The sequence below is a fragment of the Lagopus muta genome, chromosome 4, assembly GCF_023343835.1.
Source record: "Lagopus muta isolate bLagMut1 chromosome 4, bLagMut1 primary, whole genome shotgun sequence".
Lineage (NCBI taxonomy): Eukaryota > Metazoa > Chordata > Aves > Galliformes > Phasianidae > Lagopus > Lagopus muta.
The window spans coordinates 48613817-48757995 of NC_064436.1; the positions used below are offsets into that span (position 1 = coordinate 48613817).

At 41.7% G+C, this 144179-nt stretch overlaps 3 protein-coding genes across 5 annotated transcripts; 1 reads left to right on the forward strand and 2 right to left on the reverse strand.

Moving 5' to 3' along the window:
* Positions 1–6803: 6803 nt before the first annotated feature.
* On the forward strand, positions 6804–35785 carry BEND4 (BEN domain containing 4). The gene is made up of 5 exons (XM_048941019.1): positions 6804–7201; positions 13931–14497; positions 26212–26303; positions 29776–30016; positions 33206–35785. The coding sequence occupies exons 1-5, from the start codon at positions 6868–6870 to the stop codon at positions 33421–33423; spliced, it is 1452 nt and encodes a 483-aa protein (XP_048796976.1). The 5' UTR covers positions 6804–6867; the 3' UTR covers positions 33424–35785.
* A 9322-nt stretch (positions 35786–45107) lies between these two features.
* Positions 45108–71752, reverse strand: SLC30A9 (solute carrier family 30 member 9). Its single transcript, XM_048941018.1, is given in 19 exon segments — positions 45108–48534; positions 49967–50080; positions 52282–52411; positions 54284–54449; positions 55737–55844; positions 56319–56390; positions 56817–56856; positions 57213–57348; positions 58609–58664; positions 60496–60598; positions 61469–61536; positions 62561–62619; positions 63802–63884; positions 64273–64365; positions 65060–65159; positions 66081–66143; positions 69225–69401; positions 71016–71221; positions 71223–71752. Coding segments are annotated over 19 exon segments (2334 nt in total). The 5' UTR covers positions 71738–71752; the 3' UTR covers positions 45108–48489.
* A 4566-nt stretch (positions 71753–76318) lies between these two features.
* On the reverse strand, positions 76319–96433 carry TMEM33 (transmembrane protein 33). 3 transcript variants are annotated; one of them, XM_048941023.1, is made up of 8 exons: positions 96411–96433; positions 89766–89830; positions 88718–88812; positions 88091–88278; positions 86852–86919; positions 85946–86079; positions 84193–84276; positions 76319–82606 (listed from the first exon to the last, which is right to left on the reverse strand). In XM_048941023.1, the coding sequence occupies exons 2-8, from the start codon at positions 89820–89822 to the stop codon at positions 82477–82479; spliced, it is 756 nt and encodes a 251-aa protein (XP_048796980.1). In that variant the 5' UTR covers positions 89823–89830; positions 96411–96433; the 3' UTR covers positions 76319–82476. The 3 variants fall into 3 exon arrangements, with proteins under 3 accessions (XP_048796980.1, XP_048796979.1, XP_048796977.1); XM_048941022.1 differs by lacking the exon at positions 96411–96433 and adding an exon at positions 89917–89984; XM_048941020.1 differs by lacking the exon at positions 96411–96433 and having other exon boundaries at positions 89766–89980.
* Between the last annotated feature and the right edge of the window lie 47746 nt (positions 96434–144179).

A 144179-nucleotide genomic window follows, 5' to 3' on the forward strand; every position in this document is an offset into this window, starting at 1 on the left:
GGACTGGACGGAATATACCTCTAATAAATCACAGCAATGTTCTTCCAATAAACTAAGTGATTTTTGAAAAGGGCAAAAAAAATCAAATAACACATTCAGCTAACAGGATTTGATCAGACGATCATCTAGTGAATATTAAAAAAGCTGATCTGATGAATAAATTATTCAGTAGAAGCAGGCAAAATTAACAAATTATGTATTTGCTGAACAACAGTTCAACTGTTCAGCATATATATCATTAAATATTTATTCATACATATTTATAAATAGCTCTCACACAATTTTTTGTGCTTCATCCAGGTGAATAAAAGCTCCCCGTGCTTTTTTTCTGTCTTCCGAGGAAGGAGGAAATCGCCTGTCTTCAGGAAGCTTGATCTCAGGTCAGCCACTCTCAGAAGCCAGCCTCATTTGCATTTTTAATGAGATGCCTATGTAGACAAACCTCTAAAATCTTAACTGTGTGTATGTCAGATGTTAATATTAGGTTTCTATTTTCCTGAATGTGTCTGCAATAAATCGTAAAGCAAGAAAGGACATACCTGTATTCATACTTTGCCCAGAAGTTGTTGTGCAATGTACTTTCTTTAAAATCTGAGCAGCTTTCTTGTTACTACTTCTTTTCAAGGGCCACAGTTTCTTGCCTTCAGATATATATATGGTCTGAACATGAAAACTAGGCAAACTAAAGCCCTTACTTTGGAAAGCGTGGTTTCCTCCATCATTAATAGAGCTGAGCATTTTTACCCCGCTTAAAGAAAATGATAGAATGTAATAAAAAAATTAAAGGAATTGGAGAATCACACAGAGATCAAACCCCCTCACTCCCCACCCTGAAAAAAAAAAAACAACAACAACACCCACAAACCTTTTTTCCTTAACAAGCTAAATCCTATGTAAGTGAAATGGATGTTTGTGGAAGGAGAGCAAGACATACTGTCTTTCTTCAAGAGCCTCTCTCCTACTAGCTGGGTGGAAGATTTTCATAAATTTTTAAATGTTAGTCCAGATTATGATAATGTAAATGACCTAAATTCTGATCTTCTTTACTCTTAGTAAGGCTAGTAGAATCAGCACCAAAACCAGCAGGCATTTCCAGGGATGGTAGGTGACATAAGATTTCCTGAGCTATAAACTAAGAGTTTTGGGAACATATCATTAGCTAAAGTTAACTGTCACTGCTCTCTTGACATTGATGGGTGAGGTTCCCTCCCGATTTAAGACTTAAACCCATCGTCATATAGCAAAGAAACACAAACACAGTAATGAGGATTCTGAATAATGACCAGGATGCAAAGAGTGCCGTGATATAGCAGTCACAAAAGCAAAGCTGATATATGGCTGATATACGCTTCGGGTATTATCGTAGTACGATCTGAGACAACCACAGACATAACATCAATTTTATTTGAGACTCTTTGCATTTAAGCAAGTAGAAACATACATTTATTCAGGATGTCACTTATTTGGAATGCTGTTCAGAGATCCCCTCTGAATGTTTTTTGGGTGAAACATCTGTGTGCAGATGTGAGTGATGCATCAGGTGAATTTCAGCCTCTGCAAACACATCTGTATGTTGCCTTTATGCAAACATGTCTTCACATTTCTGTTTTCCCCTTAGCAGATTCAGCTTGTGATGGACATGTTCCCAGGCACACAGTACTTGCAGGGTGATAGAATTTCTTCTTGCCTGAGACCGCAGCAGTTTTCTGGCCCTATTCCCCCAAAATTTTGCCTTTTTGTACTGTTAGCTTTTTTTTTTTTTTTTCCCCCACTTCTTTCAGTGCAGCACTCAGTTTGGTTTTTGCTCTGAAGATTTTAAGCACTTCTCCCAGTGGAGTCATTTCGCATAGCACTGTTGAGAGATCTCAGGAGATTCCAGGTTTTGTCCATTGCTTCCTGCTCTTCTGGACTGTAAGTAATGATTTTGCCCCTGAGGACAGCTTTTTGGGTTTCCCAAAGGATTACCAGTATTACCTTACAAGATTATTAATGTGGAAGAAGCCTTTTATTTCATCTCCATGAAGTGTCTGAACTGTGCTTCTAAGAATGAGCTGTTAATTTGTCATGGTTTAATGTAAGGTTTAGGGGCTGCTTGAGAATGGAACAGTGATGAATGTGAATGCAGGGATGGTCTCCTGCCCCTCAGCTCCTATGGAGCCCTACTTTTATGGCCCCATTCTGGGGCGACGAATAGGTTTGGAAAAGCAGTGTGATCCCAACCTGCAGAGCATCAGTTCTGTCAGCCCACAGTAGTCACACCTTCAGAGGCGCTCCGAAAACATCAAGCACTGCAAGACAAGGCCAAAATATTACAGAGCAATCACAAGCTGACTAACATGCAAGCACCAAGTCTACACAAGAGAATATCATAGAATCATAGAATAACTCTGGTTGGAAGGAGCCTCAAAGACCATCTAGTTCCAACCCCCTGTCATGGTCAGGGTTGCCAGCCACTAAATCAGGAACCAGATCAGACTGCTCAGGGCCCCATCCAACCTGACATTGAACACCTTCAGGTTGCCATAACTTCTCTGGGCAATCTGTGCCACTGTGTCACTGCCCTCTCAGTGAACATTTTCCCCCTGACATTTAACCTTCTTCTCTCTTTTTGTATAAAACCATTCTCCCTTGTCCTATCTGTATCTACCTGTTTAAATAGTTGATGTCCTTCGTGTTTATAAGCCCCTGGAAGGCACTGGAAGGCTGCAATGAGGTCTCCCCAGGAGCGAATGTCCCAAGGAGCTGAAGACATTCAGAACCAGCCCAACGGGGCAGGCTGAAGTTATGAACATGTTATATCACCAGTTTTATCCAAGATATATTTCTAAGAAATTCTAAGCAACAAATACCCTATACAATTCTTCCCTTCTTCAAACCACTCTATGCAAGCGATCTTTAATTAAAATGAGCTTTTCCATGTGTCCACAATTGATCCCTTAAAATATTAATAATTTTTCCTACATTGGGTATCAAAGCCATTACTTTTTCCTGTGTGTCCTTTAACTATATTTAAATAATTCATTTATCCATTTTCCAGTCCTCAGGGAGACCAGTTCGGTTTTTTTTTTTCCTCACACAATACAATTCCATTTAAAACACTGGATATTTCCTCCTCCTGAAGGTAGACAGTATTTTCTGTCTCGCCAATGTTTACTCAGCACTAGAATCCAGTTAGCTACCATTTTATTAAGACACGAATGTAGCATGGAAATATGTGTCTGCCTGTATAAATGCCCTTTCCACCGCTCATCAATCTTGCACTAATTAGAAAAAGAAAAATATTTTTAAACCAATTAATGTCATTGGGAAACATTCCAGTAATTCTCAAAACACAATGTCGCAGTGATAGATATATTTCAATTATTTCAAAGCATTTCACAAAGGACAGAGCAAGCCCAACAGGAGATGGGGGACAGCCTGCCCGTGGAGGGGCTGCTCTCTGTATGGGATGTGGGCTCGAGGTGAGGTGAGGCCAGCAGTCCATGTTCCCCTCAAGCTCCTGAGTCACCCGACTGAAGCACAACCTTGACAAATGTGCACAGTGCTGTCTCTCACAGCTGGAATCACCAAAGAGGCTAAAAACAGAACCACGCACTGCATAATCTCTAACCTCAGGGGACAACAAAAACAGAGAATTGCTGTGTCAATCTCATTTCCTTGTTAGGCTCATTATCATAAATGCAGGCCTTCGGTTTTGAATGCCACACTTCAATAACATTTACCTATCAACAGCTGTTGAAATATTGAATTCCACAGTCATCTTTTCCTTTTGATGCTCTCTCTTTTGTTTCTTTATCCATAAACATGAGCAACTGAGCTAAGCTTAAATTAACTAGCTAGGGTTAAATGTTTAGGGCAGCAAATTACGGCCAGCCTGCTTGCAGAGTGCTTTAGATTACAGGGGAGAGTTGCCAATCTCAGCTCTCATCGTGCACTCCAAGCGCACAGAGCGATATTGGCAGCTCATGGCCAAATCCTGCAGGCTCTCTCCAGCACTGAAGCGCGGCTCCCACGAATAAGCGGCGTGAGATTTAGCCCTGCTCGGCAGATAGAGATGGATCACGCTTCTGTTCTTTGAGCACCTCGCAATACCTTCACACAGGCATGCCCAGTGATTGATGGCCTGTGTCTGGATTGGGTATTTTTCTATACACTGACAAATATTCTCTTTGCAGTGATTTCTAGGAGCAGGAGAGCATACGCTGCAGCAACGCTGGGTTTCTTATTTTTCATTGCGCCCTTTGTCTTTGTTTTGATTAGCTTTTTTTTAGTATTTGTTGAGGGCCAGCTACTTCCCATCCTTCCTCCACTCACTCAGAGTAGTCTGCAATAATCCTGTTACGGGTCTCAAACCCCTAAAAATGGAAACTCACACCAGTAAGCAGATAGGGAAAGATGCAACCATCATGTCAGCATAGCACAGCCTGAGGGAATCACAGAATGGCTTGGGTTGGAAAGGACCTTACAGACCACCAGTTCCAACCCCCTGCCATAAGCGGGCTGCCACCCACTAGATGAGGCTGCCCAGGGCCCCATCTAACCTGGCCTTGAAAGCCTCTAGGACAGGGTATCTACAGCTTCTCCAGGCAGCCTGTTCCATCTGAGAGTGTTCAGAGGAGGGCCAAGAAGATCATAAGAGGGACTTCTCCTAGGCTGAGGGTGATGGGGATGTTCAGAAGGGAGAAGAGAAGGCTCTGGTGACATCTCATTGCAGCTTTCCAGTACCTAAATGGAGTTTATAAGCAGAAGGGAGACTGACTTTTTACACTGATTGTCTGATTGTGACAGGACAGGGGGAAATGGCTTTAAACTAAAAGAAATGAGATTTAGATTACATGTTAAGGGGAACTCTTTCACTCAGGGGATGGGGAGGGGAACAAAGGTGTTAACTTCTCAGAACAAGCTGCTGGTGTCAGCTAAGGCTATTTTGGAGGATAATCAAGGTGAGGGCTATGTGTTGTTTTAATCCAGTGTGCAGCTGAAATGCGACTGCAATACAGAGATAAATGGTTAAAATAACATCAGCCCACCTCAGAGTGCCCATGTGCCTGTTCAGAGCTTTGAGGAAAGCTCTGTTCCCCAACAAGGAGTACCCCACAAGGTTTGGCTCAGCTGCGGGAGTCTTCACACCTTGTTATCCCCACATGGCCTTCTCCCTTCATGTCCATGTGGCTCCAGCCCTGAATTGGAGCAGGTGGGGCTGCAGGCACCCTGGCAGGAGGGAAGGGCACACTGCACTGGTTCTCTCCCTGCTTGCAGGAGGAGATAGGGTATGCATGGAAGACAGGGTTGTTTCCTTCACTAGGAGCAGGGGCAACGCCAAGCAACAGTGAGCCCCCAGAATTGCAGCTTATACCTGAACAGTTAACTTGGGGCTGTTTATTTGAATGTAGTGGGGTCTCCTACAGCAGTGGCCAATGCCAGGTGTTGACCTCATCCCCTCCATGTCTCATTTCCAAGTGGAAGCACAAATTCCTCTCCTGCTTATTTCCATTCTGTCTTTTGCATTACAGTACAATATTTTCTTTAAAGCGCAGGCGATCAAGGAGTCGGCTGGAAAACAAAGACTTACAATTGATTTTCTTAAGTAAAACAGCGATTTCTATTACACTAGCCTTTATTTAGAGGCTTTTGGCTGCTACAAGAAATCGATTTACTCTACTTGTCAAAAAATCAGAACCCGCAGCCGCCCTGCTCCCATGTGCCCCGCATGGAACGGGACCCGGCCCACAGAGAGCCGCAGGAGGGGGCCGTGAGCCCGGGGTCGGTCACACAGAGAGGGGCTGCTGCCCTTCCCAGCGAGCGCGGCTCCGCCGAACAAACACCATAGGAGCAGAGAGCGATGACCGCAGCACGCAGCCGAGCCCCGCGATGGCAGAAGGATGATTTCCCACCGCCACGACTTAAATAGAACTAAGGTGTTCTGTAATTTTGCTTCCCGAAGCCAGAGGGCTTATTGTAATCCTGATAAATTACAGCAGCAAAAGCAGGGGAGAAGTGGGACAGGAGAAGGGAAATGTTAATGCAAAATATCAAATTGCCTCGCTGAAAAGAATGGGGAGAGCGAGCGGTTTGTTATCGTTTATTTTTCTCCAACGTATCACTCAGCTTCAGCTGTCTCCATCTCCCCAGATCTCCTCCATTTCTCAGAGACGTCTCTCGATGGCATCTCATTCTCAAGCTGTCTCTCAGCGGCATTTCATTATTTCCGAACTGCCCTGGAAGGCTCCGGGCGGGCAGAGGGACGGGCGCAGCTCGGTGCAGCACTTTGCACCGAGCGGACGGGTTCGGGGGGCGGGGAGGGCACGCTGCAAATCACGCTAAACGCGATTAATCTCCCAGATTCATGGAAATCTGACATGCATGAATTACGGCGGACCCGCTTTTTATTTCGCCACGAAGCGCTTTTTGCATAACGAGAAAGAAAATGTCCTCTGCTCCCTAATCAACTCTGACGGGTCCCGCACTCCCAACACTTTTATCCCCGCGCCGCCCCGCAGCGGGCAGGCGGGCGCCCAGCCCGAGGGCGCCAAAGTTTGGCGGCGGCTCCGCGGGGCCACGCCGTGATGGAAGGGCGCTCCGCGCCGCCGCTCGGCTCCCGCGGCTCACCTGCCCCCGCCGGCGGCGAACGGGGCGGCGGCGGCCCCGCCAGGGCCCGCCTCCCCGCCCCGTTGCCATTAGCAGAGATTACCCCAAACACTCGGCGGTCGCCGCCCGTCTCCCTCCAGGCATTGGCGCGGCCGCCTGTCAATCAGGCCGGCGCCCCGCCGCGCCGGGGCTCCGCCGTGCCACAGAGACGAGCCGCGGCGGCGGCGGCCACAGCCCCGGAGCGGGGCCGCGCCGGGCCGGGGGAGGAGGAAGCGGAGGATGGAGGAGGAGATGCAGCCGGCGGAGGAGGGGCCCAGCACCCCCAAAATCTACAAGCAGCGGGGTCCCTACAGCGTCCTCAAGACCTTCCCCGGCAAGCGGGCGGCGCTGGCCAAGCGCTACGAGAGAGCCGGCATGGTGGAGGTGCCCCGCGGGCGCGCGGCGGGGCAGCCCTTCCCGCCCGCCGCCGAGCCGCTGCCCTACGCGCACGGCCCCTTCCCCGCCCGCCCCGCCGCCGCCCAGGGCCACCCCCGCCCGCCGCCGCCGCCGGCCCCCAGCTCCTCGGGCCGCTACGGCCCCTGCCCCGCGGGCGGCGGCGCGGAGCTGAGCGCAGGTACCGCAACTCCGCGCCTCCCCGCGCAACTTCGCGGGGCACTTCGCGGCGGGGCGGAGGCGCGGGGCCCCGCGGGGTGGGCCGCCCTTCGCGTCCCGGCGCTCCCGGGAAAGTTGCGGGCGGAGCGGGTCGGCGTCGCCGGGGGTGGGGGCGGCCGCGCGGCGAGGGCTGCGGAGTGGGGCGGCGCGGCTCGGCGCTTCCCGTCGGGGCTCTCCCGGAGCCGCTCCGGCTCGGCGGGGCCGGCGCCCTACAGGAGCCCGCTGCCGTCCGCCGCTTCGGGCTGCCGGCTGGGAACGGGGTGGGGGCGTAACGGGGGCAATAGATGGGCCGCTTCCCCGCGCCGCTTCCGCGGAGCGCCGTTTGGAACGGAGGTGAAAATATCTAATATTTTTTCCTGCGAGGTGTAAGATAGTGAGATGCTGAACGCGTATCTTTCTTCTGGCGATGGCTCGGAGTTAAAAACCACGTAGATCTTGATATGCAACCTAAATTTGGCATCAGGAAATGGGAAATTGCATCTTTAAGCAGAGTACAATCAAAAATGAATTACAATAAATCCTATATAATTGCATAGGTCATTCTCTTTAATGAGATTTTATTAACCTGACTGTCAAGCTTTTGAGTCAGGCAGATATTTTATCTTCTTCAACTGATAAAAGTGTCAGCTATAAACCACCATATAAATATTCATAAATCTACACATCTGTGGCAGCCTATCAGCATCATTCTTTTGGACATTAAAAGCATTCTAATTACTTTCTGTCTAGCAGAGCTGAAATGCTGCCTGTTATAGTATGTGCTTGGCAGGCATGATTGCTTTTGTTTGCCATCACAAATAGCAGCATCCTATTTTATATACTGATGGTCCAGAATACATTCAGGGTTTGACTGAACAGGATGAATATTATGAAGCACCATCTGGTTTTGATAACATCGGGTATATTAACTCATCTGTTAATTTTTGACACATCATTGATTTATTTATTTAGAAAAATTGGATCCTGTTTTGCTATGTTGCTGTTTGCCTTTGTAACAAATGCGATGACATTTCTTTACCGAACAGGGAGATGTGCTGATTAATAGAATATATGGCTGTGTGTTAAGGCCTGTGTTCACTCCAAAGCTGCCACACGTGGGATGGATTTATCACCTCTTGTAACAAATAATTCACGTACTTTACCAAAAAAAGTTTAATAGATGAGTGTGAAAATTCTCTGCTTTGACGCATGGTCCTGTAATCTGTGGCAGAAGGTCACGCTGGATTTTTTTCTTGAAACTTCCTGTTATTTAGATGCCCAAATGCTGTTATTTCAGCGTATTTGTGGCCCTCAATCAAAACACTGCTGATAAATGTGACACCTGCATTTCTTCACAGAAGCAGATCACGCCACGAAGACATTCGGCTGCCTGGTAGGTGACAGATGAGGCCATATTTGCAGCAGAGCACTCTGGGCTTTGGTGAGCAGAAGTTTGGACTTCCTCCTGCCTCTATGGCTGTATGAACCAGGAGCACGAGCGAGCTCCAGAGTTTGTCACTGAGCTGGGTCTGTGCAAAAGAGGATGACTGAGGAGTGGCTGTTTGTGCTCTGAAGGTCTTTGCAGACCTCATCACCTGCACGTCAGGCTCACTTTGGGTTCCCAATCTGATCCCAGCATACCTTTCTCACAGGCTGAGGCTGAGCTACCAAGTAGAACAGACAAAATAGAAGAAAGCAAACCCCCGACTTGCCACAGTGTGCAGGAGGGGAGTTCCGTGTGTGTTGTCACCACAGTCTGAGCTGTGTGCTGTTGTTCTGCAGAGGGCAGGCAGGCCTTACCCTGGCTTCCAGGGTTTTCCCCCTTAGCTTATCTGCAGTGCAGTGGGAGAGAGCTGCAGTTCTACAGCAACACCTGTTTCAGGGGTTTCCCGCTTTCTGTTGGCATTTCACATGTGTAGGTAACAGAATATAAACTGACTGGTAAAGTGCCATCCCTGGTACGTCTTACTCTGGTCTGGCAGCTTAAACACTTGATACAGCTGGTTTTTAATCTTTAGGCACGATGTTTCTGAGGCTTGTAGATTCAGAGCACCGAGTCTCATTTTGAAAGTGGGCATCTATAACACAGCCAAAGGGGATGAGTAAGGATGCTTCCATGTTTTCAAGCATATGCAAGTGTTCAGAGCTCCTGCCAGAAATAAGCAGTGTCGTCTTTGAACTAAGAGACTGCCCTAGCTGGGGCTCCAAAACAACAGCAGGGAGAGCGCTGTGGGAAGGATGAAGAGCAGAGGAGTGGTTCTCCACCCTGCCTCATTGCGAGGGAAGGTCCAGCTTGGGACCTCACCTTTCAGGGGAGGCTTCAGCTTGAGAAATGTCATCTTACTTTGAGAAATGGGAAGCTGTGCTGAAAATACAAGCCTCCCCTTTTCTCGGGTGAGCAGTGCTTGCTATGACTGCTGCATTATAAGCCGCACAAGTACATATGGGCAGACAAATATGGGCAGACACCTTTGGAGCATCAGTTCTTTATTAGTTTAGTGTTTGAAATATTTTCCTGGTATGGAAATAATGTGTATTTTTTATTTTTATTATTGTTTGCATTAAGCAGCGTGATGGGCTCCAAAAGAAACTTCCATAGGAAAGCATGATGTAGACCTTACAGTGTGCCTTGAAATTTAAGAAGGGAGTAAGTGGAAAGCAAGACAAGCAGAGCTGTCATAGAGGCAGTAGTGCTAAAGACCTGGCATACTTAGCGAGACTAATTAAGCAATTTCTATTGTGTCCAGGCTATGTATGCATTTATATACGTCTATATTTGAATAGAGAAGGTGAAGAGGGCATCAATTTGGCCTTAAGCAAGAAGTTGGAAATACTTATGTGGAGTGGATAGATCAATTGTGCTGGAGTGTCTCAGTGATCTTCATGTAAAATGCCCACAAAAGCATCCCTTAGTCAGGGTGTCACATGCTCCCAGTTTTGACTCAGGCAGCAATGTTCTTACCTAACCATGTGATGAGAAGATTTGTATACAAGGACAAAGCCATTTGGGGATACAGAGCTGTTACCCCAGGACCTTAAGTAATAGAATACAGTTATTCAACAAATCTAGAGATAAAAATCTGAAACGCTGCAAAGTGAAGAGTGAGATTATTGAAATCGAAACTTCAAATCTTACTGAAGATCAAATATGAATGGGTACATTCCCCACGGGAGAGAATGTTTGTCATTTGGACCCCCTCAGTAGCTCAGTAAAGACATCTTTTCATACCATCCACCCGAGGTCGCAGAGGAAACCATGGAAAAGCCAACACTTGAATGCGGATCTATTGAGATCCAGCAAAGTGTCTATTAATAAAGCTGTCTGGTCTAAGAATTGAAAAGATCCTTAGGTGTAGAAAAATCTGATGTAGCACTCACAAGCCTTTCCAGACAGCTTTTCTAATGCATTGCCATAGGTCATCTGGTTGAGCTTCATGCGATTGCTCTTACTAAACCCTTGTCTTCAGTCTGGCAGCTTCAGAGACATACAAACACACAAACAAAAAAACATACTGGTATCAATGAGAAAAAGAAGTGAAAATGAAGAACTGTATCTGGGAGTTGGTCCCTCATTTGCCACGTGGTACTGTTGTCAGCTGGTTGCTTGCATTCTCAGAGAAATAGTCCGTTTAGAACTGCTTACACTTCTGGTGAGTTAATCATCTCTTGTTAGCACTTTATGGGCCTAATGTGGCAAGCCCACCTCCAGGCAAAAGTGGAGCTGAAGTCAATAGAAGTTCTGTAAGACTGAAGACTGCAGGGTTTGACACATTAGAATTACATGGTTGGTGAGCATTGTAATAAGGAAGAGGAGTGTCACAATACAGTTTCAGTAAGTAGTTTATTTCAGTCTGGCGCAGTCATTTCAGCAGAATCCTTCTTTCCTGGAAAATACATACATTACATTAAATCAATTAGGAATCATAGATCTGTGATTATTCGGTAGTATTCACATTAAAACAATTTTTTTGTCATTTATTACTGATTAGACATTGCATGCTGCTTGCGTTTCTAATTACAGTCACCCTGCAAAAGCTGGAATACCAAGCTCTATAATAAATGCTAAATAGGCAGCATTTGTTTTTATTTTTCTTTCCATCACAAGGAATAACTGTTATTGCCATTCTCACTCAGGGTTGTTCAGACTGTGGGTACGTGTAGTATTAGAGGTGTACTTTGCAGTGGCACATGGTTCAACATGGAGCCAGGGTTGTGTGCTGAGGGCATCTCTCACTGTCACTGCCCAGTGGCACTGGCAGAAAGCATTTGCAAATCCTTGTGCTCACGTTTTGTAATAGCCTCACCGTGTCACAGCTTTCATTTTTACATCCTTGGGTATGGGCTAAAGCTAAGAAAAAAGACAGTAATTGCTGTTATTGTGTCTTTGTAGTAGATCTGATACTGAACTGAAGATTAAATCAATGCTGTCATTTCTGTATAAAATTTCAGCTACGTTTTAAGCCGTTATCACAGTGAATGCGTTAAGGCATTCATTTTTACAACAAAACTAATCACTAATTTTATCTTTACTGATGGCAGTATTTATTAAAGTGTTCTTCAGAACTGGTATTTGAAATGGCAGGTTATTCCTGGCCGTGTTTTAGCAGGAGCTGTAATACTAGAATAGCGTCTCCTATGCTAATCTAATCCCTTTTCAGTTGTTTCATTCATTTTTCGTCCCCTTGCAAGAGAGATATGCAGAAAAACTGAGTAACTGTTTTGTCAACAGGGACCATAATGATTAAAATACAAACAGTAAATATGACTTCAGGTCTGGAATCGGATTATAGGATTAAAATGAATGAAAAACTGCTCTGTAGAAGGATTGCAAAGTTCCAATCAATATCCTTTCATATTTTTAAAGGGAAAATATGTGAAGTAAAGACATAAGGGAAAGAAAGCACAAGTTGAGAGTGTTAGTGGTATTTTAGTTTCATGATTTCCTTTCTTGTCCATAGGTACCAGTTAGAAAGCTGCAATGTCACCAGGACTCCTTGCTTTTGGAAGTGACAGTGTGTATAGAAGCTACCAAGCACCCAAGCATTTTTGATGACAGAAAGATGGAGGAATCTGTCCTGCTTGGTCAGAACTCAAAGTGAGGGTGTGATGTGAGTTGCTGGCACAGATTGTGGGGCTGCTCAGAGATGTCTCAGAGCCCCCTGTACTTCACGTGCTGATGTGCTCTCATCTTGTTCCCAGCCATCTCAGAACACTGCACTGCACATTCCCTTCTGTCTTCCTCATGCCTCTCTTCTTACCTGTGTGAGTCCTCAGGAGATGACACCCTTGGGTTGTGTGTCAGCAAGGCCTTCTCCGTCTGTACTTAAGACTCACAGCATGTGTATGCTGCCTTAGTTCTTCCTTATTGACAGCTGGAGGATGGTAAAAATCCAAATTAGTGTCCTTTCAGATATTCTGCAGGATGCTGTTCTAACCTCAGGATGATGTAATTTTCCACCAGCAAACAAAACTGCAGGGTGATGGAGAAGTGCTGGGAAAAGCACCATCTCTTAAAGATCTGAATTCCCAAAGTTTCTGGTCTTTACGTGTTATCAGTGTGACGAGGCTGTGTTTTTCATCTCTAGTGACAAGTTTAAGTTAAGTGAAGGTTTGGGGTGCTTAGTTCCATACATCTGTAGCAGGTTGCCTTTTCAAAAGCGAATGCATTTGTCACTTACTAAAAGTCAAGCCTGTCTTAGAAGAGCTCTCCAGATTTGGCAGCGCTTAAATCTACCACTTTTTTTTATTTCCTGCAAAATGTTAGTTACATCTTTCAGATGCCTAGAGGAACTCGGCTATAAGCTATAAATAATTTTTTTAAAGACATTGATATCAGGGAAAGTAGCAGGTCATACCATAAATCAGAGCTGGACACACTGGCCGTTTGCATTTAGTGCGGGCACTGTTATAGCAGCTCAACTCTACACACACAGATCCTACAGAAGTAAGCCATCCTGCAGTGGTGGTGCATTTTGCTCCTCCTATCACTAGAGGCAGGACCAGGCATTTGTGGCGTGGCATGCTTCCTTGCTTCCAGAAACTGCTCAGCCCCTTTTATCTGCTGTGAGATAGCAGCATGGCCACAACTCTGTGGGCAGTCACAACAGAAAGCATTGCTCCCAAATCTTTTCTGGACCTCTTTGGAAGCGAAAACGAAAGGAGCCTTTAAAATCCATGTAAATGGAGTGGGTCTTATGAAGTGGCCTATGCCCAATGCCAGGTAAGTGCGGCAAAAGTGAAAGGGAAAAAAACTGAAGCTTGGAAGCCTTGTTGGAGAGGAGCACGGCATAGGAGGAAGGTGTAGCACAAAGTCCTGCAGATAGGTACAGGCATTGCTCACCATGGCTTGAAATCTGCTTCGAAAGAAATGCTCCCGTGAACTTTTATTGTGGCATATTGGATGGAATTTATATTTTTCCCCCATTTCTCTGTCTTAATCCCTCTGAAAGAACATGGCACTAAGCACTGACTATCATCACAGTGCATTTCTGGTTAACAGCAAGGGCACAAGGGCACTCTCAAAATAGAAGCAAAGTCAGGATTGTTTTAAATCGCAGTGTTGCAGAAGTATTAAAGCAGAAGCCATAATTTTAATATGTTCAGAAATAAAATGCCTGCTACTGTAAATGGTTGCATACATTCATCTAGCTGCTGCTGCCTGGCGTAACTGTTTGTGTTAGGTTGCTGTGATTCATCTTTTTTTTTGTTTCAGAGAGTCGAATGATTCTGGATGCCTTTGCCCAACAGTGCAGCCGGGTTCTAAGTCTTTTAAATTGTGGTGGAAAACTACTGGACAACAATCACTCTCAGTCAATGATTTCTTGTATAAAGCAGGAAAACCCAAATTATAGTGAAAGACAAGAGCAATGTCAGCTTGGAAAAATGGTCCATAGTCAGACGTCAGACATTTTAGACATAGAGATGCAGTATATGCAAAAGAAACAACAAACCTCAGCCTTTCTGAGAGTTTTTACTGATTCGCTTCAGAACTATTTGCTTTCTGGGAGCTTCCCTTCTCAGAACACCTCGTCAGTAAATGATTTTAGCCATTTGGCAGATGTGGATCCACTTTCAACCTCTCCAGTACACACTTTAGGTGGATGGACATCTCCAGCAACTTCTGAATCTCATGGTCACCCATCATCTTCTACGCTTCCAGAGGAGGAAGAGGAAGAAGAAGAGGAAGGTTACTGCCCTCGCTGTCAAGAGCTTGAACAGGAGGTAATTTCATTGCAACAAGAAAATGAGGAGCTTCGTAGAAAACTGGAGAGCATTCCAGGTAAACAACCCCCTGCTATGTAATATTTCCAGTCAGTGATAGAAGTAGTTGAGGTGATAAACTGTTTTACATTGTAATTGCTTTTTTTTTTTTTTTTTAAGTTTGCAGTCATAGTTATAAAACATTGGCATTTGTCTCTATCCTAAATTCCTATAGCTGTGCCCACTGAAAAATTATCTGCTGTTACTGATCCATGTGAACTGTGAATTCTAGACTGATGAGCAGTGTTCAGGATGGGATATACTTGTAATTCCAAATTCCAAGCATCATGTGGTTTATCATGGTAATTTCAAATATATGCTTTCATACCTAATTGCCTGTGTTGTTCTCTAAGTAATGTTGCAGCTTATGAATCTAATTCCCCTTGCGGGCTCCTGATTTGGTTACTTAATGAAGCTATTCAAAGTTTTATCCTTACCTTTAACAAAATTAGTTCAGCTTTTGTATTGAATAGTATCTCTTAAGCTGCTCTTAGTTCTGTGAGAGGTATAGATATATCTCCCCCCATTCACTTTCCAATAAAACCCAGAGAACAAAAGACTTAGCAACTTCTCCGTTGCAACACTGGAGGAAAGAAAGCAGACAGAATAACCTTATCCAATAGAAGGCTTCTCTGTGAAAACCTTTTCATATCTCTTTAATCTTTAGACTCTTTAGACTGCTCACTATTAAGATGCATTGAGATACTTGAAGAGTGGGATCAGAAGAGAACAAGGTATCTTCTGCCCACATCCTCTAAACTTGAAGGACGAGCGAAAATGCACCTCGAGTAATACTTCAAGCAAATTAGAAGTTATCAAAGAAAATATATGTACACCACACTTCTTTTCCAGCACATCTCTGAATGCTAGGGAGGTACAGCTTTGCTTACTAAACTTTGCAGTGCTAGGAGTAGATGCATGCAAAGTTCATTAAACAAATCTCTAACTGGCAGGAAGGTACAGATAACTCAGTATGGACTGCAAGAGAGAAAATACTCCAAAGCTGCTAACTGTGCAGAAAGAAAGAAGGCAGCATCCTGAATACTTAGTCTCAAAATCTGAGCAAAAAGCAATCAGGAAAGAAGCTTTCATTTTCATCATTCTCCCCAGTTACCATTAATTATTTGCATTGTGTTTTCCTTTATGTATTGGACCCTTCGTGGTACCAGCAAATCACGTAACCAACATTGTTCAGAGCAGAGGAGATTCAACATTTAGAATATTTCCCTGTAGTGCTCCCAAAATCTGGAGTCACTCATATGTTCTTGCTGGATTTAGTAGTGATTAGTAGTGATCACGTGGAAACACTGCGTGATGGAGTTGTGTGAACTTCAGCTCCTGCTGAATTCCAGTTTTAGAAACGTGAGGTCAGAAATCAGTTGGATTTCTTCTAGAATCTATAATTTGACCTGCGACTTTCAGTCAGTGACTTGTATTGAACCCAATTTCTTTTTTACTTTGATTAAAGTATAACATTTTATGGAAGTAACATCCCAGAAAGCCACCCATGCTGACCTGTAGACTGTACAGGTGGCTCTGCTTCTTTCCTCGGTGACTGACTCCAGCAGTTACTCATATGGGTGAAAATGTGTGCCTCATTCCCTACCTGGCTATCTGAAATCAGCTTCCTTCCAGGCTTGTATGCTTTGTTCTGCTAAATCAAGTGCTGTGTACCACCAAGCACTTCTTCCAGACGAAGGTGCTTAGAAATTGAAAGTTGGCTTAATTTTCATCTTTGGATAAACTAAGCAGACAGAGCTATTTAAAGCTACCAGTATGTATTGGAACCTTCTTTATAGTTCTTTTCTCCCCTCTGCTCATTTCTTTGAAGTTTGGGCACTGGAAATATGTACAATATGCTCATATCTGCCTGGCTGAAGGAGAAATAGTCTCTTCATTTCCCAGAAGGCAGCTTCTCCTTCTGTCTGCATTTCTTCCTACACATACCCACTTTGTCTTTGGCTGTATTAATTTACTACATAATCCATGTTGCTTTGGATACACTACTTTTCCCACTGTTTGCTGGTTCACAGTTTTTTGAATTATCCATAGTATTTTTGATTGTTTTTAAATTAACTTCCTGATCCTGGTTAGAACTGATGAATGTTACTGAGACTGCTGTCAGTCCCTGTAGAACCTTGCTAGAAACACATTTATTCAGGATAATTCCCCCAGTGACAAACACAAGAGATGTCAGCAGCAGTTTCTTAATGAATGTGTGCTGTAGTCTACTGATGTTGTATGTTGCTGTTTTTGCAGGTAACACATGGTAGTTAAAAGCCCTTCAGGAGCCTGTGTATATTATATCTGTTCAACCAAACTTTTTCAATCAAACCTCAGTAAAGAGCAGCAGTCAGGTTAGCCTGATGGGATCCGCATTCCACATTTTGATTGGCATTCATTTTATTCATACTCTTTGGCTCTTTGTCAATCAAATCCCATTGCGTTTACCTGTTACAGGGTTAATGCCAGCCCAAGCAAACAGTGCTCACGTGGGTCATCATGGTTACCCTTCATCTCACTTTAAAAGTGAGTAAAGTTATGTAGACATGGTCTTTGTCACCCCCCAGCAATACTGAAAAGCCTTGTTAGTGGTGTGTCAGAGAAAGCAGAAAAAACTAAAATAAATGTGCAAGGATGAATGACTTCACCAGCCAACATAATACAATCACAAGTCACCTGATACTGTCTGGGTGACATATGAGTATAGGCTTGAAGTGTTGGAGTGAACATCAAGAGCCACACGAAGTCCCATATGACTTTGCTGCATGCTAGGCCATGATCTGGGCTCTCTTGCAGTCCCACAGCTGCTAGTGGGTGACTTTAAGCAAATCAAGATTGTGTCTGAGTATTTCTGCCTCACATCCTGGTTCTGCTCTAGCCACATTCTGCTACCAGAGCTGCTGACAGAAATTGCTCCGTAACTTGAAATGCTCCGTATGTAAGCAGGGACAGTGCCCAGAGCTGATCAAGGCATTTCTGGCTCTTTTCTAAGGCACACAGGCTTTCCTGAAAGCGAAATGTCTCGATGGTGTTGGTCCCACCTGCCACTTCAGAGCCATCTTGGAGCACAAGCCTCCTTCTCTGCTCCTTTGTGCATCTCACACTTGTGTCCAGCAGGCCGAGCACGGCCGTGAGTGCAGAGAGATTTCTCCATAAAAGCAACTGATGTAGCATTGAGGCAGCTGAGTTAGTATGGATGCAACAATACCATGCCACCCAGCTGTTGAAGGAGTGCTGTGCTGGCTTCGTGTTGGCCCTATCAGGAGCTACTGCTGTGCCTGGAGGGCAATGAGGGCTGCCCAGTGCCTGCAGCATGGAAGCTGAGGCTCATGCTAGCAGCAGTATAAGCAAGATGAAAGCATCAGCCCGACCCTTCTGTTCTATAACTGTGAATGAATCACTTCATCCCTTTCCTGAAATACTTAGCTTTTCTTTTTTTGCATTCCGTATGCAAAAGGCCTTTCAAAATTCCTGAGAGTTTGTGTGCTAATAATGCCTGCCCTGCATGTCTGACTGGAGATCTGCAGAACGCTGTTTGCATTGCGTGCAGAAAGACAGCCAGGAAGAGTGTCTCTTCAGGAAATGTGAAGGCAACCACTTCTGTTTTTTAACAGATATTATAAAAACAGAATCTTGGACGGACACGCAAAAAGATTTGTCTCTTTTCAGCACTCTTCCCTGTAGCCCTCTTGCTATAGGTGCCCTCCGGTACTCTATTTCCCATAGCCTAACATCATCCATTTGGATGATCACCACTGGAGAAAAATGATTACATGGATGAAATATTGCTTACATTTTATTTGTGCTTGTTTTTCTCAAAAAATACCCATTTCACTGAAACAATATCTAAATTTGTATGAAATCGTAATTTTTTCAGCTATGTGAATGTAAGAAGAAAAACTTGTACTTCAGTGCTTTTGTTGAGGAGCAATGCGATGTTTTACAGTTTGTGCAGTTTTCTCTGGGTTGTTTTGTTTGTCTTCTAAGACAGAAGCTCTGAGTGTTGTAAGTGTTCAGTTCGGGAAAGCATTTTTGTTCAGTGTGTTTTCTCATTTTGGAGAACAATTTTAGAAGGATTAGGTAATTCCTGGAGGAAGTTTGGCCAACTTGCCATTAGCTCTTTAAGGTTCTTAGACCGTAAAAAGCAGAGTAAATCCATCTGTATGAGGGAGAAAATGTGGCCTAATCTCCGTCTTCAGTATTAAAATTACCAGGGCTGCGATCCATTCCCAAAACTAAAATTAAAGATTTATGTGTGAAACTGCAGGTAAGGCCTGGATCTAGCTCATGTAATAGGTAAGATTATTATGCAGTTCTCTTTCACTGTTGTCAGCAGGGTTTTCTCATGGCTTTCTGCCTAGAAGGGAGAAGACAGATACTTCTGCATGTTAAAAGCAAAGGTGTGGGGTCATGTGTGAGTGTTTGCTTCCTGGTGCTCTTGCTTTGCTGTATGATTTCAGGCAAACCAGCCGGAAAGTAGCAGAAAAGCACAAGGAAGTAAGACAAAGTGATCTGTGATGACTGCAGTAATTACTCTTACCTCTTACCTTGGCCCAGTAGCAGAAGGAGGAAGAACAGGGGTGAACAAAGCCCTCAAATGTAGAGGTGATAATATAAGATGCTGGTGCTAGCTGAAAGTAGCCAAAGCAAAGCAGGGTTTGCAGATAAAGTTAATATCAGGGTAATGAAAAAGTCAGACAAGTGTTCCTGAACATTTTGTGTGCCCAGGGCTTGACACTTTTCCCTAAGTTGAATGATCTAATAAAAGACACACTACGTTCCTCTAGAAATCCTGTCTCTTTTGTACTTTCAGAGCATCACATTTCCAAAGAGCCTACTACAGCAACAGCAGAGATAAAGCAGCCATCAAGGGTTATGATGAACAGTTTTTCATGTTTCTTTTTGTTGTTCTTTTTTCTTGATGTTCGTGCTTAACCAGTTCCATGGTTTCCCTTGAAGCTTGGGATGTTTTGGTCTGATCTCTGGCCTGTTCAGCTTCAAAGTGTGAGGTTCCCTTACCCTACAAGCTTCAACTGCAGCTGCTGCCAGCTTTAGCGGGACTCTTCTGCAGGAGGGCCTGCTTGAATCCGCCTGTAGCATGGCTCTGCTTTCAACTTCAACGTGCAGCTAACTCACCCAACCAGCCTGAACTTAATAACACCTAAGTGTGGCACACCAGGCGTTATTAAGGCTTTTTGGTCCATTCATTGTTAGATTTGCCCTTGTGAAAACCCATGGGAATTTGTGCAGGCAGGCTTTCTTGCAGATTTGCAGAGAGATTTGGTTGATTTGTGATAGAATCCTTAGAGTTGGAAGGGACCTTTACTGGCCATGTAGTCCTGCTCCCCTGCAATGAGCAGGGACATCCACAGTTCCGTCAGTTTGCTCAGAGCCCCATCCAGCCTGGCCTTGAAAGTCTTCAGCGACAGGGCTTTCACCACCTCTCTAGGCAACCTGTTCTGGTGCTTCACCACAGTCAGCCTTCTCCAAGCTGAACAGCCCCTGCTCTCTCAGCCTGTCCGCTGAGAGGATGTGTTCCATCCCTTGGATCATTTCTGTGGCTCTCCTTTGGATGTACTCCAACAAGTCCATGTCTCTCCTGTACTGAGGATTCCACATGTGGATGCAGTATTGCAGGTGAGGCCTCAGTAGAGGCAGAGTAAAGGGGCAGGATCACCTCCCTCACTCTGCTGGTGGTGCTTCTTTTGATGCAGCCCAGGATATGATTGGCTTTCTGGGCTGTGAGGGCTCACTACTGGCTTGCCATTCACCAGTACCCCCATGTCCTTCACAGCAGGGCTGTGCTCGATCCTTTCATCCCCCAGCTTGTCTGGCTTTTGCAGCTGGACTTGGGTTTGTGTTTTTATTAAGATCAGGCATTAGTATTTGTGTCACACGCTCTGCGGTTCCTGCTTCCTGGAAGTTTTTGGTTTCACTGTTACTTGTTAGCAGTGTAAATGTATATGGTGTTGGATAGGAGAGGTCCCTGTCCTGCAGACTTTGCAGCTGTGGCTGAGACTTGAAGGAGAATAGGCAACTTCTATTAAGTCAGTGAAGAGGGAAGGAGCAGAGGCAGAAATAAAAGCCATGGGAGGTTGGGAAGCAGCACATTCTTCTTTCTGAAAGAAATGTTTGCGCAAAAGAAAATTAAGAGAAATAAAATGCCTCTTCAGATTCAGATTTACAGAAGTAGCATGGTTTTTCATTCCACCCGGAAAGCACAAGTGAGAGAGATTTTAGAAGTAAGAGGATATTTGCTGTCTTTTTTTTGCTTCCTTCCCTGCTTTCGGCAGTGGTGATGGGCCACTTCAGCCAATCTTTAATGCCCTTGTGCATGTAATGTTGATTCTTCAGCTCTCAGCTTTCTGCTGTCTGCTTTCACTAAAAAAGAGAGCTGCTTTTATTTTGCTACCCAATTAAAAGAATCCAAATTTGCCAGGACTTGAGCACTGAGATCTGGAACTCATTACTAACTCCCATCTCTCATTGCCCTTCAATCTTTTTCAAATTCAACACACCCCAACTTCTCTTTACAGGTTATCTACACAGCTTTCAGCTCACTATTGAAATAAATGTGTGTATAGGCTGAAATGAGACAAGTTATGTTATGCTGCACACTTGTCCAAATCTCAGACAGGGAAGGGTCTCAATTAATGTTATAAGAAATTCACCTTTTCAGCAGGTCCCATATCATATGTCACATCTTTTTGACAGTCAGACATCACTTTAGAAATGCCCTGAAATGAACTTCAAGTGAAGAATAGCTCAAGGTCAAGCAAAGGAGGACACATTGCAGTGACAAGCAAGTCTTAATGAACAGCTGTCAGTCAGAATGGGACGGATGTGCGTGTGCACACTTCCCAATTTTGTGGTGCTGAAATCCATGCTCTGCTCTGTGAGGCACAGGGAGAGATGCTAGCTAGTATCAGCTTCAGACCACCACATCTCATTAAGGAACAGAATAACCAGATTTCTTGCCACCTGCTTTCTTGGAAGGTCAGAGCCCCACCTGCATTGTGTTGCAATGGAGGCCACGTTTTGACAGGTCAGAGCACAAGTGATGATGAGTCAATGTTTATAATGAGAAGAATGAGTGCAGACCAAACCAATGCTACAAATATTCTTGGCACTTTACGAAAATTTGGCTTCACAAAACCAAAGAATGTTGTTGGAGCTGAGAGTAAAAAAGAAAGGGTGGGTGATAATTGGGAAATATTAAAAGCATTTTATTGGAGGTCCCCAAAGACTATATAGGAGGTGGAGATTCCTGCTGGTTACAGAAATGATAACATTAGTGGGTCAGCAAAGGGACAATTAGAAACGTAATAAATGGAGTAAAGGAGAAGTTGGTAGTAGTGAATGAAAGCCAGGGATGAGAAACAGTAGAAAATGAATAATTAAAAGAAGCATCTGGAGCCTTCTGTGAAGGAGTTGCTTCCCTGCAAAATTAGGAAGGTTAGTGTTTGGCTTAGCAAAGACAAAATTGAGAAACAATCTGGCTGCTGACTGTAAGTGCATAACAGGGAACAAGCACTTGTCCTCCAGAAGTCTGAGGAAGCACAACAGAAGAAAAAGAAAATTGCAGACCTGAAATAAAGTGTGCATTTTTAATGGAGAATTAGTAGGTACCAAAAAATAACCAGCCAAGAGTAGACCCTGCATGGCTAGGATGCCTTTAGTGTTTCTGCTTTTTACCAGCTCACACCATCTGCAGAATGGGTGAGGCATGGGAAACTTTGTAGCCACTATAGTTGGTGGCTGATACAGCCAACTGTTTATTGGAAAATAGGCTATTCCACAGAGAAAGCTGTGACAAGCGATGCCAAAGGAACACTTGTTACAGCATTCAGAAACAAAGTTTACTGTGTGGAATAACAATGAGGTCTGTAACTTTGATCAATTAACAATGAAGCTCTGCTACCTCTGCGAGTGTTCTGCTTGGTCTCTACTCTGCATCTCAGCACGGCCAGCCTTTCCAACGTACTAAATTCTCCTAGCACCTTCTCGCCGTCGAGCTTGCTCAGAGATCTCACTCCTTTGTCCCTCCCTGCAGGCCAGGTTGCTGTGCTGCTGTCTTTCCTGAGTCACACAGAAGGTAAGGGCCATGGGAACTTCTTCCTAATGGGCAGGAAAATTACTGCCTGCCCCCAGGCTTTCTACTAAATCAGATCAAACATTATTTCTACATTAGCATCTTTCACTTTGGTTACAGTAAGCACAGATCCCTGATAGTAATGGCATTGACATTACCTGATACATGCAGAAACATCCAGAGAATTGGCTGTCCAGGTTATGATCCTGTTAACTCTCTAGAGACCAAATCAAAGCAAAATAAACACAAAATGAATAAGTGACCAGGCTTACATCTTTATTCATACTTGTTGGGAACCACATGCTCTTCTAAAGTTACATTTACTACAGAGTTCAGAGGAAACACCTCCTCTTATCTCTCAGCAAAGGGCGTATTTGTAAAGCTCAGTGAAGGGCATGGAACCAAATCTGAACCTTTGCCTCTGGGGCCTCGCACTGCCCTCTTTGAGGCTTCATTTTTGGGCTTAGTGAAACGGCAGCCCAAGAAGCCTGGATCACAAGCAGCATGTGATGTTTGAAAGGCAGGGGTTACTTGTGCCAACAGCAAGCTGTGTGATTCATGAGGATTTTATGGGTCAGAAGTGCTCAAAGTCCGTCAGTTACCAGAACAATACAAAAATCATACAGTTTTGTGCTTGAAACTTTATTGCTTTTGTGAAGGTAGAATTATTTATTGTATGGGAGCTGCTGAATCACAGCCTGAACCTCTGATTGATCACCTGAGGTGAGCAATGAGTCAGCCCTGGGAGCACAGGTGAAGGCAATTCTCCTGTGCTGCCGGAAGGGTAGAGCCTGGCTGCACCTCTCCTAGAGCCATTTAAGAGCTGACTGCCAGGGGGAAAGGATCTCTTCTGGAGATCCCTCCTCTGGAGTTTCTTAAGTGAGCCCAGGATACGGGTGAGTGTCCCTGTCTTTTCTGCTTTGGTGTAACAACAATGTAGCTAAGCTCTCTGCTATACTATAACATCTGTATATTCATTGATTGTACGTTTATATACTTCAGCCAATTTTTAGCACCTTTATATTTTTTTACCAGCAGTGTGAAAGCATTTTGTCAGCAGGGAACGATTAGAGCTATACTTGTACCAGGGACACAACAGGTTGAATACTTTCCTCTTGTCTTCTCACTTTTGCCCCGTTCATTTGGAAGAATGTGGAAGAATGCTTCATAAGGCCTGGAGATCCCTGAAGCTCTAGGGAAGAACCAATGCTTTGGCAGCTGTATGTACTCAATGAAATCCCTAGGCAAAAAGGGGCACATTCAGAGCAGTGACTTCCAATGACAGGAGCAGGGTTCTTCTCACGTTCTTCCCGTTTCCCAGCTACTCCTTAGCTCTCCTCCAGGTCTGAGGATCAGTTCTTTCCAGCAATGGTGGAATCACCCATTATATCCCTTTGTGCTTTTCCTGTAACCTGCCAGAAGATCCCAGGTGTCTGAGTAGGAGGTTTTGGTGACCCTATTGAAGTTTCCTGGAACAAATCTTTGTGACCCTTGTGTTCCCTAGACGTGTATTTAAACATGGAGTATCCTGTGCATAGGCATCCCTAGCTCAGACTTAATTTTGGACACATCAAACAGCAAACACAGGCAAAAGCGATGTGTTTTGAGTAGGGCACGGTTTCAGTCTTTCTACTAGAACACTTCCAACCTCATACGAAGCAGTCAAATAGTTAAAAGGAGCTTTCTCCTCTTCACAAGGCTATGATGTCCTCAGCATTTAATTTTCTGCAGGGACTTGGGCAGCACTGTTTTGTTGAGCTCTTCAGGCGAGCGGCAGTCACCTAGCACAGGACCACAGGGACTTGGTTGTGCTGAACAAAATGTAAGGAAATGATATTCAAATACTGTATCATTTAGCCTGTCCACAGGGACTAAAAGATTTATATATATTCTTTCTCCATAACCTTTCCTGTATATAAAAATGGGGAAGAAAAGCCAAATCTTTTTTTCTATGCCCTCTGAAGAATATCCAATGTGCCACCTGTAGTTAGCATGTTTTTCTCCTTTATTCCACCTAAGAACTTATTGTACTGTTTATTTCTGATTGCTGCTATAGGCTGCAGCACAGCTGTCATTAAAAGGTTACCGAGCAGGTTGGTGAGACTATTAAGCTTGACTGCCATTCTGACTTCTTCGAAATTGAAACATTTTCCAAAGCCATCTGATGACTTACTTTAAAAGGCTCTTTTTTTTTTTTTTCGTACAAAAAAGCACACATGCTCTCTTCCTCATACACTTCAGCAGTGTCACTGTGTAGCACCTATGCTGCTGGTCTAGTAATAAGCAGTGAGATCACCAGAGATATTATAGTCCAGGTCACTGGAAGTGCTAACTTTTGTCCAACATGTAAGCTCACAACTCCATGGCAAAGTACTTACCTGTTATATCAAATTATATAGGAGTCTTTACAGATACATCAGCCTGAGGTGAAACGATCTGGTAGGAATTTATTACCTATGCCAGGGACTCTGCATGGCTTTGTGTGCAGACCACTGAATGTGACACTGCTTTGCACAGCGCTAAGCAGAGAGCACTGCCTAGGCAGGGGCTTGTTATTACCCACTGGGAGTGCCCAGGAAAGAGTGCAAAATATTGGGGAAGGCTACTGTAAATCCTGCCTTCATAGAATGTTGCTGATTTGAGTGCTTGCTTTCTGATTGCCAGCTTGAGACAAAGCCCCAGATGCCAGCTGTAAAGGCTGGAAACTAAAAAAATAAATAAGGAGGAACATTGAGATTTCTTTTTCTGAATTTTTAGCTGAAGCTAAGAACATCTCTGAATACTTTACTGAAACAAGCCACACAGAATGTGAGACTGGTACCTTTAAAATGATGCTTATTTAGTCTTGGAGGAGTCAGTTTTAATCTTGGATTAATATCTGTTGAAGTCTGCTACTGTGTTTCAGGCTCAGGAGAAAAGAACTGTATCTCAAAAATACTCCGGAGTTAATCAGGGATGTGGCAGCATCTGCTTAAGAGAGACCTGTAATTGAATCATCCCTAATTAACCTATCACCTCAGCAGAAGGGAATAGGGTGTTGGTACAACTTACTGAAATGGATGAGAGCAATGGGGATGAAAAGGGGGAAGGATAAGGGAAAGACAAAGCAATATGCCTATCACCTAGTTTTATTAAAAAAAAAGAAAAAAGGGGAAAAGAAATTAAAGTATATGAATCATTAAATCTGTGTGGTATAGTTAATCATGCTGTGGTTTCAGAAACATTAGAGCATGTTTATGTGTTAATCACTGCATGGTTTAGTCCCTGGATGTTTTCTTATTTGTACAGTTTGGGCTGTTTACCGTATTTACACATTTATTTTTTTTTTCTATCATTACTGCTGACCTAATTTGCATTTGTAATAATTGTCATTTCAAACTAGAGAAAGCCTAGTTTACAAACTAGCAGGCAGAAAATAAAATGAATGTCAGAGATCTCCACATAGGAAATAATAATACAGAGTCAGCTGTGTATTTATTGAATGAAATGACAGCACAAATCAAAATGAGGAATATTTCCTATTTGAAATAAATCTCACAGAGGTATACAGATCCTGAATAACACTGCTTGATTTAATGTTGTTTTCTTATTTTGTGCTAGCTGGCTAATATACAGTAATTGCCATTTGTTTCATGCAGTGCCCTGCCAGACTGTTTTAGATTACTTGAAGACTGTACTTCAGCATCACAACCAACTTATGGTACCACAGCCAACAGACCATCCAACTGAGGTAGTATACAGTGAAGACAAGATACTAATTTTTGTGTTTGAAAATTCATTGCAAACAAGTAGGAAAATAAATTAGAAGTCACTGGAAGAATACATGTAATAGTAAAATATGTAAAATCTTTTATTAAATTGTCATTCTTGGTACAATAATCCCTAAAACGTAAGAGCGTCATCACTAGTGCATCTGCATCCATCCCACTTGGGTAATTTTCTCTCCCCTTCCCTTGGGAATGTGATTGATGAGTCACAGGCGGACTTCAGGCTGGGGCTGGTCTGGTGAATGCTGTAGCTGGAAGCAGGGAGCCTGGTGAAGCCCACACCTCCTTCTCCCAGCCAAGCAGATGCTTCTGGTTGGCCAAACACAGGGGGCTAAGGCACTGTCAGCCCAGAGAGAGAGATGGAGGGAGTGTTGTGGTCAACAAATGCTTTGTAAAGGAAAAAAAGTGGGGCTGCCTCCAGCTTCCCACAAAGCCTCCTGTTGTCTAATGTGGCCCTGAGCTGGTTTAAGCTGAACTACAAGTTAATTCCTTCGTTTAGCCACCAGAGCCACTGCATGACTTCAGAAGGTCTTCGGAGCACCCTTTCTTTTCAGAAGGGATCCTAAACAAAATGTTACACATTAGCCATTTTGTGCTTATTCAGAGTGTGGGGATTATTCTAATTATACACCTTTTGAAAGCTTCTCACTGAACAAGCAGGGAATTGATGTCTTCTCCTTCTCTAGAGGGTAAACGTATAGACATGGGTATCAGCTCTGCTGTAACTCGTTAATTTTGTTCCAGTGTGTTTCTTTTCAGACATGTAAAAAGTCTGTATTTTGGGATTGTTCTATGCATGCTTACATAAGTATAGTCCATACATGTCACTACACATCATTCACACAAGCAAAATCACAGGAGGGAAGATGTAGGTCTAGTTTGACCTCCTATTGCTCATCATATAAATTACATGTCGTGCAAGTCTCACAGAGTCCAGTTGAGCACAGTTTTGCTGAAGATGCTTTGCAGCAGTTCAGACTTTGCAGCAGAGTGCTTCTCTCTTCAGTTTTACTCTGCACAAATTGCAATACGTATATATTTATATTTATATATCATTGCATGTTATCACTCCAATATATTCCAGTGCTTCATTTTCCTTTTTTTCATGCTCTTCTGTTTAACTAAATTTTTCCGGCACTGTGAAAATGGGGCCATTCTGTAATGCCCACATGGAATCACTTGTCATGATGTGACAGAATTTTTTATTCAATTAAACACTTAGATGCTAATCTTTTATTCATAAGTTTAATCATGTACAAATACAAGCATGAACACATTTGTACTATAGTTCATCCTTCAGGATCTGCTTATTTCATTTCTGGAAGGTTTTCTGTTTGTTTTAGTTTAATGACTGCTGGACGCATCAAACTGCATCATATACTTACCACAAATATTTTGCCCAGAAGTGCCTTCCTCTGGCAGCAAGTAATCAAAGTGTATGTGTAGCAGGAACAGAGTAATTGTTCAACAGAATATCATAACACTGCATCATGCCTTTGGTGAAGAACAAGGAAAAATATCCTAAATTTCAGTGGGAATAAGAGAGAAGTATAATAAAATTTGGGCTGAGGAAATTACGCAAAATTTATTACCTTCTCCACAGTTAATAGTAATGGGAGCTCTCATGAAATTTAGATGTAAGGCCTTCCTGCACTACATTTAAAAACCCACATTTCCATTAGAGCAATACATTTAAACAGAAAGGTGGCTTTTAGGATAACTTGCTGCTTAACAGAGCCACCCATGAGCATCCATCCCTAACACATGTGAGTGAGCCTGAAGCATGAGGCTGTGCAAGGACTGGCATTGCACTGCTCCTGCTTGGCTTGCCCAAAAGCAAGGCAGTGCCTGGAGTCAGTTGCACAAGTGTTGGTAAGAAAGGCTCTTGTTTCACTGTATTTTATCTTAATAGGAAAAAAAGGAGATTTCAGGCATCTATGGTATAAATAAAAGGGATGTGGAGCAAGCTGCTGGAAAAAAAAGTGCCAGCATTAGGGTTAGATGTGCCTTAAGTCTGAGGGAACAAGCCAAGGAAATATTAGTGTCAGCTCCAACTGCGTTGGCGTATTTGGCCATCAGAGCAACAAGGCCCATCTCCTCCTTTATATTTTGGCTTCTGTTGCTGAGTTTTGGATTCTCCCAGGGCTGTCTTTGCGGTGGTTTGCACAAAGCCAGTTAGGTCTGCAGTGAGGCAAATAGGTGGCATGCCATCACGTAGGTGATGCTCCTTGCGGTGTTCCACACACTGGGAGGTGACAAAGTTTTAAGTTGTACCAAAAGACTCTTCAGTGACCCCCTCTTCACAGCCTTCACTGCTTTTAGCTTCGTGCTTACTTATCAAACTATCAAAAACTTAAAGGAAATCTCAAGGAAAAGCTTCAAAGAGGCTCCCAAGCTGCCCCAGCATGCTTTTATAACCATATGAAAAGAGACAAGAGCAGTTCTTAAAAGAGTTTTCAGATATCAGAGATGTGAAAGCAGGGAGGGTAACTTTGCAGCACTTGACCGCAAGTGTAACATACAAGTGTAAGAAACACTTTATTAAAGTGCTTTTATTGCAGGCATCACGGTACAGGTGTCTAGGAAGGCATGGTGTTGGGTTATTTGCATGGTTAATCTCCTTATTGATTTAGTCTATTAACAGTATCATCATATATTAATTGACTGATCGCAAAGTGTAGCATTTTATAGGAGGCAAGAATGAAAGTAATGCAATTGAGGTACAATTGACTCAAGAGGGTTTATAATGGGTGTGGATTACAAGAATCCCCATAATTAGTCCCTCAGCATTCATTTAATGTTGGAATATTAAAGCACACAAATTACGAAGGTTAAAAGCAAAATTTTTTTCCAGCTGACATGGTGGCATTCCTGTAAAGCTATAATTTGAGTTAATATGGCATTCATTAATAGTAATGAAGCTTTTAGTTTTCATAGTTGCTTTATTTATTTTCTTTATGTTTTCTCACAGTAATGTAACTGCTGTCAGGTTTCAGGTGTGCACTACAGAAGCGATGAGTTTATTATAAAAATAGACCAAAAGAGCCACCTCTGAAGAAAACTGCTGGCTGCTGTGAAGTGTTCCATTTGATCACGCTCTTCAAAGCCCCTTTCTATGCATTTTAACAGATTAAGAAGAAAGGTTATATTTAAATATATAATCCAGTCGCTGGTTCTCAGCACTTTCTGACCTACTTGCTGAAGTGCAAATTATCAGTAGCCATCTCTTAAACGTGTTCCTTTCACCTTGCCCACTTGCAGTTATGAAAAATGGAAATATAATTGAAAAGGTACTCAGTAAGAGCAATGATGTGCTCACCTCGGTGTGTGTTTCCCTGTGGTATCCCAGCTGCTTAAGAAGCATGTGTTTTTATTGCAGCTGACACTAGCTATTTGCCTTGTAAAATAAGCAATGAAAATATTTCCTTTTTTCAGGGGAGCAAGCAGTTGCTGAACAACTACCCTGTCTACATCACTAGTAAACAGTGGGATGAGGCTGTAAATTCATCCAAGAAAGATGGACGGCGGCTCCTTCGATATCTCATCAGATTTGTTTTCACAACCGATGAGCTTAAGTACTCATGCGGCCTTGGGAAAAGGAAAAGGTCAGTGCAGTCAGGAGAGACAGGTCCTGAAAGACGTCCTCTGGATCCAGTAAAAGTAACATGTCTCAGAGGTACTGCATCCTTTCGCTCAGTGTCCACCATATGTGATCTCATTTCACCGCATTGGCTCTGGCTCAGTAGAAGCGTTTGGCTGACAGTTGCACATCTAGAAGGGGTTTCAGAGAGAAGTGACAAGCAGCCAGAAACCCTCTTCCCCCCCCCCCCCTTTTTTTTTTAATACATACATACATGTATGTATGTATGTATTTTATTTATGTGTATAGATATTTGAATGGGGAAAAAAAGCAGAGCTGCTTACCTGAGGGAGGAGATAGGTCAATGAGTGCATGACACCACTGTATGTGAAACAGCAAAGGAACATCATACAGTCCTGATTGCCCTCCTTTATAGTAAAACAACAGGGCATTCTTGCTAATACACAATAAAATTAACCAAAGGAATATTTTTAGCCAAACATGTTTAGCAGGTGGCACTCTAAGTCAGTGAATGGCCATTGAGTCAAAATCTTACAAGATTCAGAATAAGTTTGGACTTTCAGTAGGGCCAAGAACATCTGCAGGTTAGAGAGATAAATACAGGTATGCACAAAAGTATTGTCAAGGATTTAACTTCTTTGAAGTACCCATGTAACACTTACTGTGAAAGTTAGGGAACATCTGGCCTCAAAAAGAAGGAGAGTTTTGCAAGCATTTTACAACAACATTGATGATGTTGGACAATACAGAAAAAGAACCTAGATTTAGAAGAATTTTCTGTTGTGGCATTTCGTACTTGGGTTTCCTGAAATTTTAAGACCTGTTACTGTGCTTTATAATGAAACATACAAAGCAGGACCTTTTAATGTTCTGCTTTAAAGAAAGTATTTTTGTCATATGGGTGCCTGCATTTCTTAAATGCATCTGCTTATCATTTATTTAATGAACTTTACTTGTAGTGTTCTATGAGCACATGCCTTAAATTTAGATTGAGCTGACTTCAGGAATGTTTTACTCATCAATGCAGTGTAAACTGATAAATTTTCAGCAGCCGACAGTAATGACTTTTAGTCATGTAACAGCAACCCTAAGTTGTTACTCATAGGACGGAGCCTCTTCCCACTTGGGTTAGAGGAATCCAGCAAGGCTCAGCAAATCATAAATTTAATTGTAGCGCATTGAGGTAACCAGGTAAAGAACTCAGTTTTTATACACAGCCAAATTAAGCAAAGATGTACTATGAAGGAACCTGTTAACCTGTTACACGATACTCTGGCAGTACTTACACTCCTTGAGCATTCAGCAGAAGGACAAGGCCATTGCACAGCATGCCACAGTGGAGTTTGGAGCTGGATTCAGGGTCTCAGAAGTTCTCCTGGAAACTGAAGGCTGAAGGGCTGAATACTATTTGCTAAATGGATTTACATTTCATCTAATGATCTGTGCACAAATGGAGAGCTAATGACCTTTTCTTCCTCTTTCTCTCCTGCTTCTTCCCACTAGGACTAACAGTAATTGCACCTGTAGATGAATCTACATGTATGGCTAATTGCCTCTTTGGGCACTAAGCTGACCAAATGTGGAAGCATTCTCTGGGAGAAAGAGAAAGGCCAGTTGCCTTAATTTTCAGAAGTTTGAACAGGAAATCAGAATGTTCAGTGTAGTTAAGAAAGTTAAATAGACAGTTGTTCCTTTGGGCTTTCTTGTGTGGGTGAGAACATTATGACATTCCCCAGTGCCAAGAGTTAGCTATTGGCTCCTACCCATTTGCAAGCCCAGGTAACACATGTCTGACTGATTTCCAGTGTATCACACCACTGCCAGAAGAGCAAACTGCTACTCTCTGCACTCAGAGTAGATTAAACATCTGTAAATGTTTTCAGTGTATTCCTACAACAGCCCATTGTCTGGAACCAGCTTTCCAGCAGACTGGCATGCCTGAGTTATCAGACTGATCCTTTACATAGCAACTACTTCTTTCAGAAAAGAAATCTGTTTGTGAAGCCTCATGTGAACATAACTAGGAATTACTGTTGCCTGTGTCGATTTTCAGGGAAATGAACTTAAATCCTAGATAGCTATCACTTCTGCAGACACACTGCTGGAAGAGCTATGCAAAAATCCCATCCTAATTGTCCAGCAGATGAGATATCTTGCAGGCACGGCAACTCATGTAGGAGCACAGCATTACCTGGTCTCAAGATGTTGTGACAGTAATGAAGTTACCTTACTTCAGTTACTGTGCGCTGCTGGCTTGTCAACAGGAGAAAATGGAATTTAAAAATATCCTAGGAGATGCAGCACTGCATGAGGGAATAACTAATGTTACAGAATAAATAAGAAGCTGTGTTACCTTATAAGATACAATATATCCAATACATCTAATGAGGCTCCCACATATTTAAAATTGGACTTAGATGTTTCAAAGTCCGAGTAACACCTATTGGAAATCTGTTTAGCAGTTACCATTCCAGAATTGGTGAGGCACCTTCTGCAAGTGAAGTTATTGCACATCAAACAATCTGGAAGGAAATTTTAAGAGCTAATCATCACACACGAACAGCTGTCTATAGAAGCAGCAGCAGCTTAAATGGCTAAATTACATACAGTACAATTCACTTTCCCACACATTGGTAGCTACTGCATGGCTCCCCAATTTAGCCCTTTCATCTCATTTAGCTGTTTCTAAGGCCAGTTTAGACTCCAAAAAACAAGTGTCAGATTCCAAAAGATGAAAAGAGCAGGACTCTTTTCAAAGGAAAGAAACTCCAAGGAGAAAGTAGCACAGAACTGAAATGCCAGTGGACGCATTTTAGAGTGGGTAGCATGCTGCTGCATGCTGCTGCAGCCTGCTGGTGTTCCGGCAGCCAGCAGAGGGAGATGATAAAGGTCCTTGACAATAACCACATACACGACAGGTTTCAAGTGAAACGCATCCCAGTTTTAACTTCTAACTTTTACATGTATTGCGGATGCTGAATCATAAATGTCACTTAGAATTAATTCTTCTTCTTTCTACAAGAAGGGATTTTATCTTCAGGTCCCATCAGGTAGAAGAGCAGACATGCATGTGGAGAAGCACACTTGTAGAGAAGTACAGTAGGTCCAGTTGGCATTATCATGGCATTTCCCATAAGGCTTTACTTCTGCTTAAGTAGAACAGTGATGCCCTGTTTCTTATTTCCCATGGGCTTTTGGTGTCTGGGCGATAGCGGGTGCTGCCAAGACAAGCTGTTTTTTGTATTCTTACCTGTTTTCCTGCAGAGTTCATTAGAATGCATTGCACTTCCAACCCTGACTGGTGGATGCCATCTGAAGAGCAAATCAACAAGGTGTTCAGTGACGCAGTAGGACACGCTCGTCAGGGGCGAGCAGTGGGGACTTTCCTTCACAATGGGAACTCATATTACGAAGGGACTGACCATCCGGGGTCACAGGACGAAGTCTTCAATAGAGGTATGCAAGATGGATCTGGTGATTGACAGCAGTGAGAGAAAACTTACACAACAGTAGCAAGCAGTTAATTTAGAAGAGACTATTTGTTAAACATACTTACCGTGAAGTCATTTAAGAGTCCAAAGCATGTTTGAACACATACTGCGTGCATTTCAGCTTCTCCATTCTATCATATCCTCATTTACAGAAAAATCCACTTCAAAATCTGCCCTATGGGATTTCTCAGTGCCTATTATTTGCAAACCCTTTGTAGCACCCCAAGGGGAAACTGCAGTTTGCTTCATCTAGTTCTAGAGAAAAGATCACTTAAAAATTACAAAAATTTCAAAAGAAACAAAAGCTGCCGTTTTATTTGCATCTTTCTAACAGGCCCAGTTCTGGACCTTCAGACATAACAACCAGATACTATTTGCTTTTCCTGAGAAGGAGATGAAAGAACACATCTCCTTGCTTGTGACAATGAAAGAAGTGGTCACTCATTTCATAACAAAAAGTAGCACAATTACAAATGCTACCTTAAAATACCACGTAAGACAGAAAATTCAGGGGCATCCTTTAGCCAACTATGCCAGGAAATTAAGCTTCTTGCATCGAACAGCACCAGTCGTCGACCACAGAGTCCTTCAAAGGCCCAGAACAGTAACAGGCACTTCTAATAGATAAAAATTTCTTTGTGTGTTAGATAGAGACTATGTTTACCTATTTCTAGGGAATTAGACTTGACCATGACATTTTTCATCCCCCCCCCCCCCCCCCCCAAAAAAAATTGCTAAAAACAAATTGCTATTTCAGAAGACAAGTTTGCTTTGTCTGTTGCTATTCTGCAGCTATGTTGTGTAGCTTTAGAGGATTTAAATTTTCTTTTCTTGTTTTTACTTCAATTTGTATTTTGTATCCAGTCCTCAAAATAGATGAGGCAGTGTGATGGTCTCAACAGTCAGATGTTCAGTGGTGCATTCAGGGAGGAGCTGAGTTAGAAAAACCTAATTCAGCATTTCTTTGTAAGAGAAGTAAGCCTGGGATCCAGACTAAGAGTTGTAAAAAAAAGGATGTTTTCTAGAAGAGAAGCCAATTCACAGCAGAGTACAATATGGAAACGGATGCTGATGTAAAGGAAAAACAATCTGTCCTTTTCAAATATTTAATTTCAAAGGCTTAGGAGTCCCATGTCCCTCTAAATTGATGCACTCCTGAAATACATAATGCCAAAGAAACAGTTCCTTCCTTTCAGCATCAGGGTGTTTCCATCTCTATACCTTGGTCAGTTGCCCAGGCTGCTGCTGGTATTGGGCAGTGCCTGGCCCAGCCTCCTTGGGATGATGTTTCCCAACAGATGGGGATGGGGAACTGGTTTTTGGAAAGAAAATCCAAATTTTGATCAACTTCAGTGCTACCTCATCAGTGTTTATTCTCCTGAACATGTGTCTCATACTGCCCAGCTTTCCCACCCATCTTGCTCAAACCATTGGAGAAGCTACTAATTCCTCCTTCCACCCTTCTCCTCTCTTTCCCAACCTTCACCCATGCACCGGGCAGGGCAGGAAACACACAGCCCATTCCCTTAACAGCCTGGAAGGGCCATCTGCAGTGCAGTGCAGCCATAGCCCCGGCCTAGCTGGAGACGAGGACCTAGGGCACTCCCACAAATGGCAGCTCACCCACATCACCATTCTGTCCTGGCATTGGCCTCCTCGTCACCTGCTGCTATGAACAGCCTACAGGCTTCGGTATACACCCTGCTCAGCCAGGATATGCTTTAGGCCTTTAAATGTCCAATACCTCTTGACTTATTTTAATTTTGGTACTTCTTAAAAGGGGGCTGGTAGGCACTCATCCGACGCAGACGAACCAATTCATTTTCTAACATTAACAGCAGTTCAGTCACACTGCACCTTACCAGGCCAAGGGGTTTTGGGGCAGCATCTCTCATGGCAGGCAGAGGTGACTTGCTTGGACCAGTCAATGAGGTGCTGTGGCTGAGGGGGAGAAACTTGGTGTATAGAAACGTCACAGTACAGATATCCTATAGTAGCTTTTCTGTGTTGAACTTACACGTTTTTTAAGAGAACTATTATAGAAGATGTTACATTGCTCAGATGGTGTAAGTCTTGCTGGTGTATGTTCTATGTGGTGACACTTTCCAAAACTACTTGGTAAAACATGTCAGAGCGTGCGAGTCAGCATTATACTGTAAATTTGTCCACAGCGATATGTATCATGCTGTATTTTTGTAAACATTGTGACGGTTCCTTTCAAATGTTTCAACATACGAGATTAACAATACGGATGCTTCATTTTTAACAGTCTCAGGACAGAATTACTGGACTGGACAGACCTCTCTCACTTAGTAGCCTGAAGATTCTCCTGGAATATCTTGTAAGTCTAGCTTTACTTTTAGTGTAAAAAGCTTAGCCAGTGTCCTGGTACCACTCACAGTCCTGCACTCTCATACTGTGCAAAATAACCAAATGTATAGTTTTGTCCCAAAAGCCACCTAAGCGCTGGAAATGGCTTTGCAGGTTTGGACCTTTCATTTATGAGCAAAATCTTTCCCTCAACCGCTTGCGTGCAATCACCAGTACATGACTAGCAGCCACAGACAGGCATCAGAAGAAGGGAGCTCATCTCTTTTTGGGTTTAGTCTTGTTTTTAAAATAACAACAGCAAATAACAACAGCATCTCCCTTGTTTTAACTGCTGCTGTGGCCACTTGACTCCTGAGCCACCCATCTCATTTAAAAAACCCTCCACCACCTCTCACTCCAATTACCTGAGTCACAAGGCATTATAAATTTGCACACATCAAAGCATCGAGGTAGCCGCAAGACGTTAGACATAACGCTCTGGAACCTGGAATAACAGATAGCTGTAAGCCCGCGCGCAGCGAGACACCAGGATTGACACGCCGTGCTTTGCACACCAGCACATCCCTTCTGTGCTGGCTGCTGGCGGCGGGCTGGCAGCAGGAGGCTGCTATCCGTCATGTCACTCCTGCACATCCCAGGAGGATAGATCCTTGTCTTATCCCTCCGTGCTCTTTAATCTTACTGTCATTTATGTATCTGCCTTCTCTCAAACTTTGTGTAGCAGTACCGCACGCCCATCTGTGCCAACATGCCTTCGCTATATTTTCTATAACAAATATTTGTGGAGAAACTGTGATTAAAAAACCATTAATCCTGATATTTTTATTGTTATGGTGTAGTTAATTCTATGAATACTTTCTAACGATGATTGTACTGTGTAGAGTAAGTACAGGTTAGGGATAGACCTTTACCAGATATTGTACAAAAAAAGTGCATAGTGTAATATAGACTAGTAAGGTTTTTGTGACACTTTCTATAGGATGTGTGAATTGTTTTCTATGTGGCAACACACATTTCTTTTAAAAAATATTAAAAATTTAGAGAATTTTTTAAACAGTCAATATTTTTTAATTATAAAGACATTTGTTACCTGCAGTTTACTATTTCAGGTGTTAATCCTAATTTGAATATTGGTTTTATTACTACATACCTCCAGTTCCATTTGTTCTGTTGCATAACAATGCACAATAAAAGTTGTCTCTGGTTAACTTTTCTGTCTCCCTCTGTACACACCGCAATGACAGCGGCCGCCATTGGTTCTAAACATAAATGCATTTTAGGTTTAGATTTATACAAAGGGTTCAAACACTGCCTTTTTCATTAAACGCGTGTTTGGTATGAAGTGCTGGAAAACACAGGGAAAGATTACGAAGAATTCAAGTATGAATACAAAATGAATCATTTTTGCCTCAAAACATGACAGTGTTTATATACTGATGCACTGGTTAGACAGAGTGCTCAGAGAAGGTGCCCAACTGTGGTGCTAAGACTTGGGTTTTCAGGCAGTGAAATCTAAATCCCATTTTAATCCCAAATTCAGTGCTGGCTGACGATCTCCTCTTACGTGCTTTAGGAAATCCTGGCTTCCAGTAGGAGGAGAATACTGCTCTGGGAATTATGCTCTCTGCAGCAGCAGATACCTACTCCAGCCAAGCAGGACAGGCCTGGCCACACACTGCTGCCTTCTCCTAGAGAAGGTGCCAGGTGCTGTCATCACAAAATCCCCATCCCTTTGGGTGCCTGCAGGAGTTTAACCCTCTGAGCTGCTATTGTCACAGCTGTAGGACTTCAGCCTCTTTTATTTTTTGTTTAGGGAAGCTGCAGCACAAATCTCAGAATCATAGGGAGCAGAAGGGACCTCTATAGTAGAGGTCCCCTATAGTAGGTCACACAGGAAAGCATGCAGGCGGGTCTTGAATATCTCCAGAGAATAAATCATTTCTGGTGATTCTGAAAAATGTAGTAATGTGTGCCAGGACACAGCTGAAGTGGAACAGGCAGAGGGGTGAGGGAGCCTTATTCAGTACTACAGCTTTGTAGCACCCTCATGCTGAACACCCATTAAACAGAGCAGCATGGCACCAGGTAAGTTGTGCTTCTTCTCTGCTAAATGGCTGCTCCATGCAGACAAGCATGGCTACCACTGCTGGCATCTTTGCTTAAGTATGTGGATAACCCTAAATAAGACCTCCTGAGGTCAAAAGTTAGCTGTTACATCTTGGGAGGATGAAGGAATGTCGGTTTTACTCCACTAATAAAGCTATTTGTAGAAACATTAAATTTACAGTATAAAAATCTTAAAATATGACAACTCCAAAGCCAGCTCCCAGGAGTTTGGTCAGACAGGAACCTGTGGTTTCACAGCCAGATGCCCTCTGTGGCCTATTGATGTCTTCTGCACTGGAGCCACATGTCATTCACCTCAGAAGCCGCCCTCAGATGCTAAAGGTAGAGCCCCTAAGTAAGCACAGGCTGCAACCCACCTGCCGGCCTCATGGAGGCTGATGTTGGCCATGGAGCACCCAGCTGTGAGTGAACCCAACACGATCAGTTTCTTTAACCCCACAGAAGAGGCTGCAACACTCATTGCAAGGGAGCACAGCATTTAATCTGCAGTTTTAATTTGCAGCCAGCATGCCCAGAATTAGGACACGAGGATAGTTTTGCCTCCTCCTTCAATGGCGGTTTTGTGAAGATGCATGCTGCTGAAAAACTCAGCCACAGTGATAGGCACAATAGAAAAGCCCTTGAAGAAGACAACAAACCTGCCTCTGGAGTAGTTGCAGTGTATGCAGAACAAAAAACCAGGCCTCTTACCAAAGAGTAAGGACAAGGACATAGAGCTGTTGAAGAGGGCCTAGAGCAGGGTCATGAGGATGATCAGAGGCAGCAACAGCTCACCTGTAAAGAAAGTCTGAGAGAGCTGCACTTGTTCTGTGTGGAGGAGATTCTGGGAGACCTCACTGCAACCTTCCAGTACTTGAAAGGAGCTTATAAATGGGAGAAGGATTGACCCTTAACACAGCCTGAGAGTGTTAGGAAAAGGGGGAATGGCTTTAAACTACAAAAAGCTCTCCACGGAGAAACCCTCCCTCTTGCTGAACAGAGTCCCATGGAGCACTCAACAGATCTCTGTGCTGTGCTCAGGGAACGTAAAACCTCTCCTACAGAGACTCACCAAAATCCGAAGCACATAAAAGCAGCTTTCATAGAATCACAAAATGGATTGGATTGGAAGGGACCTCAAGTATCATCAAGCTCCAACACCCGTGCCGCAGGAAGGGCCACCAACTTCCATATCTAATACCAGACCAGGCTGCCCAGGGCCCCATCCAACCTGGCCTTGAACACCTCCAGTGATGGACGGGGTATCCACAACCTGTCTGGGCAGCCTGTTCCAGCACCTCACCACTCTCTTGGTAAAGAACTTCCCCCTGGTAGCCAACCTAAATCTTCCCTACTTCAACTTAAAACCATTTCTCCTTGTCCAGATATTATCTACCCTTGTAAAGAGTTGACTCCCCTCCTGTTTGTGGGCTCCCTTCAGGTACTGGAAGGCTGCAATGAGGCTTTACTGCAGATGTATTGAGTTAAGGGAAAGAGAGAGAAAATAAAACAGATTAATTATCTGAGTCAAGATTTTTATAATGATGACATAACAATGCTGGGAAAAAAATTTTAAGAAGTCCTTTGTTCTTAAACACTTTAATTCCCCTCACTCATCTAGCAGACACAATCACTACTATCACCGCAGTCTGTAGGAAAATAGAAGGAAACAGATCTGCTAATGACTCCCATTAGAAAAGTTAATATTAAATTTAGTTTCCATTTGGAACAGGGTCAGAAACACAGCAGAAAAGGTCTAATTAAGCTTTGCAAAAATGCCTCGTAGTAACATTAGTGAGAAACTAAAAAGTGTTCTTGCAAAAAAGAATGTGAAACTGAAAGAGCCAACAACTGTTGGCTATTCATTGAACTGACAGAAAGGGGGATTTTTTTTCCAAGAGGATAGTTCAAAAACCAGAAGCAGATTAACAAGCAGTTTTAACATAATCTGATGAAAAAAGGAAAGCCAAGGAAACATCCAAGGTAGCTTTGCTTTCCCATCCACAGCATCAGGAAGACAGTTCCAGGAGACCTTTAGGATTAATTTTTTAAAGTAATGAGTTTGAGGAGCAGAACGGGTCAAGGTCCACAAGCATCACGTAAGCCTAGCTAAAAGAAGCAGCAATGTCCCTTGCCAAGTGCTCAGTGGATTGCAAATTGCTTGTCAACTCCAAAATCTAAAAGGAACAAATAGGGAGAGGTAAGCACCACCTCTACTGGCCCTTTACATTTACATTACTTTGCAGGAGCAGGGTAGGACACCACCATACTGTTAAGTAGGGAAAAGCAAACAACCAAAAAAATGCCAGCAACAAAAACCCCTACATTCATTGTGACTAAGTTCACTAAGAAGTTGGAAATTAAATTTGGCATGGAGATATTTGCACATTCTGAATGTAATGCTTAGATAGCCAGAACAGAGGACAGGGGCAACCATCACCAGAGCTGGAGTGCAAGTACCCAACTTGCACTGCCTAAAAAGGGTTCATTCTTTAAATGCCAGCTTTAAAGGAAAGATTTTTCTCTCCATTCCTTCTTTTTCCTTACAAATTAGAGTTAGTACAAAACCATCAAAACTGATGCAGCAGTTTTTTAAATAACATGCTCACTTCACCATTGCTTAATATTTACTAACAAAGTAAACATCTTCCTCTGCTATCTTGTAATGACAGCAGGTGAAAGGACATTTTCTTGCAGTGTTTTACCTCAGAACAGCATGTTGGTGGTACTCAGGTGCTCCACATGACCCTTTGCAGCTCCTCTTCAGACTGATGCACATAGTGAACCACTCAAAGGCTTCACCCCATTCTCTATCTCATACTTTTGCATTCAATTTCCCACTCAGCACCTGCCCATCTTCAGGACCTTCAATACCAGGGCTGTCTGTGGATCTGAGGATCTGAGCTGTTCACGTGAGCTGAGGGCCACTAGGCTCTCATCTCTCTGCTGACAGCCATAGGGCAGCACCCTAGAACACCACAGATTTGGTCTTCTCAATCCATAGCCTCATTGAAACTTCTCCCTTTCACTAAGGTTTTCAAACTGTTCACATTTATAAGAACGTTCTGCAGATTTTCTTTTGATTTTTGCTACGATATCAGCACAAAGGCTGAAGGGGAGGCTTACTTTCTATGATCTCTTACTGAAGTTCCCCATCAAATATTAGGAGTCAGAGACTAAACTTGAACAGAACTGTTAAGATAAAACTGGAAGGATCCACTTCAACTTGTAACCAACCATCTAACACACACATTATTTATGAATGGCCTTTCAACAAATGCCACAAATGGCCAATAAAGGATTACTTAAGGATTCCAGTTTACATTACAGAAGACAGATGTCACTCTTCCCAAGTGGCTGAGACCATTCACATGGCTATTTAGACAGCCCAGAAGACAGACTCCAGGATCTCAAAACCTCAAAATGAGAAAAGGTCTCAAATTTAGTCTGTCATTTCCCAGCTCAGACTTTGTGCCATTTGGTTCATTAAAAATAAAACAGAACAAAATAAACAAAGAAAACCAATCACACCCCACTCTGTTGGCAATGGAATCACCACCCAGAAATAATGTTGTCTAGCATGGGAAATGAGTTTGTGACATAGTCATTAGCAATCTGAACACCACACATTAAGGTACAGCATCTCTCAAGAGCCTTGAAAGAGTTAACCACTTAAAAGGGAGGAATTCCTATGAAAAGAAATAACTAGCAATCAAGACAGATCTGGCACATGCAAAATCTGGTTACTGAGGGTCTATCTTGCATGTCAGTCAGCTTCACTGGCAATTCTGGCTCGCAGAAGTCCTTTCAGTCACAGAGCTTCTGCAGAAGATAGGATTATGCAGTGAGCACTCAGGAACACTCCCAGTAGTAATTGATGATGGGGTGACCAGTCGTACAATAACCTGATTTATTTCTGAATGCAGAGAACTGGTATCTGAAGTGCCAGCTGCACACACAAGAACCCGAGTCTTGTAACACTCTGACCCTGGTGAATCACAAAGGTCCAGATGAAGAACAGCCTTCTCATCTTTCCCAAAATACACTGCTTGACTGGCTGATTTCTGACAACCAACCCATTCAGACAAATGCCACATTTTTTCAAGTTTCTCCACTTTATCACCCAGATTTCCTGCATTTGAGTATTTCCTCTTTATAATCCCAAACACTTTGTGTTTTTGTTTTTGTTTTTAGATCAGATGGAAATACTACTTTCCATAACCAGATAGATCACCAGTTTTTATCATTGTTAGTGATAAAGAGAACCTTCAGTGAACCAGTCAGCAAGTTAATCCTGTTCTAAGCTAATCTCTGACCACTAATTTCAAGTGAACAATACCAGGCTTAAGAGGCTTGGACAGCTTTGCTGGTATTGTCAAATCATAATTATTGCACAAGTCTAATACATGAACACAACCTCTTGAAGAAATTCTCTGTATGACTGCACACCAACGTGCAAGCCATCTCTCTGACCCAGGACTGCAGTCCAATCTGGAAATAGTACCAGAGGGTGTCTGACACAGGCAGGAAGATCTCACCACAAACTGTGGAAAGAATTTCACTCTTTGGAGACCCAGGTGAATAGGATTCATGGCACACTTGCCAGTGAAGAAGAAAGTATTAATAAATACAGCTTGGCTACCCTGGGTAAGTTACTGACATATGGAGTGCATGCTTTTAGCATCACAAAGGCAGTTTGAATAACTAGTATAAATAGATGGATATAACTTTCCTTTCGCATCCATAACTGCATTTTTAATTCAGAAATGTGGCAAATCATCATCAACTGCCTAAAGCCAGCATCACTGTCTATCTTCAAAATTATACAGAAAATTGCTTCAATTAATGGAACACAACCTTTACCAGCTATGGAACATTTTACTGAATAATTACAGCTTCCAGACATTTTACAAGATGTACCAAATTCAATCATAATTACATGAGAAAATATATGCAGATAAATACTTAAATATCTACACCTCACAAATCAAACTGACTTCTCCTTACTATTATGAAGTAACCAAGAGAGAAAGAAAAAGCCAGCACGTCACCAGCAAGCATCAGAAGGGTGCAAAAGTGTGACAGAGAATAATTTTGATTAAGAGACTGCATGGAAAAACATGTTTCAATTTTGAGACTGTCCTCTGGAAGTTGTTCCACCAATGAATATCCTCACTGTTGGCTTCCAGACTTTCTGGCAGTTTCAGCAATAACCAACATACCTTCCAAATGCTTCAGACATTTTTTAGTCGTTTCATCTTGCACCCTTTTTCAGTGTCCTTACTTAGAAGAGAAACTTACAAAAAGCTTTGTATTTACATCATTTATACAACATTGCATAATTTTTTTCTTCTGTCTTCAGATTTCAAGCAGCTGATCACAACCTCAAATGCTTTAAATACAGTCTAAGTTGCAAAAAACAGTTTATATTAGTGTGGTATTGTGTGTATTTCACTATTTTAGTAGACACCTTGTCCCCATAACAGTGCTATGAACACTGATAATACAGAAGTATGACCAGCCTTACTCTTAGTTACTTCTCAGAAGTATCACACTGAGACCTTATATTTTAATAAGTGCTTATAGAAAGAAAAAAGAAAATGTCCTTGAGAGCACCAATTTGCTCCAGATCTACTGTATTTTTAATTCAGTGGTATTTCATAAAACGTATGTCCTCCTTGTATTAGTGCTTGGAAGCTCTCTTTAGCTCCATTGCAGAACATCATGATGTATCCAGAAACCTTGCTTATCCACAGACAAGTAAACAACCTGAAAATACAGACTAACACATTCAGCAACGGTTGCAAGCCACTGCAACAGTTTTGCAGTCCTTACAACACTGCACTTCTTCAGTATTTCAGCATGGTGTCTCCATCATTTTCACTTTAACCCACTCCAGCTCCCACCTCCACAATTAAAAGCACTTCAGCTCCACTCACCTAGTGCACACTTCCTCAGCAAAGCTTCCAGCTGAGATTATATCATCCCCTGAGCATCAAGTTTTCTATGACTGTATGAGTTTTCATTTCTGGGGGGTGGGTGAGAAGGGAGGGGGAGGAAATCAGCCAACTCTCTTAATATTGCTAAAAAAGAAAACCTTCATTGTTTTATGCCTTCTAATCAAATGCCATTTCCTAACGTTGTTCTCTGATCATTTCTTACTTCTGGCCACAGTTTTTTAGATCGCGTTGATCTCTTCCCACTCCCAAATGCTCAGCATCTTGTATTCTTTTCTTTGTACCATGTTTGTTGAAATACATTTTCTTTTGCTTCAGCCTGAAAACCCAGACTGATGGGCTGCAGTTTCTACTGTCAATGCAACCACGTGGCATGTTTCATTTTCCACAAGGGACACCTGTTAGAGATCAGATTATTGTGCTTTAAGGCTGGGAATTCTATTTCTTTTTACATGTAATACTGCTATAGTTTTCTTTTGATCTTCATTATTTTGTTCTCACTAACAAGAAAGGAAAAAATTATTTAAGCTACACAACTGCTCTACAAAAAAAATCTTTTCAGTACATCTCAACTTCTTGTTTACATCAGGCAGCAAAACTGCAGGAGATGTTAGTCATATTCTCTATTCAGAATTGTCAATAAGAACAGAAGCAGCACAATATTTAAGCTAGGAAAAAAAGTGCATTTTCATTCTATATTCAATTCTGCAGTGAAAGCCTTTAAGCACGTACAGAAATTCAGTTCCAGTGCAGGAGTCAATATTAATCAATTGTCCTACAAAATCAAACCAAAATGCCTCAAGAACATGACCACAAAATGACAACTCTTCAACTCTTAGACAATACGTTTCTGTGGGTTCTTTCGTTTCTTGATATGAAACACATCAAGATCATCTTTAGAAAAAGCATTACTTAACTGAGAATTTGTTTAAATGGCGGGACTAAAAACTTTTTGCAGATAGCCCATATCTCACTGTGGTACCTTCGTGTTTGTTTTTTTTTTTAAGGAAAATAAAAAGAAGTCAGTTAAAACGATAAATAAGGGGAACATAGAACTGCCATCAGTGCAGGGCCTACGCAAAACAAATCTAAAGCTCTTCCTTGTACTCTCTCCTTTTCAAGTGGAGGGCAATAAAAATCTGTCATGAAAAATCCAGTCTGAATAGAATTGAAAAAGCTTCACTTACCAGAGTTGGAATGCCAGCAACCAAATGCTTTAGAACCAAATGCTTTAGAAAATGGAGGCTGTGGGCCACACAAAAAACTGAATTCCACAACATATAAACAATTCAAGCTTTAAACTGATTCATGAGAACAAAGATACTTGCTTCAAAATTTCATCCTTATCTTACTGGAAAACAAATTCTTAAGGAAAACATGTATCAGCATCCAGCCAATTTTGACTTAAAATACATTATGATCACTCAGTATGTAGGAATACTAAGACAATCTTTCTCAAATAGCACAGATTTTACAGAATTCTGAGACACAACACAACAACTGAGCAAACTCACAAAGCAGAGGGCAGCAGTGCTTTGAACACAACTTGTAAAAATAAAACCCGTAAAGCCAGCCAAGAAAAATACATTATTTAGAAGACTAAACATTTATTGAAAAAAAACCTAGAATATAACTTTGCTGTAAGCTAAATCCCCACTCCTAAAGTACTGCTTAAAAGCCATCCGAAAGAGTCATCATGTGGTTGTATTTCTGATGATGAAATAGAAGTCCGCTCCTCCACACTTCACAAGTTTTCTTCAATTCTGAGGATTCCATCATATAAATGCATTCATAAAACATTTTCCACCACAACAATAAGCCAAAAGGAAATTAAGCACTGGACCCACATCCCTCAAACTTGTTTTCTTCAAGTAGTAAAAATAGCAAAAGTTTCAAAAACAGATTGCAAATCATTATATATATATGAACATAACAACTTGGAATTATCTTATGTTTCCCATCTGGCAAGCTCAATGAATCAATGGTTTCATCCAACTACAAGATATATAAGCTCATAAGGAACTGCCAGAACTTCCCTGCATTTTTGTAGTACACCACCATCCAGATCAGCTTTAAAAAATGGAAATAGATCCTCAAACTACCATCTAACCAGACCATCATCTACTAGGTTCTTAAATTTAACACAGTGTGCTCATATATTCAATAACACAACTGGGACAGAAAGACCTGCAAATGGTTCTTGCAATGCAAACAAAAGATGTGTACGTGGCTATGCTTCTGACTCACATAAAGGAATTCAGTTTAAAAACTGATATGAATTACACTCTGATGAATAAGAAAATATTTTTACAAGCTGTTGGAGCAGATGTACCGTAAGAACATAAGCTTATGCGTGCTCTTTAAAAAGATACTGGAATATTTCAGTATTTAGGTAATGTTTACTAACTTAGTGAAATTTCTATAACAAAGTGGCACACTGTAACATTTCTATCCTGCTGGCATCAGTGATGCCAGCATAGAAATCATTTACATCACATTGATGCCTCCAATAACCTCTCCACAGAAAGATGATTTTCCCAGTTTTAGTCCTCTTCAGGTTTTTAACATTTCTGGAATAACAATTTAAGTGTTTATTCAAATTCAAAATCCAGAGAGATATTCTAGGAAGTAGGAAAGAGGTTATGCATTTATCTGATTTCAGTGCTCTTCATGAATAAGACTAACATCAGCAGAGTGCATAATGAGTTGAGATGAACTTCACACCATAGAGTGAGGAGAAAGGTAAATGATTTAAAATGTGCTAAAGTAAGTAGCATTTACTTGATACGGTACATTTGCAGAATTACCTTTAAAATCTCTCACTAAACATATTTCAAATCATCAGGCTTCAATATACTAATGGGTGCTACAACAGGAGCAAACAGGTAAATGGTGTCTTCTGGATTAGCCATAAGAAGCTAACATGCTACGAAGAAGCCACTGATGAAGAGGAATTATGGGACAGAGATACTAAAGAGACCCTTTACCCACAACTGCTGTATGGGAAGCTTCATCTTTAAATAAGCTCTGGAATGTTATTCTACATAAAATGACCAGCAAGCAAAGTGCTTCTCAGTTGTAGAAAGGTATGCCACTATACATTCTTCTAATTCACTGGTAAATTGCATTTAATATGAAAAAAATTAAAAGCTTTTAGTCAAATCTGGACTTACTGGTTTCCATGATTATTCTTTACTGCAATGCTTGTAACTTAATCTTAATAAATTGATTTTTAAGGACCTGCTTCCTATCAGCACCTCTCCTCTCAGTCCGTCACTGCTCAGTAACAGGATCAGTAGGAGGCTCTTAATCCCACCTCTCACTCATGAGGAATTCTCAGTTTCCTGAAATATTTTAAAGTGCAGAAAGGATTTTCCTCAGTTATTCATACACAGTTATTTCACTAATATTTCAATTTGCATGATCACAGCCTCTATTAAATAACTGGTTCTTGAAGAATCTGGTATGACTTGGGTGCCCACTGCAGAAAGCCTTTAAGCTGATTTTGTGTACTGCTAGAATTGCAGATTTCAAAGTTATGAAGTCTAGGCACTTATCTCACTGCTGAGAGACTGCTGAGGACCACTGATGTAATTCTTTCTCAGAAAAGCATGGGCAATTCTTAAAAAAAAATAAAAAATCACAAAGTATGTAGTTTAGAATTCAGATAATGGAAAATACCTACAAGTAAATAAATAGAAAATACAATGTATTCACGTGTTTAATTATAAATATTTCTAATACACTTTTGACTATTATTACTTCCAAATACATTTCTTACATCTTCTAGCAATGACCATTTTTGGCAATACTGCTTATTGAAAGTATAAAAAGCCAAAAATGCCAAGTAACTTTCAATAAACACTACCATAAGTGTCTCCCAGATTACAACTGAAGATATTTACAAAAAAAAAAAAGAAAATTGAAGAAGTAGGGGAAAAAAGAACAGAATTTAAACAGAGGAAATTCACTGAAACCTCTACATTTTTTCTTCACAGTAACCCAATATCCTCTGGCTGACCACATACAGCTGACTTTACCAAGGAGAAAAACCTGATTTTTTTTTTCTGAAGTGCTGTTGGTAATCACAACGGTGGCAAAAAGGTTTCCAGGTCACGGTACTTGAGAGCAGGTCAGTGCCTGTTTGAAGGAATTTATCTCATAGAAAAGAAAAACTGTGAAACAATCACACAGCTGAAATATAACTATTAGTTTAAGGTTGGCAGGTTCCACTGGAACAAACTCATCATAGCTAATCTTAATATCTCCCAAGAACCTTTAATGATATCTTGAAAGAAACTAAGGAAGTGCAAACTGACTGCAAAGGGACACAAATGGAAAAACTAAGTGTGCTGCATGTTTTCAGGCAGTTACGTTTGCCTATCTAAAATTCAAGTCTGAAGTTCTGAATTGCAGTAAATAAACAGATTCTCCAGCAGAATTTAAGTCAAGCAGCTTTTCAAGTGGATTTGTCATGGAACTTTTTGACTGCAAGTCTAATGCTTTTCCAGAAAAAGAAGCAGTCTAAGAAGCTAACAGTCCGGGAAGCCTGCAAACCAAAGCGAGGTATGCTGCTGAGGTCACTGTAATTTCAGAAGCTTTTCAGCCATTTACATGACTTCTTCCCAAATTGCTATCAACTTAAAGATTTCTTCTGCTGAGCTTATAGTATCTCCAAATCCACATGACGAACATCAGGATTTCGTTGCTGAAAATAAAATAAAATATAATTACATTTTTATTGAAAACATTCAACATTTTCACACCTAGATACATATAATAGATTTCTAGCACGATGCTGGCAACTGGATAACAAATTCCTTTTTCTGGTAACATCAATGATTTTCAATCGAGGAATAGGTTCAACAAATATAATCATTACCAGGAGCTATTCTGAAGACTAGGTCATCCTTTTATTTGATAAATACTTTTAAACTTCACAGCTGAATTAGCTCACGCTTTATAAGGTATGAAAGAGCAATTACAATACTTAAAAGGCAATTTGTTTTTACATAAAAAATCGCCCAAATAAAACATACTTAAAGCAATATACTTACATATGACAAGTAATTTGCAGAACAATGGATAATTGCTGAAATAATTTGTCACGTCATCAAAGCTATCTGACTCAAAATGCTGTTTCTATTTAGACATATGCATTTTCCAATATTGTGTTTCATTACATGGATTGTACATCATTACATGGATGTATTACAATCCACGACAGGTACACTGAGAGCCACCAACTTCAAAGCCATGTGAATTTGAAATCCCCAACTGTACCAAATCCCAGTATTCATGTTAATACAATAATTAGTCGTGAGCCTGCCACGCCTTAAAAGCCATGAAGAACTTGATCTGCTGATGCAATTGCATCCCCAAAATATTTTGATTTATAAACAGCACCACTCTTAGGATATAAACTAAAACTAGAATATTAATCAAAAATGATAGACAAAGATAGATACGCTCTCGAGCAGAACCTCCAGATTAAGGGAAAAGATGGCCATAACACTAATGAATATGTCTGGCCATGAGTATGCATGCAGCTCTATATTTGTGCCAGAAAAGGTAAAATTAACAACCACAAAATAAGTAGAAACTTAAAAATGGCAACAATTTGTTGCATTAACCAAAATATACTTAAATCTTAGAATAAAAAAAAGAGATGTAATGATAAGAAAGTTATGACAGGCCTGTAAGAGCAGTAAATACTGTTCAGTTTCAACATGAGCAGAATAAGTTGAGTAATCAGAGCTCTCACCACACAGCTGTATCAGTTTCAACAGAACACTAAGCATCAGATTAAAAATAAAAAATTGAAATTTCCTTCTTTACAACCAAAACAAAATTCACTGCCTGTAAATAACCTGACATTATGAGAATACTCTAGCATTTAAAGGGGCACAGGTCTCACTTTCTGAAAGCTGTGTTCTATAAATAAAACTGAGCCAAATGCAAAACAAAGCACAGGTTTGCTGCTGTGCAGAATTCAGTGAAACTACAGCAAGAGAGTTGGCATTAAAATCAACCACCTCTTTTGCTCTTGTATTTACGTACACAATCCCAAGAAGTAAAAGCAGTGATACTGTTTGAAATATATCAGAATATACATTCTGTACTAAACAGCTAAATTTTACCTTTAGGTCCTTCTCAAGTCTGTCTACTTCAGCTCCCAGTGTGTCAATGATATTCTCACCATGCTTAAGCATGAATGCTTCTAATTCTTCTAGGGTCTTCACTTGCTGAATTTCCTTGCAAGAAATCAAATTCAAGAGGTTGAGTAAAGGGTGGGGGGGGTGGTGACAGTGTTAGAAATAACCCTGCAGAGGGTTCTGATATATTCAATAGGAATGAAAATGCTAAAAAAATAAAATTAAAAAAAGTGGGTGCCTTTGCTATTTCCTTTCAAAACATCACCTACTGACATATCAAAGGCACAGAAGTATATCGATTTGATGCAAATAGCTGGCTCATCATTACACCTCCATTTGACATATAGTTTTCTTTTCCTCCTTTATTTGCAAACTAAGCCTAGAAAATTTCATTCATTTTCTGGAAGCTTCTGGGGTATCACTTTCTGGCAGTGAATGATACTGTATTTTTTCATTATTTTCATGCATTCCTGCTTATGCATACACTGCTTAGCCTGGGAGTCACATTACCAACTGATCTTCAATCCCACAACAATTGCTGTGAAAGCTGCTGTAAGTAATGCTCCTCAATAATATGAAAAAGAAACTCAAAGACAGCTGACAAGAACTAAGACCAGGAGATCAAGTGTATAACAAACTGAAACAATAAGGTTAAGGAAGACAGGATGTTACACTCCTTGATTTCCTCAGAGGTCTTACACCCAAGAACCAAGCTGACCAGAAGCCATTTGTCCTCTAGTATCTCAGCCATAGAACGGACGATACAGCTGCAGCATAGGACAAATAGGTGATTTGTAAGACTCAGTAAAAGAGCCAGTTCATCATCTGTATACAACTACAAAACAACAGCTTTGTCTTCAGTTTTAGAGTAATGGGACAGAAGAGACTAATAATGTACCAGAACAAGCTTAAAAAATATCCCCCAATCCCACTGATGTTGGACTATCACACGGGCAAGTCTAACAAGCAAAAGAAGTGAGATTAACCTGAGTGACAGCACTTCAACTGATAAATTTTACTACTTCAGAATAAGCAGTGTTGATACCATTACAGGATAAGCTAATAATTCAAAGAAACACAGACAAAAAGGCAAGCATTATGTCTGCCTTGATTATGGATGACTGAGTCCTACTGAAAGTGGCTATCCTTTAATGATGTTTTCACAGCTGACACAAGGGTGCTACTGAACAGCCGTAAGAGCAACACAAACCAACTCAGACTTGGCAATATAAAAATCAAGCAAGCCTGTGTTCCCTGTTGCACAAATCTGATAGCTCTCTTCCTTCCAAAAAGTATATTAAATTGAAATCCAATACATGAACAGATCCCTTATTGCTCTCTCTCTATACATACACACACATACACTTTTATTGTTATTAAAGAGCAGTATGTTTTAAAACTTGAGACACGGACTAATGGCTTAAAGATATGCAGTAATTACACACAAACTCAGAGAGCTGCTAAGTCATCTTTAATGGACACATCTTTAATGGGCACACATACAATGCAACCTCAAACTTTCATTTTGAAAGGACAGCAGAGAAGAATCTGATAGCTACACAAGTAAATGCATATAATAAATAGTTACTTGTGAAAATAGATGTGTCAGCAGAAGATTTTGCCTACTTAAAATTCTCCCTATAGTTTAGATAGATTATTCTTTACTACAGACTTCATAGCTTTACTATGCAAAATTAACCCTAACTCAGTGGGGTTTTGCATTTCAATACTGAAGGGAGGGATTTAAAAAAGCTTCTCTGAACTACTCTAGAATCAGAGACATCAAGGATGGTTAACTGATGAATGCGAATGCTGTCAAAATGCTGAATCACATCATGCAAACAATCCATATTCAAGTCTAGCCTGAAAGGCAAGATATATACAGCCATTGCATCTTTAGCACCCAAGGCAAATACCTGTGCCAAAAAGCATGCTTTTGCTTAGGTGACAGCCTTCTAGCGTTGCCTGAAGTTGTTGTAATTTAAAAAAAAAACATTTATTTGATGAGCTGCATTCTCACCAGAATGATTTTAGACAGATCTGCATTTTTCTAAGTTGATTTAAAAATCTGCCTTCCTTTTTACTCAAGCCCTGCTAAGCCCAGAAATGGGTCTATCTCAGCAGCACGTTATTACAATTCTGCATACACATACACTAACACAAAGTAAAGACATCTGCAAACCTTCAAAATGAAGAAGTCATTTCAATGTCTCATCTACTTGAAAAATTTTTAAGTATACTTGAAGCTGCAAAGCAAAATCAAATGCTGGAAGTAACAAAATCACTTTGTTTAAACATACTTGTAGCAGCTGTTCAATGTCCTGTTTTTCCAGGTAAGAACGTGTAACAACCCGTCCATCAAAGTCTACTTCTGCCTTGAATCTCACTTTGCTCATTCCCATGTCTGTGGCTTTAACATCGTGAATTGCTCTGAAACCATAATTTTTAAATTTGAAATTACTGAAATCATGTTGTCATCACGCACTTCCATTAAATACTGATTTACATTTAACTAGTTAGATCACTCCCACAGGTACCTGCTACACCAACACAAGCATCCCCACCTATTAAAGGGATGGCTACAACAAAAGGCAGACTGCAAGAAGCATGGTAGATTCAGAACTACATTTGTAGTATTTGAGAAAGAATTTTAAAACAGCCTTTTAGCTTTTAAGTACAACTTATTTGATACCACACGGAAGGTTTTGTGCTTTCTTCCACTCTAAAACATAATTTATTTTGGAATTAAAAAAAACATACACGCAGCTACTTAAAAATCTTTAAGTACCCTCAATTCTGAGGTAAGGAACAATGAGCTGATTCATCACAGTAGTTACTGGAAGGACTCATTGCAATTACAGAAATGCCCTTTCCTAGCTAAATGCACAATTTGTAAGGGTGTGATTTGGAGAATTTTCTATTCCAAGCTACATTTAACACAAGAAAAAGTACTGGATGTTGTGTCTGGAAATCATTTTTGATCATACTGAATAATTGATCATGACTAATCACAGTACAGCTGTTTTTGTAACTGGTGACAATATTTATTTATTCAAAGGTCCTTAAAAGATGCTTCAAGATAAATGTTGCAATATTTTGGACAACTGAATCCTTTTGTTTTTTTATTGTATAGCTTTACTCAAGTTTGTTAAGTAAGTTCCATGATGCACAAATAGAAGCAATAACCAAAAAGCCCTACAATTTTCAGGGATAGGATATAAATAAACTTCAGATCGAGACATACTGTAGTTCAACAGTCAATACTTTAAAATAATAATAAAGAAACTCTTTTACCTTTATGTCCTTAGTTAGAATAATGAAAACTTACTTTATCCTTAACACAAGTAGAAATTAAAATTGTCACTGCATATTAAGTTTCCACATTTTTCCATCCAGGCCAGAAAAAAGCAGACTAAAATACGGATTGAATATGAATTGCAGAACATTCAAATTTTTGAAATTTGTTCAGACATTTCTGAAGCATTCCTGACAATGCAGGACTTAAAGACAGGAATAGCTGAAAGAAATGAAAGGTCTTTTTTTGTTTGTTTTCCTTCAGACCTTGGAACTGACTACAAATAAATAAATAAATACCCTAAAATATTGTAGCTGATTTACTCAGAAGCATATTCACAACTACAGATCAATAAGAAAACCAGAAGTGTTTTGCTTCTAAATTAAGGCTAATAGGGTTGAAGAAATCCAAAATAGCTCCTTAAAAAGCATTTATTCAAGATTTCTGAATTACAATGAGCTCTAAGTTTGCTATTTCCAATTGCAAATCTCCAAAGAAAGAGAAATTAGCATCACCTTCATTCTGTAAGCATCTAACGTGCAGAATCTATTATACCATAACATTACTGCAGCACTACAGTGGCAGCTGCTACTGAGCTCCAGACACTGAATATTAACAGTAACACAGAATTAAAACAGTTAAGCCTGATAAGCTATAAAAGCAACATGGCAGCATCATTTCTGTGCTAGTATTTCATGTATTTGAAGCTACTTCTAAATTTGTCACAGCCTTCTCAATTAAGTCATGTGGAAATTCTGGGAATTAATGTAGCTGTTGTTACACACATGCAGTTTCCTTTCAGCTGTGGAACATCTGGGAGGTAGAAGCATTCACTTACTAAATTTTTAGCACAGAAGTCAGTAACAACTAACATTCTAAAATCTCAATACAGAAGATTGCACCTTAAAACCAGAAGACTTTTCTTAAGTGCTCTAATGATTTTTCCCATAACGTTATTTTCCTGCTTTTGCTGCTCAGTAGAATTTTTGAGTTGCAAGGATTCTCACCTTACTACAGGATCACTTTCCAGTAACTCAGTAAGTCGCTGCAGTTGTTCAGGTTGAATAGACCGTCCCAGCAGGGCTTCAGTGTTAGTATAGATCAGAAATGCTGACACAGTTCCTAGCAAAGTTCCAACGCCAAGAGACCCCACGCTGTCATAGTATGGGTTTCCTAAACAACACATCTCAAATTAGTTTATGGTACATTTCTAAAACGTATCAGGTAATTCCGATTTCCCACTGAAAGGAGCTCTCAGTTTGTTCGGGTGTGCTTTTTTGTTTTGTTTTGGGGATTAGCAATTCTTTACTACCAATCAACAAGAGGAAGCTAGAAGAAAAAAGTTATCCTTAAGATAAAGCCTCAAATCCCTCCTTTCTCCCAAATAGAAAATATCATATATTCCTTTCTACTGCAATACTGATAAATGAGCATGCTGTTCAGTTATTTGGGTTTCTGGGTGCAGATTTAAGTTTATACATTTAAACATATGTAACAGCACAACCAAACATCTTTGTTCTTTTATCAGTGAAGCAGAATGCTTTATGAAGTTAATTATATAGCTATAATTTTGATGGAAAACAAAACAGATTTCCTACATGATCTTTCCTATTAACTCAAACATTCTCAAGTATTAACCATTTCTGGAACACAGTATTTATATAATGGATATTAAATGTATTCAAATTGGTGGAAACATTACTGTGTTTGAAATTTACAAAGGAAGCTAGAGTTGGAATTAAAAAAAAAAAAAAATGACTTCTCCATAACAAATCTGAACTTGCAACTTATTCGTTAAAGCCACACACATAAAATTGCTGTACATTTTTTAAACAATTATTTTAAAAAGTCAAAACCTTTAAAAGGGGCAAATAAATAACATTCCCTCAGTACATTTTAACTGTGCAAAGACAGATTTTGAACCAGTTGCTATACAGATCATGCATGATTTGGGTCTGCCACATTGCTCGAGAACACTTATTAAAATCAGAATATAATACTAACACCATTACATATCAAAAGGAAGGAAAGAACTGCTTCCTTAAATCCCACCCCAACACGCACATGCAGCTGAATACCACTGATTACAGAAGCGCTAATTATGTAGAATATGTAATTTAAATATATGACTATAACGAGCATATTTCTAAAATATCTTAGCTTGTCCACAAAAACAGCTCAAAAGAAAGTTAGATCCATTCGTGGACACCTACTTTTTCAAGCCTAATCCCTTTAATAACAAACATAAGGAAAACAGACTTAATTTTTTATTTTTTTAAATACTTTTAACTCAAATTACTGGAAACCAGCACAAATTTCTGAAAGCCCACGTAAGTTCAGGGACCAGAGAAGAGTAGAGCTGTATTTAAGTCAATCAATGCAAGCCAAATACTCTGTGTTCATATAATTAACAGGAAGAAATTCATACTCAGTTTGCCTCAATTTGAGGCAGAATTTTACCTGTTAAAGAAGTCAGACCCATGCACGTAGCAGCTACAGCCACACTCAGAACTGCTGCAGCATCTTCCAGTAACACTACATTGGTACTTGGATCACGACTCTGCACAACTGAATACATAAAAAAAATTAGACTGCTTTGGAAATCTTAGGTTTACAGCATTCTGCATAGTACTCTATGAACAATATTAACACATCAAACTAGACAAAAAGATTCCTTAACTAAATAGTTGTAAACTGTGAATTCTATATGCTTTCACAAAGCATTCACAAATAAAGAGAACAAACCCAGTGCATATCATGGAAGCAATTGTGGAAGTTTCTCCTGAACATTTCAAAACTGTACAGCAGAATTTATTTAAAAAAAAAAAAAAAAGTACTTCAGTAAGAGTATTTAAGTACTGCAACTTAAATCAACAGGTTATCATCTAATTTGTAAAATGTTCTTCTTACTAGAATAGAAAACAAACCAATAAAGCAGGGGTAAATTGGAAGTGAAGGGACAAAATTATTTCTATATGCAAATGGCAACAAATAGATTCTGTTTTAAATAATCACATACCTTACTGCTACAAGGACACATACCATATTGATAAAATGACAGACCCTTGGCTCGAGCGCTCCTGCGGATTTCATTTATAGCAACAAGAAGGGTAGCTGAAACAAGACCAAAGTAGCTGCTGAAAAAATTAGAGGCAAAAAAGAAGTGTTCATTTTGAAAAGGGGGGGACTTTTCTTCGTATCATCACAACAGATCACCAAGAAAGAAATCTGACTATTTATTGATTGTCTGACAACACAGAAAGTATCCTTTTCTACACACGCCTCCCCGTACAAATCATCAGTTAATCTACATGCATAGTTAAATACCAAAAAGGCATTTAGATATACTTTCAAATGATGCATTTTTCAACTTCTTATTACAAATAGATAAGCAAAGTTTTCCATTTCTTTTGTTTAGCACAGCTGTCACCAACAGAGTTCAAAACTTTACTGCTGTGTAAGTAAGGACTGTGTATAAGCAATTACTCAGAATATAGGTCAGACATTATTCTAATAGAAATACTGCTTGCAGCTACATACCTCCTTCAGATACCAATGACCCTGCCAAAATGCAATATGCCTGTATGGGGTGGGGACAAAAAAAAGAAATCTCAGTTACTGTCTATTGATCTCTTCACCACAGACTACCCTAAAGCTGCATTCCAGAATGTCATTAGACACCTTGCCACATAGTTGTTCATAAACAGAAAAACAAAAGTGATCTTGCAACCAACAGTACTTGAAATAAACAATATATTGTAAAATAGAAAAGGATCCCGGGAGGAGAAACCTCAAAACATGGTCATTAAGGATGGTTTCAGTTAAGTGTGCTGGGATTCAAAATGACTCAAGAAGTGAATTTCAGAGGGTGCCATTACTTCCTATTAAGTCAGCAGTACCATGTACAGATATAATAAGAAAACAAGATCAGCTTACCCAGAGTAGAGATTCTATAGGATGAGGGTGGAGTAAACCCATGATCCCATGATACCAAGAAAGTCCTGCACCCATCATGAAAATGCCCACCCCACTAATCAGGGAGGCAATATAGCGCATGTTTGTGAAACCATACCTAGAGATAAAGAAAGAAAGTGATTTAGGAAAATAAGTTACCACATCTCCGCAAACACATCTACAAGCTTTCTCTGTGACCACACAAAAAACATTATCAAGTACATACTAAGACATCAAGCATGCATGTTTATCTGATTCCTTTATAACAAACTATACTAGCTGTACTAGGTCTTAGAGACTGTTTTTTTTCTAACTACTGTAAAAAAAATCATGTCACTTTTACATTATATTGAAATGCTACTTCTAAACAAAAACCTCTAACCTTATAGGCAGTTAGTCTACACATTTTTTTAATGCTAATGAAAAAGGAAGAAAACTTTGACACTTTTATTTCAGAAACCTTTAAAGCTTGCAGTCTTTATGAGCAGAGGGAAGAGGCAATGCAATATCACAGTGTGCCTTTATTCCTTATATTAACTGCTACTGCAAACAGTACATCTCTCAGTGACATTTAAATAGCAGTGCATAACACCAACACGGAAAAATGTGATTGCTGAAACATTCTTGGCATCTCTTTCCAGTAAGTTACTTAATTAAGATTAAATTTCTTCAAATTACTTGAAGCTCTTAATGGTGAAAAACTGAAGCTATTACGTAAATGAGACATATATTAAACATATATTAAAATATATATATAGACATATATTAAAATTGTTTACAATTAAAACTGACTTGCTCAAATATGTAAACTGTAAAGTATGCAAAGACCAAGAAACCAATCATGGAGATGGTAGCTTCAGATGTTCATGAAGAAAGGTAAGAATGTACCACTAAAACCTGTTACTTAGCTAAGAGCAAACAGCAATTTGAGTCAAACACCTCTTCTTGAAATACAAGTACGCTTGCAAAAAAACCAGAAAACACTCTGTTGGGGCTTGGGTGTTTTTTTTTTGTTGTTGTTGTTGTTTGTATTTTAAATGTTAACGTTAGTGTAATATGTAAAAACAACAGATCTAACCACTGGTAGAGGCAGAAGAGTTCAGAACAGCTTAAAAGGAATAAAGCCAATTAAAACAGTGCACATCAAAACACATAACCCAACAAAAAGCATTAAATATAATACGTATCAAGCCACTGAAGCTAGAACTCCCGCAGTTTGGCAGAAATCTGTTTGCTTTTATTTTTTCCTCGTGTTAAAAATAACAAGCATTGCAGAAGTGATATAAAAATGGCACATATAAAAAGAATAAAAACTGCACAAAGCTGATCTTACTCCTACATATGATTATTGAAACCATTATTTACTCCAAAAGCTTACGGATGACTAGGGTCAGGTGTCCTTGCAGACTGACTGATGCCCAAAGCTAGCAATGCCTATTTAAGACAAAATTAAAAAAAAATACATTAATTGAAGAAAATATCAGCACAAAACCATGACAATTAGTAATATTCTGTTTCATGTGAACTTGACAGAGAATTAAAATCAAATGTAATATGCTGATTTGCATACGTTTTTGTTCTTCGTGTTTTATTAGAACTGGAGCATAACCTGTAGTAACTGCTAATCAAATGTAACCTTTTTCCTCCCCACAAACTATTCTTAATTATAACTGTAAGAGATTTTAGAATTGTAACCTGAAGTGAACACCACATGTAATCACAAGTGTTGTCATTCTGCTTCAACGTGAAGCAGCACAGTTTTTCAGGAAACAAAACCACTTAAATAGATCTCTTTTGAAGAGGAATTATACAGAGACTATGGCAATGGAATATAATTTTAAAGCAATAATTTCATAATTCTCAGCATTATTTTACCAAGCAATGACTAAGCAAACTTTATCTTTCTATTTCCATACCTGACAGGAAAAGTTTTTCTACTTAACATTCAGATAAAATAATAAAAAGGTATTCTTTGTACACCAGCTTTGTTTCATGTCTCACTGACGACACATTAACTAGATGAATACAGTTCTAATTATTGTAACTCCTCTTTCAACTTACTTCTAAATAAACTTTCAGAATTCACATTCTGACTTGTCTCATTCTTACATTAACAGAGATTAAAATTTAACTGCTGAAGTATGAGGACATGCATGCAATAAAAACTAAGATGATCAATATATCATTCTTGTCCAGGATGAGCAGGGATCAAGGCAGAGAGGGGTGATCACATACACTAAAATTCAGGTATTTGGTTCTGATTCTGCTTCCAAAAGGTAAGACTGGTTACATTATGCATACACATAGTGACAAACAAGATGAGGAATAAGTCCCAGGACAATCTGTGACTAACATTTTAACCTGTATAAACTTTGTCAGTGTACTTTCATCCTGTTATCTGAAGAGAAAGTAAGTAGCAACTGAAATAGGAATGATGAATCATATGAAAAAAGTAACAGCTTAGAAGGCTGAAAGTAATCACAGGAGAGGTAAAATAATGTATATATACTACAAACAGAATTATCAGAGCATAAACACTAGCCCAAATATTAAAATGGGTTTTTATTTATAATCAGAGATAACTCTTTCTAGACCCTGCAAATAAGGGCTCTTGGTCTTATTGACTTGGTCAATTACTCCACTGCTGGTTTATGAACTCTCTGCCAAATTACAGACGTTAGTGTAAAGAATAGGAGAGCAGCCAGAGAAGCCTGCAGCAATCACTGTATTTGACAAGAGAACGTGCAACAGAGTAGCAACAACACTGCACTCAGACTGCAAAACAGCAGGAAGAGCCCTGGGTTTTGCAATGCTACTGAAGTAACGAGCATTTCTGACAAAACGTGCCTTCATCAGCCTACAATTTGGTAAGAACTATACACAGTAACAGTATGTTTTATGTGATACTCCCCCTTGCCTCCAGAAAACTAAAAATGCACTTATTTATGACTCATATGCAGTGAAGAGTGCTTCTCCTGCATGTGTGCATGCATAGCTTGTGACACCCTGGGCAGGCTTCGTAATCTGAATGATTTAAATCAAAATGTATTTAATCATTGAGAAGAACACAAAAAACACGTTCTCTCGGATGTAACTGATCAGTCAAATAAAAACTAAGACGACTTCAAATGGCCTTTAGACTAAATAATAACTAGTACACTGAATAACTGCTTTCCAGGATGATAAAAGTATTTACTTTTGTTACTTTTGTTCTTAAAAAAATTACAAATACTAACTGAAGCAGCATGAAAAAAAAAAAACTCACCTGGTTGCATGTGTCTGCTAAAGAATGTATAGCTTCTGAAAACATACTTGCAGAACCCGTGTAAACCCAAGCAAGTAACTTAAAGAAAAAATTCAACCCATTTCTGAAAATGAAGAGAAGAAATAAGCTAAAAAACATCTGAATATTTGGTCTTCATCATTTTCAGCAAAACTAGAAGCAGTGTATAATCATGCAACCCCACTTCCCACTTACTAGAGGAATGTCCAGGAAGGACATTCAATCAACTAAAATTCTTGAGGCAAAAAGGCATGTCATTTCAAAAGAAAACTAAAATAGCTAAACAAGTATCGTTGCATAAGTTTTCATTTTGCTCCTTTGTATTAACAATGTCTTAGTAAAGAAATAATTCATTTTAAATATATATTTTACAGATGTACAGGTCTTATGAGATATGAATGGTAGCCACCATTAAGCCACACTTAGGAAAACTTCACATATTTTCATGTATGATGCCAGACACTCTCTATGTTCATTTCCTTTAAAACTGGATTATCAGTGCCATTTTCTTGCACTCAGACTTTTAAGACACAGTACTGAGTAACAGCAGAAAGAGAAAATGGTGTCACTTGCTGTTGTCATATGAAAGATCTTTAAAATGTACCTGAAATGATCCTTAAAACAAAAGCTTCCTTTCACAAGGGAACAAGGACGAACAACTTTAAACATCTGCCTCTGCATGCCCTTCATAATGTTGGTTTTAGCTTTAATAAATCAATCATCTTCAAAAAAATCTGCTCTTCTCTGATCAGAGAGATACTTTCTGTCTTATCTCCACACATTGATGAATGTATTTACTGAATGTCTTTCTCACCAACAAGAAATAAACAAGTCTATTAACTCCAGTTACAGAGACAAAGGTATCTCCAGCACACAGAATGTTCCCCTTTCCAGGATAATAAAAACCAATGTTTTTCATCTTCGCATAAACAAAATTTTTCCTTTTTAAACTTACATGCAAATAGCTACCATTACCACTTTCCCTGGTCCCTTGAAAAACATAGCTGATGCACTGGAGCGTGGCTGTAAAAAGAAATAAGTGAATATTAAAACAAGCTACTAAAACAAAGCAGACAAATCTTGAAGAGGATCTCCTAAAGTATCTGCTGAACAAATTACTCAATTACATCTTAGTCCTCAAAAAGTGAAACTGCAGGCCTTGAAGACTATTAATTTACTACTGAATGTTCACTGAGCTGCAGTGAGGTCTTACACATTACTACAAATAGAGGGCTATAAAAAAGATAAACAGCCAACAGAGCCTCCAGTCTCCACCAGGGGCCACTGCAACCATAACAGCAGAGCCAGCTGTTCAGCAGGAAAGTGAAGAAATCAGTCTACCATGATGGAGTACTTGGATCTAGGGAAAACATCTGCCTAAGCAAAGAGGAAGCCAAGAGTAATGCAAGAACTGGTGTGATGGCTTTTTTCCCTTAAGAAGCCCATTGCATTTTCTCAGATTAACAGTGTATTTACTATACTACACATTTATAGACCATAGGCCAAACACATCCAACTCACAGCCCACTTTTTAACAATACATGCATTTTGCATTTGTGAACAATTATCATCAGGGATGAAGTGCAGGAAGAGTCATATTCCAGCCAAAATCTCTGATGAAGACCATAAGAGCACACTAAGGTTTGCAACCACTTCCATCAAACCAGGCATTACTTTCACAAAAACAGGGTCAAATATCCCACTAGTTTTATGTTTTTTATGCTCTCTGTTTTTTAAGTTTTAATAAAAATACACAAAAAAAAGTTTCATTACTTATATACATTAACTATGGAACATTTTATATAAGGCCTGAGACACTTGTGGTCTGCTCAGTGAGGAGCAGGCAAGCCAAAATGTTGGACACTCAATGATGTAGGTAAAATCCAAACAAACACAACTGTGTTACCAAGAAGGCAACTAACAAAAAAGAAAAACTTACAATAATATTTAGCTTATGAAACTGTTTCATAACCTTTTTCCCCTTTAAAAACTGTCATAGTACATCCCATGATATTTTTCTAGTGAAAAACATTAAAACAACACTTACCTTAGTATTTCCAAAGAACTCCCTGTATTCCTTCAATAGCCTTTGGTTTCTAAATAAATCTGCAGCACAAAATTGTTACCGTGAGTACTTTCTAGTTATTAGACGTTTCGGGAATTTAAGGTTTTGTGGATTTGTTCCTTCCCCCTCTCCATATAGCAGCTGAGTTCTAATAGAAGCTAGATAGTCTTACCCAATTAACATCTCCTCAAGGGATTTTTGTTTGTGAAAAACTGCTCCCAGTATTGTTAATCAGAAATAAATATTATGACCTTACACAAAATGCCAAATAAAATCTGCTACGATCCCATACGTTGTCACCATTTCCACCAACAAAGGATCACATACAGAGAGAAAAACTCAAAATACAGTTTTTGCTTTCCTTCCTTTGCCTTTATGTTAAAAAACAAAACAAAAACAACCCTCCAAAACAAACAAAAAATAAATGCCAACACTCCATAACTGAATCCAGGGGTTCTACACTCCCAATCCTTTTTGCCACAAAAGGGGAGAAGAGAGGGCGCTTCATTGCATGACTCTTAACTTCTGTATTTTTTCCCACTCACTAATGTGGTTTGTTAACTTTAAAGTAAACAATGCTATACTCCAGAGGCAACATTGTTTCAACAATAAAAATATTAAAAAAAAAAAAAACACCTCTGATTTTAAAGTATATAACAGGAGTTAAGTACTTTGAAGAGGTATTACCTCTCGTGAGATTTAACTGACCAGATGGATCCAAATCCATTACAAGCTATACTGATTTAACTGTAGCTGCAATTGATAATACCAATACAACAATAATTTTAAGGAAAAAGATTATTTTAGTATATTTTTACCCATTCTGAAGCAGAAGGGCACTGAAGTTATTTCAGAAGAAAAATAAAGATTCAATTTAAAGATTCAGATGAGTTTTACATCTTTGGAATACTGTCAGTAAGAAAAATCCCAAACCTTTTTTATCATCCAGAAATGAAAACTCCCCCCTAGAAACAAAGTATGACAACAGATTTCAACTGAATATACGTTCTTGTTATACCACATCATTAATAAACTATAAGATAGTAACAGAATATTACCATTTAGATAGTAATGAGTTGCACTAACAATATTCCATAAAATCTTACTCAGTAATTGCCCAAATTTGTACATTCTCAACGAAATAACAAATACATTGACCATCTAGTGGATTTCCAATCATACTTTGTTGTTTACTTAAATTAATTTGAAAACTCTATACTTACTTTCTCTGTACTTGATCTCTGCCTCTTTGCGTCGTTTTCTCTCTCTAGCAAGAGCCTCTGGACTACCCCAAACTTCAAGAGATCTGTGCAGAATAGAAGCTTCTTAACAATGGTTCTATTTATGCAAGTAACACTCAGTGCAACAGCAGACCTGTAACTGCTTTTTAGTTTAACTACGTCACAAATGACTTTCCTAAAAACAGGAAATCACATCATACCCTCTGACAAGAAGTTGTGTATTACTTTGCAGAACAAAAAACTGGGAGAGAGGCAGCAGGGGTGAAGAATTTCACCATTGAACACATGAAACATAGCATCCATGAACTCAGTTACAGCTACAAAAATTAAGAAATAAAATGTAATTCAAATAGAAAATGGAAAATATTGTCGTCCTTTCACACTTTTAAAAGCTCTCTCTCATACAATCCATTTTAAATGAGCCAAACATTTCCTTTACAAAAATTCTCTTACTTTGCCTCCACATCCGATCTCAGGTAAACAGTGAAAGTCTCAATGTCATCATGGGGGCTTCGTCGTTTGATTTTCCGCAGTTGATCCAAATCACTGAGGAAAGCAGACAGTTTAGTGAAGGTTGTATTATTTTAAGCCTAAATTTTGATCTGAGTGCATTTTCACAGTCAAAAGTCCAGATTATGTAGTCACACTATGAAAATACAATACATCGAAGACAAAGTAATAAAATGTTTCCAATGAATGATCTGCATGTAACTGACTGTATACAAGTGCTGTGTAAGAGTGTTCACAGCTTAGTCACCACCATTTAGAAACATTATGCTGAAAAAATAGTATTTTGTAGCTGAGAATTTCCTCTATCAAACAACGTAATTCTGTTCTTTGTATCTGTTGTAATTTCCTTGGAAACGAATAGGAGGCATTACTTTTGGAGTTAGGCTGCAGTGAAGCAGATTATATTTTACATCAAATTACAGACCTCACACAACATGAAGTTTTCAGTGATTAGCTGCTCTACAGGTGGACACTCCTCAGCCAACTTTAGGGTCATATAAATACAAGTAAATTAATTTAGGTAACCATTACAGAGACATGCAAACTAAGTTCAGATTCCTAATGCGCTGCAATGGTAAGTAAACAAGAGCTAACATTAGCCACTTAGCACTATATACACTGCAAAAATGCTCAGAAAAAGTTGCTGTGCTGAGTCACTCTAGAATAATTCATTATTACTTCTTGATGCCAAAGTATTCACTATTTAAATTTCAACCCAAACCCACCTTACCTGGATTTGAGACAAAACTCATTAATTGCTCTGACTCCAGTAATGAAGTTGTTCTGTGTATATTTTGGTCCATACTCTCTTTTTTTGAGGACTGCTTTCACTTAAAAACAAAAAGAGATAAGACTGAAGCAGAAATTGCAAAATGCAATTCAATTTGATATCAAATTGTGATACCTCTAAGAGGAGATCCACTTGTGGGTGGTTTTTTGTTTGTTTTTAACTTGGGAAAGACAGGAAGGAATGTGGATAGAATTTGTGTTCTCAGTTAGCTTCTCTGCAGAAATACTTAATTTGAAGGAGTTTAAAGAGAAATTTCTGTTTTAAACAATTTCTTTTCCAGGAGCTGATAGCATAACTCACAACAACATAATAAAAAGTTAAAATACAGATAGAGTGAAAGCAAGCACGACAAATTAAAATGATGAAAGAAAGACATGCCTTTATTTTATCCAGTTATGTTTTTAAACAACGTAAAGACAAAAGACTATTTTACTACCAGCAGAAATCAGAACACTACGGAACTCAGATTAGGCAGTTCATGTGGTCAAGATATATTTAGAAACCACACTGATTAGATTAACTCAGCAATAAGAAGGAAAGGAGGAAGACTTAGAATAAGGACTTGGGGAAGATCAAGTATTTCAAGTATTCGGCTCAGCTGCACTAAATCTGAAATGGTGAATGGACATGCCTAAAAAGATACAAGGAGGACAGACTGTCATAACAGGTGAGAAAAGTTCATTTTTTTCCCTGACAAGTTCATTAGCTTGAAATCAGTAATTAAAAAAAAAAAAATTTATAGACAAGGGAATAATTGGAAGTAATACTCCTGTGCTCTACTTTTTCAGGAGTCATTTTCAAACAACTGAGTAGCAAACAAATCTGATATACAAGTATTTTTAAAATGTTATTCACACCAGTTTTAATGTAACTGAAGAGAAGACAGCTATCCCACAGACATCTTTTTTTTTGACCACTAGTTGACAGCAGTAAAGTTACAATACATGAAGTATTTCTTTACCTTTCACTTGGATGGGCTCTTTAAGGAAAGTCTGCTTTTGATCTGTATTGCCAGTATCTCGTCCTGTAAAATAAAAAAATAAAGCTCACTGCAAATGTGGAAACAACTAGAGTCTTCTTTTTTTTTTTGTATAATAGTTTGTTCAACATAAGAACATAGCTTAACATTGCTCTCCATAATGATAACTTGTAAAAAATCCTGGACTTTCAACATTTAAAACTCTCAAAACATGAAGCATGAATAGCAAAACATTCAATAAAACAAAAGACATTTAACATAGTACTGATTAGTAAACTCTTATCAGCTTGAAAAAGAGCACAAACATGTAACATATAGCAGAATATATCTTGATTTTTAAAAAATATTTTAAGAGTGTACTTACAGTTTGGGGCAATTTTAATACAAAACTTTAGACTACTAAGCACAACTTCGATACAGCTTAAAACTGCTGATTAACGTGCAGTCAAATTTTAAGGGACTGAAACTTTGAACTTGCAAAAAACCCTTTCCATTTAAACTAAATAATATTTAAACTAAAGGCCACAACTTTGGTGTCACAAATTGGAGTTATATTACCACCGAGTATTTTAGCTCTTTCAGAGGTTTGAAGTGATGACTCTAGAAGAAAACAATAAAATATAATTTGCAATACTGTGAAGTGAATCTTATTACATGGAAATTAATAAATTCCAGTAATTTAAGTGAAATTTTTAAGAAGAAATTTGAAGTACTACATAAAAATTTACAAAAATACTGCATCTTTATCTCATACATCTTGAAATAGCTTTCAGAAAAATAATCTGACGATTCTGATACCTTGAAGCAATGAGATACTCCTATCTTGATGTGATACTCAAATTATGCAGAGGTCAGATATTCTTAAAGCTTAGACTACAAAACTGTCTTTTCATCAGACAGTTACTTATTGCCTTACTAGCAACTAACGACTAATGCTATTATACTTAGTAAATTATGAGTAAGGAAAACAGAAATTTAGGAAACCAGTCTTATTACATAACAAACAATGTTGGACCATAAACAAATAGTATTCTTAGAACAGACAACTCTATTAGCTATTGCTTGACTTGAAAACAAAAGCAAAAGTGCTTTCATTTCTATTCCTATCTGGTTTAAAACAGCAGGCAGCTGACAAATTAATAATTATTATAAGCTTCAGCTAAGATTGCTTACAAGAAACTGAACAGAAGTATGGCAGCTATCCACGAGAATTTTAGTAACTCTGCATGAAAGTGTTTACCTCATTAAACACATCCTAGCAGCACTAACAATAGGCAGATTCATAAAATTCCAGGGGAAAAATAATAATTTATACTCAAGCACAGAGATTGCATCAGTTACCCTCTTACACTTCACAGCCTTGGCCTAGAGACTGGAAAAAAACACCACAGTAGATCAATTAAAAAATATACATCAAATGCTTCAATTCACTTTGACTGTTTTGCAAGCAAGCAGAGCTTGATGATGGCAGTACTTTCAAGATGAATACATTCTCTTTTTTTTTATTTTACATATCCTATTAACAGAGAAAGCAATTCACAACTTTACTGATTAAGAAACTGAGGCCAATGAAAGATCCATTATTTGGCAAACATCTAAGTTACTGGAAAATTATGGCAACTGTTATACACAGAACACTATCTTTGGAGAATTGTATCAAAAAGTAATGCTATTTGTAAAACAAATAGTGGTAACATAACCATAATGCAGAATGAAGTTCTCTCCTCTAGGCCCCAGAAAACACTCCCTATATGAAATGTGACTGTAACAATATGCATTCCAAAGTGAACTTCAAAGTAAAACGTGGACATAATATCTCTATGGGGCGGTTTCATGTGCACTCACCCTCAGCAACAGGTGAGTCTTACAGTGGCCATATGGCGCAGCTACCCTGAGGCTCAGGAGGATTTAAGGCCATGCTACCACCAAGAGCAATGTCTCCTCCAGATCATGCAGAGATAATGTGCAGGATCAGCTCATCGATCAACCTGAACCCCCACAGAACAAGAGAGCAACTAATTGTACACAAAACCAGCCTGAACATCATTAATGTCAGCACAGTCAGAGGGACAGGACACTCGTTTGGACAACAGTCACCAATGACATAAGTTCACAGCAATCACAAAAGCAATAGAGCTGGAGTAAATTCCACATGTCCAACTTCCAAGAACACCAGTAGCTGCATATTAAGAACCCAGAAGACACCAACAACTATCACTGACTCTACAACATTTTCCTGTATTTCAGCAGATGTTTTAGCAAGATTTTCATCCTTCAGATCAAGATATTCCAAGAAACACAAATGGGAGAAGTATTATCCTATTCTAAAATTTGATTACAAACTTTGGAAACAATATCTAATTGTTACACTTAGAACAGCATCTAAGACCTACTTCTGTAGTTCCAAGCATTAGAAAAATAATGCTCTTAGCAGACTACGCTTACTAGCTTTTCAAGACCACTGCAAAGCTCCAGGAATTTACAAGTTACTAAAATAAGAACTAATACCTGCTAACATGACATACGTGATGCTATGGCAGAGAAAGCACAAGACTCTGCTGAATTTCTCAAGTACCTAACTAGCACAAGACTGAAAAGTAAGCAGGGTCAAGGTATGTCTGTTACATCAAGTGTTTAATGTGAACGCTGCAGGTGTGACAACTGCAAGATCAGAGAGCTTTAACATATGAAACAGCTCAGCCTTCTTTCACCAATCACCTATGCCCTGATCTGGTGAAGTCCCAGTGTGCAATATTTACAATCACCCAATCTGCATTACTAGACCATTTCACACAGCAAGCCTGCAATAGTACAGAAAAAAAACAAACAAGCAAAGCGGCCAAAGAAAATTCATGTATTCCATTTGTTACCCAATCCCTGCTGACATCCACATTTTAATTTTGATTACTCTGAACCTAAATCCTTTAAATACTGCAAGGATAAAGGAGTAAATTTCAGCATTCCTTACCATTTACATATTTGAAACTTCTATACAGATTCCCAGAAGAAACACATACTAGAATTCTGCAGCTCTAGTATCACAGTGGAATAAAAAGAATCAGTTTTTACACACAATTTTTTTTTTTCCCATTTATATAAACGTTTTTTATTTCAACCCAGTACTACCTGTTCCAGCTTTGCGCACAGCATCTTCAGGGGTAGATACATTTCTATCTTCTGATCCGAGATCTTTTTTCTGACCATTGGAGGTATAAACTCTGACTTGACTCATCAGCTGCACAGGCAGACGATTGCACGGCAAAGCACAAAACAGGCTCCCACTTTTCATTGAAGCTTGCCATCCTGACAGAGGGAGGAGAAAATGATGTTTCAGACAACAATTCTTAAAGGAAAATGGTCCGGATATACCAACATAGGCTATGGAAAATTAGCTTAGAAGTACTGATTTGTGCTTATTTTACTAACGCTTAGGATTCATAAAACAGAAGAACACCACAATGTCCTCACCCCTCTTCAACACCCCTTATAAATTCCAGTCAAATACTTGTTTGTTTTTCCCTATAAGCTCTGGCAAGTACTTCTAGATGAAGCTGGGACACAGATACAAAGTTACTATAGAAGAATGGCTCACTGATGCATTAAGTCCTGGTTCCAGCCATACTGCTTCAAAGTCTTAATAAACAAATGAAGAAAAAAACCACCAGTAATAGTGAATGAACAAAGGCAGACCACTACAAAACTATTAGCCAGTGCTATCACTGTGTACACGCTCTGTATAAACTGTACATTACCAATTAACGTGTTACATAGCTCAACTGAAGAGCAACATGCTAATGAAATTACCTGCAAAAGCATATTATGTTTTATAAAAAGCCTTAGTGAAAAAAAAAATCTTCAATTCCACAGTATTTACAACAAACAAATTACAATACAAACATGCAAACAGCCAATAAGAAGCCACGCTAGTGGGCAGCCTTCAGGCTGCCTGCATTATCAACACATTGACTAAGGCAGCAGAAAGGGCACAGGGTTCCTGTGGAAAAAATGCATCAAAGGAATAAATAATTTCACAGAACGAAAATAGTCAAGCAGTGCTGGTAAATCAGGTCGTGCAAAGTACGATCAACCATGCATGAATAATTCACCTTGCAATACAATGACCATTTCATAGAACCGTGTATTCCATAAAAGTACCAACAACTTCACTCTTACTTTTACCCTCTATAGCACACACTTGACCATGCGTGTGTGCACTGACTTGAACCTTGCAGAAAAAAACACCAAAATTGTCAAATAAGCTCTCATTCTCTCTTAGATGTTGCAAGTGTACAAAAGCCTACAAAAGCCCAGGAAATGAAACTCAGTGACCTTACTGATAACAGCTTTTAGAAGACTGCAGCAAATACGTGACATAACGCAGGCAGTGCCGCTCCCTATGCTCCTATGAAACAGGATTGCTGTTTGGTACGTTTAGATGGTAGCCTTCTGGTTGGTACGTTTGGATGGTAGCCTTCTTTGCTGTATGCACACACCATTCCGAAACGGTTCGCTGACACAGCCGCTACAGAAGAAGGCCTGTGTTGCCTTCAATACAGTCCTAAGTAACAGTATGAAAGCTGCTAAGAATTTCAACCTTGCAGAATCTGCAGCCCAAAGGGAAGGCCTGGCCTTGGTTTACAGACTAATATAGCCTTGTTAGTCTGCGCTTTAGCTCATGAAATGACGGTAAACAAACCACGCGCTACGTTTTTGCGGGAGGCCGATGAAGCGCTGGGATACGCACGCTTGTCACGTTCTGTCCCAGCGAACACAGCAGCACTCCGGGCACACCTTACTGTAAAGCCCCAGGGCCGGCCGCAGCCCCAGCCCTGCCTCAGCAGCACCCGACCTCGCTCTCTTTCGACCCCCAGCCCCACGCAGGGTCACGCCGCGTTCCCGGACAGGCCGAGCACTCACCGTGGCAGGCGCGGCGCAGCGGGGCCGCCTGGCACCGCACGTACAGCCGGTACAGGCTGCGGCAGCCCCGCCGCGGGGCCGACAGGGCCGGCATCATGGCGGCGACCTCAGACGGAGCGCGGCCGCTCCCCGCCGCACGCCAGCGGCCACCGAACGGGCGGCGACGCGCATCGGAGAAGCCCGGCCCGGCGGCGCGGCACCCCCCCGACCGCGGGCGGCAGCCGGCGGTGGGCGGCGCCGCGGCACCCGGATGTGCGCCGAGCCCGGGGAGCGCCCGGCGGCCTCCGCTGACTCACGGGCCGCTCCCGAACGACCGCCGCGCATGCGCCGCGCGCGGGTGACAGCCGTCGCTTTTCGCCGCTTGTCCCACAGGTGGCGGCTTCCGCAGGTAGGCGCGGCCCAGGGCTCGGGCTGAGGCGCGAGTCGGGATGTAGTAACGTCTCCTTCCTTCTCCGCCGGCGGGCGGTGAGTGCCCCGCTGCCGGCCTCCCGGCGTGACACCGCCTGTGCTGCGCCCCCAGCGCTGCGCCTGATCTGCCTCGGCGCAGGCGGTGCCACGACGGCGCCTTGAACGCTGTTATAAAAAGCGCGTTGGCAACTTGAAGCTTTCCAGGATAGCTTAGGTAATCTCTCCCCCGGATTTGTTTGTGCGCTGTGAGGAGCGTGGGAATGCACCAGAAGCTCGGTTGGCAGGGAACGCGGATAATTAATGTGTCTGATCATCCACCAAGCGTTTGATCACTTAGGAAAATGACTGCGGTGCCAGTCTTTAACATACCCGATGAGATTTTCCAACAAGGTTTACTGGCACATAACTTCTTTAACAGTCATACACTGATTAGCAGCGCCAGTGTAAGTGTGTCTGTATGCCCAGTGGAGGCAGATGGGAGTGAAATGCTGTGTGAAATGATTAAACCAACATCTCTCTCCCCATAGTCCTATCACGGCTGTGCCAGGTGAATGAGGAGCACTGCAGCAGATGCCGTGTCATTAACCAACAGATGGACAGCACTGGAGTTAAATACTAAAGTACTGCAAGTTGTGAAGTCATAAAGATGTGATCTGATTTTAATAGGGCCGTAACATTCACCTGATGGATGTTTTGCTGGCCCCTTGGTGTTTCAGCATGGGATTTTAAAAAGTAAACAGTAATTTATATATATATATATATTTATATATATATAAATCATGAGGTTAAAGTTCTCATTTTCCCCCCCCAAGAGATACCTGAAAAAAAATATAGGTAGAAATACTAGAAATCCTGAAGGCAGAAATACTAGAAATCCTGAAGGGTCCACACTATGCTCTATAGAAAAGGTGCCAACTGTTGCATTATTTCTAAAAACCTTTTTTGTTAGGTTATCATTTACTTTCCAAAACCGAATTGAATATCATCACTGAATAATGTCACATTTTTTAATTCAACTGAATTTGCCTTGTCTGCTTTTGTTGTAAATATGAAACAGGAAGGAAAATAACATCACTGGAACAGCACAGACCAAGTAACAGATGTTACTGGGCTGGTGGTCAGACAGGATTTACATGAGCAAGGGCTCTGCATGAACCTTTGCTGATAATGCTTACACCTGCAGAATGAGGCAAAGAACCACCAAAACATCAGTGGCGACTTTCTCAGTGTGGAGGAGCTGGGTGCACTGAGCAGTCACTGACAAATCACCATGTCTCATGGTGTGTGCCCACAGCATCTCAAGTCAGAGTCCTGAATCCTTAGACATAACATCACAGTCGTTAGTTGTCAATCACTAGTAATGAATTTGCCTGTGACAAAAGGCTATGTATAGCCATAGTGATCCAGTGAGATACTATTTCTCCCTGAGTGGCAATATTTCTATGGTTAGAACTGCACCCTAATGTTCCACAATGAATAATAGTTATTCATTAAGCTAATTCAGACCCTTGTCTCATGAAATCAATCTATTTTAAGAAAAAAATATATAAAAATCTAATTCACATTCAATTTGCTACACTCTGACCTGATAATAAAAATGTTTTTTAAAAAAATCTCTTCACAGATCTCCACAATGAGGGAGGGAAGCAGAGGGCAGATTGTTTTCCTCAATAATCCCTTACAGGACTTTCTATCTGTTAACGTTTGATGTTGCAGAGCTGTTGTATATTAGTAAATCTAATGGAGGCCTTTGAGCCACTGGAGCAGAACTCCCCTGCCAAAGTTACATGCTGCATACGGAGCACCATTGCCTTGCTTTAGCAGGGGGCTTCTGGTGAGGAGACATGGCAGGTGGCAGCTGTGTGGTGCAGCCTGCAATGTGCTACCTACAAAGACAGCTGGGGCCAGTCCTGCCCAGCATGCCATCCATGGGGATGTTTGCCCTTCCCTTTGCTAACATACCTATCACATGAAGGTTTTGGTGTATTGCTTAGCAGAAGGTGGCAGGCTGGCTCTGACTCTGGCATTGGAGTCATTTCCTCAGGCTTTCCTTTGGCAGAAAACAAGAAAAAAAAAGAAAAAAAGCATGCCATAATGTTAGAACCCATAATGTTAGAATGTTTAAAGCTTATAACCTTTTCAGTAAAGACTTCTAAGGCCTTTAAGTTGGCAACTTCGAGTCACATGCTATTCCAGATCTGTAATAATTTCACAGCCACCAAATCAAAGTTCAAAATAAACTAGAAGTTAGTATCTTTAGTTTTCAGTGTGCAGGCAAGAGTTTAATTATTCACATGCAGTTCATTCACCTGAATGCCCACCGAGTCATTTCCGGCTTCTTGAACAGCACGCAGCTGCACTCCCCTGTCCTTTTGCACCCAGCAGCAATCAGGAGTTTCCTGTCTGCTCCTAGGTTGTCTTACTGCTAAGGAAAACCAAACTCCTCACAGCACACAGTGGTAACCTCATCAGTTCCTTGGGACTGATTTTCTGGGAAGCTGAGTAGGCATCAGTACTGCAGAACTGGTTGAAATGAGAGTGCAATTGTACAGTGGGGGTAAAGTAGGCTCCAAGAGAGAGGGTTTAACAGAAGATTGGGCAGGTAAAGAAAGAAGACAGGAGAAAGATGGGTTAATACTTGGGGGCTAGAGATTGACAGCAAACATGGAGGCAGGTGTATTATTTGGCCCTTCAAGACACCACTGGCATCTTCACAGTTTGGGAGCCTGCCATGATATGCTAGAAAACATAGCAGCAGTGCAGCCCCACTGATTCCATCAGATGAGCCTGGGGCAGATCTGATGGGGTATTTTCCTGGTAAATGAGAACAGGTGGATTTGCATCAAAACCTCTGATTGGCTCTGATTTAGCATATCAGTGCAGGCATTTCTTTTAACTTTAATGCTTTTTAAATACTGTTTTCCTAAAGGAAGATTTTACACTTCTGAAGAATTTGCTTTCTCCCTTGAGGAATTACTTGCATGTCTGAACAAAAATCAGTGAGAATTATACTGAGATGTATGCAGCTGCAATCAAATTAGGGAAAGGGGAAAGATTCATGCAGCTGCACACCCATCATGATACAAGTACATCCAAAAGCGTGCACTTAATGGTTATGTGGGAAAAGGGGGGGATAGAAAGATCATTCTTTTTGTATCAATAATCCTACACCTACACATGCAAGAAGTTACTTCAATGCTATGGAATTATTCAAAACTCACCTAGATGCAATCCTGTGTAACAAGCTCTGGGCTACCCTCCTAGAGCAGGGGTTGGACCAGATGATCTCCAGCAGTCCTTTCCAATCTCAGCCATTCCATGCATCTCTGTGAATCTGGATTTGTGCTACTGTAATTATTATGACTTACGACTGAAATGATTTGACAAAGGTTTTAAAATCTTTACTATGAGATGCTCTCAAGATCATGGGGTCTTTTAGCTTCACAACAGTTGTGACAAACATTATGGCCAATGAGTAATTATTTAGCTAAAGAAACATTAACCATTAACTGCTTTTTCTTCAATTTACTTTCTAATGCATAGGACAGGTAGATGTTTGTAAAACCAAACTGCAATAACTCACAAAAAGACATTATTCTCAAATTTAGGATTCTAGTGTAGACAATATACATCCAGGTGTACATAAAGTTAAAGTACATTGCTTCACAGATGCAAGTCATCCACTAGAGGTCATTGGTTTGGAATAAAACTAGCACACAAAAGAGAAATTCCATTTAGATTCATCTGACCAAGTCCTAGGTAGTTTCCAACTTTAATGGAAAAATAACTTGCAAGGGTAACAACAGTCACTTCCATCCTAAATCAGAAAGCTAGCTAAAACTCTTAAAAAATAGTGCTACACACATGCTCTCTTGAAGCAACTACTTTCAACATGAACAGTAATATGCAGTCATGTGTAGAAACATGAGACTGGAAGAAGCCTCTGGTACCGTTAGATCAAGTCTGCTGCTCCATCTGTCATACAATCTTACGTGAACAAACTAAGCCCCAAATTAAAAGCAGCTTGGCTCTTCTGCCCCCAGAAATTTTTTTTTTTTTTTTATTTAAGGAATGTGAAGTCAGTTTGCCTCCTGCTTTTGAAGTGTACAATGGCAAGACATTAAAAGCACCTATTCAGTGCAAGTTTTTTTTTTAAAGTATTCTTCCCTTACAAATGTGTGATGTTTGGCAAACAGAGAAGACTGGCAGAAGGCAGGGAGAGACTATTAAAAAAAAATCAAACACTTTCAAATGAGAAGCAAAAAATAAAAAGTAATATTTTGATCTTTAAGCCATTTATCTGCTGCTGTAAGTATTCGTATACAACATCAATCCCTAACGTGTACAATGGGGTGGAGGTAAGCAGGCCATTTGGCTGCATCAAAGCAATGCTAAAGCTGAAATAATTAGAGTTGGGAATAGGACCACTGGGTAATTAAGAAATGCATACTAAACTGATATGTGCTGCTCTAACTGTACTCACTTCTCAAAATTCCTTTGCATTATGCCCCTTTATCAGTACTGCACCAATAAACACACTAGAATTTAGAAATGTGTTTTAAGTCAACTTCCCATTTCCATATATTAAAAAATTGTTAATAATGGCTTTCATTTAAACTTCCTGCTATTTTCACAATAGTTTTGTTCTGCTTTAGTCAGACCCTAACTGAAGCTGCTATAACAAAAAGCACATGGAAAGGAATTGCAATAGGCAAGTGTTATTTCAAAACACTGGTCAGCTTTTCTAGAGAACAAAAATACAATTCTCAGTCTGTCATTTCACAAAACCCATGCAGGTGCACATATGGTATCTTCTCCTACACTGCCAACATAAAAGGTAACAAAACAACATGAAAAGGAAAGAAAAAGCTTAACAAATATACCATGAAACCCAGTAGCAATACAGGCCGTAGTAAAGCTTTATTTCTTTTCCACTACAGGAGTCTCAAACATTATGGACAAAACCACATAATCCCACAACAGCTTTATTTTTCCCTCCAGGTAGATTGAGACCAGCCTGTCTGCTCTTGTACAGCATAGTGGCACCTAAAAATTCCAATTCATTTTCATACAGAATAAAGTAGCAATAACTTAGAACTAGAAAATTTCAATGCTGACCAGAAGACCGATATCGCAAAATCATGGATGGTAAATTGGGGTTTGTGGAAGCTTATAGTTCACCATAGAATTTCCATACCTCAATTACCTAAGAGCTGAATTCTTCCTCATTTTCCTTTTTTCTCCCCAGTCTTTTCTGTTTCTCCCTTCATGAAAACTGCAGCTGACATTAACTCCTGCTAATAATCTAGCCCTGCACCTTCACCTCTGCTTTTCAGCTTCATTATCCTGTAAAATATGTTGACTAGCTGATGCATCATCTCCACGCAACATACTCTTCATTTTTTGGCACTACCAAAGTGCATAAGTGAACATTCACAGGGGCACACACTGCAAGTTAAAATATAATGACCCTTTTCAAGAAAACTACTTTCTCCTCCTTAGGCAGGAATCCAGGCTGCTCGAGATGCGGGTCAAGCATGTGGAACTCCAGGTAAAGGGAAATTAACTCCCATTAACCATTTTCTTTAAAGAGTAATATCTTTTGTGACTCCTTAGAACATAATTCATGCTATTGCTTCTCCAGAAGCAATGTAGGCCTGCAACTCTGTGGTAGCAGCCAACAGTGACAGAGTAAAGCCTGTATGATTTGAGCTGGGGTTGAACAGAAGCACTTAAATATGCCATCACTAATGAGCTAAGCCCATAAGAGGAGGATAACACAAGATCACATTTTTTAAGCCATACTGTTTTGTGATTTTGCTTACTTCTTACAAAAGAAAATATTACACAGATATAAATTCCAAGCAGCAAGTGCTAGCTAAGACCATTTTTTCAGATCAGCAATTGCTCTTATGTAGCTATGTGACTATGATTACATCACACAAAGTAACCTATCCGAAGATCCACAGGACAGGACTACTGCCAAAAGAGATACAGTTAACCCCCTCTACTAAAGATCTGCATGGAAATCCAACAGTAAACTGAGCACATGGTTACATTTTCACAGAAGATGTTATTACAAACACTAGGTATAAAGCAGAATGGTTCCAATGACTGAAAAAACAGGGATCAGCTTTTCATTCTAATATGCAGCTTAATGTTTTTTATCTAGAAAAGCAAACAGGAAGCAGTAGCTCAGCATTCCCTGCACTATTCTAAACAAAACAAATAAAAACCAAAACAACAGACACTTAAGACATTCAGCATATAAAGATTTTGGTCAGGAACACAAACTCTGAAACCTAAACTTACACAAGCGCTGTTTTGCAATGTAACATTGATAGTATTTTACATCCAGAAAAAAATATATATACAATTTGATTTCAAGAACATCAACAAAACCATAGCTGTATCAATACAGAAAACAATTTAATTTGTTTCGAAATAAATATTTGACATACAAAGCACATACAGTGAGAAGGGTCACAATAAATTACTAACGGAGTTACTTGCTCATTCACTGAGAAAAGCCCTTGGTATTTCCAATTTTATACCATCAGATTTATCATTCTTGCTGATTTAAGCACAGCAGTAAACAAATATGGATCCCAATGCTTTCCTTCACAGGTACTGGCATGGATAATTTACTGCAGTGATCCAATTTGAAAATCAGTAGGGACCAGTAAATTGCTGCATAAAAGAGCAAGTGAATGAGGTGCTTTTTCCTTAGTGTCAGCAGCCTGTGATTATTATGTTTATTAGATTTTCTTGAAAGGGCTTCACATTTTCTCAAATATGCAGGAGAACTATATTTCCCTTCTGAGCCTTACATTAGCATATTGTGCCTCAGTCCTTGAATGCAAGTAAAAAATGAATTTCTCAATTCATTTGAGAAGTTTGTACCATCTGGATGGCACGGAGCTAAGCAATGAAACTCCCTTACTTGGGCAATATCTCCCATTATCACAGAGCTGGCTTTTGCAAAAAGTTTAATAAGTAATGCTAGCGGTTCATTAAAAAGATATTTCTGAATCCACGTTTAAGATTAGATTCAATTACGTGATCCATACTGAGAACGTATCTTTGGAATAAAGGACAGCTTGAGAATCTGTAAGTTTGACTCTCCTGGGATTTTTTAAGAAACTTACACCACATTAAAAGTTCTATTACAGAGACAACAATTTCAGTATACTTTAACCACAAATATATGCAGCAATTATAGACAACTGCAACAGATCAGCATAGCCTATTAAAATCTGGCACAGGAAGTGCCACTGTCACATATTTCTTCCCTCAACAGAAAGACACCAGAGCCATACCTAGCTCTTGCAGGTAGGAAGCAGTTTTTGAGAACATTTTAGAAGAGCATGCTCTTCTAGCTCTATGGTCTTTGCCAGCCTTAATCTGAGCACTGCAAGATACAGCACTTTTTGGAAATAGGACCAAATCATATGTAACATAGCAACAAATCACCACAAGGATTGCCTCCAATGCCCAATTTTTGTTTTTCCCTCCCACTGTTTCCTCCACTAGAGTTCTTACATCACCTCAGAAGATGAACCTTTCCTCCCACACCTCAATTCTTATCTGTAAAATGGACAAGAACTATACTTGCTTAATTAGAGATTGCACAGCAAACATGGCAATATGGGAGCCTAGTGATAAAAAGGTCCAGCATGGACTGTGCAAAGCAACCAACTAAATTATTTGTTTGGACATTACTAGCACAAAATTAACAGCTCAGAAGGTTTCAGAACAAACAGCAGTTCATGATTATAATTTAAAAAAAAAATCACTAACATGGAACTCAAAATATTGCAATATATTGACCAGTATTGCTCCCTTTGAACATCCATCATAGAACAATTAGCATTTCAGTTATGAAGGAAAGAAAACATAAGACTGACAGCACAAAACCGATAATGAAAAGACGAAAATTAAAAGACAATAAAGGAAAAGATGGATGCACATTAGTGGATTACTGTGTGTGCGCAAGAAATCCCTAATGGCAATAGCTGCTCCCAACAGACCCAATTGGTCCTGATGTTTTATTTCTCTACAGGAGAGAACAGAACAGGTAAGTGTTATCCTAGAATATCACATCTATAGCAGACTTGTGCACAGCAAGGGGTGCATCTACCTAAAAATTTATCCAACAGCACTTTAACTTATGGAAGTTTAGACAATAAGAACAATTACCAGTGTGATTCATACCAATGGGAACAATAACACTACCTAGTAGGCAGCCATTCTCCATGACAAAAGCTGTTCTGCTTCATATTTGGGGTTCACATTTTTACAGTCAGTTTCAACATCTCTCCGCTATCACAGACTTCTGTTATAGCGAAGTGCTGACAGTGAAATAATATGAGTAGTAGCAGTTATTAAGGAAGTAGGCACATGAGCAGAATGTTTTTTGTTAGCATTGAGACAGCTTGGTTTTACCAGGAAGGCAGCATAAGGCTACAATAAATAAAAACCAAGTTGATACAGTGTACACATGAGCTGCCTCATTTATTTTGCTTGGAAACTATGCTTATCCCTTTATATCATACTTTTGAGGCACTCCTCTAAGTTTTAACAGGCCACAACAAAATCCAGGCCTCAGTTTTGTCAAACAGCTCTTGACAAAGCCAAGAGCACAGCACTAGCCAAATCAAGCTCCTTTTATGACAAAACATTTCTCCACAACCCATTTTTAATACCACTCGTCAGAAAAAATGTTTCACATCCACATTTAGACTTGTACTGTAACCTCATTCACTTATTCCTTTTAACCAGCCTTCCCCTTTCACTGAGCTGGATCTCAGATTCAGCATCCTTCAGTTACAGCTGCAATATATCAGTTCCAACTCACTCAAATTTAATAAGAGCATATAGTCAAAGAACAGCAGACCACATTCACAACAGTTTTCTTAGACCAGAAGAACTTGCTCACAAGAAACATGTTATTATCCTTACACTAACTACCAAAGCATTTATTTGCTTTCCATTACTGGGATGGGGGATGAACTTAGATGACCTATTCAAAAGTGAAGAGCTGAACAGAGCCTGATGTCACCAGTCAAAAACAGTCAAAAACAGTCAAAAAGGTCTAGAACAGTGCTGAAGAGTTGCAATGGTAAGAAGTAAGTCTAGATTTCTCCTCTGAGATCATTGCTGTAGTGCCTACTCTTGGGTTAAGTTTTGAAGGAAAGAGTAATAAATCTTTGCATTGTAGAAGGCAAAAATTTCTGTAATATGACTTAGAGATGCACAAGATACTGAGTTGTCCCATTTCAAGAGCTGCAGTGGTAAGTGTGCACACATATAAGCACAAGACTGCGTTCTGCTCAACTTCCAGGTTCAAGTATCAGCACATTCCGTTAAAAAGAAAGCTTGAAGAGCCTAGCAAATTACATTTAACACTCATTTTATTGCAGTAGAAATTTTAGGTTTTATAAAATCCTCAAGTTACAGGATATACACATAGTGAATCTTGTTGCAAGTATTAGCAGCAGTAAAGCAGTACTGCATGCAGTTGCTTATGCAGTATGCAAGTGTTCTATAAATAACTAATCATGTTCAGAAAGCAAGATGCAAAGTCAAAGAGTATCATATTCGATTACCAAAAACAGGTCTTTATCAGTACCAAGAGGTTGAGCAAAAAATTAAGTGTGTAAATACACAGCTCTAAAATAGCAAGCTAAAACAACTGAAAAGGCCAAATAACATCCGCATTGCAAACAAGATAACTCAGTAGTTACATACTTTGCTCTGAGACTGTTTTCAGAAGTGTTTCACATTTCTCTGACTAAGGAAGAAGAGCACAGTACCTTAGGATTTTTACAAAAGGCCAATTATCCCATTTAATTTTATGCAATGAGAACATTAATATTAGCTACAGAAGATAAGGCAAATACTTTGCCTTGAACTTATGGAAAGATATTATATGCGGGCAGATAACACTCTTTTTCTATGACCTACCTTTCAGCTGCTGGGTGAATACATAATCAGCACTCAATTTAATATTCACTTCTGTAGTCATGATACTGCCTTCAGATCAGGCATAAGATGGATTTATGCCAAAAAATCCTACAGCAATTTGTTTCAATAGCTGCCTGAACAGGTGCAATCCTTTATGCAAATTTCCCATTACAATGAGAGTCTCAGAAACTGGAATAACAATTTATATAGAGCTAGCTACAGATTAATCTTCTAAAAAGCAGACATGCTTGAATTACTGCAGTCTCACATTTGTGTAGACACAAGAACATATCCGCAATGATTCTCCAAAAGTTACAACATTTACATTGATTAGTTCACTTAAGAGATGGTTAAAAGTTTAAGCACTGCATCTTTGTCTGAAAAGCCTCCAGGTCAGCAGTTTGGCTTGGTAAAACATCCTGTTTTGACAAGACAACTGAATTCTCCGTGGTCAGAGCCTTGAGATTTCTCCCAGCAACCAAACAGAAGGCTTCATCATAATTCTTCTGAGCTTCTACCTTATCTTTAAATGACATTAGCAGAAATAGGCTCTCCTGAAAAGGTGTTACCTATACCAGCTCGATACTCTTTAAATTTTGTTAAATTAAAGGTGGGCAATATTTTTCACTGAATATAGTGATTTGGACAATAATTCTACATATATTTAGTAAGCAGAAGAATACTGTCCAATATGTACTGCCTAGGTGTATGTACCAATGCTACCTGCTAGAGACACCCTACCATAGCAATGGTTCCAGCTAGTATAAACCTATTATGCACAGGCTCTTAAAGAGTTTTAATCAGCATCCAACAACTAATGATTTCTAAAAAACAATTCTGCAGGACTGGGTACGTTTAGGATAGAATGCAGCTACTTTTTTTTTCCACCAATTACCAATATAGCACAGTAATTTTGAAGTTTCCATGACTTGCTTTTGATATGCTAAATTTTATATTATCTCCAAGAAAAGCAAAGACACATTTTTATACAGCCTGGAGTGAGATCAGTGTAAAACCAGAAATTTAATCATCAGCAGAAGTGCCAGCTGCTCATAATGTTCACAATAGACGCGTGTCTGAAATTTGGCTATGCAGCAGTTGGTGCCAATCTGCTTATAAAGGAAATGCTGCTGAGACACAGTCTTCTTACAAAAACAGGGCATGAGGGCTTCATTATTAAATGTTCAACAACAATTCTCAACTCAGTGAAGAGAGTCCTGGGGGGGGAAAAAAAAAAAAAAGATTTAAATACAGAATAAAAATCACATAGCATTCACCAGAAGCAACTAATACCTAAATCACCTTTTCATTCATTTATTTCCTAAATAAAATAATTTTTAAAAAATTTACTACAACAACACACACTAATTCTAGTTAGCAAGTTCTTTAGATCAACTCAGCGTTGCAGCATCCTGCAAGAATTTCAGAATTCTTATTCTCTAAATGCTAATATTTTTAATCACCTTTAACTTAGTAAAGGACATAAAGACAGCAGAAAAATTCCACATTCAAGCAGGAAAAAAAACCAACAAAAACCAAACACCATAAAGAAATCAGAACACCCACTGCAGGTAGGCCGGAAAGAAGAGTGATAATTTCTTATAAATAGCATAAGAATTCAGGAGGCAAGAAAAAGTGGAGTGCTTGTGTTGCTTCTCATTAGAATGCAAACAACCCTGTATTCTAGATTCAGCTTTTAAAAAGAAACACTTAAGAAATAAAACCTGAAACACTAGCAGCACTTGAAATTACAAAAAGACAAGAAACTGGTCTTACTAGAAGTTTGTTTTCATGCACTTTTTTTTTTTTTTTTTTTACATAAAAAGTATCTTCACAAATATTTCAAATATATATTTTTTAATACATGTAATAAGACTGATTGATTTCTTACAAAATAAGAGGAAAATTGAGGCAATAAAATCTGTGATTCTAAAACCTGTCTTTGCATATCATGGCAGCCAAAGCTGCTGCTCTGGTATTTTATCAAACATTTTCCTAATTAGATAGTGATCAGATAGGAAAGTGAAATCTTACACTTTACAAAAGCTTGACATGAGAGAAATCTCAAAAGAGCATTGTCCTGAGCAAATCCTAGAAATATTTACAGTTTCAAGGTTTAAAGCACTGAAAGTTGGTCAAGTCAATGCAGAACAAAATCAATAATGCTCTATTTCACTTATAATAAACCTTACTTATAAATTTAAAGGAGGTAATGAGTATGCTTGAGATCATACACGGACTTTTTCCCTCCAGTTGACATTACACAAGTTCGCACATATCTGTTCATGTACGTGTTTAGCCTTAGAGAGACCAAGAATCTAAAAATATCTTTCTGATAAATGGTCGCAGAACAATTAAAAGACTCTTCTCCTAAAGCATACTTTTTAATTATGCAAACATGTTCTGAAAGCTCTCATTCAAGGACAGCACTTTAGTTGACTTCAGTTACATGAAATAAACATTACTTTAAAGGACTGTGGCAATTTTTTTTTATTTAAAACAAACATACATACACACCCAGATATATTTCACATTCTATCATTACCACTCGCACAGGCTGTGGATTCTCCTCCTCTGGAGATAAAGACCTATACCTGGATGCCTACCTATGCAGCCTGCAGTAGGGGGCCTGCTTTGCAGGGGGGTTGGACTCAACCATCTCTGGGGGTCCCTTCCAACCCCTACAATTCCGTGATTCTGTGATTTGGTATTATGTGTTATGTATCCGTTACAGAATGAAAAATGTCTGTACCTAAATAATACACTGTTAAACACTAACTTCCAAAATCAATGTGGTTATTACCTGCAGTACGGGTTTCGCCGAGAAGAGTAGCGTAATGTTAGAAACCTATAGTAAATGAATGGCTGGAGCAGACTCCCTTGACCACTGAAAGAGAACAGAGAAGCAGAGCTTAATGCTGATTTGCATAAATAAAATAGTCAGGACTTTCCCTAAGAAAACCTAGGAAACTATCCCAGCTCAAAAACGCCAGACTGGGGTCGTATTCGTTCAGACAATCCAGATCTGACAGCATAAAACATACATAACCATGCCTTTACAAAGGCAGAAACTTTAAGAAATGTAGTATAACTGCATCTGATGATGGGTAAAGAATCACAGAAGTGACAGCACAGTGTAGTTTGGTATTAAGGAAAAGCTTGCTGGACAAGCATGAAAATTGACTGATGTGAGTACTCCAGTTACACTGAGCTTTTTCAGCTCACAGCATGGTTCATGTTATAGAAGCACTATACTTACAGTACCTTTTGAAAAAAATCTTAGAACACAATGGAGACTATTTATGTATTCATATATTAACACTAATTAAACTGTTTCAGTTACTCTGAAATGAGATTTTTGTACTTCACAAAGCTGCTGTTCTATGTGACAGAGCTGCAAACCAAGACACAGCAAAGCACAGAAACATCTTGAGCTTACTTGATTGAATCTTCTTTATATAATGTAATATTAAAAATCTGTGTCACCATATCATAGTTCCAGAGTGGAAAAAGCAAAGTCTTGCATCTGTATGGTATTTACAAGCAATTTAACAGGCTTCAACAGTTTGTTCTCTAAACTTCCACCACAGTTTCATTTAACCTCTATACTGTTTTTACACTTGGTATATCATCTGTTACAAGTTTCTACTAGATGACTTATCAACTAGCTCCATTCCACACACTGAATTCTGTATAGAGAGGAAAAACACAAAGATCTTCGCCCCAAAGTTTTAGAGCAATCAAATGTTTCAGATGCTGGATACAGATAGTATCCATCAGTTGCTAAGTGGCCTTTGAAGGAAATACAATCCATTGGGGCTTAAGCATTTAAGTGTTCAGCTGCCCTACTGTAAGATAGAGACAAATGATGCATTCTATCACCTTGTAAGAAAATAAAGCTTCCCTTCTACTGCCTTTGAGACCACTCAAGACAAATGCTCTCACTGCGCTATGACATGCATAATGCAAATATTCCATCTTCAAGTACTGAAAGGAAGCAACTCAAACTTCAGTCATTGGCAGACTGTTATGCCTATGTGACTTCAGTAGGATTCCAACATGTACATTCTTAAGATCCCCAAAATGAAATCAACAGGCTGCACACAAACAAAGCAGGCAAACCCAGATGGAATAAATAAGGGTTTATGGTCAGAAGTAACATGGGAGAGGACATAACCTGCTCCTCCTTGCACTTTTCAAGCACCATGAAATTCCATGCTACTTAAACTTTTGGGATCTAAAACTAGAAGCAAGAGTAAACAGACACTTTTCAGTAGGGCTAAAGATCAATATTCTGTTAAACTGTCCAAAATTTAACATACTGAATGCTATGAAAGGGAGAGCTGTTTTGTTTTTTCTTCCATGCCCAACTATACCAGAATGAATGCTGTTTGATTTCATGATGCATCATCTTGAGAAATCTAGGAACAAAACTAAGCTTAAGCTAGAACAGACAACTATACACACAGAGATCCCTGTAACCCACAGAATTAACTACAAAAAATAATCTCATGCACAAAATTCCTAATTCTGAAAATATTAATGATAATTCTTACCTGAAGAGCATAAAAACTGTGGCTGGCATCAGAAAAATTTCATTGCAAGCAATGAATTTTAGAATATTCTGTTGATTAGCATTCAGTTTCTCTAGAAGATTTCTCAGAAAGGGCAGGCTATTTGAGCCTCGTGCCTTAAAGAAAAGAAAAAAACCACCATATCATTTCTTCAGCATAAAGTAGTATTAACATCTACCATTTATGAGTCATTTCAGCAAGTGATTGAAATTAATACTGCAAAGAATACTTTCAAGAAGAGTGGAGCCCCCATCAGAATAACCATTAATAATCTCAGGAACCATAGGCACATAAAGCTTAATTAAAAATAAAGCGTGCTGTAAATTCCCCATGCACACATTCTATGTTTAAGTGCACAGGGCTGGCCAGAAGCCTTATTCTGTCCACTAGGATGAAGTGCCTACAGTAGCAAGACGGCCTGGGCAGGATACACTGGATGTTGGAGATGCATTAAGCTGTAGAAAACTGTATATTGAGCAGATGGTTCACTTGACAATTTTATTTTATTTTATTTTTTGCTTCTTAGCTTCACCCTGAGGTTTGTTATTCCACCACTGAAATGGAACATTTGACTTCATAGCATATGGTTTAGCCTGAAAAGACAGGTCAGAAGTTTGGACCCCACTGTTACACAGTAGTGGCCTCCTTCAAAGAGAACCATTTCAAGAGAAATACTTGGTGTCAGCTTCAGCATATTACTAAGTTATAACAGAAGGAGAAAAACAAACCAGAAGACCTCTCAGATTCTGTGCCAAGATTCCATAGTACAGTTTCACTCTAACTCCTCTAACGTAGCTGAAGGAAACCACAGCTGCAACTCCCAAACTTGCTTATAAATCCCACGTGCACCAAGGGTATTAATCACATTGTATACTATGCCATACTTACATCAAGAACTTTCTTTGTGTATGTAGCAGCATGAAGCAAAGAAAACAGCAGAACTGGGAAAATACTCACTAAAGCAAGAATAAGGAAAATAAAAGACTGAAGAAGTGTATCATTTCCCCACGATATTATGTAAGAGGTCGGCTGGAATGAGCAATACTCGAGTAAGACACATCTATGTTTAACATCTATATTTATAGCTGTTCCATTTTCTCCTTACATCTTTCTTTGCTATGCATTCTTCTTATTTAAAATCAGTGTATACATATGTATGCAGAAGTAGAACATACACCATGATTACACACCTGTCTGCTTCTAATGAAATGCATTCTTTCTACATGAAAGACGTGTAAGGTTACTACTTAAAATCCACCATATACACATAGCACAGTTTTATAAACAGATGCTACAAAATGCATTTTATCACCAAAGAACATGCAATTTCCAGCAGTTCAGAGAGCAAGGACATAGACATTCCTCTGCCAAAGGCATTCTAAGAGTAGGACATCAAGCATACACACAACGCAGCATGAAGAAGAGCTTCTTCAATATCAGCTTTGACGAGCCACAGGAATAAGCCCTTTTTGCAAAATGTTTAGTTACTTATCCAGAACAGCTATTACAGAATAATTGCATCTCGACATATGTTTTACTTCTAGAGAAGTTATATATAAACTTGCTCCAGTCATAAATGTCATAAATAAGAGTTATCAGTTTTTCTTAAAGGATCATGTAAGATTGGTTACAGAATTCTCTGAATTTAAGTTTCAGGAAGAGAAAATAAGATAAGGATCAGAGACTGCAGTGCATTATGTACAGAGGTGATTAACCTGAACATGGATCAATTCTACTTTACATAGAGTATGTTTTGTGAATAGTAAACATACTCTTTTCTTTAAGTCACAGAATCACAGAATGGCCTGGGTTGGAAGGGTTGGATCATGGATCTCTAACTCCCCTACCACGGGCAAGGCCACCAACCTCCCCATTTAATACTTAACCAGGCTGCCCAGGGCCCCATCCAATCTGGACTCGAACACCTCCAAGGACAGGGCATCCACAACCTCTGTGGGCAGCCTGTTCCAGCACCCTGCTACTCTCATAGTAAAGAACTTCCCTCTGACAGCCAACCTAAATCTTCCTCCTTCAGCTTAAAAGCAAGGGATGTGGCATGGGTGATGAAAAGAATCAAGTTTTTAAGATATTTAAAAATGTTACCAAGACAACCCAAGCAAAGGATACTTGTGACAGGGTAGGAGTTCACAAAGATAAGAGAGTACAGCAGGTAGTGGCAGCTGTCCTCCAGCAAAGCCTGGGCCAGAAAGGCCCTGCTAAGCTGGAAGTGTGGTAGCCTTTGGTGTAGTCGGAGAGCACTAGTGAGAGCATTTGCCAGCAAGGCGCGCTGATAGAAGCTTGCTGCTTCATGCAACCTGCAAATCATCAGAGGAGACGTTACCATATGAACCAAGCCCCTGTTCAGAAGCCTTTCACCCCTGAGAATTGCATCACAATTGTGCAGTACTTTTCATATTTCTGTTATCATACATAAGCACTGTTACCAAAATACACTTAGAAACTGGTAACAGTGACTTAATGCAGATGTTGAAGGTAAAAATAACTCAATATATTATTTATTCCATAACTACATCAAAACATGAGTATTTGCCAGTACTTGACAATTGCTGAGCATTTTCTAAACATACCAACAAATGTTTAAAGCCAATCTTAAATAATTAGTAAAATCTTTTCTCACAAACCAACCCAACAAACTAAGTAATAAGTTACCCTTACTTGGGAAACTACTCTATGAAAACAGAATGTAGTCACTTATAAATTTTTAATGTTGTTTCACAATGTTAAAATACATACCCTAGAAGAGGCAGGACAAATAAAGCAGAGCAGTAAACTGTGAACAAGCGGGAAATCCACATTGCTGTATCCAACTTGTTAGCCATCAGAAATTGCTACATTAAAAGATAACAATAACAAAAACACAACCCCAAATAAGTTGGTATCTTAATATTTGCATACAAGGAACATTCTTCCTTCAGTATTAAATGGCAGCCTTGACTAGGATCAAACTATTGCCTGAAGGGAGTATTTTCATCCTGCATGATACTAGATTCATACGATGTTTCAGTGTACTAACCAGATTGCAAATGGAGCCTTTTCACTCTGAGGCAGCCTTCTGTATCCCACAATGAACCACAGCACCGAGATCCTCTGTAGAGGCAGTGAGGGTCTCTACACAGACCAATCTCACTGGGTAGCCAACTTCAAGAACTTCTCACGCAACCTCTTCAGACCAAACTGGCTGCTGTATCTATCGCTCCAGGGCTCATTTTAAATGAAATTTCAAGCAGCTAGGCCTAGGATCACCACACTTCTTAGGCAAGAGAAGAAAGAAGTAGCAAACTGAAGCTGACATGACTGCTTCCAAGGGAAAAGGTCATGGATTCAAATAAATAAATGGAATTCCCAGCACTTCTCCTGTTTTTCAACACTGCATAGCCACGGTCCCCTTCCCTGGTTTACACGGCCCCAGCACCAGGAAGGCTGTAACAAACCACGGCACACTTTCAGTTACACACATCAGAACGCTGCCCTCCTTTCAGCCGCACTCCTCGTGGGTTATCCGTCCTGCTCCCACATTCGCGTGCTTCACTTTGTGTTTGACTTCAGCCAGGACCTCCTTTTTTTTCTTCTTTTTTCTTCTTTTTTTTTCTTTTTTATTTTTTTGCCCGCTCTCGCCTCCCGCTCTCCCAGCCTCTTTGCACTCCTCCTCCCCGCCCTCGCCCGAGTGGCACCTCCCTCCCGGCACCGGGGCCGCGGGGACACCGAGGACAGCCGGCCCCGCTCCGTGCCCCCACCCTCCCCGCACAGCCGGGCCTGCTCTGCCCGGCCCGGCGCTGCTCACCACGGCTCCGCCGCCGGCTCCGCCTTGCACGGGTCCGTTCTGCGTAGAATCCGCCATGGCCGCACCTGCGGACAGAGAAGCGCCTCAGCCGGGTCTGGGATCGGGACGGCCTCCGCTTCCCACCTTCCGCTCCCGGCCCTGCGGGACGCACCGCGAGAGCCGCCGGCCCCGATCCCACGCGCAGCTAAGCCCTGCCCCGGATGCGGCCTGATGTCACTTCCAGCGCCCCGTGCAGCCTGCCGGGCAATGTAGGCTCGCTGACGTCACGCTGCCCGGCTCGTGACGTCACAAGGCCTCGCCGGGAGCCGCGGCGGCGTTGGGTTCCGAGCCCTGCGCCCCACGGGTGCCCTGAGGCGGGGCGGGGCGCGGTGCCCGCCTGCGGCCCTGAGCTGCTTCGCCTGTGCAATGACATCACCGCACGCGGCGCATCAGCACGGCGGCGGGCATTCATCCTCTCTTATGGCACCTCCGGCTCTGCCGCTCCCCCAGGCCTGGTGCTCATTTCCCTGCTTGCTCTGTGTGCTCCCCATAGAGCTGGTGCTGCGTGAACCACATCAGCAATGCTGTTGTGAAGCCAGAGCTGGACGACACAAGGCACAACTCTCCCGCTCACTCTGTAATATGTAGCATGTGCCATCTGAAAGGCCTCAGAAGTGATTAATGCTCCTTTCATTGATACGTTCTTTGTCTTAATATTGATTTTTTAATTGATCTGAGCCACACGTGATTTTATTCTTGATTAGAGTTTCCATGAATGGAGCACAATTCCGCTGAAGCAACTATCTAGCAAAAGAAGACAAATAAAAAACCATCTCATGGAAGCCTTTGCCTGCTGGCTTGGTCTGAGCTCTGGGGTTTCTCTCAGGGATGTGCTGCTACAGGTTCCCCCTCCTGGTGACAGATTCCAGAAATGCAAGCCACCTGCTCAAGGTTCTAATCATTCCCAGATGCTTTTAATTACTCTTCAGCAGGAAGAAAAAAATTTAAAATTAAAAAAAAAAAAAAAGACATCCTTTGGGGAAGGAGGCTGTTGGAACGATCAGCCACAATCAGTTTCTGGCTTGTGATGATTAAACTTAAAGATTGATTGGAACAGACTCAGGAAGGCACCAGGAGAATGCGTAATGAAATATGTTGACAGGGAAGGAGCAAAAGAAGTCAGCTGATAGGGTCTCAAATATCATAACCAGTACAAGCAAGTTAAGACTTTGTGCTAATTAACACATTTTAGAGTGAAGATGCAGAATATGATTTTTCACTTGTTTTCCAGATCACTCATTTCTTCTTAAAAGTGCTGCAAAGCAGTCATGAGAACTGCTTGCTATTTTGGAGCAACTCCCCAGGTGAAGAAGATTGTGGGATAAACAGCACCTGAGAATTGGAGCATTCCATGTGTCTACTGCATGTTCTCAAGTGTGCAGTTAAAAGACCGATAAACACTTATGTTAAACTGAAATTAAGGCTGTGAGCACAGCCCCTGTAAATTAAGTTTAACCATTACCAGATTGTTTTCTTTCTTACAAAATAAAATATTAACTTACCTAGATTTGCATCTTTAGATAAAAGTGCAGTGTAGAAATACACCTCAGAAAACCCGAGATTTAATTATGCCAAATGTAAATGTCACAAGGGGAATAACAATAAAATAAAAATACTATTAAAAAAAAAAAAAAAAAAGCCTTCTGATGAGTCTTCAATATTATATATTTCATAAATAGCCCTGGGATGACAAAGGCATGTTGTTGACAGGAGTGTTTATTTAGCCCTTAGCATTTGTAATTTACAAACAATTGAATGCACACACGCACAGAACATTGACTTCTAGAGTCTGGTTTGTTGTTCGTCAGTCATAACATTTTAACATTACTGGATGTGGCTCTGGGCAGCCTGGTCTAGTAGTTGGCAACCCTGCCCACAACAGGGGGCTTGAAACTAGGTGATCTCGAAGGTCCTTTTCAATCCAGGCCATTCTATGATTCCATGATTGTGCATTTTCTTCTTGTAAAAGTTGTCATTCACAGATTGGCCTTAATTTTATTTAAATAGAATGCTATTCTATTGTTTATTCCTAAAATTTAACTTAGAAAACTTAACTAGGAATTAGGAGAACTTTATCAGGAAGATCAGACTTGGGTCTTTACTGCTGAGAATTTGTCATTTTTTATATATTGATTTTCTTTTCCTGACGTTCCCCATCACTTTCATTCTCCATCTATTGTTACTTCTTGTTCGATATCGTCTCCTATGGAGCAATTTGGACCTCAGTACTGTTCACTTCAACTTGAGAAAAAAACATTAAGTCGTATCTCCAGAAATTAAGTTTCAGCTATTGGCTTCTCCCATTCCCAATTCTTCTCTGCTATAATGTTGCTGATTGAGCAGAGAGGAGAAGCAGAAATTGATTCCTATGTTATTAATGATTTGGTTTTGACAGCTGTAAGGGGGTTCTTTTGTACCATCAAGGCACCAGTTTGCTTACTTCTGCTACCATTGATGATTGATTCAGAGATGTAGAAGAGTATTGTTGTAATTGCCAAGGACTTATCTATCTCATTAGCAATCCAGTCCCATTTCTCCTCTGTGGCAGTCCAACACAATCAGCACAGACATATCTGAAATCATAACTAACACATCTCTCTGTTTAACCCCAGTACATTTATAAGCCCATAGAGAATTATTGGCACTTGAGGTACTTAGGATCAGCTTTCTTAATTAAAGAAATTATGGATACTAGGAGGTACATTCTGACATTTCAGGCCCAGACATCTACTTCCACTGAACCACTTTGAAGCCTCAAGGAAAAAAGTAAAACACATGTATTGTCTGTAAAATATTTAATATATTTAAGACAATATGAATGCTTTGCATTTGATTAGCTCAGGCTGAGTCTCCAGACAGTCACAATATCAGTGCGAGTTAGATATTACATGGAGAGTTTAGGTCAAAAATGCTAGTGATTTGTGTACATATGCAAAAGCAGTGCCATAGCTGGGCTGAAAAGGGAATTCACTGTTCCCGAGACCCCATTGCCACTTTCTTTCTGAGACCCTCTGTGTTTCCAGATGCAATCATCTGCAACTCCATACATAATTTGAAGACAGTTTGCATATCTAAAGACTAGGGAGGCTTTTGTTGTGTTTCAGATTAATTGCTAAGAACATCATTACAGACACTGTGGAACTATTTTATGAACTAAAATCATTATTGAATAAATTTGGAAAATGATAGCAAAAAATGCATTGAACTTTACATGTTGTCTTAAAATTGGACATTTTACTGCTTTTCTAATAGTATCACAACCAGTATCATGCAGTTGCTGTGGTCTTCAGCAGCCCCAATTATCAGTTATTATAAAAAAGTTGGTGTGTCATTGTTTAAATGTTGTTCAGCACCTTGCAGCAAAGAGCATTTGAAGTTCAGATAACGATTTATCTAATTTGTACTTCTTGACTTGTTGCTAACATCTGCTTACAGTTTTTAATTTATTTCTATTTATCGCTAATAAGAGAGACCATTCTTATAAAGCCAATAGGATTGCAATTCTTCATGGCCAAGCCAGCTCCATTGGCTCCATTATTTGTATCCATAGTGTGTAACGCAAAGCTAAAGTAAGTTTTTATGCAAAGTTGTAATGAACAATTTGGTTCTTGTTTGTGGTTATCTCAAGCTGGCTGTCCAAATTTCAAGAAACAATGAAGGACACTGGGTCAATCAATGCCTGTTACATTTTTCAGAAGCAGAAACAGAAGTCTTCTGTCTCTCTCTACAAGATTGCTGTGTGTTTTTTTGCTTGATGGTCTGTACCAATATCAAATGTGGTTTTATTTCTTTACCCTCACTGCTGGAGTTTCCATTTACTCACCCTTCCAGGAAGGATTAGCCTTTTAATTATTAAGTCCCTGCCAAAGAAGTGAAAGAGAGAAGCCACAACCTTGTTGAAGATGTGGAAAACAGGAAGATAGTCCTCTCTTTTGCATTCTATATTTTTGTAACTTCCAGTGTTTTCATATATTCCTACCTTATTGAGATGGATGACACAGAAGCTACAAGTGTAAGCTGAAAATGTTACGAAGAAGTGTGATAAATGGATGTATATTTTGTTAAGAGCAGAGATATGTCCTTGGCACGTAGCTGAATCAGAAAGCATTGTTACCTGTGTATTTCATTTGCAACATACATGAAAAATATGGGAAACTTGAGAATGGAAAGAAAGATGGGCACGTGTTCCTTTAATAAACACAAAGAAGATTTTAGAATTCTGCAGCAAGAGAACATATCAACAAAAGGAAGAATACACTGAATTATAGATGTGAGCTTTCAACTACCTGTTCTGATTAGAAATACTGCTGCAGGAAAAACTGATAAGTATCCTCTTGTGTGCCTGGAAAAATTATGGAGGTGTAGTGATTAACGCTGATTGCTGAACTGAATATTGGGTTCACTGACAAAAAAAGTTGCCCTTCCCCTGCTAGCCAGGGACTACAACGAGCCAGTATAAATATGGGGCAAGAACAAATCCCATGTTGTGAAGTTTCCCAATGAAAACTTCTGTTCATGGTACTAGGAACATTAGCTGTATGTATGCACAAAAATATGAAAAGAAACATTCCCTTTCTAAAATATTGCCCTGAGTAAAACTGAGCCAAAAACCTGCACATTTTGGCAAGAATAGCACTTGATGTGGAACTGCCACAATGAGCTGAAGACCAATATCACTATCATTTGCGGTCCAGCCATCTTCTGCAGATACATTTGTGAAGAGGATAATGTTTCTGCCATCCATTCAGCATAAACAGATGTTTGCAGATAAATAATAAGGACTGCAAGCCATGTAAGCTGATTTAATATGAACCACCAAGAAGTTTTCTGCTTCTACCTGAGGCTAACATTTTCATTCAAAATGGCTGTGTCAGCCAAAATACAGGAAATCCCACTCCATTCACGTACAAAGCCTTTGTTACAACTGCAGCAAATGCAGGGACTGCACAGTTTTTGTTCTTTGCACCCCTAAAACTCACTCTGAATTCACCCACCGGCATCTTTAGATTTTTATTCCACATCTGTCAGTATTGTCTACATTAAGATTGCTACAAAAGTACCTGGGAAGTAGATGTTCTACCTAATAAGACTAGAGGAGGCTTCAAGGAGAGGCTTTTGATTTTTGACATTTTTTACTGAATCCTACATGGTTTCCTAACCAGCGTAGGTCTGAGTCATTTTGTTTATTCTATTTTCTAAATTGTTCTTGGTCTTTTATCACATATTTCAAAGCTGAGTTTTCAAAAGAACCTTGAGGTGAAAATAAACTACAAAATCAGTAACTTCCTGCATGCTTTGTGAGATCCAAATCAGAAGTACATAGTCAAAGAAAACTGGAGGAACAATTAAGTGACAGGAACACTTGGAAATGTTTTTAACACATTACATTAAATTGTTTAAGCCCACTGGAGTGACATGTCTCCTTTAGTTAAGTGGTTGCTAATTTTTGGTTGTGGGCAGCAGTGACATTTTTTACTCATCATTATTTGTTCATTTAACAAACAAGAAACAGATGCTTCAAGGGTACCAGTTTATATAATTAATCTATCTATTTTTTATTTTATTCCATATAATTTAATTAGATTAATCAAGGTTTATAATCATTACCAAAAAGGTATGTGCATATTTTATCCAACAGTTTTTTTGTAGCCGCTGGTAATCAATAAGAGCTCAGAACTTAGGAAAGATAAAGAATACATGGAAAGACAATCAGGTTAATTAGATTTGTCCTTCCAAACAGTCATAGGTAAAGTCCATCCATTTAAATCTGATCTAATCGTGTGCTGAAGTGGCCTGAAATTGAATGAAATCAAGCTGTCCATATCCTAGAGATGCTCTTATTGAGATATTAAGATCCTCAAGGATACCAATTAGTCAGATAGTCTGCTGATAAGAATAAGCTTCTCACTGTTTTAATGCTTCTGATTTATATATACACTATGGTGACTAGTAACGGAAACATTCTTAGAGGCTTGAAACTTCTTACTGAATTCAGTGTTCCGTGTTACGTATTTCACAGTAATGAACTTCTGTTTCTTATTTGGCAATCCAGGATTGCTTATATATAGACACCAATAATTACTTTATTGGGAAGCTAAGATACAGGGGAATTAGGGTTCAAGGGAGATATCGGGCATTATGAAAAGAATTACTCAAGCAACTTACAGAGACACGTATACAAAATGAAGAGCTTAACACAGAGCAAGTTGAATGAGATTACAGTTTCTGAAAGGTAACAGCTAGTGGTGTATCAGACAGCGGCATATGGAACAGGCAGGAAGAGAAGCACAGGGAATCCAGGAACAGGCTACAGAAAACTGTTTAAACTCACTGCTTGCCTCTTCATAGAGGCTTAATGAGGATTTTGACAAATTTCTGAAAATCAAGCAAATGCCCTTAATCTCATTTTCCTAATAAAAAAAATAGAAAAGAGGCTTTTTTGTCATAGATTGTCCCACATTACAATTTGTCCAAGACTACCATCAATAATTATTTGGTAAGATAACTGCATAATCAATGGATATCAAGATGTTACAATCACAAAATAAACAAGAGAGTTAGGCAAAGTGAACTATGATAACAAGAGAGAATAAATGGAAGGCTTACCCTTATGCTGGGCTCGCCACAAAACACCAGAAGAAGGGATCTCCAGACGAGATCCTTCCCCACTGGTAGCCAGCTCTTAAATAGGTCCAGGAGGGATGGAGCCTGGCTCCACCCCTTCCGGCAGCACAGCTGAATTGCCTTCAGCTGTGCTCCTCTGGCTGACTCATGGCTCGCCTCAGGTGATCAATCAGAGGTTCAGGCCGTGACTCAGCAGTTCCCATACAGATAATATATCCTCTACCTTTGTTTTAATGTTTTCTAGGGTGAGGGTCTTCATAAAGCCTTGAAATTTGAAAAATATGACATGCTTCTCGTGTGGTTCCTTCAGAAGCGTTTGTCTGCTGAGAGGAGCAACATGTAAAGGTTAGAAGAATTCTGATAGGAACAGGCAAAGAGATCCAGTTCACACAACATGAAAAAATCTGCACTGCTACAACTGCATGGTTAATTAATATCCTGGGAGAGATGCTTGAAGAGGAAGGAGCTCAGCCAATGCTCATCATAATTCCTCTGATCTCTCATTAGGGAAACAGCAGCTGTGAGAAGATGTCCTCAATATATGATTTCACAGTGGGTGAGGTGGGAAAGATACAATGATGTTTGACCATTTAAAGTCATTTGCGCTAAGGATTTTTAAGTGGCACTCTAGATTTAAGACTGACAGACTGGGTAAAGAGATGAATGGGGAAAAAAGATTTAAAGGGAGAAGTGTGACGTGATGTGCACACCGATTTTAGCACAAATAGAAAAAAAATCATAAAAATAAATGTATAAAGGACCATCAGTCAGATGAAAGTTGAAGCATTTAAGAAGGACGCTGAAAGTAGTGTCCTTAATGAAAGGAACGTTCTTGAGGAATTGGAAATAAACAGTAAGAAATGAGGGAATTATTAACATGCAGCAGGATTTTGCTTAAAGAGGAATCTGTGTCCTTGGATAATTTCATGGCTCAGATAAAAAAAAAATCCACAGGTGACTTGATTTAACATTGGATACGGTCCTACTTTAAGAGGAAGGAGGGACCAGCTGGCCCCTGGGGTCTGTTCCAATCAACATTTATACCATTTTATGAAAAGTGAGGGATTGAAGTGGCAAAGCTAAAGAAACTGGAACAACCAGTAATGGGCGTGACATCCACCATTGTAAGGATAACAAATACATGATGGAAGAGCAGTCATGGATGTTACATGGGTACTGAAGAATAAGGACTCTTAAGGAGTCATAGAAATTAAAGTGAAGGGAAGAGTAACAAAGCAAGTTAATAACAGGATAAATATTCTCAGGAAATGCATCATTATGAAAAAAAAAGTTGATTTCTAAGGTATAGATAAAAGAACACAGTTTATTAGTAACCGTATAGTGCAGCTATTCTTAGATGTTACAGTTCACATACTTTCTCATCAATAACACATTAACAACCTGGGATGCTACCTCCATCTTTTTCTTTTTTTTAAGTAATAGTGAAAAGAACCCTGGAGTGAGGAATTGTGAGTTCTAAATTGAACAATTAAAAAAGTACATTTATCTAAGCCTTTTATATTTTACAAAGAGGTATAGCAAGAAAGTAAGCAGTTAATGAGTTCATCTGTACAGAAGAATACAAGTAAAAGTAGCAAAAAGATAATAAAAATGATGTATGCCATAGCAAAATGTCTGTCATTCCTTCCCTAATTTCTTACAATGGCAAGGAAGAAAAAATCTCCACCCCTACATAGATCTGAATGAATACGTACTTCAGGAAAGATATTGGAAAAACACATGAGGGAATAAGACTTGTTAGTCTACCAAATATAAAGATAGCAAAGATTAAAAGGGAAAGACTGAAGGGTAGTTACTGATGTAGCTCCTGATAAATGATAAATTGCAAAATTGAACTTGTTCAGTACACTCGTGACTGTATAATGACATAGATATTAGTATGTAGATAGGGTTATCTGCAGTACTACAAATACAAAAAGATTGCTTTGTCATGCAGGAAAAAAAGTCTGCATAGCTTCAAAGTCCTGAATAAAAGAAGCAAGACCAATTTAGTAGTAGCAGACACCAAATAATAACTATGTGCTCTCAACAAAAACCTGCTAGGAGAGAGGAGAATCACAGGTGGAGTTGAAGGTGCCAGACTATCCAAGTGTGAATTGGAATTGCCAACATGGTAGGCAACCTGAGAGATAAATGGAATCCTCTGTACAATAAAAAGAAATAAGGAAATATTATTTCCACTGTAGGTGACACAGATGGAACTTCATCTAAAAGGCATTGCACTCTTCTGGCCATGTAAGTTCCAGGGCAAGGAACTGAAAAAGAAGTGTGGGGAGTACATAGAGGAGAACAGCCAATTTCAATTTCACTACAGAACAGTAGAAGAGAATTGCTGTGTTTTAATTAAATAACACCATGGCATGTATGCAGTCATTTAAGTTAAAGTTTGTACCAAAAAAAAAAAAAGATAGGTACAAAGTTTTGTTCATTTATTTTGGCTGGATACAAGAAAAAAGAAAGCTCCTAACCAAACACTCAGAAACACTAATGGTCTTTCCAGATTCTATTGGATCTTCCCTTCAAATTCCTTTTGGTTTCACTTTGGACTTATTTTGGATGCCATTCAAACTACAAAAGCCAGAATATTGTTCATCAATTGTAATTCCAAGATAAGCTTTTCCTCAGTACCATCTTATTCCTTGAACTAAGACAGAGCTACCATCTGAAATATAAACAGAAAACAGATCATGAAGCCTGCCCTCTTTAAATCCACTACAAAAATAACGCAGTTTGGGTTGGGTTGGGCTTTTCTTGTTTTGTTTTTTTTTTCAGAACAGAGTATTATCCACCCAACAAAGATGGTACCAACTCTGTAGAGTTGTCCATGGCCAAGATGAGGATGCTGACTGCCAAAATTAACTACCAGCCCACTACTAACTACTAAACCACTGCCTCAGGAAACATTTCCTTTGCAAATGCTTTTTCAAAGATGTTGGTTTAAAATAAGCAAATAAAACATGTTTAACTGGTTTATCTATGTGTTTGTTTGTCTGTGTGTTTGTTTGTTTTCCCAGAACAAAGATGAATAATGGTAACAGTTTCAAGCCTAATGGCATTTTTATCCTGTCATGTCAATGTACACTTCTAAAGACTACATGTGATCAGGTTATTTTACAACAGTTTTAAACCAGAAGCATCAGTGATAACATTTAATTAATTCTGCCTGTGGTCATCAACTCATGCAATACAGTAAGAATTCTGTCAGCCTAGTATTTGTCTTAGCTCTTTGTAGTGCTTATCAGAGGATTTATCAGCTAGCAGTGAAACTGGAAAATTGTCATTCAGTAGTCAAATTGGGGATGAGATAAAGAAGAAGATAACGCATAGCTTTCTCTTCTAGCTGTAATTTCAGATAAATGTTAAATTCAATACACTGAATCATCAAACAAATGTATTTCTATTGCTGAAGTCTTTTTACTTCGGATATGAATATAATTTAACATAGGCACTTGATAGTAGATAAAATATTTAGGAAAACAAATGTTTTTTGTATTCATTAATTGGTGTCCATCACAACTATGCAAACGTATTTATATTAATCCTCTTAACAGGTTAATATCGTGTTTTCCAGTGCACAGTCCACAGAAGGGATTAAACATTGCATGCCTGAAAAAAAGGAAAGCAGTTGACCAAATAATAGCTAAGGGAAAAGGCATAATTAGTGCTTAGATAGTTTACATTATGGCAAAAGAATGAGTGGTTTCTCATCTCTTCTGAAGATACCTTGTTCCACAGGAGAGCTCGTTTGCAAGACAGATCTGTTTCCATTACCTCCCTTTTCCCACTGGAAAAAAAATTGTTAGAGATTATATTGATAAGATATTGATAAGAACATTTTATCAGACGCAATTCACATCTTCCTCTCACTAAATCCCAGTGAATTAACAAAGCCGGGAGCAAAAACTCAGTGACAAGGTAGAAATTCACTAGTAAACTTATTTCTGAAGTACCTTTAGAAATCCTGGAATTGTGAAGAATTTTCTGTTACCTGGCAAATGGGTGAAGAAATATGAGTCAGTTCCCACTTTCTACAGTTTACTCAAGGTTTTATTTAAGGATGATTTAAAGCATTGTGATCTGATAGTTTGTATTCCATTTATACCAGTATAACAACTTCCCATATTGCCCTTCAGGTCAATCTGTTCATGGTAATACAGTTTTCTAGTTATCCAGAAACTGGATTGTGTCTACTCCTTGTTCTTGGAAACTAAATTAGGCACTACATTTGTTTTCTGTTTGTTTGTTTGTTTGCTTGTTTGCTTTCCAGTGAGCACTTACAGGTATGTGTTACATTGTTGATATGACCCCTATTATTCCAGACAGAGCCTCAGTTTGCAAAAGCCCAGGAAAAAATATAATATTTATTTGAGCAACCGTAGCATTCAGCAAAGTCTCCATAGTCTCCCTCATCTGAGGCCTTTAGAGGTAATGATAACAAAAGCAGTAATGCACAAATGATGATGATCACAAAACAGTAGCGGTAAGTTTTGTTCATAATTTATTGCATAATGTTCTTGTAAGATTTCATTGGTGACCCTCTCATTAAGACCCTCCTTGTTCAGTGTATAAACTCACGTGGCATCTAACACTGAAAAAAAGGCCAGTAGAAATGAATAGTGAATGATCTCTGGGACAAGAAGGGTAGTTAGAAGTATTTAATACATTGAAGGACTTTTTCAGTGGTGTTGGCATCACAGTGTTTCTGGCATCTGCAGATGTATAGTTGCATGATATCTTGAAGGAATGGTATTTCTCAAAGAACAGCAAAGTTTGCTAGGAACCAGAAATAGTGTGGGGGGATTTCTTCTTAAACTCTTAAGGGGACTTTCATGCTATTTATCTATTCTTTTGAAAATGGAACACTCATGCCATCTAATCACGACTTCCTTGGATTCTGAAAGTCCAGTAAAAGGGACACATTGATACCCAGTGAATAGAAAGACAGTATTGCATTTTGGATTTGATCTGTTCTGTGTGTTCTTTATATTCAACCCATACTGGTCAAAAGTTGTTTTCATGAACCTAGCTTATTCAGTTGCTAGTCATCTGATTTCATTCTGCTCTGTGGATCTGTGTGAATAATCTGTCTTTCCTACTGGAGTGCTGAGCATCAGGCTGTTAAGCTTGAGAAATTCTTTAAATGATATCTGCCATGTGTATTTGTCATACTCAAATAGAGAAGCACTTCAGTTTCCATTGGTTGCCCTGTGTGTCATCACAGCTGTTGCTGAGACTGATGAAGCAACTCCTTACAAAATGCTTTGGTGGCCTTAGTGCAAAGTTTCTGCCGTAAAGAGACGTCATGAGCTCCTGACATCTCTCCAAGTCCTCCTTGCAGTCTGATATGCACATACATGGACAAGGTGTGTTAGAGGGAACGTCCTTGGCAATGTGATGTGCACCTTGGACAGTTACAGACTGTAAATATAAATGGTGAAGAGTCATGTGATGACTCCACACCTCCATTTCTCATTGCAACAGAAATCCGGGGTAGTTGGGTGATACAGAGGCATTTAAATTTTTTAAGTGATGTGATCTAGAAGGTGAAATCAGCAATTCTGACAGACCATCCATGCCACCACCTCCCACTTCTCTCACTGTCCCTGCTTCGGATTGCTCTGATTGACTTTTTCCAAAGCAGATACCTAAAGGAGCCAGAAAGCATCATGGGCACAAGTCAGTTGGCCATTTGGCTTCAGCCATAACACCCTATCCCCAGTCCTTTTGTGTTCAGCAGCACAGAATAATCTGCAAGTTACCATTTGACAGATCACAGACAGCCACCTTCCAACTGGCTCTGGGCACACTCAGTTCTTGCCCATTGCTGAAACAGAAGCTGTAGAGATAATGCAGACACTACGTTCTGGCTTTATCTGTGGGACATTTTATCCAAAGAAATAAACTCTGTGCAATTCCTGCTGGTTGTGGCAGAAATTTTTCATCTTAAGGGAAATGTCCTCCCCAGGATCCTATCTGTTGTTCTTGATATCTTAATTATTAATTTATTAAATATGGTTCAAGCGCAAGAGATATTGATAGATGCTTTAACCAAAGGAAATCTCATGCATACGCTGCACTCTGATTTTATCAGAGCAGAATTTGCTCCTCCTGGAGGTTTGACTGCATTGCAGGAAAATGCTTAGCCCAAGGCTTTTGCACAGTAAGCTTTCAAGATCCAGTCAAAATGACACAACCAGCACGGGAAGGACTCACTCCTTATTGCAGGTATTTATGAAAGATTATATGAGAAAGTAAAGATAGATAAATAAATAAACCAACAGAAATGGGTAATAAAATGGGACAGGGTAAATGGGTAAATGTATTGGGTCTATTCTCTCAGCTTGGAATAAAAAAACGCAGCTGCTCTCAGTACATTCTGCCAACACTGTGTACTGGGAACAGTCCCCACCGGGAACACTTTCCTCACAAACTCGTCCTGATCCTGGGAAAAGGCCCCAAAGCTGCCAACAAGCACCACATCAGACAGGTTCGGGCAAGTACAGGCCACTCAGACACGAAAATTGTTCTGAATGTTATTCAAACCTAACTAAAATCACAGGCAATTGCAGTGTTTGGTCTTTAATCCTTACCATCAGTCTGGCTATCGCCACACACAGGGACCAGCCATATCCTGCCATCAAGCTGTCCGCAAGCTCCTTTTACCAGAGGAAAAAAGATGTATGAGCAGATCTATTTCCCTGGGAGACCGCACAGTACGCAGCCATATAATTGCATTATAGCACAGCTCCTGACTGTAAGCACTGAGCCTGGCAAGGCAGGGCTCTGGGCTAACCGTCCTAATGGGCCATTGCAGCTGTTTGTTTTCAATAATAACCTCCTGCATTACATGCTGAGATTTAGAGTCCTTAGAGAAAGTTGTTAGGCCGGATGTGTCTGTTCCAGCAGCAGCAGGCCTACGTGGCATGGCACGTTTTGAACTAAAGGTAGAATATGTCAGTCTCACATCTCAGATATTTGCACACTTCCATTAAAAGCATCCATCTGTAGTGTGCTGCAGAACATGGCTGAGATAAATGCTGTGTGGGGGGAGGAGGAGAGCCCCATGGTCTTAGAAGAAAATGTGCACAGTTTGCCCTTTCCATGTATTGTTGATACACTGATATTGATTTAGTGTGGAAGGGTTTCTTTCCTGGATAGCTAAGAAAATGTTGGCCTGCAAACTGGACATACGCAGTCCACTGGGTACCGTCTCCCTCCATACAGAGGACCAATAAATGGATTGTCAGCCTTCACCCAACCCTGGGCCTGAAATCCATGAAAACTGAGCTGAGATTCGGAAGGGAATGAGCTACCTGCAGAGGAGATCATACAAAGCAAAGGCTTTGAAGCTTTCTCAGAAGGGTGGCTTACCTGGGGTGAGCTGCTCACTGACAGCTTGCTGGGCTGTCTCCATGCAGCACTGCCCTGCTTATTGCAGTGATCCAGCTCTCCGCTTTAGTGCAGAGGCATCGAGTGAAGAGCAGCAAAACAGCAGAGCATCCCTTCTGAAAGAGCACAGCTGCAGGAGAACAAAGTCCTACGGGCACAGCATGGAGCCTGGGTGGTGGCAGTGGGGATGGGATGGCCCTCGGTGAAAGCCTTAGAGGAGGGCAGACACCTGTGTGCCTCCACACTAGCCTTAGCCAGGGAACATTATTATGGTGATATGATGTTCTGAGTGTTGTGTGTTACATCAAACAATGCTTTTCTGTCTAAATACTATACCTTCATGCAGTAGGGGCTAAAAGGGGGGGGAGAGGGGAGAAAGAAAGGGGAAGGAAAGAAGAGAAAGGAAAGGAGAAAGCAAAAGGAAAGAAGAGAAAGGAAAGGAGGAAGGAAGGAAGGAAGGAAGGAAGGAAGGAAGGAAGGAAGGAAGGAAGGAAGGAAGGAAGGAAGGAAGGAAGGAAGGAAGGAAGGAAGGAAGGAAGGAAGGAAGGAAGGAAGGAAGGAAGGAAGGAAGGAAGGAAGGAAGGAAGGAAGGAAGGAAGGAAGGAAGGAAGGAAGGAAGGAAGGAAGGAAGGAAGGAAGGAAGGAAGGAAGGAAGGAAGGAAGGAAGGAAGGAAGGAAGGAAGGAAGGAAGGAAGGAAGGAAGGAAGGAAGGAAGGAAGGAAGGAAGGGAAAATCTCTTTGCAAGAATACATCCTTTCAGATCTCTTTGTGTAGAATTTATAGCTTTCACAACAAATCTCCGCCATATGCCGCAACTATTTCCATGGAAAGCATCCCAGCTCAGGTACCGGCACCCCCACATTTGTGCCACACTCACTGCGCGCTTAACGGGACGCCGTCCCAAGAACGAACCGCGCCGACCGGGCGGAGGGAGCGCGGCGCTGCGGCGGAGCGGCTCTGCGGCTGCACTGCGGGATACGGCCGCCAGAGGGCGCGGTGCGCCGTGCTCCGCAGTAATTGATGGAGGCAGCAGCGGGAGATAATTAGTTTTATGTATATAATATTTGATCATGAAAATATTCTTTGCCTTATCCTAGTGTAGGAGACCTATAATATATGTTAAAATAGTTAATTTTTTATTATGGCTTCGAATTGTTTTACCCGTCCTACCCCCCAAATTATTGTAGCATCAACTGAAAATGTAGGCAATGTAAGCAACGTTAAATCTAATTTTTCTGTGCAAAACCTAATTAGCCATTTTAAAAAAGGTTAACGCCAGCGCCTCAGACGGTTTTTGTTTAATAATCCTATTACTGATGGCTCATCATGTATAAAATGGTGCGGGTGGGTTGCAAAATTTCCAGTTCTTTATAAGTGTATCGGGGAGAAATGTATAAAATCCCGCACGGCGGCGGCGGGGCGGTGCGGCGCGGCGGGGAAGCGCTCGCCCGGACCGTAGGTAAGGACCGTCCGCTCCGCTTCTCGCGCCCTTCGCCCTGCGGGACCGAAATGCTTTCTCCGGCTGCGGGTTTGCTTCCAAATACGCGCAACCTTTTCTCACGCATTTGTATTCTGGAGAAAACCCTGCCGGGTTCCCCCCCCTCCCCCTCGCCTCAGTGAGAGCTTTTTGCCCCTTGGAGAATAGAGAAGGTGGGGAGCGGGGTTCGCTGCTGCTGCCGGGGGGCAGAAGGCGCTGCGGGGCGCTCCTCGAGGGAGAACGGTGCTTTCGGGTCGGCCAACAGAAGGCAGCGTGAGGCCCCGTGCCGCGCTGTGCCGCGCACCTGCGGGGCTACCCCGGTCGCGGCCCTCAGCTCCGTGCTCCGCCGGGTGGGAGTGGGAGCTCCAACCTGCATCCGACCCGCTGATGTTTCTGTTGGCACCGCGTTACCGTCAGCGAGCCGATATGTGCCGGTGTGACAGGAGGGGGGTTGCGAAAAAAAAAAGAAAAAAAAGGAGAACAAAAAATGAAAATAGTTGGGAAATGGTTTTGCAGCGCTCTAGCCCCGGCGGGTGCCGACGGGAACGCCGTGCTCGGAGGGCAGCGCTTCGTTCGCACCCCGGGTCGCGGTGTGAACGGCCTCGCACGCTGCCGAGCGCCTTTCGCAGGGGTAGTTAATGCACGGGGAGAAGTTCTGCAGTTAAGGCTGAAAAATCGGTCTGTGAGCAATAGCCGCGAATTCAGCTCCCGGTCCGCGCCCGCAGTTCGGGCGGGTTGCGGTGCTGCGGGAGGGCCGAGCCTCGACAGCGCTCCCGGAGCAGAATTTCCTTCACGGCCGTTTCTGCGCTGCCGTTTGGGCTACACGAGCCCTGCTCAGCGTCGGCACTGTCTCAGCCTTCGGACGACCACCATCAGCCCGAACATCCCCGTGCGCACCAATACTCGCGCACACGCGGAGGTGCGCTATGCGGGAGCTCCGTTCCCGGCCCCGCAGCCGCCGATCTTTGTGTGAAACCCCCGCTGGCGCTCCTGCCCGCGGTGCTCCCACATCAGACAAAACTTCCCCGCATTTTCACCCAAACGCCGGCAATTACTAAGGAAACGGGCCTCTCGCTCCGCGCATTTTCCTTCTGGTCCATTTGAAAACGGATCCATCAGCGGGTACCGGGCGTTGGGAGGGAATCCTAAAGGGCGTGCGGGGCGGCAACAAAGGGCCGCCATTCACCGCGGGAGTCAAAGGAGCTAAATGGGACATCAAAAGGAATTCGGATCCAATCGAAAAATAAAAGAATCTGATTTCTTTTCTTATCCGAAACACGCGGATGAAAAGCCCCTAAAGCAAACAGCCGAAGAAAGCGATGTTTTTAAAACGGCGAGAAAGGGGGAGAAAGGAAACAAAAAATAAAGAAACGATCTCATGAATGCGATTCTTCGGACTTTAAATGAGATGAATGACAACATAATATCAACGGCTTCTGCGCAACAAACACATCAGGCCGATGCCTCGATGCCTTTCACTGCACCGGCTTTACGCCTCGCACCGCTCCCGGGCGCAGAGCGGCTCGGCAGAAGCAGACGGACCGGGGCGAGCCCCGATGGGGCGGAAGGCAGCAGGCGGGGGCTGCGGGCACGCACTGTGCCGGTGCTCCGTCGGCTTGCATTGGGGCTTGTTTTTAGAGGCGTGAAGGAGGGAACCCCACTGCTGAAAGAGGCAAAGAAGTAAATACCCAGGGGGAAAAAAAACGAAAAAAAAAAAAAGAAAGAAAGAAAGAAAAGAAAAAGAAAAAAGAGAAGAAAAAAAGGGAAAAAGTAAAGAGGGAAGGAAAAAAAAAAAAGAAAAAAAAAAAAAAGAAAAAAAAGGAGATACATTTACGTCCTAGTGAAACGCCCGTGGAAAGAGCTATATTTGCTGTTGGAGGAACACTCTGGGTCCCGCTTATGTCTCCCCACGTCTGCTCACTCTGTGCCCGGAGAGCCGGGAATTTCCGCGTTGTTTTGGCCCCGGCAGCGGGCAGGGAGCAGAGCCGGGCTCTGCCGGAGCCCCCCCCCCCCGTTGCCCGCAGAAAGCCCTCCTGACCGGGGAGGGACGGGGCAGGCTGTGGGGCAGGGGCTGCCTTTGGTCTCGGTGTGTGTTCTGTAGAGCTGTGACAGACTATTAGCACAGGGAGGGCTTTCACAGTTTGATGAAGATATAACACACTGCGCTGCCCATCCTCCGGGCTCCGCTCCTCTCCCCTGGAGCAACCCCGGCCCGGGGCACACCGAGGGCTGCGGAGGGACAGAGGGACGCGGCCGGGCCGTGGGTGCCCCGGCGCAGCCTTTTGTTGGGAGCGGCGATGAGCATTGTTTGTCAGCGCGGGGAAGAGGGGAAATTAATTGCAAGCAATTAATAATTAATCCCGTTTAAACAGCTTTATTATCACCCCCGAACGAGAGGGAATTGGGCTGATAACCCCCCGAAGACCGAATGTCAAGTTTAACCAAATCGTTATTGCTTTATCAAGCAGAGTCTGCAAATAAATTAATCAAAAGCAAATATGTTCTTTGTGCGGCTCGTTTGCCGGTAATGGATGGATATGAAGATTTGCCGATATTATTGTCTGTCATTCAATCTAACAAAGTGAACATTTATTGCATATATATTAAAAATTATCCCTTAATCGAGCGGGGCCGGGGCCGCGGTTATTGGAGTCCTCCCAGAGGTGAGGGCCCCTCGGATAGGAGCGGGGAGGGTCGCCCGCAGCCCCCCGCGCCATTCCCTTCGGAGCGGGGTTCGACACTGCCTTCACCCCGCGCCCCACCGAGCTGTGCGCGGTCCGAAAATCGGGGGTGCGCGGTGCGGTTGGGGCGATCGCTTCGGCGGGGACCCGGCGCTTGGCACAAACCCCCTTTGTCCCCTCCATGCTTACATCATTCTCAAATTAGGCATAAAATTGCCTTCATACACTGGTATCGCTGGCTTCATAAACATAACCATTATGGCTCATAAGGACCTCATTGTGGGGAGCGCTTCCCAAAATAGAAAAGGATCTGGAGAGAACCAGGGCAAAACCATCCCCTTTGTTTTCTCTTTTGAGAAGACGGATGGGCAATGTCACGCAGATGATTACTTTGGACTATTAAATTGTCAGAAAGGAAGAATTTCCTTATTAATAAAGAGATTATGGGGTAGCGATAGAGCCAGAGCCGGTGCAGGCTGTCGGGAAGGCATGGGCTGCGCGCGGCGGCTCGGCTCGGCTCGGCCCTGCTCGGTTCGGCTCGGCTTCGCCCGGCTCGGCTCGGCACAACCTGGTACGGCATAACCCAACCAGTCCCGTCCCCGTGCCGGCCGGTGGGAGCCGTGGGGTGCGCGGGCGAGCAGCGTCCCGGCGCCGGACTAACTGGATGGAGATGGATGGAGCCGCCTATGGCCCCCGACGCGGTGTCAGCCCCCGGACAATGACTGTCTCCGGAGGGACGGACGGACTGACTGACACTGACCTCTGCCCACGAGCCCACTGGCGGCCCCGAGGAGCTTATGTGCAATTTGCTGGATTTCGTTTACAATAACCCGACTTGACATAAATAACTCTCCATGCTGTGCCTACGCCCGCGTGACCTCCTGAACCAGCGCGGAAACACTGCCGTATTGATCAGGGCGCGGGGTTCTTCCTTTCCCCTTTATTTTTTAATTGTCACCTCCCCCCGGTCCTTGAGCTCCCCGAACTGGCCCGGCCAGGCTCCTCGAACCCCGTGAGCCGGCAGCGGTGTCCGCTCCTTCGGACCCTTGTTTCCGCCCACTCACGGCCGGCTCTTCCCTGCGGTAAAAAGTGGAAAGAATTCATTTTCATGTCGCGACAGCCGGCAGAGAGTCGCGATAGCGGCCCGTGGACGCGCGTGTCACAGCAATCCGGTGCCCAGGGACCGTCGCCGTCCCCATTCCGTGATTTCTGGGTTGCGTATGGGGACGTGCGCTCACGGAAGCAATTCTGGGCCCTCGGGGAGCTCTGCGGGGCAGGGAAGCAGAACGGAGCGGGCTGCGGACATCGGGGTCGGGAGGACAGGAGCTGCCCATCGGGGCCGGCGTAGCCCACATAGCCGCGTTAGCCATTTCTCGCGGCGGACGGAGATCCCCGGCGGAGCCGCACGGAGGGTCCCGCCCGCTGCTCCCCACCAACTTTCGCGCTGGATGTCAGCAGCCCGGCGCACCCGTCCCGCCGCTACCACCGAGAGAATGCCGCCCCAGGCACCGCCTCCCTTTCTCTATTCTGCGGCTGCCTTCCGCTCAAATTTATCTGTATTTGATATTAAATTCCCTCTGTCATTAAGCCTGCTCTCTTGTTGACTTTCATTGACCCCCGCCCTCGTCCCCATACTTTTCCATATTTAATACCGGCACGTTTTTCTGCCCCTTTTGTTCCCCCCCGGCTGACTGCCGTCCCCACGGCATGCGCTGTTTGCTCTGCTGTTGAACTTGGAGGGGTCACATAGCCCCGCGCTGCGATATGCCCGCGGCTCGGCCCCACGCCGCCTCTCGCCTAGCTACGGCCGCTAATGACTTGGCCAAACACCGCCGCTCCCGCGCCCCGGCTCCGCGCTCCCCACGGGTTTTGTTCCGCGGAGCCCCGGGGCTGCGCCCGGCCCTGACCCGCGCGGATCGGGGCCGCCCCGTCCCCGCCCGGGCCAAAGGGCAGCGGCGCGGAGCTGTGCGCCCTTGCAGCTGCGGGAGGGACGGCGCCGCACAAAGGGGCAGCGCCGAGGGGAAGCCGCGCTCGCGCGGGGAAATGAATGCGGCCCTTTATCCCCCGCGCTCCGCGCAGGGCTCGGCCGGGGAGATGCGCTCCGAGGAGAGGAGCGCGGGCCGGCCGCTCGCGGCCTGCTCAGTGTCACGACGCTTCCAGACTCGGCGTGCCGGTCCTCCCCTGCCTGCGCATTGTGCCCTGGAGGTCCATTGGAAATGGATGCTAATTGCCGGGGCCGCGCTGCTGCAATGCCCCAGAGCCGCTGGCCCCGCTCCTCAGCGCCTTAATTGACAGCGACGGGGCCGTCGTTAGGAGCAGCTGGTGCGGGGCACTGGCACATCGGCGCAATCTGAGCGCAGCAGCCCTAGCCCGGAGGAGGGTGAGGGTAAACGTGGTTAAAATGAAGGAAGATTTATGGTCGGCCCCCTCGGGTAATGCGACAGAAGACAGCCACCAAGATTTTCCCTGGTAGGGGTTTCATTCATCAGCTCCCCGGCCTTGGTAACGTGTCTGGGAGCCACGTTCCAGCTATTATTAATAATAGGAGGTGGCCATTTAGAACAATTAGGCAGGTGACAGTGTTCCGCAATAATGCGCGGCCCCGGCAGAGCGCACGCAGCCGGATCAGGGGGAGCAGCGGCCGGACAGGACCGAGCACCGCGCTCAGCACCCGCGCAGGGAATGCGAGAGGGCCGGACCGAACCGAACCCCTCCGACAACAGGGTTTGGTCCTCGGAAAAATTAAATACCAACGACCTCCATTGCAGCTCCGAGTTCTAAATTAAGGCTGACTTGTTTCCGGACGCAGAGAACAGATTTGCTATGTATATACGCGCGTATGTGTACGAAGGTATCTATGTATACATATACATACGCACACAGGCACATATATATGCTTACGTTCTCCATCTCTCCACGCACTCTGTCCGTGCACTCCCCGTCCCCCCGCTCCGCACTCGGCGCATCTCCGAGGGCAGCGCCCGGGTTTGTTTCCGCAGAGGGTTATTCAGCGTCGTACAAAGAAGGTTTATTGCACGGCTTTAAGCGGAGGGGGTTTTGTTGTTGTTGTTTTGCAGCGTGTGGGAAATACTTTTATGGTCACACAGTTCTCTCCATGAATAGGGATAATGGGCTGGGGATGCTCATTGAAATTTGAAGTTTTTTAACAGGAATTCCCTAACTTTTGCTCGTTTTCTCGACTTTTTTCGTAGGAACAATGCCAACATTGAAGCCCTCGGTTGGAGTCTGCACAGTTGGAGATCTTTGGTGCCATTTTAGACATCTTTGGATTTCATCAATCAAACTGACTGCAATTTTCCATAAAAACCCTGAATTTGGGTCAGAAAGTGGGCAAAGCAGATAAAGATCGCTCGAGCTGTCTTATAAGATGATAAATAGATATCCTTTCAGTCCAACAATGCGAGAAGTGCAGTTTTGTAATTCACTTCCATTGGTTTTGAATGCAGTGAGTCGAAACAATTTATACATGTTTTCCCATGGTTGGAAGATGTCTTTACATACTTGTCAAAGGCAACGTGACCTTTTTCCCCACCGAGCTACGAAGAAGTGCTTTTTTTTTTTCCCCTCTTTCTCTCTTTCCAGAGTACAGAAAATGCGCTGTTTTGTTTTAGTTTTGTTTCTTTCTTTCTTTACTTTTTTTTTTCCTCCTTCCTTTCTGTCTTTCAGAGCCCAAAGCTTTGGGTCATTTCTGCTGTCCCAAGGTTCAGCAGTCAGTAGGGGCTCACCAAGCTCCCCGCTCTGCCGATGGAATGCTCCTGGTGAGAGGGAGCTCTGCCGGGTGTGCTCGATCTGGGCTTGGGCTCCAAGATTTGGCTTTATACCTAAGTGAGGAGACGGCCAAAACTCTCGGGGAGGCCTCAGAGGCTGCTGCCCACCTGGCACAGAGGCAACACGAAAGCACCCTCAGCATCATGTGCATACTCAGATAGGACAAGGGGGAATTGCTTTAAACGAGAAGAGAAAAATTTGAGTTGGATGTTTGGAGGGATTTTTTTCCTCAAAGAGAAAAAAGGCTCTGGCACAGAGAAGCTGTGGATGTGCCATCCCTGGAGACGCTCAAGGCTAGGTTGGATGGAACCCTGGGCATCCTGACCTGGCAGGTGGTAGCCCTGTCCGTGTCAGGGAATTGGAGCATTAAGATCTCTTCCAAACCAGGCCGTTCTCTGACTCTCATCGCCAACCCTAAGGCATCAGCCGTTCCGGGAGGAGATCCTCCCGGCAATGCTCTGGGCTCTCAGGTTGGGGAAACTGAGGCACGGAGCCACTTGCCTCCGCTGCTGCACATCGCCTGCTGCGGGGCGGCCCGGTCCCGGACTCCGGAGCGAGGAGGAGGGAGGTGAGGACGAGCTTTGCTCCCCTCCCACCTCGAAAGCCGCAGCCCGCTGAGAGCTGACCTAATGGATCATGGCCCGCGCGGCGCAGGTGCTTCCCGTCGTAGGATAAAGGCCGCTGCTGTAAGCAAACGCGTTTGTAAAGTGAGCTTAGTCGGCTTAGTCGAACCAATCCTCATCCCAGCGCCGGGCACTGTAGCGCCAGGCCTCGTGCGGGCAGCTGCGGATCTGCGGGCAACGGGATTGGAGCGGCCCTCACGCACCCATCGGGCATCAGAGCGTGCGAGCAGGGAGCGCGTTGCTTCTGTGCCCCCTCGCCCGTGGCCTGAAGCGAAACCCTGGGACCCCAGTCTGCGCTCTATGGTTTCTTTCCCTCCCATCCTTTTTTTCTCTCATTTTTTTCTTATCTTTCCATCTACTTTTTTTTTTTTTTCCTTTTTTCCTTTTCCTCCTTTTTCATTTTCATTTTCATTTCCCCCCCTTTTAATTATTATTATTATTATCATTTTCTCTCTTCTTTCAATCTCTCAGGCAAACGCTTAAGGGCCCGTTCCCAGCTCCAGCGCTCTGCGGACACACCCGTCCCTTTCCCGTGCCAGCGGCTCACCCATCACAGCCACCCATGAACTGTTCCCCCAGCAGCTCAGGCTCCCCTGAGGGCCGCTCGGGTGCCTCACGGCCACCCACACATGGGACCTTTTCCCCTGGGGGAGCTCCGTGACTTCTGAGTGCCCCCCCCCGGCCGCAGCCGCTGACCACTCACCGGCAGCCCGCATCAAAAAAAGGGGCCGCTCCCCTCCCCCCCCGGCACGGCATAATGCACACATATATGTCTTTCCCAGCCGATGGGAGCGCACCGCTGAGCTCTCCCCGGGGCGCTGCCCCATGCGGGCGGTGCCCGGGCGGGGCCGTGCTTGGGGGCCGGGGACCGGGGCCAGGGGGGCGGCGCGGGGCAGGCGGTGCCACCGGGGCCGGCGGGGGGCTCTCAGCGCTCCCCGGGCTCTCAAAGCCTCTTTCAGGCGCTCTGCGGGCCGCTCACCGGAGGGGGCGGCAGCGACATAAAAGCGTATTATGAAAATTATAATCTCGGGCGCGGAGCATGTCCGCGACGGCAGCTCGGCAGCTTTCAGGCATTGAGCGCCCGTTCAGCTGGGTCGAGCTGGAAAATATCCATTTGAATTCGGTGCCTGAATGGAACAGAGGCGAGGACAACAAGGAGCGGGCAACAGAGCTCCCTTTATCCCGCCGTCACTTCCCTCTGCTCGGTCACTCCTTCCCTGGTGCACCTTTCTCGCTGATGAGCAGTTTCGAGGGTTTTTCTTCTCCTCCCTTCTTTGCTCAGCGCGGGAGAGGTGGAGTGAAGTGCGGGAAGGGCCCCGCACCGGGAGCCGAGCAGGGGGAAGGAGCAGCCCCGAGCTCAGCTCCTAACGGCGGAGGAACCGTCGGAGCTCCGCCGAGGAGTTTCGGTCTCCCAGCCCCAAGGAGCGGCGGGGAGGGCTTTGGCAGTTATGATCTATGACGGCAGATGAGCCGCCCCGCTATTCAAAATATTGCCCATTGTGTTGGTAATTGCCCGCTTATGACTGCCATCGCCCTTTTCATATTCATGCAACCTCCCTCCGCGGGCGGCGTTTCCTGGGCGCTGCGCAGGTGCGGGCACCCTGCGCGGGCGCGGGGCAGCAGGTGCTCGGGGCGCGCACCTCCGCCCGCAATAAAGGCCCCGCGGCAGCGTGAGGGATGGCTGCGGCCCGGGAGCGAGAGCTGCTGCTGCCGGGACGTGACATTTCCTGTGGTGAAGCCTGCATTGGCTGCTAATAGAGATCTAATTGATGGGTGAAGTCCCATTTCCGCGCTTTCTCCTTTATTGCTCCATCCAGTCTGTTGCAAAATATAACCTTAATCTGATTTAGCAATTCCTCCAGGATTCGGTGCAAGCTTACAGCACAGGAAAAATCATTATTAAAAAAGTTAAAATACAGACTTGGGTTCGGTGCGTTGCCTTTTTTCTCTTTCTTTTCCTCTTTTTTTTTTTTTTTTTTTTCCCCCCCTTGTCCTTTCTGTCTTTTTATTTTAAGCCCAGCTCTACCCCTTAGCGCGTTCCTCTCCTCTTTCCGCGGCTCTACACCAAAAGGCTCCGGCAGTGGTGCTGCCGCCTCGCTCCGTGCCCGCTGCAGCCCGGCACCGCTGCTGGGAGCGGAGCCCCGACGGGGCGGCCGCAGCCTGGAGTGGGGGAACAGGCAGAGCCTGGGCAGTGATTGGCTCCTGTAGAATGAAACTAACGCTGGGAATATAATTCGCCACTTTGACGGAGCCGCTAGCTCTCGCTTTCCCAGGGCATACAGTAACATGGTCATTTCCAGAGGCAGGCTCGGGACCCAGCGGGAGCATGCTGATACGCGATGCTGTCCCGCTGTCCTCCGGACTGAGGAGTGCTTCACAGTTCGGGTCGCTCCATCCGACCGCAGGGACCGCGGGTGCCCCACGCTCCCGCCGCCTCCCTGGGCCCCCATTCCCGTCCCGTTTGTGATCTCCCTTTGCAACGCGGCCCCGATTTCATGTCCCGGAGACTCCACTCCGCCGCGGGGGCTGAAGCCCGGGGCTGGGACGCAGGGGAAAGCCATGGCAGCGAAATTCCTCTTAATTGATTCCTTGCCTTTTTCTCTCCTTTATTCCGTCCGCGCTCTCCGAGCTAGCGAGGAGGAGTGTACAGGCATTCTGGACCTATACAAACTCTCTTCAGTCCCCCTTGATAGGTTTAATGAGGCGGAACGCGATGAAGGGGATTTGAACCGGTCTAAATGATTGATGAAGCCTGGGGCAAGGCTGAGCTTTTTCCGGATAAAGCCCCATACATCCCTTCATAATGGCCGGATAGTGGCGGGGCTGGGCTCCTTCAAAAGCCGTGGCCCGAGCGCATTGAGGGAGGGCAGGCGGGGAAGGTGCTCTGTTGTTACCTAATCAGCGCCAGTACTGAGCCACCAGCCGCCGGGCCGGGGAGCGCTCGGAGGAAGCGGGGCGGGTGACGGGGGCACCGCTGCCACCCCCCGCCCGTCCCCCCCGAGCGCCGGCACCGCGCTGTACAGCTGCCGTCGGTGCGGCTCTGGCTGCGATGCTCTGCCACGGCTCGGCCCGGTCCGGCCCGGCTCTGGCAGGCACTCACTGCTGGGGGACGGCCTCGACGCTGGAGCAAGGCTTCTGGGCATCTCTCTGGTGTGGGGCAGTATGACTGTAACACCTGGGGTACTCACGTGGCGGGGAATACGTGAGTAAAGGTAATACAACAGTCTACAAGTAAGCAGAGAAACAAACAAATACTAAAACAGCAATAAAGCAAACAGATTTGAGTAATGGTCTGTAGTTGTCCATGTTCCAATAGTGAAACATGGCCTGTAAATTTGCTGTCATACTCCCTGGTGGTGTGAGCTGCTCCAGGCTCCTCAGCTGAGCCAGCCATGCTACTTTTGGCTAGAAGAGATACAAGCCAAAGCCAGGGGCCTGGGAGAGGGCAGCTGTAGCAGGCTTCTCTGGTAGTCCCAGTGGAATGGACGATGTTGGTGGAAAGGGTGTGAAACTGAGTCCTGTCTTCTCTCTTGCAAGGAGTGAGAAGTAGCTCCCTTCCCATCCTCTTCCCCTTCCCTTTTTCTTTCCCTTCCCTCCCCCCCCCCCCCCCCCCCCCCCTTTCCTTGCCCCACTTAAAAATCAATGCCACATAACAACTGGATGGAAAAGCCCATGTTCATAAAACCCAACTTGCACGTTGGTCCCACTGAGCTTGATACTCCACAGCGATGAACTCTTTCAAGTCTCACAGAAGTAAGCCAAACATCGGCTAAAACAGGCATGCTGGTGTCTCAGATATGTAGGATTAGACCTTCTGTGTGCCTGAATATTGTGTAAAATTAGTGGAAAGGAGAAAAGTCCTATGTGCAAATGTGTGCTCGTAAGTCATGATCCTTTAAACCTTGTCTATACCTTAACAATAGCACACAGTTGGAATCAGGGACAAGAATGCTGTGTGCCCCTGCTGTTAGGGCTCCTGGGATAAAATTAGAAGTTCTCTACATTTGTATTTGTCATCAAAGCAACATACCAGCAACAACCTTTCTCCCCTTTATACTACTTGGAAGTATATTATGAAAAGAGACTGTTCAAATTATTTGTACAGAGACAGAATTTAATAACGCAATAAGAACAGGTTGGAGGGGAAGAAGGATAGCTATTCATGTTTTCACTTCATCTCTATCACTTTGGCTTTGATCATTCACCTCTGGGACCAATACCTCAACCCTGAATCAGATGAAGTTCTCACCGTAGTCAGCAAGGTGAAAATCTCATTCACCTTCCTCATGCAATCCCATGTGATTCCAGGTATTCCATCATCAGAGTGAGGAGATCTTAGGGAGACCAAAGACATGATTCCTCATGGACATGGAAGGCCTCCTCCTCCTCCCCAGCTGCCTGGTGTGAGAACTTCTGCACTGGCATAAGTAAAACATGTCTTGAGTGGAATAATTCCACTGATCTACCCCACACAAAAGTTCCTGTGTGCAAAGAAATTGGGAAAGAATACCAGAACAACTTTATTAAGAAATGAGGATGAAGGGTGAGTCACGATTGTTGTCTTGAAAAAGCAACAGAAAAATGCTTTAAAAAAAAAAAAAAAAAAAAAAAAAAAGGATGAAGGAAATAATGAGTTAAATGAAATTATTAGTACATTGTGATTTGTCTCTGAAAAGAAAACAGAGACATCTGGGACAATGGAAAGAGAAACTGATGGTTGTCTCCTCCCAGACAAGAGCTCTATTACATCTATCAATCTCCTTTTATCTCTAATTTATCTTTATTTTATTATTGACAGTAACATTACAGCATAGTTTATCTTACACTACATCCAAAGATCTCATGGCATTTTACCATTATTAATGAATGAGTGGGGCATAAACCAAACCTGGCGTTTCATGTTAGGTGCCAGCTTCTTCCCAGAGGTAGCACAGCACACAAAGTTTCATGGTTTGACAACAGTCTCAGGGCAAACACAATTCACCTACATTTTATATGGGGGGAAAAAAAAAAAAGTGCTGTAAGAAAGTACTTTGACTTGGGGTGTAGAGCTCTCTTGTATTAAACCAAGATGAGAATCCTGCTGATTTCTGGTCTCATTAGCAGTAAAAACCCCCTCTCTCCTTTACCACTGCTGATGCTGAGTGTTCTGCTGGTGGGGAAGGCCGCAGTTGGGTAGACTCATTTGGTCCTTTAATTAAGATGTTTTCTCTGTCATCAGCAGTAAAAGAACTCCCACACCAATATCAGGATTTTTTCAGCCTATGTCAACATGGACTGCCACATACCTCCACTACGTGTGGATGCAGCTGGAATATTCCCCTGATGAAGCGTGGGACCAAGTGACAATCTGCACTGAGCGCACAGCTGCCTGTTTAACCAGTAGCATTCATCTGTAAGCAACTGCTAACTTAGAAAAGTCCACTCAAAATATCTAATTCCCTTGAAATGTAGAATTTCCTCCATCAAAACTCAGCAGACCCTATGCTGGCACAAGTACATCCCGTGAGGAATATGCTTATAACCAGCACGGTATGATCCCAGGCAGAAGTGGTTTCCCCTGAGGAAGTCAGCCATGTGCCTAGCTTTAGTCAAATAGACAATTCTCTCTAACTTATTTATTTATTGATCTATTTTAAGCAGAGGTTTATGACTGCAGACTTTCCAGACTCTTTTTCTGACTAATATAACAGAATCATAGAATCATGTGAGTTGGAATGGACCCTTGAAAACTATCTTGTTCAACCCCCTGCAAAGAACAGGGACACCTACAGCTCTATCCAGTTGCTCAGAGCCCTGTCCAGCCTGACCTTGAATGTCTCCAGGAATGGGGCATCCACAACCTCTCTGGACAGGGTCTGTGGAAGATCTTTCTTGCAAGGATTCTCCATTTCACCTGGGTTAAACTCAAACTGCTATTAATTTATAAGGAAAAATCCAGCTCTGAGCCATTTCACGGGATTGTGAGGAACTTATCACCTCCTGCTTCATCATTCTTTTGTTTCATGCCATAACTGGGTGAAGTGCCCAAGCACGTGTGTGCACACGAACGTGCATACGCTCAGACAGCAGGGCTGCATACATCCAGGCAGTCAGACAGAACTCTCTGAAAGGTTTCCTAAATTTGTGATGATAAATATATGGAACATCTAATTAAATGCCAGGTATCTCTTCATGGCCTTATTCTCGAGTTTCCTCCCTAGCATCTGTCCCTATGGAGCAAACACTGAAGCACTGTTAGAATTCACACTTACATTTCAAATATTTTCTTTGTGCCCACATACTCCTCTCCCCACCAGCACTCCACGCGCAGCGTTTGTAAGCTCCCCAGCCCTCCGACCACTCCAACAACAGGGGCAGGGCAGGGCAGGGCGCAACAAAGCTCAGAGCTGTGCATCCTGCCGGCCTCGCAGAGCTCTGTTGCTGTGGGGAGAACAAAGTGCCGAGGCCCCTGCCGCTCCATTCAGCTGCGGTTGCCCAGGCAGGCAGGCCAGCAGCCAGCAGCCGGCAGGCAAAATCTAACAGCCACGCTTCAAGTGCTGCTAACAGCCATCAATGGATCCATAACTCCAGCTCTGCAGATATGGGGTCATCTTTCAATACTACCCCACTGTCATATACAACATTTGTCTTGTCCCGCTTTCAACTACTGGTGTCAATCTGTGGGGTGACTCTATAATACACATATACAATAGCACAATGAAAGCAATAATCTCCTACCCAGTTTCTTTATTTATTTAAGTGCTATTACAAAGTTTCCTGCAGCAAAGAGAAGCTGGGAGGCTACAGCTCACTTCAGCCATGCTACAGCTATCCAGATGAAAGGAAGAATGCGGTGACTGAAACAAATTATGTGTTTCTGTGACTTCTTTTTTCATCCTGAAACTACCACCGAGTGGTCTGGAGCGGGGGTGGGGAGGTGACCTCACAGATATTTCCAAGTGCATAACACAAAAAGAAGCAGAAATACTAATAAACACAATCCTTGATTCCAAAGTAATTATTTTTCCTTCTGACGTTTTTTAAATGGAATTTTCCCAATTTATATTTATTATGAGTAAAATGCAAATACAACTCAAACAAAATAGCTCGGAGCTTTTTCAGTTTAATGATTTTGTGGCTTTAGTTTTTGAAGTCCTAATATCATTATGTATCTTTAACATAAATAACTTCCGTAGTAGCAAAATGACCTCTTCTTAGTTCAAAATTCTGTTCAGAGGATTACCATAAAGTACTAGATATTGCTGTTCTCAGCATCATTGCATTAATTGCACAAATGACTGCAGTTGGCTAACGTTCACATGCCTCATAATCAATCAGGGTTCATTCTTGCTCTGCTGTCACCCTGACATACTGCCAATTACCCTGTACAAACACTCACACCTCTTGGGCTTACTCATGCACAGACAACACTGGCACAGCTGCCCAGAGAAGCTGTGGATACCCCATCCCTGGAGGTGCTAAAAGGCTGGATGGGGCCCAGGGCAGCCCTGGATGGGTGGGTGGCAGCCCTGCCTGTGGCACAGAATTGGAACTGAGTGGGCTGTAAGCTTCCTTCCAGCCCAAACCATTCTGTGATTCTGTTATAACTCAAGGACACTTGCAATGAGAGCATTTCCTCCACTACCTGAATTGAACTTTCAAGTCTCTTTGCTGGAACCAAGGTGTCTACCTGACCTCAGCAAGTTTGTTTCTGCAGGTCACTGAGCACTATGCACTATGAAAACAACCTATGATCAATCAACCCCTGCCATCATTCCTTACTCTTATGTGCTTACTACAGTGAGCAGTAGTTCTCCTAATAAGGATGGAGACCTTTCCCAAAGCACAGAAAACTGTCCTGAGATCGTTAAGCTGTCTATATTTCTTACTGAGTCCCAAACACCATGCACCCATCAGACAGTCCCACCATACCTCACTTGTACTGACTGAAGAGGCAGATGGGGATGAATCTCCTCATCCAGGCATAGGAGTAGAGTTAGCAGCAAGGTGAAGGTATCAGCTGGGAAGTTTAGTACATCACAAAACCTGTCAAATATTCTAGGACAGAATGTTTTCTGATCATTAGCAGCACACATTTGACCAACATCATAAAATTTATCCTTTGAGGACTTAGTAAAAAATTTGCATGACTGGAAAAAATCCCTCCATCCTGAAAAAAAAAAAAAAAAAAAAAAAAAAAAAAAAAAAAAAAGTTTTTGCTTCCTAGAAAAGCATCAAAAAAAGTTGAAATGGATAAAAAAATATATATATAAAAGCACACCTTCAGTAATTCGTCACCATGACAGACTACAGTATTGAGGGCAAGAAGCATCAGCGCGTTAGTGCCTGCTGCTGCTCACATCTTCCAGCTAGCACAGAGCAAAGAGGGATTGCTCCGCCAAAGCCGATCAGGCCGGTGGTGCTGAAGGACAGCTGAAGGCCAGCTGCGAGGGCCTCGAGATGGGGAGCTCACAGCCACTTCACTTCTGAGAAAATAAAAATGCCAGAGTCCAAAATGCACACCTGTAGAGGACTGTCTACGGGAGATCTGTGCCTTTTCTCAGTGCTCAATAGCCTGAGTAAACAATGAGTTTATATGATCATGAAACAGTTCTGCCCTCTGTCCTCCTACAGCTCATGGTCTGTAAAGGTTTGCAACAAAGCTTTCCATGGGGAGTTCATAGGCCATAAATAACGATGGCACTGGGGTTCTGTTGCTAGAATAGATCAGAAATTAGCTAACGACTGTCGATGTAATGAGACACAAAGGTCAGTTTAAAAAGTTTAATACAATCTAACTTTTATATGGAGGGCTGAGAGTGTTTGCAGTTGAATGTCATTTAAACAAAGACAACAACTCCAAACTTTCTCCTGTATTGGAGATATACTCTTAGAAGGACCAAAGCCAGGGTTTTTAGCTTCTTAACACTGATCATGATCAAAGAAGAAAAATTATCTCAGTGCATTGGCCTGATTTGCTACAGCTAATGCTATCCTAAGAAACGTGTGTATCTAGGAGTCTAGGAGTCACCCTGCTGAGGCAAACCAAGGGGACAGCCTTTCACCAGATCTACCGCTTGTGAAGTTTTTCCTCCAGAGAATATTTCTAATGTTACACAATCATAAAGTTGCAATATCAGTATCCTAGTAGAAGGGCTAGAAACCATCATTTAGCACATCATTTAGCTCACACTCATATTTTAGGCAAAATCCATCTGGGAGCAACGGAGGGAGGACTTCAGTCCCAATGCTGGCCCTTCCGTTTTCTTGCACATCAACACTTCCCTCCCTTCTCAGCACATGGAAAGGTAGTAGGCACGCTAGATGTGACTGCGGTGGTAATGAAGACAGTGTGCTTGTTACAGAATGTAATTCAAAGTAAATAACAACTGGAGATGTCTCACTTGGGGCCAGACCATACACAAATTACAAATGCACAGACAGAAGTCCTAATTGTGATAACTACAAAGAGCAGACTCTGAGTCACTGGGAAGTGAGCGGCTTTCTGTAGATGACTCCTCTCGGACAACAAATGCATTGCATAAAAGAGCGACTTCAGGAAATAGCCTTTCTATAGATACATGGCAACTCTCTATATAAATGCAGTTGTTTGAAATACGAAGGGTTTTCAGCAATGCTATAATATTTTTATATCTACACAGTCACTATCTATTCCATATGCACAAACATCCGCCTACCCAGAAAATAATTGTGGATAATTCAATGTTCAGATTCGATAATGGATGCTCAAATAAATATGAGAATTCCAAGCAAATTTGTGCAAATGAAAAAAGATTTCCTCTGACATAATGGCATGGTGCAAGGCTGTCTGTAATGAGCTGTAATTTGTCTGGAAGAGCATTTTAAAGGGGTTGATCCATCCACTGGAAGACCAGCAACTGCTCTGAGACTAGAAGCAATGAGCCAGCCTGCCTCGTCTCAGAGGAAATTACACCACAAGCAGGCCAAATTTCTGACAACTTCCATAAATTATTTCAGATTTTCATATTTCAAATTTCATCTGCATTCATCATGTGAGTTTGACTGGGGAAAAATGTCTAGGAGGAGCTCTGCTAGCATTCAGTGCAGCAGTCCCAGGAGCCTGCCCTGGGACTAGATAATTTAATTTAGTTTTGATTAGATTATTCTTGCTGCAGTCTACTGCCAATCTGAAGTATTGTGCCTTCTCTTCTACTTAACCTTCCTGCCCCATGCCTGCTCCAGCCTGCATGCAGCTCTCTGTATTGCAGAATATATTTGAACAATCAAACTTAGGAGTTATTATTTTGCTTTCCATTGTCCATCCTTATAAAAGCACACATCTTTCACTGGGTTCCCTCTTCCCTGAAATCAGATTACTTCTTTTTTTTAAGTTTGTAATATTGTTTACCATTTTCAGTGGAAAGTGCCCTGTAATTTAGGTGGAAAATCTAAAATCATTACTACTTCTCCGGATGATGCAACATACCATAAATGAGGATCATTTCTAAAACAGCTATAATCATCATTGGGCAATACACACGAGGATAAGAACAGGTAAATAATGAATTCATCCATCCATTTAACTAAAAATCTATTGTTAGCCAAAGTTATTAATCAAATCTTTAGCTAGTGGTCAATAGGAAAACAAACAAAACGCCCCCTGAACCGGCTCCACAATGTTGCTCTGAACGTAAGCCATTAGAATTGCAGAATATGAACCCTCTCCAAAAAAATTCAACCACCCAAACAAAGTGCATTTATGGAGGAAGCGTGGCAGAACAAGAACAAAAATCCCCTTCATGTGAAATGCATCTGAATGTATATAACGTTCTCACTAGCTGTAACAATATGCAATAAATTTTTCTTAACTTATGGGCGTTATTTTTCCCCATTTACAAGAGATGACTGAATTTATACATGTTTCAGGAGCAAAATATTTGTAACTCTTCAAGTTGTAGCCTGGATTATTAGAAACACAGATAGGGTAAACAAAGCTAATGCTGTTCTTTAAGTAATATCTATCACTTCCCTGTTATTGAGTTATTTCTTTTAACAATATAGGGGTTTTTGATGCTATGTGTCTGAACTGAAGACTTTAGATTCTTTATTGTTCTCCATTTTGATGAAAAAAATTGAATCGGGGACTGTTATATTGAGTTTTGTTCCGTAAATATACTGAAATCATATTTTTGTTAGAAACTATCAATAAATCCAGTATAAGAAAAGTAATAAGATACAAATATGAGCAGGACCTTTGCAAAGGAAATATTACAAAGAGAGTGTGCCCATAAAACATATTAGGGAATGTGCTTTCTCCCCTGTGCTTGAGGAAAATACAGAAGGAATTACAGGGAACTGTGTTATTTTTAATACAGATATAACACATGAAATCAGATGACTTTAACTGCTGGGTTGTAACACTCAAGAAGACTACCAGACACAAACAGCTAATGCGTGGGTTGTCTTAGGAAGGCATTTTTTAACAGCCTGAAGACGTATTTCTCATTAACACAATTTGCCAACACAGTGCATCTCTCTCCAAAAAATGACCGTGTGGGTACAAAGACAACTGCACAAATCCACGATGTGCATGTAGAAATACTAATGTTCACACACATGCCATTATTTTCTGTGTATATGCATACATAAATCACAGGTGGATCTGTACATTTATGTTTTATGATTTTTTGTTGTTAATCAGAGGAAGAACTCACCACCAACAGGATCAAGGGAAAATAAATGCTGATGAGAGGAAGTGGAAAATTAAAGGCAGCAAATTAAGTACGGAACATCCCCCAAGTCACAGCTAAAGGCAGAACAGACCAGCCCTGTGCATGCTGCCTCTGTGCCATGGCCCGCAGCCCTGCTGCCTTGCATCGCCACAGCTGCAGCCCTGCTGCAAACAACAAGTCGGCTGTGCAAGAAAGGGCCTCCAAGATCAGGTCACATGTACAGATGCAATGGGCATGGCAAACACAGAAGCATTCCCCAAAATGTATGCACTTCCAGCGGTTTGTTGAACAATCTCCAGGGTGGCACAAAGGAGGAATTCTTCTGACATCATCTGGTTTTGTCTACATTTTATTAAAAAACAATTTACATTCAGCAAGGAAAGCTGTCTTAAAGACCTATTGTTTTCCCTTGTTTCGAGCAGCATCAATGGCTCATTCCTGCTCTTCCTGAACTTAACACCCTCGGCTCCGTCATTGTATAAGAGGCTGGGGCTGCTAAGGCTGTGCGAGGCGGCCCTCAGCCATCTGCACCTGAAGCACGGCCGCAGGAGGCAGCAGCAGGCCTCCTTCCAGCCTCTGTCTCAGGTTCCCTCTGCAACTTTTGGCATTTTATCATTATTTGTCGCTTTCTCCTCCATCCTCCCCTCTCAGCACGCATCTTACGTGTGAGCCTTATGGCACTGGCTTTGCCATGGATGGAGGTCTCTGGCTTATTTGATGCATGCAGTCAGAAGTAACACTGACTTCAAAGATTGTAAAGCAAATAGCAGGTTAGCAGATTTGCAGTGCGCTTTGTGTTTCATTTGAAATACTGATGGGAAATATGTTGTTACTTAAAATCAGATTAAATTAAACCATTTCTATAATGCAAAACAGTGTTATCATAAGCACATTTAACTAAGAGCAGTCGTGACTACACTCAGTTAATTACAATATCATTATAGATATTAAAAGGAACAGACTGTTCATAGCCCTCAAGTTGTGCACCACATCAGTCACCACTGAGCAGTACAGGTTCCATCAGTTCCATCCCACTGTTGGCAAGGGCCATGGCCATGCTTGTCTCTTATCCTTGCACTCTCACCCCCTTTCCCAGTGCTCAGCCTCCAGCTGCTTGATAACAGAGATAGGACCATAAGGTACCCATTCCCATTTTTCAAAGAAAAATGTTCTTGCCTCTTTTCCAGAAGAGCTCCAGCTTCTTGAATGAAGCTACCTCCAATTTCTTAACTAATGGTAAAACAGAACAAAAACAAAAGACAAAAAAAAAAAAAAAAAAAAGAGGGAAAAAAGATGGGTAACAGCTGGTGGTCAATTTGCAAGTAGAGCTGATCCCAATCTGGCTTTCAGAAATACTTGAAAGCAATTTGCTAGTCCCCAGTACCAGGTGCTCTGAGGAAGGGAGATGCCTCAGGGCTTATGTCAGGACATGAACCCTGCAGTGAAAAGGAAAAGCCAGGCACCCAGAAAGTTCCCCAGGAAGAAGAGCTGTACCAGGATAAGAGCTTGCTGTATCCATTTTTTAGAGCTTCCTTGGAAAGGCTGTGATTGTAAGAGGCATTTACTTTGGACAGAACTGACTCTGCTGCAGCACAGGTCTGCACCATAACCTCTATTTCCAAAAGGTCTGGTTAGGACAGTGTGGCTAAAAATACACTTTCCAAAGATGGCAACTAGGACATATTTATATAAGTTCTGAACTACTGTTGTAGTTGAAAGAAAGTCTTTTCATCTGAAGGCCCTGTCCTTCACAATACAAGTAACAAATAAGTAATTCAATTAATAGGGGAAAAAGTCCCATATTTATGTAAAACCAGGACTCTGAGAACAACACATGTAATGCTTGGGTAACAGAGCTGACTTTGCAAGGTAAAATCAGAACTCTAGAAGGAGCAATATTGCCTGGGATTTTAAGAGTTGTTTGGTTTTTTTTTTAAACCTAGAGAGAGTTGTTTCAAAACATGGAGAAAAAGATGAATACTTTGTTTGAAGATCTTCCCCTTTTCCAAAACTGTGAACAACCCACAAACAGCAATCATACACTGTCACTCACCTGGCTGCATCCTTACAACATCACCTCAGGAGACTGAGGATTGCAGAGGAGCCAGCTGTGGACAAACCTTCTTCTTCCTCCAGGAATAAATGGGATATGTATGCAAAAGGGGCAGGAACCAGCAATTTTTGGGCAGCTCAGTCTTTCTCAACACCTGGGCTGGTTCCTCTCATTGGTGACAAAGGAGCCCTAAATCAGACAGGGCTCTGGGCAGAAAGCACCTCCCCTGCAGCATGGGCTCTGCAACTGGACTGGCTCACTAAAACCACTCTGCCATCTCCTTCTGCCTTTCACCATTTTGCAGCTAAATATTTGTAAACAGGTATCAGCTGTGCAGCTGATTCTCCTTTCTGAAATCAAAAGGTCCTAGATCACACAAATCAAAGCATGGGCCACTTCATTTACCTGTGATTTTGGAATAGTAATGTTTGAGCAGCTTTTGTACCTTTTACAGAATCACAGAATGGACAGCGTTGGAAGGGACCTCAAGGTTCTCCAACCCCCTGCCACATCTTTCTTTAAACCTTTCTTGAACTAAAGTTAAGGTAAAAGTTTATTAAAAGTTTTGAATTATTGAGTTGCTTTAATTTTTATTTTTATTTCTTTTCATGTGGACTTCTGGGTTTTCTCAACAACTGGCAGTGAAGCAGACATATCCCCATGGAAAGGCTTGTGGCTGAGTATCTGTTGCCTTACTGGGAACTGAGATAGGCAAAACTTGTGAAAAAAAAAAAAAAATATATATATATATATATATATATACTTATATATATATATAAAAATTAAACAGTAAAATCTTTACTAATAAAATTTCTGGCTAAATTTTGCTTGAGGGAGAGGAACTGATTTTGCAGACATAAACCTAAATTTCATGGTTCTCAGTCTCCCTTCCTCTCCATAATGTTTCAGCATATCTCCAGACGAGCACATTTTGCACAGCTCTGAGGCAGTGCCTTCCTCTTCCGTTCTTTCAGCAGAAGCCAAAGTAGCAGTGACCAGGAGTGCCTCAGAGCAGCACAGGGCAGCAGCTTGTCCAGGCCCAGTGCCTCAGCCGCCTGCCCCAGGGTGAGCCCCCACGATTGCCACCCGCCCAGGCTGCAGCCACCCATCGCAGCGTGTCTGACAGCTGTCAGACACTGAATCCAATCCTTGGCGCTGAATGCAGACGTTAGCACGCCCTATCACTGGGCTATGAAGTCTGAAAGCCATCCGACTCGTATGACGTAGGTAATAAAGGCAATAATAGCACATAATGTGGGCAGCTCTCATTTTTTCTCACACAGAACAGGAGTGCCGGGGCTGACTCAAGGCTTCCCAGTAAGCACAAGCAGAATTCAATTTCCCGTTTGCAGCAGAGCAGTTCCTTGGCTCCAGCCCTGCAGGATGACTCAGAGCACCAGGCTGGGTGTGCTCCCACGGCCCCACACACCATGTGCCCACCCCTGCTCCCTGCACCAGCACCCAGCTGCAGAAGTTCTCCCTGGCCATGGGTCTCAGAGAGCTTTCTGCTATATGTACACATACGACAGCATTTCTCATTGCTGATCATCCAGCTAAGGTTAAGGGCAGGCACCAAAGGGGTAGTTTAGGGCACCCAGGAGGCAGCTGTCTTGTCTTCAACACATGCCTGTTTCTTGGTCTTGCTGCTGGGCAGGGAGCAGTGAGGAGTGCCCACCCGCAGACAGCAGCTGGAGAAGATCCTTGTGCAGGTGGCAGCAGCGGGGTAGGAGGAGCACCCTGCAGTGACACACGGTGATCACTCAGCCCCATTTTCTGCAGAACCCATCCATCCCTTCCAGCAGATATCGAGCTTAGGTTTGTTCGCAAGTGGCTTAGCTAAATGAGGGTTATTTTAAGCCCGCAACAGCGTTTCCAGATTTGATTCAGTGAAATGTAGTACAAAATACCAAAGGTTAAATAGCTGCTTATATTTCCTCTCCTGAGACAAAACAAATGGAGGTACTATGCTCACCCTCCCTCCCCAAGCCTGTATGTTTTCTGAGGACTGCAAGAAATGCCTCCAGACATTGCTCCCTGTTGCAGGGGGCAGCAGGACTATGTCACCAGCTCTCTTTTCCTTCCCTCCCCCTTCCTTCTCTGCCCCTGTGTGCCATCCGTCATGGCCTGAGTTGGATGGGATGGGGCCGGTGGGTGGCCCTGCACAGCTCTGTGGGTACTCCCACTGCACCCCGGCACTCTGGGGTACCCAGGGAGGGCAGCAGGGGGGAGGAGGGCTGAGGGTCTCCTGAGCTCCCTGCTTGCCTCCCCAGGAGATCTTTGTTTCTTACCAGCTGAATTTTTTCCTCCGAGTTTGGGAATGTAGGTCTCATTAATGAGATTAATGGGAGTTGACTGTATGTACAAAGGGGACAATAGGTCCCTAAGACAAGCCGTGTCTCCTTTGGGGAATCTGTCAGTACAAATGGGGAAGACACGTAGATTTGTTGTGGTCTCTTTAGATGCCAGAATGCTACAAGAACAACAGCGTGTCATGGAGGCTGCAGCATAGGGGTAATTAGCGAGGGCCGGTGATGTGCACAAATGTCTGAGGGAGAGGGCTGCTCTCCTGGCTACCCAGCTCACAGCACATCCACAGGTAAGGAAGCTGATCTATAAATGTTGTGTTATTACACAGAAGGTAAAAACTGAGTAGGGTTGTTTCTGTGGGTAGCTGAAGTAGGCAGGGCAGGTTCATGCCTCTTCCTCTGTTTCAGTCTCTTTTCTGGTCAGAGGAAGGAGAGACCCAGCTTGCACCATCCTCACTCTCACAACCAATGAAGCTGTGCCCTGTGGCAGTACAAGAAAACAAAACCCTAAAAGACAAACCTCTGGATGTCTTCACATGTCCTAAATTGTCTTCCAGGGTTTGCAATCTGCTCTCCCCTGCAGCCCTCCATTACCTACAGCAGGACTCCATCCCCAGCAGCCCTGCATGTCACAAAACTAACTCATGCATTCTGCAGAAAATATCCCTCTAAAGGAGCTCCTAGCCCAACACCAAACCCATCATTTACTTTGACTTTTGTGTATCAAAATACACCTGTCCTAGTGGAATATTAAATAAAACCTGCCTTTGATTAGACATATGTTTAAAGAAATGCCATTTTCTACTCAAGATTAAGTGAAATTTCATCATTTTGGGCTTATCCTGAAGCACTTTTATTACAAAATGAAATCAAAGTTTGAATGAGAATCTATTACTTCTATTACTCCCTTTTGAGCCATTGCAAGTAAATATTATATAGATTATTAGAAAAGATGAGGAGATCAGGCAGATTGGCTTCTTGATCAAGGTTATGCTGTTCTCATTATGCAGCAGCACATCTGGAATGGTCCAGTGGTACCCTGAGAATTCCTAATACATTAATAAGACTTACACCTCCTATAATTGCATTTGGCTGATTAACTTTCGCCCAGCTGGTCTTAGCTGCATAAAAAGGCATTTCATAAGCTTGTTATACAGAAGAAAATTTTGAACATCTTTGGCATATATCTTGCCAACTTTTATTCTGACCTGAATAACTCACTTTCTGGCAGCATTCAGCGTAGATGAATTTAAAATACCCATCACAAACATTAGCCCCCTCGAGCCTGAAACTTCCAGATGTATAGTCAGGACCATATGCCACGGAGAGAGATTATATATCGTTTTGTTATTGGCCATTTTAACATTCAGCCCTAGCTGTCTCTCCTTCCTTGTAATGGAAGTTTAGACCTTAAAAGCTTATAAAAGTAGTCAGGCGAGGTTTTTGGCTTTCTAAAGACCATAGCTTTAGACCTCTGGTGTAGATGCCTTTGTTCCTGCAGCTGAATGCTTTCCAGATCACAGCAGAGTCTGTTTGCTCTTTGAGGAGAGAGGAAAGAATCCATACATTCCCCACTAGATAAAAATGCAGAAACCCCTTTGTTCCATAGCAAACAAGGCGGCTGGAGATCCATTCTTCTTCTCCTACCATTAGGTGTCACTGCAGTAAATGGAAATTACAGACAAATGGTTTGAAAAGAGAAACCATTACCAAAGATTGTTCGGTGAGAAAATAAATAAATATGTTTATAAAGTAAACGATGTGTGTATTCTAAGAGCATCTTGTACATACATCAGTTTTTTCTAAACAACAAGCAGTTTTTTAAACTTCCCAGGGTCCTAAATGGTTTAAGAAGGCTGTTGCTCTAAACACTTCCAGAAAGTATTTAGGGATCTCATTGTAAAGGAGTGGCTGAAATAAACTTAAAAGATGCAACCAGTATTTCTTTATTACTGGCTTCACAAAATTTTGTTATTGTATTGCAGGTGGGTTTGTGTATTCATGAAGCAGTAGACTGGAAAAGAAAAAGCAGATGGGGCAGTTAAGGTACTTCAGCATAGCCCATCTCCAGCTTCAGCCCCAACAAAGCCATTTCATTTTTCTGCTATACACAGATTCACAGTTATCATGGTCAAAGTACCAAAGACAACTATAGCTTTCGTATGGTTATTATTATTTTTTTTAAATTTTGCAAGATGTTGCCATCGTATCACCTTAATATTTCTTTTCATGTTTCCAAGACCATATTTGCTTCTGAACACCTGGTGTAGCTATTATGGGCAAATATTTATGCTTTTAACATCTGTACCTCTGTGGTACTTCTGATTTCCCCTTACAGGAGCTGATTTTACCCCGTGGGTTAGTTTTGTGACACACAGAGCTGCTGGGAATGGAGTCCTGCTGCAGGTAAGTGGAGAGCTGCAGGGGAGAGCAGATTGCAAACCCTGGGACTTGGAAACCAAATCCCCCCAGTAGCCTTATTTTTCTCCTTCCAGCCCTTCTTTGCAAAGTAGAACTGGTAAAGCCCTCCAGCCTACAGCTGACTGCCGGAGGCCATGGCTCTGCTGGCTCTGCTCAATGAAGCTCCTGCTCCTGGAGGACCACACCAACTTTCTCCATTAAACTGTCCAGATTAATTCTAATTACTGCAGTAATTTGCAACTCTATGCACAGTAATTTAATTTGGCTGATTTCTCACGATGCAAGGTTAATATATATACTTAAATCACAGTTTTACTTTCATGGAATGAAATGGAAAAGTCTGTGGCTTGTTCTCTTTCTGTTCCTGCTGCTCAAGCAGGACTGATCTTTGTCACCTGCCTGATCCATGCGACCTAATTCAGTATCTGGAAAGTTTCACTGAGATTTGAAATGCTTTTCTTCTTCTGAAGAGTTCCTGAAGCAGCTTAATATATTAAAAAAAAATATTAAGAATATTCATTAAAAATTCATAATATTAAATACATGCTGCAGCATAGGACTATGCATATTATCTGCATACTTTAATATGCACATCTACATATATATGCCATTTATATGCTTTATATTTCTATATATAAAACACAGGCATATATACATATACATGTATGCATTTTGCACCTAAAATCAAACAGATCTCTACATTAAAAATGTAGTTACTCTCCCATTCTAGTGGCTTGTATTTTGGTAGATGAAGACAAACCGCTTAGACCTTGAAAAACACATGGGCTACTCAGATAGATGGCATCTGGGAGGACTCCGAACTCCCTCAACATTCTATAGGGAAAAACAGAGCCAGGTGCATTTCTGCCTAAATCAAATTAGCTGGAAGATGCCACATCCAATTGTAGTAAATTGATGTGAGAGTTTGTGATGTCTATAGCAGATCTTACAACAAAGGTCAATGTGTGGAGACGTAGACAACAGGCTGGTATACAGCAACTTGCAGTGGAGCTGCTCTAACAAAAGAAACGAAGATGTAAAATGCAATCAATTTTTAAATATAGGAAAGTACACTCTTAATCATATATTTCAATTAATTCAGCCCAGTTGTTTATATCTCCTAAAATGTGAATATAAAATGGTGTTTATATGGAGGCATTTCAGGACAGGATTGGAAGATATTTTTAATTTTAAAAAACAAGAATGGGTTTATTATAATCAATTTCCAGAATACAATCCATCTGGATTATATGGACAGGGAAGCTTAGAAAAGCTTACGGAACTCACAGAAAATCTACTGACATATGTCAGATTTACCTGTCATTGTCACTGCTTTTAAACATCCCCCTTGACATCAGCAAGTTTCTATCATGTTTTATGACACTTAATTATCCCTAATTTTATCCAATTAACTTCATAACACATCTAAAGCAATTCAAATATTTTCTTAAATAAATGGTGGGAAAGCAGCAGTTAAAGGGAGGCACAAACATATTCCATTCAGGAAACTACAGTTCTCAGAGTGCTGAGGGGAAAAAGCCATAAACTTAAATTTTAGGTGAAGTCTGCCCACGTAATAGTAAATGAAAACTTAAACCTATACATAGGGGAGTCTTTTATTACTTAATCATACAGTGTTTTCTCCACAGGATTTTTTGCCTTATTCACTGAGAAAAAAAAAAAAAAAAAAAAAAAAAAAAAAAAAAAAAAAAACCAACTTATTGCAAATTTATATATATATATATATATATATATATATATATATATATATTCACTTCTTGATCTCCAAGTGCCATCTACCATTCACCACTTCAAATCAGAAGGGAAGACATTCATTTCTTTGTAGGTATTCTTGCATAGCTTTCACCCCAGCACCTCAGTGCTTTATGAAATATCTGTGGTTTTGTCTTTGCCACATATGAAAAAAAAGGACGAAAAAAAAACAGGTGATAGAGTGAGTTCAGTTTTTTGGGATGGAAACTGAGAATCACAGGTCAAGACCTAGATGCCCAACCTACAGACTCAAAACCAGGTTTTTTAGGGATTTGTAACATTTTTGGTGCATTTTGTCCCAGTCCAGCTGATGGCCATTGTATTTGTGACTGACCCACAGCTTTCACACTACTGGTGTCACAGTCTCCATCAAATTAACAGGCAAGGAACAGCTGGGGATGGGCTGCAGCACAGGAGGTGACTTCCCTCCACAGCAGGGGGACCTGGGGAGGGATGGAGTGAGGGCAGCTGCTCCTTGCAGGGCTTACTCCCACCGCCTTCAAAGGACCTAGCATGGTCAGAGGAGCTTCTTCAGGGAACCTTCTTAACCTCCATATCAGCAGCTCTATGAATGAACACACTGCTTCTCAAAAAATCCAGTAAGTAAAAGAAGAGCCAAATAAAAGCCACAACACTCAGTATTTTTTGATATTTTTTAAAAATACCCTAAGCATTCAAAGCAGAATAATCAAAAACTCTGGAGGTGACTTTTTGTACCAATTCCCCGGCAGTACTAATGGAGAAACTTGTAGCAATGGTCATAGCAGCACAATGCTTTCAGACCAGAACATCATTTACATACCCCAGTGGTACTGAGTCAGGCTGAAGTTTCTCATTTATGCTGGAGTTAAGCCATGGCAGGCTGATAATTCCAATATATTTTCAACTTGTGTATTCAAATAGTTAAGCCATATTTGTGCTTTAAATAGTGCTGCTACAGCAAATATAAAAGCACTTTGCATTTCAAAATCCCCTTCAGGGGACAGAGCAGCTTAGAGCACTGGGACCAGGATGTGTCACTCACCTCTTCCCTACCAGTTCTGGTTTGGGCAGGCCAGCAGCAGACAGTAAGGCCCTCTGGAAGCTCCCCAGGCAGCGTGTAGAGCTACAGAGACACTGTCCGCTCTCCTAGTGGTGTCACCTGTGCTCACCTCCATTATCTTCAGAGCAGCAGCACCAAGGCCAAGAGGTGAACAAGCCCAGGAGTTAAATTACCTTTCAGCTGCAGAGAGTAATTCTGCTAGACAAGAGGGAGTGCACTGATGTCATAACAGCACTGTAAGCCCTCCTCACTCCTGGTTATCTTCCTGGAGTGTAGATGCACCCTTGTTTTTCAGTTTGCTGCAGACATGAGGTTTGCCTGCTGGGGGACAGCAGTGACAGCACAGCGCATGTTGCTGTAAGGACCCACTGAGGCATCTCCAGAGGGAGTAATATGTATTTGGCAAGGAAATAAAACCAGAAAAATAACAATAATTTTGTGATTGGATACAGCATTAGAGGTGATCATGGCCCAGATGAGTGGAGGGATTAGTGGACAGGCAGCTTCTGCAGGCCTGTGGCACAGTGCTGCTGCTCAGCCATGAACCAAGCATCTGGGAACCATGCCTGGACCTAGGTGCTCTGAAAAATCAAATTTGCTTGTAAGTGAGCCAGAGGACTCTGCTGTACCTGGGAAACAGTGCCTGGCTGACACAAAGAACCACAGTGCATCCTATTGTATGCAGCCCTCACAGAGTTGTGGGTGCTATCCAGAACAGTGTGCCTGCAGTGGATACACAACCTGGCTGCTGGCAGCCAGTTCTGTCATCACCACATTTACACCATCACAGATTAATTCAAGAATGCAAGTCATGTATTTTTAGATCATTTGATGTATTTCTTGTCTAAACATTTCGGTAGAATTGCTGCAGATAACTTTTTTCAACAGAATTGGCCAGTTTTTGAAGCTGAACTGCAGAAAGGATAGGATGAAGGTAGCTATAGACAAAGTGAGCCCTGCAGTCCTATGGGATGCTAAGTACCCCTGGCTGGCATTACAGCATCTTCATGGTGCAGGAAGATCACCTACACACAGGGCAGGCTCTTCTTGGGTTTGCTAGAGCAGTGCTGGGAACAGATTGCAGCAGCTGTGGTAGACAAACCAGTTGCATTACAGCAGATGTTTTGCCTTGACAGCTCCTGCACACACTAATAACACTGTCTTTCTGCATGCTGAGGAGGAGAGACAACTCGTCTGGAACAGCATGCTAGAATTTTTCCTGTCTGTCAGCAGAGCCTCTACGTTAGTTGTAATTTTTATGCATTAGTGTTCTGGTATCTCTGTCCATGCAAAATTGGACCCTGTAGAGGAGTAATTTTTTGCCTGACTTCCTAAGGAAATGAAGCTTGTTGCAATCAAGCTGTTTGTGTGTCTGTCTGGGTCCCCCTTTATCCTCCTTGTAATAAGTTCTAAGCTCCTCAGCTGATTTCAGCTAAGTTTGATTGGCAACAGGCTCAAAAATAAATGTTTCCACACACGGCAGGAACATAAGACTCTCAAAATAAGAAGTCCAAATGGTGCCTCTCAGTGACAAAAGGTAAGATCTAGCAGGTTCTAGAGGCAAGATGTATGAAAGACAGCTGAGGTCCCTTGATTTGTTTAGCCCAGAGTAGTGGAGGCTGAGGAGAGGGCTTGTAGCAGCCTACAGCTCCTCACAGGGACAGCAGCAGGGCATGAGGGAATGGCATGGAGCTGTGTCAGGATTGTGTGTTAGGGAAAGGTTCTTCGCCAGAGGATGGGGGGCATGAAACAGGCTGCCCCAAGTGCCAGTGTTCAAGGAGCTCTCAGACATTGAGTTTTGAATTTTGGGTGGTGCTGTGTGAAACCAGCAGTCAGTCTCAAAGATCCTTGCAGGTCCTTTCCAGCTTGGGATATTCTATTAATCTCTGACTCTGTGATTTTACCCTGTCAGAGCAAGCAAGTTGTTAGGTATGTTCAGCATAAAAGTATCGACAGCCATAACTGCGCGTGTGATGCTAATTACAGAAACACAAAATAACCAGCTGTGAATGGGACCATTCCATGCTGACTCCTGTGCATTTATTAGATTATTCAAGAAAATTATCAAAAAGTCAGTTCTAACAGCGTGAGGATTCAAGCCGTGACATAATGGGAAAAGAAGAGACACTGAAATGACTTCTTGAAGGTGACACCCTCTGAAGTGGTGACATTCAGGTGCTACAGGAGAGGATGTGACTTCTCAGGTGCCTTTCTGGGACTTCCACTTAAACTGAATTATCCTGTCTACATCTTCAAGTTATGCCAGCTGAAGTTTATCCTCCGATGGTTAAACCAGCAGCCCTTCTTACTTAGGGAAAACACAGCTATCTGTAAAAGACCTGGAGGGCTGACATACAGAGTTGGTGAGAACAGAACTAAGAGACAAGAATGCTTCTTGTGCTGACACATCTAATATCCCACAGTCCCTACACAAACCTGGGTTTGCTGCCCTTTTACAGTCACTGAATATGCATGAATGTTCCAAAATGTTTGTGCTAGGACATGCACTTATTGCTGAATCCTGGGAACTTCACACCTGCTAAATAAAATCAAAGCAGTCTTTCAGGGAGATTTCAAGTTAATAGCAAGCACTTTTTTTCTGTGAGCATTTTCCAATAAAGCAAACTACTGTCATTAAAAAGAGGCTTTTCAATCAAGATACTCATCTGTCCACCCACGAGTTCTCTATGTCTTTTGTATATTTTTTAATGAAAAATGTCAGCTTTTGGAAACCGAAACTACTCACTGCCATTTTTATTAAAAAATGAAGAATGGAAATGATAAGGAAGACTTGTCTATGTACAGAAATGACAATTGTTTATCCAAAACTTTTATTTAAGCAACAATGGTGATTATTTCTAGTGATTAATTTTAAGAACACACATGCATAGGCTTCATCTTGGCACCACCTGTGGCTCTTCAGCTCATACCTCTGCCCTTGTATCTCTGTTTGCTGGACTCAAGGCTGCTCAGTGGAATCATGGTCTGACCCCCTGCTTGGCTGACTCACTAGGAGGCTCAGGTGGGATAGAGGTGCCAAGATCTGACAAGAGGACTAGATGCTGATTTAGCCTCCAAGCAATTGCAGCCTCCACCGGGGACAATGGTGTTAGGGGAGAACCAGAGTGGTTTGACAACAAGGTCGTGGAGTAGAAAGGAAAATCAGAAAAGAAATTAATGTGGGCATTCATAGTAATAAAGAATATTGCTTAGATTAACTGAATAGGAACCTTACTTGATCTGACATACATTAAAGGGATATTTAAAAATGCAAGTGTGACTTCTAGTAGTCCTTGTAGATCCTGCTAGCTAATTTAGGGAAATGAATGAAAAGTTAAAGAAAACAACAACACGAACACACACAAAAGAAAAAAGGATGGAAAGGAAAGGGAAGGGAAAGGAAAAGAAAAAGGAAATTGACAGTAATTTCATCTTTCTACTTCTATTTTCTGAAAGAATGAGAAGTCAAATAAGGCTGTTACTTCCTCTGTAGAAATACCAAGTGCTGCTTAATGAGGTTAAATTCTCCTGTTTTTTTTCTGGATTTAGACAGAATCCATTCCAGCAGAGGGTTAAAGATCTGAGGACTGAGATGAGTGGCAAAACTTCAATCACAGAGCAGAAGCTAGACTTGAATCAATACAGGAAATGTGGCCCATTTTCAGGTTGTTGAAGGAATTGTGAATTTTACAGCACACAAATTTTCTGTAGGAATTTTTCTGCATTTTTTTTTAAATTCTGACCAATTTCTGCCCCTTTTGAAGATTCAGATGCATTGAGTGAAGTGCAGTGCTGAAACAGGGCATATTTATTGACAACGAAACGAGAGCAGTACGCTTCCAAGCAATTTAAAAATAACTCCATTCGATTAGTTTCAATGTAAGGATGATAGCACAGAGGATTATTTTTTTGTTGTAGTAAATTATTTATGTGAAAGTCTTTTTCCCTTTAACAAGTAAATCTTCCTTGACACAATTGCATTAGGACTCCTGGATTTCATAATGGGGTTATCAATGGATGCATACAGATTTTCGAGGTAAGCTAAGCTCAGGCCTTATAGAAAATCGACCACTGTACTTCCATTGTCACAAATGCTCTTCCATGGTACACGCATCAGGGGTGTGAGAATAACGGACTGCTGCTCAGGGTTTTCTCCTGTTCCTTGCTGTGTGGGAAGTTGTGTTTGCTGGGGTGATAGAAAGGAGCCCCATCTTGATGGTGGAGACGGCACCCATAGCAGTACTGTGGTCCTGCATTGAGCTGAAAGCTGCTCTGCATGGCTCAGTGTCACATAAACCCAGCAGGATTGCATGGGGGGGTCATGTGTGCAAAGAGGGGGAGGAGCAGCCAAACCTCCACCTACAGGCATCCCTGTCCATCTGTAGATGCATATCATCCCCTGCACCACAGTATCAGCATCGTCTCTCTTTCAGCACTATTTTTTCTCTGCACAGCAGCAATTCTAATATTCTTCTTTTATTACCACAGGAAAAAAAATAATCTCATCTTCCTCCTGCTGTTCTTTTCATCCCATTGTGAACAAATGAATGGTACAGCAGTAACTGCCCCCCAGTAGATTTTGGCCTGGGTCCTCTAGGTTTTTATGTAGCAGAATATGAAACTGGAAGTAGCAGGATCCTCTGAGGATTAATTTTTCAGAAGACGATGCAGAATCAGGCACAGACTAGTTGTGTGTCTTCCTTGGGTATATTTAAAGGCACATGTACCCTCCATGTGCTGCCAGGGAATAATTGAAACCCCTCCAATTTATATGGCATTTCTATAATTCCTGCTTCTTGCTATGTACAGTAGTGCAGCATCACAAACGTATAGACACAGCAAGGAATAATCTTGTCTAAAGCTGGACACAGAGAGTCTATTAAAGGGGATGGGTAATGCGCAAGCCAAGGACAGGCTGGGGAGAGAATGGGCTGTAAGGATCAGCTCTCAAGAAAAATCAGGCTTCCTGATTGGAATGGAATAGAAAATTTCAGTTGGAAGAGACCTTCAAAGATCTTCCAGTCCAAATGCCCGACCATTTCAGGGCTAACCAGAAGTTACAGCACACTCAGGAGGGCATTGTCCATATGCCTCTTGGACACTGACAGGCTTGGGGCAAAAATTAGGGACTGCACTTTTTTAATTAGGAAGAGCACTTTCCAGATCATGGAACTGACATACAGTAATGCTATTCACAGGTGAGAACAGGGGGAAAAGAATCCAACAGATCACCAGAGTCTGCTGTGATGGATATAGACATGCAAGTAACCACACCTAAGAGCCCAATAGCTTATGGCATCAAATACTACCAGCTGAGTAAAAGCAAATGAGCTGTTTCCTGTGTGGAAAATACTGTGCCTGCTTGTCCTAAGTTTGCCTTGAAACTTGTCTTTCTATGAACTCCCACTCAACAAAGAGCAGCTAGACTCACTCCTAAAACTCAGTTTAAGCTTCGAAAGCGATGCCTAGGACAGTGCATGAGCCTGTACCAGTAAAGTCAAGCCTTCTGACTGTTCTCCCATTTGGCATTTCAGAAAAATAAAGAAATTTCAGAAGGCATTTGGAAAGGTGACAGACTCAGGCTCTGAGAGGCTTGTCACAAACCAGTGAGCTCCTGCTTCCCCTCCCCATCCTCAGCAGCTCCTGCTCACCTTGGTGCTGACACTGCTGCCTGGCAATGCTCAGGATGTGGTGCCCCAGCTGGGAGGAGTGATGGGAGCATCCCCTGGCCTGTCTAACCTCTGGCCTCACTGCCACAAACACTGGGATTTTAAGCAAATTTCCAAGTTTTTTCTCAAAAACTGGGTGCTTTGTGTACTCTCTAAACTGCCAACACAAGATGTGTGTCTGTCAAAAATATTGGCTTGATAAAAGTAGACGGTGACACACCTGCCACAAGTGTTTCTCCTACTTTGCCCTTGAGAATTTAAACCTTCAGATATTAACTCTTGGGAGCTCAGAGCTTCTACAGACCATTTCTGTTTGAATATTTTACCTTTGAATTGAGTATTTTGAGATCATTTTCTTTTTGTTGTTGTTGTTGTTCAAAGGCAAACTAGAAATTATTCTTCTAACCATGTTCTGTACATTTGGGCTGATTTAATCTCCTGTGTAAATATCTGTACCTTCTATTTTCTGACCTTCTGAAAGCATGCCTTCATTTCCCACGTTGTCTTAAAGCTATCTCCAGAAGAATTTAAAAAATTTAAACAAGTGAAAAATAAATTAGAATTAAAGAAAAATAAGTGGCAGAAAACAACTTCATGTATTATACACAGTTCTTTTGTTGATCTCTATTAAAAATGCAATGCAATTAAACAAATTGCTTTCTGTCACTCATAGTTTGTGCAAGGGGTTGATGTGTTAGCACAAGAGAAGGAGTTCTGCTGTTTAGTTCCCCTAAGCACAGTGTTCAGGGGCTGGAGAGGAGCAGGTGAGAGCTGTATAGGTTCCAGATCAGGCGTGACTCAGAGAAAAGTCCTGCTTTCCTTCCTGAAGAAAATACATGAGCAATAATTAATAAATCACCATGCTCCAAGAGTTAGTGAAGCACACTGCAAAAACAGACACCAGTCTTCCTGTGTTATTTTTTTTCCAACAGCCTTTGCAGAGCAGCCTGCTCTTTGGCTGGAGCTGATCTACATTACATCTGGGTCAGATTTTGCCTGATTTTAAATGGGTTCTTATTGATTGAAAGTAGATCTGAGCTCAGGCAGAGGCAGGAGAGGCCCTGCCATCAGCAGGTCCAATTATGCCACAGAGGGGCTGCAGCTGGAGCTCAGCACAGCCCCCACACCTCCAGCAAATGCTTTAGTGCTCTGCAGGACCTGTGCCAGAGATCTCTGCCCGTTACAAGATGGAGTTACCAGGCAGATGGAAGCGATCCAAAGCAGGGCTGTGCAGCAGAAAAGGCAGCAGATTACAGCCCTCAGCTGAAGGCTGCTTTTCTCCTCCCTGGCTGAGAGCAGAAGGTGCTCTTAAAGCCCTCATATTGAAGAGAAAGGGCAGTGTGGCACTGCCACTCAGCACAGCCACAAATGGTGCAGCTTTTCTAACCTAAAAGAAAGAGAGATCTAAAATGCTGGTGGATCTTACTAATAGGCACAGGCTGAAATAAGAGCATTGCAGAGAAAACTGTTATGTTACAAGAGCCGTGATTTCTGCCCCTCACAAGCTGACAATCTGTGAAGGCAGCCAAATCTTCCTGAGAGAAAAAAAAAAAAATTGGATACAAAAAAGCAAGCAACCATAGATTGCTTAAAAAAAAAAAAAAAAAAAAAAAAAAGAATGCTGCACATGCAAGATCTCGGGGGTGACGAAGAGGACACAGCAAACAATGCCAGCTCAGTCTCAGCAATCCTTGCAGCACATCTCGATGCGCTCATCTCCCTGCTTTCATTTCTCTCCTGTCCCGAGTGAAGGGTTTGTGTTTAATAACATCGTTTGCATCAGTGTGTCCCAACTGACCAAGGTACCGGGGCTGGGAGAGATTAGCATGGTAATCTCATTCTGATGGATAAAATTAGCAGAGATATTCCCTTGAATGGATAGCTGCCATTGGCGAGCTGCCGTGCTTAGAATCAATTACTAAATTACTTTGAGCTCTAAGTCGACAGTAACAGAAAAAAATTGGCATCGACCAAAGTGAAATAAGATAAAAAATATGCGATCATTAAATCTCTCACTACTATTCGCGAATGTGGCTCACAAGAACTGCACAAAAAATAAGGCAGAATTTAATTTTTAACAGTGGTCCCTGTCATCATTTCAACCAGTGCTGCGTGAGCTGTGGAGCCCAGCCCTCCTGCTCAGCTTCCCGGAGGTTGGGGGCACTGCATGGGGACTGAGGCCAGCAGTGTGCAAGTAGAGGGGATGGACAGGGCTGTGCCAGCACAAACCCTTCCTTTGTGCAGTTCTTGCTCCTGTATGTGCTTACTGCTTTGTAAAACATTAAGAAAAGGCAGGTTCCTCTCCCACTGAGCACAGCTGGGGGCTGTTCAGTGCACACATGCAGTGTGCAGAACTCACAGCTGTGGTTAACGCCTCATGTTACCTGCTCTAGCATATGGGAAAAAAGAATGAATTAGTACGATTATGATAGGAAAAGGGATCTCTAGAGCATCATCATGCTGTCCATTGCATAGTCAGGGGTTCCCCCAAAATTTAGGCTTAAACAAGGTCAAACTCTCTCATCTTCACTACTGGCAAAAATATACAACATACGTTTTTGCCACCCATTTGACTTGCTGGGCACTCTGCAGTGACAGAGTGTGTCAGAAGGAGAAGAGTGTGCATTATTTTTGCTAAGTTTTTGGAAGTGACCATAGACTTCAGAACTTTTGGGTGCCCTAGCCACAGGCATTGGCACTTGGACAACACCAGGATTTGGAAGCTTGTCCATTTGAGCGCATGCACCTGGAGACCTCTGGCTGCTTGGCAGCCCCTACAGACTCAAGGCAGAGTGTAAATAATTGCTCAGTCCATCTTTACTGGATTAGAAGCGCAAGAGAGAAAGAAATACCGTGTTACTCAGAAAATACAGGATGTGGCTCATTTTACCTTCAGTTCTTTCCCCGTTACCTCAGCTATAGTTATGGAGCTTCAAAACAAAAAGTAAACTAAAAAAATCCAAGCGAAACACACCCAGTTAGACAGCAGGGATGTAGTAAAAAGAAATGTGAAAGAACCTTTTATCAGCTTTAAACAGTGGGAATCGCAGTAGCATAAGTAATTGATAATATTATTAGCACAGTATACATATCAGCTGTCGGGATATTATGAGGACTGAATCCAATCTCTGTTGAGGGAGTCAGGGTCAACATCATTAACTATAGATCCTGTCCTGGTTTACATATAGAGCCCTCGGGCCAAGTGTCTGCCAGATACATCTCTATAGATGTGCATAGCTATAGGACATACAGGGGGCTAATCACACACATCAGTAATAGACAACAAGCTTTTGTTTATCTGAAGGTTTACTGGAATTAACTGATTAGTGTCAAGTTGACACAATAACTTTTGTCTACAATGTAGTAGATCATTTTGATGGTTTTATTGATGGAGTGTTGTCTAATGTAAATTGTAAGGGTAGCTGAATGAAGTAGGAAAGATTTTAGTTAAACAGAAATTCAAAAAGCCACTAGGAAGCCTATTTTTAAAATGTCACATTCTGTAGCCCTACGGATGCCATAATAATGGTAACAGTGATGGCAACAACAGTAAATAAGGGAATTTAAAATAGAAATAAACTCTGTCTACTCATAAATTTAACTCTAACTTAAGCCTTCTGATAAGAAAACTTACATTAAATCTGCCACCTCTCCTTCACAAAAATAGAGTCAACCTAATGAAACAAAAGGGAAAATGAAGTAACATATATATCTTTTATAACTAAATCCCAGAACGGCCCCATTTAGAATAAAAATATGAAAAATACTTAACAGAAGATATGTGTTGTGGTAAACAAATTGATTCTTTGTGTGGATTCGTAATATTTTATCCCGTTTGCTATAGCTACTTTCTTCTAGAGATACTAAGGAAAAGGCTACTTTGATGCATGAAATTGCTTCTATGGACTGGTCTCAGCTTTCTACTCTCATGGTTGCACAACACAGCTAGGAGCTCATGCTTTAGAACTGCACATAAACATATTCATCTTCCAACATAAATAACAAAAGGCTTTTCTGACCCAGCTATTAGATTATCTGGTGCAACTGCTGGACAATCTCCTTGTAAGTAAGCTCAGGGAATACAATGATTATGTCATGAGCGCTTCAAATATCAGAAAGATGCTGTATGGTCTAAAATACTTATATTCTGCTATAAATAATGGAAAACTAATTCACATTCTTTTATAACTTCAAGATCACCTTCTTTTTCTTTCCAGGCACAAACTGTTCTCCCCACAATAGCAAGTCAAAATAATTAGGCTAAGACAAGGGGGATACTGTGCGTCACAAAATGAAGTAATTAAATTTAAGCAGCATTATCAATGATGCCCAGTTCTAACCATCGAGGCTGCAGTTAGTAACCCCAGTCTGTCCCTCTATCAAAAAGCTATTTATTCTTCATTACTGGCTATCCCTGGTTTATAGGGATCTATTGTCATTAAAGCAACTTATAGGAGGAACAGTTAGTGCAGTGATATTATGGAAATAGCCATTTCACAGCTCACGGGTAAAGTAGCATTGACTCAGAGCCTTCCAGCCATTGTTAGACATGGTGAAATTTCATCTGTATCATTTATCACCATTGAGGATTCATTACATTTGTTTGCCTTATAGGAATGTAATAGAGAGTGAAATCGCATCACCAGAGAAGACCTGCAGTTTGGAGATCCCATTTATGCAATTCCTGCAGAAATCTATATGCAAGGTCTACATTTTAGATGTATACTACAGCTTCCTTGCTTCTCTCCCGTATGACACTCATTAGCATTTGCTAATTGTCATTACACTACAGAGACTACTACTATCTGAGA

Bases quoted from the DNA above. Each gene is read 5' to 3' on its own strand.
- BEND4 (XM_048941019.1), top strand. From the start codon at position 6,868: ATGGAGGAGGAGATGCAGCCGGCGGAGGAGGGGCCCAGCACCCCCAAA. The intron at 14,498-26,211 runs GTAAACAACCCC...TGTTTCATGCAG, and splicing joins AAAACTGGAGAGCATTCCAG to TGCCCTGCCAGACTGTTTTA. The intron at 30,017-33,205 runs GTACTGCATCCT...GTTTTCCTGCAG, and splicing joins AAAAGTAACATGTCTCAGAG to AGTTCATTAGAATGCATTGC.
- TMEM33 (XM_048941023.1), bottom strand. From the start codon at position 89,822: ATGGCGGATTCTACGCAGAACGGACCCGTGCAAGGCGGAGCCGGCGGC. The intron at 88,279-88,717 runs GTATGTATTTTA...GATGATTTGCAG, and splicing joins TTTGTCCTGCCTCTTCTAGG to GTTGCATGAAGCAGCAAGCT. The intron at 86,920-88,090 runs GTATCCTTTGCT...TTCTTGCTTTAG, and splicing joins GAACTCCTACCCTGTCACAA to TGAGTATTTTCCCAGTTCTG.